The sequence below is a fragment of the Gossypium arboreum genome, chromosome 5 (assembly GCF_025698485.1).
Source record: "Gossypium arboreum isolate Shixiya-1 chromosome 5, ASM2569848v2, whole genome shotgun sequence".
Lineage (NCBI taxonomy): Eukaryota > Viridiplantae > Streptophyta > Magnoliopsida > Malvales > Malvaceae > Gossypium > Gossypium arboreum.
Genome location: NC_069074.1, coordinates 9,925,261 through 10,064,558, shown reverse-complemented (window position 1 = coordinate 10,064,558; position 139,298 = coordinate 9,925,261). Strand labels below are relative to the sequence as shown.

At 31.7% G+C, this 139,298-nt stretch overlaps 13 protein-coding genes across 15 annotated transcripts; 7 read left to right on the top strand and 6 right to left on the bottom strand.

Moving 5' to 3' along the window:
• The first annotated feature begins 10,586 nt into the window (after nucleotides 1-10,586).
• Nucleotides 10,587-14,399, top strand: LOC108453321 (ADP,ATP carrier protein 1, chloroplastic). The gene is made up of 5 exons (XM_017751350.2): nucleotides 10,587-11,652; nucleotides 12,571-12,825; nucleotides 13,133-13,276; nucleotides 13,365-13,712; nucleotides 13,797-14,399. Exons 1-5 carry the CDS (start codon nucleotides 10,897-10,899, stop codon nucleotides 14,151-14,153), a joined length of 1,860 nt encoding a protein of 619 aa, XP_017606839.1. The 5' UTR covers nucleotides 10,587-10,896; the 3' UTR covers nucleotides 14,154-14,399.
• A 9,298-nt stretch (nucleotides 14,400-23,697) lies between these two features.
• On the top strand, nucleotides 23,698-31,425 carry LOC108453172 (pleiotropic drug resistance protein 1-like). Of its 2 annotated transcripts, XM_017751120.2 has the most exons (24): nucleotides 23,698-24,511; nucleotides 24,677-24,797; nucleotides 24,890-24,978; nucleotides 25,104-25,188; nucleotides 25,306-25,465; nucleotides 25,587-25,663; nucleotides 25,899-25,952; nucleotides 26,052-26,142; nucleotides 26,238-26,539; nucleotides 26,617-26,898; nucleotides 26,989-27,305; nucleotides 27,400-27,560; nucleotides 27,644-27,747; nucleotides 27,835-27,991; nucleotides 28,072-28,200; nucleotides 28,290-28,450; nucleotides 28,570-28,902; nucleotides 29,109-29,399; nucleotides 29,502-29,585; nucleotides 29,687-29,820; nucleotides 29,969-30,196; nucleotides 30,285-30,456; nucleotides 30,546-30,800; nucleotides 31,008-31,425. In XM_017751120.2, exons 1-24 carry the CDS (start codon nucleotides 24,159-24,161, stop codon nucleotides 31,269-31,271), a joined length of 4,404 nt encoding a protein of 1,467 aa, XP_017606609.1. In that variant the 5' UTR covers nucleotides 23,698-24,158; the 3' UTR covers nucleotides 31,272-31,425. The 2 variants fall into 2 exon arrangements, with proteins under 2 accessions (XP_017606609.1, XP_052883731.1); XM_053027771.1 differs by having other exon boundaries at nucleotides 23,781-24,511; nucleotides 29,109-29,585.
• A 15,650-nt stretch (nucleotides 31,426-47,075) lies between these two features.
• On the top strand, nucleotides 47,076-54,973 carry LOC108466089 (pleiotropic drug resistance protein 1-like). The gene is made up of 24 exons (XM_053027773.1): nucleotides 47,076-48,079; nucleotides 48,265-48,385; nucleotides 48,477-48,565; nucleotides 48,685-48,769; nucleotides 48,872-49,031; nucleotides 49,202-49,278; nucleotides 49,533-49,586; nucleotides 49,683-49,773; nucleotides 49,871-50,172; nucleotides 50,252-50,533; nucleotides 50,644-50,960; nucleotides 51,075-51,235; nucleotides 51,322-51,425; nucleotides 51,515-51,671; nucleotides 51,757-51,879; nucleotides 51,963-52,126; nucleotides 52,213-52,548; nucleotides 52,723-53,013; nucleotides 53,110-53,193; nucleotides 53,280-53,413; nucleotides 53,528-53,755; nucleotides 53,851-54,022; nucleotides 54,112-54,366; nucleotides 54,547-54,973. Exons 1-24 carry the CDS (start codon nucleotides 47,727-47,729, stop codon nucleotides 54,808-54,810), a joined length of 4,404 nt encoding a protein of 1,467 aa, XP_052883733.1. The 5' UTR covers nucleotides 47,076-47,726; the 3' UTR covers nucleotides 54,811-54,973.
• Nucleotides 54,974-68,904: 13,931 nt separating this feature from the next.
• LOC108453765 (pleiotropic drug resistance protein 1-like) lies at nucleotides 68,905-76,909 on the top strand. The gene is made up of 24 exons (XM_053027772.1): nucleotides 68,905-69,661; nucleotides 69,847-69,967; nucleotides 70,059-70,147; nucleotides 70,261-70,345; nucleotides 70,449-70,608; nucleotides 70,736-70,812; nucleotides 71,076-71,129; nucleotides 71,227-71,317; nucleotides 71,413-71,714; nucleotides 71,795-72,076; nucleotides 72,186-72,502; nucleotides 72,616-72,776; nucleotides 72,866-72,969; nucleotides 73,057-73,213; nucleotides 73,299-73,421; nucleotides 73,505-73,668; nucleotides 73,755-74,090; nucleotides 74,265-74,555; nucleotides 74,848-74,931; nucleotides 75,036-75,169; nucleotides 75,323-75,550; nucleotides 75,646-75,817; nucleotides 75,907-76,161; nucleotides 76,333-76,909. Exons 1-24 carry the CDS (start codon nucleotides 69,309-69,311, stop codon nucleotides 76,594-76,596), a joined length of 4,404 nt encoding a protein of 1,467 aa, XP_052883732.1. The 5' UTR covers nucleotides 68,905-69,308; the 3' UTR covers nucleotides 76,597-76,909.
• Nucleotides 76,910-78,433: 1,524 nt separating this feature from the next.
• Nucleotides 78,434-85,927, top strand: LOC108451795 (pleiotropic drug resistance protein 1-like). The gene is made up of 24 exons (XM_017749478.2): nucleotides 78,434-79,123; nucleotides 79,213-79,333; nucleotides 79,422-79,510; nucleotides 79,596-79,680; nucleotides 79,775-79,934; nucleotides 80,113-80,189; nucleotides 80,420-80,473; nucleotides 80,566-80,656; nucleotides 80,759-81,060; nucleotides 81,256-81,537; nucleotides 81,625-81,941; nucleotides 82,042-82,202; nucleotides 82,298-82,401; nucleotides 82,627-82,783; nucleotides 82,869-82,970; nucleotides 83,133-83,254; nucleotides 83,342-83,674; nucleotides 83,759-84,049; nucleotides 84,128-84,211; nucleotides 84,310-84,443; nucleotides 84,542-84,769; nucleotides 84,873-85,044; nucleotides 85,155-85,409; nucleotides 85,497-85,927. Exons 1-24 carry the CDS (start codon nucleotides 78,789-78,791, stop codon nucleotides 85,752-85,754), a joined length of 4,314 nt encoding a protein of 1,437 aa, XP_017604967.1. The 5' UTR covers nucleotides 78,434-78,788; the 3' UTR covers nucleotides 85,755-85,927.
• A 7,910-nt stretch (nucleotides 85,928-93,837) lies between these two features.
• LOC108451922 (protein LURP-one-related 12-like) lies at nucleotides 93,838-95,513 on the bottom strand. Its single transcript, XM_017749630.2, has 2 exons — nucleotides 94,953-95,513; nucleotides 93,838-94,378 (listed from the first exon to the last, which is right to left on the bottom strand). The coding sequence occupies exons 1-2, from the start codon at nucleotides 95,175-95,177 to the stop codon at nucleotides 93,983-93,985; spliced, it is 621 nt and encodes a 206-aa protein (XP_017605119.1). The 5' UTR covers nucleotides 95,178-95,513; the 3' UTR covers nucleotides 93,838-93,982.
• Nucleotides 95,514-102,412: 6,899 nt separating this feature from the next.
• On the bottom strand, nucleotides 102,413-104,782 carry LOC108450769 (palmitoyl-monogalactosyldiacylglycerol delta-7 desaturase, chloroplastic-like). The gene is made up of 5 exons (XM_017748530.2): nucleotides 104,018-104,782; nucleotides 103,799-103,939; nucleotides 103,564-103,704; nucleotides 102,964-103,070; nucleotides 102,413-102,854 (listed from the first exon to the last, which is right to left on the bottom strand). Exons 1-5 carry the CDS (start codon nucleotides 104,645-104,647, stop codon nucleotides 102,656-102,658), a joined length of 1,218 nt encoding a protein of 405 aa, XP_017604019.1. The 5' UTR covers nucleotides 104,648-104,782; the 3' UTR covers nucleotides 102,413-102,655.
• A 441-nt stretch (nucleotides 104,783-105,223) lies between these two features.
• On the bottom strand, nucleotides 105,224-107,002 carry LOC108452412 (phosphatidylcholine:diacylglycerol cholinephosphotransferase 1-like). The gene is made up of 3 exons (XM_017750198.2): nucleotides 106,130-107,002; nucleotides 105,828-105,965; nucleotides 105,224-105,648 (listed from the first exon to the last, which is right to left on the bottom strand). The coding sequence occupies exons 1-3, from the start codon at nucleotides 106,550-106,552 to the stop codon at nucleotides 105,358-105,360; spliced, it is 852 nt and encodes a 283-aa protein (XP_017605687.1). The 5' UTR covers nucleotides 106,553-107,002; the 3' UTR covers nucleotides 105,224-105,357.
• A 255-nt stretch (nucleotides 107,003-107,257) lies between these two features.
• Nucleotides 107,258-108,864, bottom strand: LOC108451849 (SNF1-related protein kinase regulatory subunit gamma-like PV42a). Its single transcript, XM_017749542.2, has 3 exons — nucleotides 108,360-108,864; nucleotides 107,906-108,257; nucleotides 107,258-107,823 (listed from the first exon to the last, which is right to left on the bottom strand). Exons 1-3 carry the CDS (start codon nucleotides 108,797-108,799, stop codon nucleotides 107,482-107,484), a joined length of 1,134 nt encoding a protein of 377 aa, XP_017605031.1. The 5' UTR covers nucleotides 108,800-108,864; the 3' UTR covers nucleotides 107,258-107,481.
• Nucleotides 108,865-110,791: 1,927 nt separating this feature from the next.
• LOC108450016 (uncharacterized) lies at nucleotides 110,792-112,865 on the top strand. Its single transcript, XM_017747434.2, has 4 exons — nucleotides 110,792-111,361; nucleotides 111,491-112,046; nucleotides 112,314-112,405; nucleotides 112,492-112,865. Exons 1-4 carry the CDS (start codon nucleotides 110,868-110,870, stop codon nucleotides 112,634-112,636), a joined length of 1,287 nt encoding a protein of 428 aa, XP_017602923.1. The 5' UTR covers nucleotides 110,792-110,867; the 3' UTR covers nucleotides 112,637-112,865.
• Nucleotides 112,866-113,047: 182 nt separating this feature from the next.
• On the bottom strand, nucleotides 113,048-116,354 carry LOC108450017 (transcription factor IIIA-like). 2 transcript variants are annotated; one of them, XM_017747435.2, is made up of 7 exons: nucleotides 116,146-116,354; nucleotides 115,447-115,618; nucleotides 115,199-115,324; nucleotides 114,227-114,515; nucleotides 113,868-114,103; nucleotides 113,558-113,701; nucleotides 113,048-113,444 (listed from the first exon to the last, which is right to left on the bottom strand). In XM_017747435.2, the coding sequence occupies exons 2-7, from the start codon at nucleotides 115,576-115,578 to the stop codon at nucleotides 113,289-113,291; spliced, it is 1,083 nt and encodes a 360-aa protein (XP_017602924.1). In that variant the 5' UTR covers nucleotides 115,579-115,618; nucleotides 116,146-116,354; the 3' UTR covers nucleotides 113,048-113,288. The 2 variants fall into 2 exon arrangements, with proteins under 2 accessions (XP_017602924.1, XP_017602926.1); XM_017747437.2 differs by lacking the exons at nucleotides 115,447-115,618; nucleotides 116,146-116,354 and adding an exon at nucleotides 114,605-114,785 and having other exon boundaries at nucleotides 115,199-115,325.
• Nucleotides 116,355-116,512: 158 nt separating this feature from the next.
• LOC108452855 (protein TOO MANY MOUTHS) lies at nucleotides 116,513-123,202 on the top strand. The gene is made up of 5 exons (XM_053027459.1): nucleotides 116,513-118,104; nucleotides 120,233-120,288; nucleotides 120,727-120,874; nucleotides 121,993-122,255; nucleotides 122,343-123,202. Exons 1-5 carry the CDS (start codon nucleotides 116,638-116,640, stop codon nucleotides 122,956-122,958), a joined length of 2,550 nt encoding a protein of 849 aa, XP_052883419.1. The 5' UTR covers nucleotides 116,513-116,637; the 3' UTR covers nucleotides 122,959-123,202.
• A 318-nt stretch (nucleotides 123,203-123,520) lies between these two features.
• On the bottom strand, nucleotides 123,521-134,635 carry LOC108452854 (pre-mRNA-processing-splicing factor 8A-like). Its single transcript, XM_017750629.2, has 23 exons — nucleotides 134,110-134,635; nucleotides 133,310-133,526; nucleotides 132,796-133,186; nucleotides 131,092-132,369; nucleotides 130,910-130,995; nucleotides 130,337-130,834; nucleotides 129,937-130,241; nucleotides 129,382-129,836; nucleotides 129,170-129,296; nucleotides 128,427-128,668; nucleotides 128,196-128,319; nucleotides 127,918-128,107; nucleotides 127,724-127,831; nucleotides 127,271-127,524; nucleotides 126,531-127,147; nucleotides 126,327-126,433; nucleotides 125,926-126,180; nucleotides 125,368-125,841; nucleotides 125,110-125,271; nucleotides 124,790-124,987; nucleotides 124,435-124,713; nucleotides 124,067-124,309; nucleotides 123,521-123,943 (listed from the first exon to the last, which is right to left on the bottom strand). The coding sequence occupies exons 1-23, from the start codon at nucleotides 134,370-134,372 to the stop codon at nucleotides 123,752-123,754; spliced, it is 7,065 nt and encodes a 2,354-aa protein (XP_017606118.1). The 5' UTR covers nucleotides 134,373-134,635; the 3' UTR covers nucleotides 123,521-123,751.
• Between the last annotated feature and the right edge of the window lie 4,663 nt (nucleotides 134,636-139,298).

Genomic DNA, 139,298 nt, shown 5'->3' with positions numbered 1-139,298 from the left:
TTATTAATCGACTTCCGACCAAACTAAATTCGGCCACCAACCGATTAATCAAATTAAATCGGTTCGATCTATTAATTCGATTTTAACCAAACTATAAACACTCCTAGATAATCATAATTGATTTTTTTAATTCATTTGTTCATTTTGTTTATTATTATTATTATTATTATTATTATTATTATTATTATTATTGTAATCCAAATTTTAAAAAATACGCATTGAAAAGTAGAAATAATCAAATTACAATTTCATCTCTTTAAAAATTATAAAAATACATTATGACTTTTTAAAATATTTATAATTCAATCCTCTTTTATAAGTTTTCAGCTTTAATCCAACCATTTAAAATAAATTAAAACCTAAGTCAGTGCATAGATCAAGTGGACTTTCCCTGAATCCCTGATAATATTGTCAAGCACCACAGAAACAAATATCTACTGCCCATTTGGAGTCATTGAGAACTAAATATTATAATAAAACAATTGACAAAACAATGTCTAACTTTCTATAGCATGGGGACGATAATATATCCAATTTTTATCACTTTTTCTTAAGTGCATATAAAAAAAATCACATTATAAAACAATTTTTTTTTTTACGTATAACTTAAAATAACAATGACTAATATTCTTAATTGCTCGGGTCCAAGTTAGATGCGACCAAGAAAGAGAGCAGGCTTATTACTAAATGAATTATAGTTAAGCATAGTCTTAATCTTCTAATTTAACAAGATATCATCTTCATATGCCTATGTTTAAAGAAAAATAATTACAATATTGTATTGCTAATCAAGATTATTTCAATAGGCGATAATTAATTTACGAGCATCTTAGCTTCCTCACAAGCAATTAGAGTTCATTTTTTGCAATACAAATATTTGTCATTGAAGTTTTGTTTGGTGGCGACCAAAATAGAAATGGGACATTTAGAAATATGGAATTATAGATTCAAAGTTTCCATCACCTCTGCCCATGAAAACAACAATTTCGAAGGGGTAAATTGTGGACAAAGATATTTACCCAAATATAATATTGAAAGCTATTTCTCAATTCCAATGGGTCCATGAGAGACACCTTTCAGTCTAATCACAGTCATTATTCATAAATCTTTATTGATCACAACAGTTTTAACAATTGAAAAGGGATCCCGTAATGGGTGGTTTAGATCAACCATAGGCTTCATGGTATCCAGCACTAAAAGAATTAAAGTAGCAATATATGTACTTCCTTCCCAACTTCTTTTAACTCCCTCACCTTCCGCCCTAAATGAACTAGGTCTAAGACAATTTGGTAGGAAGTATTTGAAATTATCAATAAAGATAGTGATAGACATTTAAACCAGAAATATATAAATAAACACCACAAGTAACATATATAAGACATTCACTTTAATTGCGCTTAAATAGGTTGAGCTAGAAATAATATGATATTACATTGGGAAAACAACATTAGGCTGTATTAGAAAAGATAATATGCTTTGCATTGTCATATTTTTTGGCTCACATATGAGAAAATTTCTGCCTATTTTGGGGTAGCCGGTCCTGCCGACGTGCGGTTTGGGTCTCCAATGTGACGAGTTTCACGCAAAAACGGCCAAATGGGTTAATTTTATGCTTTGAAAAAAAGATGCCATTGGTGTAACAGTTCTAGATGAAGGGGTTGCCTGCATTTACCATTTCAAGCCAAACAAAATTTAGTGCGGTGGATCTATTTATTGGGGCTGTTTCAGGTACATAGTCACCGAATGCATGCACATACAAACAAACATCAAGGTGTACAATAGGATTTGTACCAAGTGCATGTTTCGACTTGTTAAATTTTCACAACAAATGCATGAACATACAAACACACATCAAGGCGTACATTAGTATTTGTGCCAAGTGCATGTTAGTTCTTGATGTTTGACAACAAACGCACCCACATACAATCTTCATTTGGTTCAACAATTATAGATAAGACATTCACTCAATGTTAAAAAACAATTAAAATTTATCTAGATTTATTTTGATTCATTATATTTTGATTTATTAATTATTTAGTTCAACGACTATATCATAATGATTAATTACGATTCTGATTTATAAACTATAATATTTTTATATTAGAAAAAAGAAGAAGAAGAAAAACAATGGCTTTTCTTTTTCTTTTTCTTGCCAAAAGAAGGCTCATTGAATTTGATTTATTCCTTAGATTTTGTTTATGTAACAATAATGTCGATTAATTGGGCTACCGACAAACCTTTGTTAAATTAAGATAAACTTGAGTTAAGAGATTTAAGATCTAGCTTAGTTCAATTAAAGATATAATTTATTAAAAATATTAATGTAAAATAAATTATTGATATATTTTTCATAAAAAGGAATGAATTTAATTAAAAATATATATTATCATTATTTAAAAATAAGAATTAAAATGAGAGTACATCTATTTTTCATTTGAAATTGATTAGTTTCAAGCAGTGTAGCCTAATTTTAAACTTTCACACTTATAAATACATTCACAAAATACATAAAAGAGTAAAAGGGAAAAATAAAAGAAAAGGAAAAGTGTTTCAAAAGAGAAAAATTAAATTTATTAAAATAAATAGATGTTTATTTTATATATTTAAATTGGCTGAATTTTAATTTAATTAACATAATAATTAAGATGTGGGTTTAAACATATTTAAATATATATTTTCAATTAAATATTTGAGATTATAAATGCATATATAAATAAATAAATAATAGATATGAACAGTTTTGTTAAGGTATAGATATGACTTGGAAGAGAGTGTTGAACAAAAAAAGGAAATTGAAGAGAGTCGTTGAACATATAAAGAAAAGAAGCCCACCGGAAAAGAGGGGCCCATCCAACCACGTCCCGTAACCTTTATAAAGGATAAAAATGGAGGTAGCAATGTTGTGTTGGGCATCTTGGGCTTGAATCTCTCTGCCATGATTTTTGGGCTTTACTGGTTCAACTTATCACGCTATTTGGTGGTCTAGGTATGGAACCTTTTCGTTTTGAACTCTACACAACAACATGAACATAACACCTTCAGTGAACAAATGAATCAATAAACATGATTATTAAGTATCTGTATTAGCCTTATGTATATCATTTGGATTTAAAAGAAATTTACATTTAGTTAATTCAATCTTAACTCGATTGGTATGTGTATTATTGTCAATACAGGAGGACATGAGTTCGAGTTTGCTGAAGAGCTTTATCCTCCTATTTATAAGTTGAGGAGGGATTATGGATTGTAACACCCTTATACCCAATTCGACCCAAAAAACCTGATATAGGAATATTACGTTTGGTACCAAAATAATTTTGGTTAATCACTAATATATTTAAACATTAAAAAATAATAAAATTTTATAATTTATATTTTAGTCCCTACTACTTGGAACATACTTGATCTTCTTAAGTATATGTCATTCTATTCAAAATATTGAAACATGCCTTCTTTGCACTTGGAGATGTGATGAGATGAATACTCACAACCTCGATTACAACTCTTCAAAATCATTATACCTAATCTGCACATTGAAAATAAACCGTACCCTGAGTAAAAACTCAGTGGTATTTTTATAATCCGAATATTTAGAAAAACAATATAATATAATAATAAGCACAATTAAATTTATAAGGACATATTATTGAGATACTCCTCGTTAATCTTGTCTTTTTCTTTTTTAGCCGAAGTGTCTGGCACAACGTTAGCTACGGAAATTAAAAAAATTTAAAATCATTAATACACACAATTTCACATTGAATATTTAAATTTTTATTCAACTTTTGCTCACATTTCAATTTAATCCTTAATAATAATTAACTTTATTTTATTTAAAACTAATTTGATATTTTCATTCAACTCGCATTTAGACTAATTTCAACGTTCAAATTTCACCATAAACCCTAATTTCAAAATTCTCTCAATTTAGTCTCTATTACTCAAAACTTATAATTTATTTTGCAATTCAATCCCTTTTTCACTTCTAACTTGAAATTCTATCAATTTAACCCCTAACACTTCAATTTATTCAACATGAACAACTTCTAAAATTCACTAACTTCTAAAATTTCAATATAAATCAAATTATATTTTGTTTTAGGATTCTAAAAACATAAAAATTTTAAGAAAATAGACTAAATTAACTTACCACTTTGAGTTTGAACCTTAAAATCCTAAATTTTCTCTTTTTTAATTCTTTCCTTCCCTGATTCATTCCCCAATTCTGTTCTTTCTTTTTCTTTTTGTTTTTATTATTATATTCTAATATAATATACATTTTACTTTATATATTACTTATACAATAAGAAATACATGAATTATTATATATATATGATTATTATTTTTACACATATATTTCACCATTACCATACATTTCTCATAATTTGGTTTAATTACTTATTTATTTTATACTTTAATGATAATATAATATAATAATATTTTCTTAAATAATAAATAAGTATATTTAATTATTACAAGTATATGTATAATATTGTTACACATGTAATTTATTATTACCATACAATTGTAAATTTTATGGTTTATTTCTTAATTAGTCCCTTTACTTTTCTCTATTCTATTATTAAGCTTTCACACTTTATTTACTTTAATCTTTATGCCTAATTAACCTCAATTTAAACAAATTCACTTAACCAAAACTTAATTAACTACACTACTAATCATCATAAATATTTTTAATAAATATTTACGAATTTATTTTTCAAAATGGAAACTCAAAAATACACTTTCGATACCCATAACTATCGAGTCATTAGATGGATAGTTTTGGACAATGTATAAAAAACGGATATGATCAAAATTGTTAAAAATTGACATATTTAATAATGTATTGTATTCATATCATTGATGTGAAAAATATATATAAATGCAAACTATCAACAATATTTTTAAAACTAAAACAATGATTAATTTGGTCAAACTATTTTATTTTTGTTTTGATTGGTACAATAATAAAAAGAGGAGAAATTGTCTTTTCTTTTTATTAAAAATTCTGCCCAAGCACCCAGAGAGCTTTGATTTAGGGATCATTAATTTAGACAAAAACATAAATAAAATGATTCAATTGTTTTTAATTTGTGGTTTAACCTCAATTTTAATGGTTCACTTTAAAATTAGTATAATTAAATCGATATAATTAATTTGATGGTTTTGATTGTAATTTTTTTAAATCAAAGTAATAAAAAGAAATAATAAGTCTGTGAGTTAATTGGTGTTTAACTTTGAATGAATCTTTAGAGTAAACTTTGAGCATGATTTAAAGTGAAAAGTCATAATTAACTCGAAAGCTAGACAAAATTGAATAAAAGAAAAACAAAAAAGAAAATTAGAACTTAAATTGAGATTGCTTGTGGAATTAATAACAACCTCTAAATGAAGTGAATCAAAACTAGAAAATTAAACATCAATTTAATATATATAAAAAAAAAAGAAAAAGATTCCAGATTTGCAACCAAATAAACCAAGTGAAATTGAAAAGAAAACAAAAGAAGTAAATCATATTGTTATCCTATATAACCCTTTGATCAATTGATAATTAAAAACGCCAATGATTCCATAATTGACTTGCAACTAGGAAGAATCAAAGATAAGTGTGCTGGCTTGAAAAGTGAGTGAAAAAAGTGATGAAATTGAAATAATCAATACTAGCAACAAACAATAGCAGGTTTGCTCACAAAAACATGGGTCACCACTAGCGGTGCTCACCGTCTCGAGGCAGCAATTTAATTTTAAAACCCTAAAAAGGTCCCTTGGAGCCACCCACAACATCTCCCAAACTAGGGTATTTTTATTAAACTAACCCAAAAAAATAAATAAATTATCAAAATAACCCAACTTTTTAATAAAATACAAAAATAATCTGTTTTCTATTGTAAAAAGTGGTGGAGCCATATAATATGGCGCCACCACAGTGCCACGTCAGCAACGGCTATTAAAAAATTATTTTTTGGTGGAGCCATGTTGAATGGCGCCACCAGTATAAAATACCATAGAAATACTTAAAGTTCTGAAAAAACGGGAAACTTAAAAAAAATATACCATTTTCGGGTGGAGCCATTCTAAATGGCGTCACCACTTTCCTACCTGACACTTTTTTTTTCATATTTCTTTTTTTTTCCTTTTATTTTCATATTTCTTTTTTTTTACTTCTTTATTTTATTTCTTAATAAATTGTCTTTTATTTTTTTACCTTTTGATTTTTTTCTTATTTTTTGTTTATTTTTATTATTAACTTTAAAAATTTGTAATGTATATTTTAAAATTTTAATTATTATTTTAAAAATATTTTGAAATTTTAGATATATATTTGTGAAATTAATTTTTATATATTTTAAAATTTATTTTTCAAATTAATTTTTAAAATTTTAAATATTAATTTTAAATATTAACCATATTTTAATAATATAAAATTATTTAAACTTTTAAAATTTGTAAATACAATTTCTTTAATTTCTTTTTACATTTTTAACTTTTTTAATTTTTAAAAATATGGGGACCTGAATAATAACTTTTAAAAAAGTTTAAAATGTAAAAAGAAATTAAAGAAATTGTATTTACAAATTTTAAAAGTTTAAATGATTTTATATTATTAAAATATGGTTAATATTTAAAATTAATATTTAAAATTTTAAAAATTAATTTGAAAAATATATTTTAAAATATATAAAAAATAATTTCACAAATATATATCTAAAATTAAAAATATATTTTAAAAATAATAATTAAAATAAAAAAACATAATACAAATTTTTAAAGTTAATAATAAAAATAAACAAAATAAAATAAGAAAAAATCAAAAGGTAAAAAATAAAAGACAATTTATTAAGAAATAAAATAAAAAGTAAAAAAAGAAATATGAAAATAAAAGGAAAAAAAAACAAAAGAAGTATGAAAAAAAAAGTGTCAGTAGGAAAGTGGTGGCGCCATTTAGAATGGCTCCACCCGAAAATGGTATATTTTTTTAAGTTCCCCGTTTTTTCAAAACTTTAAATATTTTCTTGGTATTTTATACTGGTGGCGCCATTCAACATGGCTCCACTAAAAAATAATTTTTTAATAGCCGTCGCTGACGTGGCACTGTGGTGGCGCCATATCATATGGCTCCACTACTTTTTACCGTAGAAAACGGGTTTTTTTTGTATTTTATTAAAAAGTTAGGTTATTTTAATAATTTATTTATTTTTTGGGGTTAGTTTAATAAAAAAAACCCCAAACTAGTGATTCATAAACTTTTGTGTCTGCTTTGGAACTTTCAGACACTGAGAGAGACAACCAAAGCGTATCTACATTCAATACAGTAACGAAATCTACATTCAACTGGAGCGGTATCTGATCTGGTCTGATTTGATCAATATATATGATTTATAGATATTATTTTGTAAATTTTTTTATATTTATAATTTTCATTTTAAAAGACCCTTTTTATATTAAAAAACATGAACTAGATGTCATTCATTCTTCTCTTGTCAGATGTGTTGGAAATATAAAATTAAATTAAAATTCCTTAATATTATTACATAATAATTTAAAGAAGAATTTACATGTGTTGGAATTTTAACATTTTTTTGGCTTTAGTTTTCAATTTTATTCTATACATGTGTTTCGTCCAATTATATATGGGCAAATATGTTGGATATTAATTCGTTTTTGTTGATTTTTTTCTTTTGAATGCAGTGAAAAATATTTTATTATTGTTATATTATATTCGCGTTAAGACACGTGACAAGTTAAAAAGACATTTGAATAAAAAGCTTACCACCACCCAATTGAGAGATTATTTGCGAGCTCACCTTCTCGAAATGATTACCTGGGCAACAACTGACCTAATCTTCATTGGTAACATGAAGTTGTTGGTTACTAAAGGTCATGTGAGCTTAACTGCTTTATTCCCTTAGAGTCAGAATGAATGATAAGGTCTATTTTGTCACATACATCTCTCACACATGCTTCGTAATTATGGTTAGATGGCAAGTCCAACATGTTAATATTATATTACATGTGATCCATTATTGTAAATAATTTCAGGAACGATGAAGAATAGATCGATTTGTCAAGAGTACTAAGCTTACATTTTGCCAACATATTTTTAGCCCTTAGTTGGAGATTATGGAGAATGATAGTAAAGAGAACTTGAAGGTTAGGGGCTAAAAGGGCATTGGTAGAATGTAAGCTTAGTACTCTTGAAGGGTCGACCTATTCTTCGTTGTTCTTAGAGGTATTTATAGGTATGAATCTTGTGTATTATGGTGTTGACATGTTGGATTTGCCATCTAGTCATCATTATGGAGTGCGTGAGAGGGATTTCTTCGATAAGACGAAGATGTTTGTGTCAGGACAAACCTTATCATTCATTTTGACTCTGATGAGATAAAACAGTTAAGCCCACGTAATGTTTAGCTTCCAATGACTTCATGCTCCCAATAAATATTAGGCTATCTCTTGCTCGAGTAGTCATCTCAGAGGGTGAGCTTGCAGGTAATATCTATGCTTGTTGGTGGTAGACTTATTGTTTAAATATCTTTTTAGTTTGTCACGTGTCCTGACACGAATGAAGTATAATAATTATAATTATATTTTTATATAGAAAAAACGACACTATTTTGATTTTGTCAACACTAATAATTACTTTTCTCTTATTTTTCCATGGTTCTTACAATTGTATCTTAATTTTAGTAACATGTGATTATGTCCCTTAATTATTGGGTCTAGGCTTTAAACCTATTTTTTATGCTGCTACCCTTATTCGGAGGAGCCAAATACCATTTCAAACCTAAACTCATTCCCAATGATTTAGGGTTTACCATCACTTGGCATTTGAGATTTATTTAGCCCTTTATAAGGATCTGGATAAATTCCAAGTATTTTTACTTTTAAAAGAAACATAAATAAAAAAGGAAAATAAACCTTTATATGAACAAACACTAATTTAAATTTAAAATTATTTTGTAGATAATTACAATTACTAAATTTTAAATATGATCACTGAAATTAAATATAAAGCATTTTAGTTACTCACGTCATCGTGTAAAAAATTAAGATAATATAAAAATTATGCCAACAATTTATTAAAAATATTCAAAACCCATAACATAATCACATTCATACTTTCTTTTTTTTTATTATAAAAATGATTTTACAACATTATTAAATTAATGCATAATAATAAATTTAACTCTCAATATTTATATTTTTTGTCGGTTTAACCATTACTTTTTTTTGCTAAATTTGGATTTTAATTTTTAAAAAAGTCAAACTACTTTTTTAAGGAAATAATAACTAAAACATTATTTTTAACATTGTTGACTTAGCAAATGACATGGTAGTCCATATACATGTTATGTTAATATAACATCATTTGTCTTAAATGTTTCATCAACAAATAATTCAAAATTTATAAAATAAAAAATAAAAAATAAAATGTTCATAAAAATTAGCACGGACTAAATGTGAATTGTTATACAAATTGCCGTGTTTAAAAATGTAACATTTTAATTAGTATTCTCGTTAAAAATATCATTTTGACCTTTTTTTAAAGATTGATTATTTAAATTTGACTTTTTTAAAAGATGAAGACCAAATTTAACTATAAAAGAATCAAATTGACAAAAATATAAACATTAAATACTAAATCTGACATTATACCTTGAATTAACTCATTACACTAACATAAATATATTATAGATGGAAAAATTTATGAAAACATTATCATTTGAATGCCACTTAACTTATTCATATAATAAAAATTACCTAAGTATTTATTTAATTTAATGGTGAAGTCAAGGTTTTTTTTATCAGACTAATTATCAAAATATAAAAAAACAAATATTTCATAAAGAAACGATTAACTTTCGGATATTATAAAATTTTGAGATAATCTTTTTATTCATTTAAAAGAAATTAAAAAAATTGTCACCAGTATCCACATAGTCAAATTGATCATTTTCTTCAAAATGACAAGGTGTTTTGGGTTGGGCAAGACTGTAAATGCACACGTGACACTTTTTGCAAACTTGGTGAAGATACTTTTCGTTTCCCCCCTGACCCGTGACTGTACTTCTTTTCTAATTTATATTGGTATAATTATTTATTTAGCTTTCCATTTTAAAAAATACTTTAATATTTTAATTTTTTAACTCTTAAACTTGCAATTTTGTTGAATTAATAAATAAAAATTAATGCTTTTAATTTTATTGGCATTGAATAAATGTGAATTTTAATATAGATGACACATCATAATTTAATTAATTTATTAAAATTTAAAATTTTAAAAACATAAAAACATTAAAATTATTAAAAATTAAAAAATATATATAATTTTTAAAATTTAAAAATTAATTAAATATTTATGTGTCATCTACTAACATTAACAAAGTTGAAAATGTTAGCTAAAATTAAATTAAGGGTTAAAATGATTTTTTTATAAAGTTAAAGGGGTAAAAAAGTTATTATTACTTTCATATTTTCACTGTGTCTGTCTCATAATTCATAAATCACTGAGTCAGTTCGTCCACAATTTGTTCTCTCATAATTTGCAAAAAATTGTCGTCTTATTTAACCCCCTGCTACCTTTTTAACCTCTTCTTAATGACTCTTTGAAGGGAGGGAAAAAAAAAAAACATTGTAAAGTTGTAATGGTTCTAAATTCTTTAACCTGGATTAAAAATGTTTGTTTTTTTCTTAGGGTTTTGATTTTTCTTTGTCCATTTGATATAAAAAAAGGTATTTTGGTAGTAGCCATTTTCTTCGAGAAAACCATCTTCTCCAGAATCTAACCCGCCACCTTATCTCTCAATCTTCCTTCTTATGTTCTGAAAATTTTCACAGCATATTGTGGGGGATTTGATTCCTCAATTCTTTTGAAGAAACCATAGGAGAGACATGGAAGCTGTTCTAAAAACCAGAGGGCTTCTTTCATTACCACCAAATCCGACCAGAGCCAGAAGCCTTTTGAACCCATCACAAGGCTTAAAGCAGAGGCTCTTTGCTTCGAAACCCTTAGGCCTTAATGGGTTGTCGGTGTCTTATAAAAGAGTTCCAAGCGTTGTAGCAAAACCAAATGGTTTATTCCCGGAACAGAAGAGCTTCATTTGCAAGGCCGAGGCTGCCGCTGCAGGCGATGGACAGCCTTTGATTGGAGAATCTGAGAAGAAGCCAAAGTTCTTGGGTATTGAGCTTGTGACTCTTAAGAAGATTATCCCACTCGGGTTAATGTTCTTTTGTATCCTCTTCAATTACACAATACTCAGGGACACAAAGGACGTCTTGGTTGTGACAGCTAAAGGAAGCAGTGCTGAGATTATACCATTTTTGAAAACATGGGTTAATTTGCCTATGGCAGTTGGGTTCATGTTGTTATATACAAAGTTGGCAAATGTGTTGTCAAAGAAGGCTCTTTTCTACACTGTTATTGTTCCTTTCATAATCTTTTTTGGTTCATTTGGGTTTCTGTTGTATCCTCTCAGCAATTACATCCACCCTGAAGCACTTGCTGATAAGCTTCTTGCAGTCCTTGGACCAAGATTTCTTGGTCCTCTTGCAATTCTGAGGATTTGGAGTTTCTGCTTGTTCTATGTCATGGCTGAACTTTGGGGTAGTGTGGTCATTTCTGTTCTATTTTGGGGGTTTGCTAATCAGGTGAGTTATACTATCTTATGGGATTGAATGTTGCAAGTGATTCACCTGTATGATTGTATAACCATGTTGGTTTTATATATTTTGATTCTGGTGTCAGAACTTCGTAATTTTTCATTAAAATATTTGTAAATATGATATACTTTGAATATTCTTATTTTATTTCCCTTAACAAGTAGATCTCTTGCTAAAGATTACTTATAATTCCTATCCTTTAAGCTGGATAAATTGGACTTGCTAGATTAACTGCTCTCGCTCATCGAGTTATCTTGTTTTGTTATATTTGTTTATGACTTTCTGCTTTTCCCGGTATTGCTACATACATATGTAGATCTTGTAATGGAAAAAGAGTACGGCTTAGAAATTTTGATGATCTTCTAAATATAATTTTCTCTTTGCTATATATTAGATTGGTGGTTCCTGATGTAAACTTGTTCTATCTTTGATTTGAAAATTCTATTTGCTGAACAAGTTTTTTGTTTTCTGATACTGGCAATTGAAACCCTATAAGGAATTGTAAAAGAAAATTTGTTAGGTGTATGAGAGATTTAAGAAACTTATCTGAGTTTTAATTCTATAATTTAGAGCATTTTTCCTCCAGCATCTCTGGGCGTATGTATGAAGCATAGGAGCAAGGGCAAACAAGAAGAAAATAATTGAATGTTACTTCTAAGTCTAACAGTTCAAACTTTCAATGTCTTAATTGATTTTGCACCTCGTATTTGTTCATTTATACAGAGTTTAAGCTTTTATGAGTGTGGCATTTGCTTTACATGTTTAGTGGCAATCTATTACTCATGCTTCTAAGCTTTTAGTTAGTGTGTTTTCTCTAGTTTTTCTGCATTAGTTGAAACTCAGAAGTCTTCACTCGATTTTAGAATTAAAGCTGCATTTACATGCTATTGCACTTTTCTTGTACAGATAACTACTGTAGATGAAGCAAAGAGATTCTATCCACTGTTTGGACTTGGTGCGAATGTTGCCCTCATTTTCTCTGGTCGAACTGTTAAGTACTTTTCTAATTTGAGGAAAAATCTGGGTCCTGGAATTGATGGTTGGGCCATCTCCTTAAGGGGGATGATGAGCATTGTGGTGCTGATGGGGGCAGTCATCTGTTTCCTGTACTGGTGGGTGAATACGTTTGTTCCCCTTCCCACTCGTAGCAGGAAAAAGAAGGTAGTCTTTTGGCTAGCTATTCTTCATGCTTATCATATTTGTTTTTAATTTTGATAGGTTCTTAGGCACCAGGTCTGCTTATTCCGACCAAAATGTTCATTTGTTTTGTCTATCATTGATACTAAAGTCTGTTGAGCTGCTTAGATATTTGGAGTCAAGATACTTCATTTGTACCTACGACTGTAAGATTTCACAAATTGGGGGGTTCTCCATGCTTATATTATAAATGCATTCCGAGTGAAATTGTGTGGTCAAAGCATATATGATGCCAAGTTTATTTATTTATTTTCTGTCAATTGGTTTGCAGGAAAAGCCTAAAATGGGAACAATGGAGAGCTTGAAATTCTTGGTGTCTTCAAGGTATATCAGGGATCTTGCCACTTTGGTGGTTGCATATGGTATTAGCATCAACCTTGTTGAAGTTACCTGGAAATCAAAGCTCAAAGCTCAGGTAAAATTTTATGGTTATTGGTCTGCTAATGTTTTATTATTATTATTATCTTAACAGGCTTATTAACAAATGATTCTCCATTTTGCAGTTTCCAAGCCCTAATGAATATTCCTCCTTCATGGGTGACTTCTCAACTGGCACTGGAGTAGCAACATTCATTATGATGTTGCTAAGTCAATTTATATTTGACAAATACGGATGGGGAGTTGCAGCGACGATTACACCCACTGTCCTGCTTCTGACTGGAGTCGGTTTCTTTTCCTTGATATTATTCGGAGATCCATTTGCACCCACTCTTGCAAAGTTTGGGATGACTCCTCTTCTTGCAGCTGTATATGTAGGTGCCTTGCAAAACATTTTCAGTAAGAGTGCAAAGTACAGTTTATTTGATCCTTGCAAAGAAATGGCCTATATTCCATTGGACGAGGACACCAAGGTTTGGAATCTTGCAATTTCAACTTCAATTTTTTTGTGTCTCTTCTTGTCGTTTTAATTGGAACCTATTTGATGCTACCTTTAGGTTAAAGGGAAGGCTGCCATTGATGTTGTCTGCAACCCGTTGGGGAAGTCCGGGGGTGCTCTGATCCAGCAGTTCATGATCTTGACCTTTGGATCACTTGCAAATTCTACCCCATACCTTGGAGGGATACTTATGGTGATTGTTTTTGCATGGCTGTCGGCAGCCAGGTCTTTGGATGTCCAATTCACTGCATTGCGTAGGGAAGAAGAACTTGAGAAGGAGATGGAAAGAGCAGCTGTTAAGATACCAATCGTGTCCGAAAGTGGAAGTGTCTCTCCAAGTGGTTCATCAGTAGACCCAGTAGCGGGTGACTCGCCCGGAAGTTCATCTGAAACATCAACTCCGAGCAATATCTAGGAAGTAATTCTTCCACTTGTTATGGAACAGAAAGAATAAGCAGCAGTGCTAGGTGGCTACTGGCTCTAGAATTTACTTTATATTTATAGAAAGAATAATAGCTAAAAGCAAAAATGCTTGCTTCACTCTCGACTGTTCTTTAACTCCCTTTCCTCAGATGTTGAGCTTAGTGTTTGTTTAATTACTGTATCCTGTAGAATTGCATTTAGATTCACATCAATCTAAGCCCCTTTTTGATCTCCAAAATCTTTATGGAAGTTGCTTATTAACAGATGTTTATACATGGCACATACATAAAAACCGATTACATTTCATACTGTTGATGGCACTCTGAACCCTTCATCAATGGTTTCATCGGAACAGCTGTTTTTGCACTTAATTCAATGCCCTTCTTTTTGGTTTCTGGTTATATGAGGTTGAGGATCAATCTGCAAATTAATTAGAATCAGGGAGTGTCAACTGAAGCTCAATTTGTTTTCCAGAGGTCAAATATTCTGTCTTGTTGAAAGTTAAAACCAGCTGTCATGCTGTTTTTAAGGTGTTATATATTTGTATTAATTTTGACACAGTAATTCATGTTGTATAAATCCTGAGCAACAGAGCCTTTGCTTTCAGTCTTCCACCGCGACTTCATACAGATTGCTTAATGATTTTGACCGTCACACCATCATTAATCATCATCATTAACTATCCTTAATGTTTACGTTTGGTTTGGTTATTAATGTAATAATATGAGGAAAAATTTTATTTAACACTTATGTTTTAAAATAGTGAAGATATAAAATAAAATATAATTAGTATAATTTAAATATGCAGTTAGAAATATGAGTAAAATTTTTTTATGAAAAATAAGACCTCCTTAAAATAATTAAATGTGATTAGTTTATAGCTAACTAATGACCGAAACAAGTGAAAAAACTAATAAACTAACCGATGACTAAAGCATGTGAAAAGAATAACCCTTCAACCAAACGTAACATAAATGTTTTTGTGGTTACTCTTCAATATCCCGATGATTCAAAGAACAAAAAAGCATATGAACAATCATATGGTTTTGGAAGAGATAGAGGCCATTGGTTTTCAAATTACTTGGAAAAAGTGCTTCATTTGAGTGCTTTTGCAATGGGATGCTAGCTAGGTACGTACAAATTAGAAGTAAGGTTCGGATTTTGTTTATTGTTTATGGTTTTCCAAGCCGAGCTAATAAGGCTTAGCTAGCTAGGCATTCATTGGTCTTTACCCTGTTATCTAGTGCAAAAGGAGGAAAAAATTTCATGGCTGAAATTAAATTATTTATATCTTTATAAAATTTAAAGAATTAGTTTAAATTTTTATTATTTTTAAGAGATTAAATTATAAATTTACTTTTATTAATTTAAAATTTTAAAAATTCAAAGAATTAAAATGACAATTTTCATTTTAAGGGGCGGGCCCTGCCACCCTAAATCCCCCTATGCTGTTATCATCGTAGTAACACCATTGAAGAAACAGAATAGTTTCAGTTCAGAGTCACTAAGGTTGGTCATATATTATCCCTCCCCCAAAAAAAAAATAAAAATGTTGCTTACTATGCGATCTTTTAGAGCTAATGTAAGCATCTATTTATAGAAAAAGTTCGGTGAAGCCATGATGAAGTATAGACTTGCAATAAAACCATTCAGTTCCATCTGAAAACCAGCCCAACACGGCTGAATTTTGGTTCGGTGATGCGACCTATCATGGATTTACACTATCATGCATGTTAAGGAAGGGAAAGGTTCGGCCTGGCTTAATAGGCTGAATTCCACGTAATGCATCAAAATGGTTACCTGGCCCGTCTAGCGAAGATATGCCCTACGAGTTTCGAAAAATCAATCATATAACCGAGCGTGTCGTTGCTAGTTAATGGATGATCACAAAAAGATTCTTTGCTCAAACCTTGGTGGGAAGAGATTCTAGTATTTGCAAGTTAACAATGGTATGCGTTGAGCCCTAGATACAGGGCTGAGTTCCAGAGATGAATTTAATGGCAGCTTCACCTAAAGAGCTCATCATTTCTTCCTTTTTAAGTTTATACCAAAAAATTAACATACTTTTCAAGGTTTTTTTTTTTTTTACAAGGGAAGAGATAGATATATTAATTTTACTTCTTAAACAGATAGACTAGGAAAACATCTGTTAGCAAAATTGGAAAAAAAACTCATTTATTCTTTTTAATAATTAAAAAATACTTGAAATTAAGCTCAAATTCTGAGGCTTGATAAAATACTTTTGTTAATGAGGTTGCTCTTCTTTACGTAGGTGACACAACCCCATAAAGCTTGTATATGTAAAAATCCTTTTATCTTAAAAAAAAAAAAAAGGAGAAAAAGCGAATTACAGTATTAGTTTTTATTTGTCATATGTAATTTTAAAAAAGTATTTTTTTAACAAATGATGCCTATGCCTTGGCTTGATGGTTAAGATGGAGGGTTAGTTCAAGTTTTATTATCTCTAATTATGCTGTGTAAGTCTCCACTTCACCTTGTGCGTGTACTATGTATGGGTTTTTTCCCGTTATTTTTGATTCTTTATCTATTGTGTCTTGTACTAAGTTGATTTTACATGTTATTGTAGTTAGTTAGACATTTATTTATACTTTTATGTTGTACTTATAATTGTACCATCTCTATTGTACTTTATATTAAGTTGATTTTACATGCCATTATTGTTAGTCGAACATGTATTTATACTTATAATTTATATTATTATATTGTGCTTGCAATTGTACCGCCTTGCATTAGTGACACGTTAACAAATATATATATTTGAAAATTATGTTTGATGTCTATTTTTATAGTAAAAATATTAAAATAAAATAAAAATTTCTACATTCATATGGATCTAAATTAGGATAAGAGATTTAATATGTAGAAAGTTTTATAATTTTATAAATTTGAATTAAGGTCAACTAATTTAAGGTAGAGGTGAGTTTGGTTCAGTTTAGTATAATGTTTTAGGATTTTTAATCATCCATGATAAATTAGTTTGGTTGTTAATTTTTTATATTAATTTTGAATTTTATGTTTTAACTTATTTTAACAAAATGAATTTTACTTCCAAGGCTTTTGGAAATTATTTGGTAAATTTAATTTTTATAAATATTAAAAAATTTCTAAGTAAATAAAAATAATAAATAATTCTGTAACTTTTTTGAAAATATTTTTATATAAAAATTTAAATTAGTTTCACTATTTTAAATATAAAATATTTATTTTATATTATAAAAAATTAAATTAATTATAAATGAAAACATAAAATTTGATTTGGGTCAAGTAATTTTAATATAAATTCAACACTTATAAAATTTAAACGCATTTAAAATTTAAATTTATCAAATACATTTCTAATATAAATTCAACGCTTATAAAATTTAAATTTATCAAACACATTCTTTTACAAAACAGTTTAATTGAAATAAATGAAAACAAGTTTTGTTGTTTTTAATTGTTACATGTTTTTATTTTTATCTTTTAAAATCGAAATATTTTATTTAGTTTAAATTTTATAAAAAAATGAAAATAATATTTGTTTACTGAAAAGGATATGGGAGCTGACCCTCACTAGCCACCAATGACGTAGGAGGGCTGCTGAGTTAAAGGGCAAAAGAGTCTACCCCTACCTTCAATTTCAATCAATATTTTGAATATTACCTAAATGAGACAAAAATAAATTTATAGAATTCAAACTTTGGATGAGCATTTTATCAATTTTAATTTTGCTCGTTAAAACTCCAAATCTCGACAATGTTTCTTATTTTTAATACATTTTTATCTTGATTTTTTCTGATTCTTATTAGGTTAATGCATTATTTATTATTATTTTTTAATCATTAGGCAAATTATGATTGGATTGCGGTTGGATGGACTCACGGGAATGAACAGAAACAGATTAATTAGTGGGTACAGCTTATTATAATATTTTGGTTCGTTGTATATCATTATCAACTCAATACTTTTCTTGATAGCCACCCCACTTGGCAAAATATCTAATTACCTAATTCTGTGATTAAGGAACTTCAATCATAAAAATTCTTCATTTTCTGCAATCACAAAAACCTTTTTTTTTCCCTTCATAATAATAAATTTATGTTGTTTTTAAAAATTATTCGAATTAAGATAATAGTACCCTGTTGATAGATGCATTATTTTTATTAGTATTTGTATGTATTATTACTAATATTTTTTGATTTATAGTTTCGAATTACTCGTTATTTTAAAAATAGTTTAATATATATATATATGAAAATGTTTACAAATTTCAAGAAATAAAAGAATATTTGATACACTAGGTTGACAAGTGTCTATAAAGGTACAGTAAAATATAAAAATTATTTTAAAAAAGAGAGCTTTGTAGTATTTTTAAAGTTTGATTATGGAATAAAAAACTAGTATATTAACTTAAAATAAATTAAATAGATCTCAAATATAAAAGAGTTATTATTATGTGTGTTTTTTTTAATTGAAAAATAAAGAGACAGAATTACATCAAAATAAATTGAATAAATGCATCGTTAGCCTTATCTTGTTGGATGAGCTCTAAAACTTCAATTGGGGCGCCATCATAAACTTGAAGACTTGACTTTCCCACTAAACTTAGCTTAGCCAAGCAGTCTGCAACTTGGTTGAGGTCTTTAAGGACATACTTTATGCACCACAACCCTTCAGTTCTCATAATTCTTCAAACCTTACTGAGTACAATAATACTAGAGCCTGTCATCAAATTTTTTTGTAGAGTCTTGACAACCTCTAGATTATCTGTCTGAATCATGACCCTTTTAAGTCATTTGCGAAGTATCACTAGTAAACCATCTAAAATCCCCCACAATTCTGCTTCAAAAACTAAGCAATGATCCAAATAATGACTAAATCCCAATATCCAATTCCTATTATGGTCATGCAAGACACCCCCAGTAGAAGCACTACCATAACCACTAGCTACTACACCGTCAGTGAACAAATTAACCCGCATATTAGACATGGGTGCCGAGGAAGAACTCATTTGAGGGGATGGTGATTGTCCCTATGACTGAAATCAAATTGCTGCACCCAACTAAAAGAAGCCTTAACAGTATCAAGAGCCATCTAAGTGATATCTTGGAAGATAAATAAGTTCTTGTTTTTCCAAATACGCCATGCAATTAGGCCGAAAAGACAAGACCAAGTAACCCCTCGAGCAGATAGTCGCACATGATAGCCAAGATTAGAAGTCAACCAATCTTGTAGGGATCCAAAGAAGAAATGGCATTACCTATCGATAGGAATGACATGCAACCAAACTTCCTTCGTTGCCTTACAATCTCACAGTACATGGAGAGTGTCCTTAATTTTGCATCTGCAAACAAGACAAGAGCTATTATGACCAATTCCCTACCTAGTATGCTCCAAATTAGTTAGGAGCCTTTGCTTAGAAGCTAGCCAATGGAAGATTTTAACTCTTTTGTGGTCCTTGATAATTCTAGCTATTCTTCTAGAAAACATCCTTAGGGTTCCAAGAATTCTCCTTGAGAGACCAAAAGGGGCTACAAATCGAAAAAGACCCTGAACCTGTGCGTGCCCAAATAATTCTGTCCACCCCGAAGAGGGATGGGGGGAGTAATACAAACTATTTGCTTAATCACTTCCCCAAACAACAAGACTCGAAACAGATCAAGATTCCAACTACCATCCGACATAACCATTTCATTAAAAATACAATCCAAATTAAGATTGACATGAGAAGGAATTTGCGATATCAAAGGGCCTACAGACGGAATCCATGAATCTTTCCAATAGCGAATGCTATTACCATTAGCTACTGACCATGCTAAATTCTCACGAAATGAGGGTCATACCTTAGATAAAGACTTCCAGAGATGCGAGCCATTACACTTAGCAATGGATTCATACAAGCAGGATTAAATAGCTGATATATGTCTATTATAATTCATTTTTAATTTTTTAATATTATCTAAGGGCACATGGCAATATTCCACCTCTACTTGTGGAGTTTTTAACTTCTTTAACAATGCATCAAATAAAATTTCAATTATAAAATACTACTTAATTATGTAAGATACTCTTCATTAATCTTCATAAATACAACTCATCATTAAATAAATTCTACTTAATTATATAAGATACTCTTCATCAATCTTCATAAATACAACTCATCATTAAGCAAATTCCATAAAAACAATCAAAAATATTTTATATATTAATCAACGAAAAATCACAATTTCATAATAAATAAAAAACAATTTTTTACCTGTCGGAAACACCTTATTGTGTGTGAGATGAGCAAAATTGGTTAGTGTACATTGATAATCTGATAAAATATTACGAGATACAAACGGTAGAACTGACTTCCTTGATTCGCTTTCTCAAATTAAACACACACAAGTACAAGGAAACATCTAAAAGATGTCCTGACTTTAAGATAAAATTGTTTGGTTTTCTAGAAGAAAATTTAGATTTTGGAATTGGGATGACCAATATTTAATTTCAAGTCTTAAGCCATTATTTGCGGTGTTTCTACTTTTCCAGAAGGCAGACCCTAATGGTGGAACCCATGTTTTTCCACGCTTTGCTTCTACAGAACAAGCTATTAAAGAAAGTCAAAATGCATTGATCATGGACAGATAACGTAATTGGATGTTATAGATTACTTTCAATCCCCCACAATTGCATTCGGCAGATACGATTTGATCGCAGTAATTAGACAAACTACATATACAACAAAATATAGTTAAATTTTGCTACTACTCTCTTATTTTATTAAATTTGTTGTATTTTAATTTAATTATTTTTATCTCTATACGGTAAATTTTAATTTTTATACTTTTAAATTTTAAAATTTCAATTTTAACTTAAATAATAGTTGTTAATCCATTAATTTGATATTTTAACGAGTAACATGTAAAAATAATAAGTTAACATTGCACATGCATTGCATATATAATATGTTTAATGTATAATGTTTTAGAAATTCTATAATTTAATGTCTTTAATAATAATCATTTGATTAGAATTAAAATTTTAAAATTTAAAAATTATATAAACTAAAATAATCAAATTAAAATATAAATATTAATAACAGAATTTAACCTAAAAATATCAAAGTTTATATGAAGAATATATAAATAATTAAATCTAAATTTCAAGTATGAATGAACTATATTAAATTCAAATCAATCTGGAAATGATATATAAAAATTATTTTTATTTTAAATTTAAAAATATCAAACTAAACATATCTTGAATAAAGTATTTTCTTTCTTTGAACCTGCTCCCATTGCCATTGGGTCCAATTAGTGAATTAATCTCTTGTGAGACCATTAAGTATGCTTCATTGGAAATTGTTAAGGTCTTAAATTATAAATATCATAATGTCGTTCTCTGGAAGACTTCATTGCTTGGCATACAATTCTTTAGTCGTCAAAATTCGCCCTGATCTTATCTTGAAGAGGGTATCTGATTGGCTGACCCACGCGCGTTATGCGTGACAATTTGACTTTCAAACTTTATATGCTATAACTTTGTTTCTAGATGATCAAATTGACTTAGACCTCATTCCAAATTTCGATTACATTTTCTGGAATTTCTTTTATTAAGCAAAAAAGAAAAAGAAAAAATCAGATAGCAATCGCTTTGCATGCTTATTAACTTCCACTGGATCAAACGGACGGTCGCCAAGGCAATTTTCATACTGTTTTCTGAAAATTTTGAAGCGTATATAATGTGATTTAATTGCTAATTTAATCAATAAATTGTGCAAAAAAAAAAAACAAAAACAAAGAATGCTCTCGCCAATGTATGATATGAATAATTCTTTATACGTTTTTTTCCATTTAAATTGTAATAAGAAAAGTTGAAAGAAATTTCCTTTGAGTTACGCACGAGTAGCAAACAGCAGCTGACCGTCCATGGTAATTTCTATTGTTGACCAGACCGATTCTACTTCATTGACTTCATTTATATTTAATAGGGTGCCAATAGAATTTTGTTTGGATTATTAATTAGTAATTATAGTTAAGAGCGTGTATTTAATTTTGATAATAGAACATTTGATATATTAAATGTTTGATAATTATTTTAATTTTAATTTAATATATATATTTAAAAATATTGAATAAGATAGGTAGGTAGATATTTACTTAAAACTTTAAATTAAAATTATTTAATAAAAATTAAAATATCTTTAAAAAAATGAGATATTCAAATTACCATATTTAACTTTTACTCAAAACTATCCAAAATAATAGAAAATATTAAATTAATAACATTAAAATTAAAAAATAATTTAAAAAATATGGATAAAGAGTATTACTATATTCAAGTTAGTAAATACTAGTTGAACAAGAGAAGAAAAAATACTCAAAAGAAAAATATAATAACAGTTATGGTAAATTACTTTGAAGAAAAAAGTTACCATAAAATCGAAATGTTTTCTTCTCTTTGGGACTCCACCGGTTTAATGATTGAATTCTAATTAAATATCTAGCCAATTCGACTTTAAATAATTTAGTCGTTACCTCATTTGCTTTACACGTAAGATCATGTCTTAGTAAGGGCTCCACCTAGGATTGGACCGTATTTGAGTCATTAGCTTAGTTAATCTTGTAGTTTATATATACATATATAAATATAAATCAAACTCGATGTTTTTCTTAAATGATATTTTGTTAAATTTTAATTAAATTTGGAATGAATTGGCAAGTAAAATTTTCTACATTATTAAACAGATCTGTCACGAGCGTATTGGAGAAAGATATTCAAAGTTTTTAACACGCAAAGGTTGAAAGATATTTTATTTATTTATTGAAGTATACATCTCGTAGTAAATAATCTTTTTCTACGTTCAAATTCAGTACTGTTGCTTTCACTTCCCAAAAGGGAATCCATACCTCAGCAATTATGTCAATTTTAAAACATTAAAAAAGTTATTATTTATTACACAGTCGAATCACGATGAGCTGCCGGCTGCTAGTGCATGTTTTTGTTTTACGAGATTCATGCCATATATTTGAGACTTTCTCCACATCTAATTTCACACCACGCTGGCTATTGATGATCCCATTAAAAAAGTATAATTATTATGAAAAGAAAATGTGAATAACTCGTCAAAATTAATCCATATATCCTTCTAGAAAAACATACAATATAAATTAATATATGACAAATAAAAATATTATATAACCCTTTCTTTCTTTAAACTGTTATTATACATACATATAAAACACGAGCTGAAATAATGTTATGTATTAAGCTACTTCAATTAATTAAAAGATGGAATTGAATTAATAATTAAAATATGGTTACTCGTATGTTTTAAATTTGTATTGAAAACGTGTAAAAGTAATATCTCCCGTCGTATACACATGGGTGTTAAAATAATATATATATAAAAGATTTAGGCCTTCTAAACATTACAAAATATATCATTGATTTATTTTTTTATTTTTTAATATTAATTAAAGATATACGGAAATTTCCATTAACGACAGTAATTAAAAGAAAAGAAAAACATTTCAAGTTCAAAACAGGTGGCATTGAAAGTGCCGTTCACTTGATGTTGCCTCTCCGGGAAGACGTAAAAAACTAATAAAAATTAATAATAACAGTAATCGGAATCTTTCACTTTTTTTATACTCAAATAATTCAATCCCAGCGAAACATCCTGGAAATTTTGTAAGTTTGACAGATTGAAAAGAAAGCCGTCATATATGTTATGTAATTTCTAATAACTATATATATATCGTAAGCCTCCAGTTTTATTGAAACCAAGGCTTTTCCTTTTGTACTTTCAGTTTCAAAACTCAGATTCTTTTGTAAATGTTCAAAAACAAGAGTCTGATAACAAAATACCAATAGACTACACAAGTTTTCTTTTCTCAACGTCGATTCAAATTCTTGTAACCCCCCTTTTTTTTGGTCTTGATTCTTTGATTTTAGCTCCGGAAACGTTAAGTTTGGATACTGTTTTGGTGGGTGTTGGGATTTGATTGTAATGGAGGGTGGTGACATTATTAAAGCGAGTAATAGTTTACGGGGAAGTTTACGAGCAGGAAGTTTAAGAGCCGGAAGCTCTTCGATATGGAGAAACAGTGCTGTGGACGTATTTTCAAGGTCTTCACGAGATGAAGATGATGAAGAAGCTTTGAAATGGGCTGCACTTGAGAAACTACCAACTGTCGCTCGTCTCAGGAAAGGTATATTAACTGGCTCTCAAGGTGGTGCCAATGAGGTCGATGTTGATAACCTTGGATGGCAAGAAAAGAGGACTTTACTTGAGAGGTTGGTCAAAGTTGCAGAGGAAGACAATGAAAGGTTCTTGTTGAAGCTCAAGAATCGTATAGACAGGTATCTGATTCTTTTGTATGTTGTTGTTGTTGTTGTTGTTGTTGTTATTATTATTGGTTACTAGGGAAATGAATGAAACATAAGAAAACAGAACTCTGTTTTTGTCCATGGAGATCCTGCTCTCTGCATCAATAATCATTTGCATTGGAATTTTTTTTCTTTCAGGGTTGGCATCGATCTTCCCACAATCGAAGTCAGATATGAAAATCTAAATATTGAAGCCGAAGCTTTTGTAGGAACCAGTGCTTTGCCTTCTGTTCTTAATTTCATTACTAGCATATTCGAGGTAGCAAACCGGAAAATACTACTTAATTTATCATTTTACAACATTTTTGTTTAGGATTCTTACTAACGTTTTATTTTGTATTGTGATTAAAGAACTTCTTAATAGATATGGGTGTTCTTTCTAGTAGAAAGAAAAAGCTGACTATCCTCAAAGACGTCAGTGGCATCGTTAAGCCAGGAAGGTAAACATGGTCATCTGAGCCTTATCAACACGTCAATTTTGTTTTTTTTTTTTTTTTCTCTCAAACCTAAAGTTGGGAGATCCTGGAATTAATCAATGATTAGTCTTTTCATGTATATATTATAGGATGACATTGCTTTTGGGTCCTCCAAGTTCTGGAAAAACCACTCTCTTGTTGGCTCTGGCCGGGAAGCTTAGTCCTGATCTCAAGGTGCTCTACAAAATTCACAATTTTCCCTTCAGTGTTTTCCTTTCTATGCTTCTTGTTTTTGCTTTCTGTTCTGCCTTTGCTTTAGTTTCTAATTTGAAAGTGAAAATTCTGTTGCAGTTTTCGGGGTCTGTGACATACAATGGGCATACCATGAAGGAGTTTGTGCCTCAGAGAACTGCTGCCTATATCAGTCAACATGATCTTCACTTAGGAGAAATTACTGTGAGGGAAACTTTGGCCTTTTCTGCAAGATGCCAAGGTGTTGGAACCCGATATGGTTAGTTTGATTGAGTTCCACCCTTCTCAGTTTTTCTTTTGACCTTTTGGTGCAAAGGTTGTCACTTTGTCTTTTTTATAATTCTTCTAAGCATGAACCTTGTTGCTATGCGTGTTTACAGATATGTTGGCAGAGCTATCAAGAAGAGAGAAAGAAGCAAACATTAAACCTGATCCTGATATTGATGTCTTCATGAAGGTAAGAACTATGAAGCCATTGTAATGCAAATTATGAACATATTATATACCTCACTCGCAAAATGCCCATTTTGTTTACATATTGCTTTCACGTGTCCTGCAAAATTAGTTGCATAAAATTGATTGACAATCTGAAATATAATATAATTTGAAAGATTAGTTTTATCTGACAGGAATCTCTATTATAAAGAATCTTGTATTCACCGGGATTTGCTTTGTCATCTTTAACATTTCAGGCAGTAGCAACAGAAGGGCTGGAAGCAAGTGTAATCACTGACTATATTTTGAAGGTAATATTACAGAAACTAAAGTATATTGAAAGCTATTCAAGAAGCACTAAGATAAGAATTTCTTCACTTACTGAAAACTTTTGGACATAAATTTTGCAGATTTTAGGACTGGATGTATGTGCAGACACTATGGTAGGAAATGAAATGTTGAGGGGTATCTCTGGAGGACAAAGGAAGCGTGTCACAACAGGTAGTTCATGAAGTCAATTACACAAATTTTCTTTTATCTGAGTACACTAAATTTCTTATCATGAAATCTAATTATGCTGTTGTCATTGCAATTAGGTGAAATGCTGGTTGGACCTGCCAGGGCACTGTTTATGGATGAGATATCTACTGGTCTAGACAGCTCTACTACATTCCAAATTGTGAACTCCCTCAGGCAAACTGTTCACATCCTTAATGGAACTGCAGTCATCTCCCTTCTACAGCCAGCTCCTGAGACTTACGATCTTTTTGATGACATTATTCTCCTTTCTGATGGAGTGATAGTATATCAGGGTCCTCGTGAACATGTGGTGAGCTTTTTCGAGTCTATGGGCTTCAGGTGCCCTGAGAGAAAAGGTGTGGCTGATTTCTTGCAAGAGGTAAGTCTTGACAAAGTTTTATTCCGTTCATACAGAGAAATTTGCTCTTCAGTCACATTTAACATTGCTAATTGCAGGTTACATCAAAGAAAGACCAAATGCAGTATTGGGTACGTAAAGATCAACCTTACAGGTTTATCACTGCCAATGAATTTGCTGAGGCATTCCAATCTTTCCATGTGGGAATGAAACTTGGAGATGAACTTGGGACTCCATTTGACAAAACAAAGAGCCATCCAGCTTCTTTGACAACCCAAAAATATGGTGTTGGGAAGTGGGAGCTGTTGAAAGCTTGCATCGCAAGGGAATTTCTGCTTATGAAGAGAAACTCTTTCGTGTACATCTTCAAGTGTATGCAAGTGCGTAATAATCATATTTAAATTCTTCACTGCAATTATCGTGTTTAAGGATCGTGACTAACACATTTTTATTTTTCTTCGTGGTACCAGCTCACAGTGATGGCCTTAATTACTATGACACTCTTTTTTAGGACTGAGATGCATAAGGATTCTGTTCAAGGAGGAAGAATCTACATGGGGGCCTTGTTTTTTGGTATGACTATGATTATGTTCAATGGAATGTCTGAGCTTTCTATGACCATTTCCAAGCTTCCTGTCTTTTACAAGCAAAGAGACCTCCTATTCTTTCCTTCATGGGCCTATGCTTTACCATCATGGATACTGAAGATCCCTATCACATTTTTAGAAGTTTCTATATGGGTATTTATTACCTACTATGTCATCGGATTTGATCCGAGTGCCGAAAGGTAGGAAAAATAAATGACAACAAAATTTTAGTACACAGTTTTTGGCTTATTTCCTCTGATCCAAATTGACGTTGAAGTTACTTTTCTGGTGCAGGTTCTTTAGACAGTACCTCATCCTTGTTCTCACTAACCAGATGGCTTCAGGATTATTTCGGTCTATTGCAGCAATCGGTAGAAACATGATTGTTGCTAACACTTTCGGGTCATTTGCTTTACTCGTACTTTTTGCGTTGGGTGGCTTCGTCCTGTCACGAGGTATAATATCAAGTCTTAGAAAAAAGCTTTTAAAGTTAAAGCTTTTAACAATTCTAATCTTTTTATTATATTGAATGCAACAGAGGACATAAAGGGTTGGTGGATATGGGGTTACTGGATTTCACCAATGATGTATGGGCAAAATGCATTGATGGCTAATGAGTTCCTTGGGCACCAGTGGAGTCGAGTAATGCTTTTGAAATTGCAATGTCTATAATTCTGCTTTTGTCTCTTAACAATATGCTGATCTTGCATGTTTGGTTTCATATTGAAGGTCCTTCCGGGTTCAAACGTATCACTAGGAGTTGAAGTTTTAAATTCCAGGAGTTTCTTCCCAGATTCATATTGGTATTGGATCGGAGTAGGGGGATTGATTGGCTTCGTATTATTGTTCAACTTTGTCTTTACTGTGGCTCTTTCCTATCTAGCCCGTGAGTATAGTTACCTGCTAAATCTTTTCATCTTTCGAAGGGAAGGCTAATCATTTACCCTTTTTCAAATAAATTGTTAGCCTTTGAGAAGAATAAGGCCGTAATATCAGATGAACCTGAAAGCGACGATCAAGTCAATGGGGCTGGAGTTGGTGGAAGCATTCAGTTAACAAACCAAGAAAGCAGCTCAAGTCATGTAAACAGATCAGGTATTAAAAGCTTGAATATATTTGGATCGGTTAGCAATACTAATTTAATTGATTTGCTAATTTAGTTAACCATACTAATTGACATGCAGAGATCCAAGATGACATTCAAAGAAGCACCTCATCCATGTCCTTTTCTATGAGTGATGCAACAGTTGGGGCCAACGGCAAAGGGAAAAAGGGAATGGTTCTTCCATTTGAGCCACATTCCATCACTTTTGATGACATTGTGTATTCTGTTGATATGCCCCAGGTAACATAAGGTTCCATGTACAAGTACTGTATATGTTCAACGGTTGGATTGAGCCTTTTTTCCGGTTCAATGTGGTGCAGATATATAAGAGTTTATTTGATTGAACTGAAACATTGCAGGAAATGAAAGAACAAGGTGTCCCTGAAGATAGATTGGTGTTATTGAAGGGTGTTAGTGGTGCTTTCAGACCTGGCGTTCTCACAGCTCTCATGGGTGTTAGTGGTGCTGGTAAAACCACTCTGATGGATGTGCTTGCAGGCAGAAAAACTGGTGGTTATATCGATGGGAACATTACAGTTTCAGGTTTCCCCAAGAAACAAGAGACATTTGCTCGAGTATCTGGATACTGTGAACAAAATGACATTCATTCTCCTCATGTTACTGTGTATGAATCCTTGCTTTATTCCGCTTGGCTACGATTGTCCAGTGAGGTTGATGCTCAAACTAGAAAGGTTAGCATTTGTGAAATCCTAACCCGTTTCAAGTCTCTTATACTATGTTACAAAGCTTTAAGTTGCGAACTGTTGTGTTTGATAAAACTACTATTCCCTTTCCCCTCCATTGGCCGGAACAAGAGTCCTATAAAAACAACACATTGTCGTAGTCACTTTTGGCCAGGATTAAGTTGATGGTTTTCTCTCAACATGTTTTCTTTTAGATGTTCATCGAGGAAGTCATGGAGCTTGTGGAACTGAAACCATTAAGGCATGCCCTAGTTGGTATACCTGGTGTAAACGGTTTATCAACTGAGCAGCGAAAGAGGCTTACCATTGCAGTCGAGCTTGTGGCAAACCCCTCCATCATTTTCATGGATGAGCCAACTTCAGGGCTTGATGCAAGAGCTGCTGCAATTGTCATGAGAACAGTTAGGAATACAGTGGACACTGGAAGAACAGTTGTGTGTACCATCCATCAACCAAGTATTGACATATTTGAAGCATTTGATGAGGTGAGAAACATTTTTCAAAAAAAAAAAAAAGAAAAAAGAAGTGGCTCCATTTTAGTTAGTTTTATATGTATTAGTGTAACTAAGATAAAATTGCAACTGCAGCTATTCCTTATGAAGCGTGGAGGACAAGAGATCTATGTGGGGCCATTAGGACACCATTCTAGACATCTTATCAAATATTTTGAGGTGTGATGAAATGAAAGACAATTTTTGAAGTTCATCAACTTAATTCATTTCTCAGTTCACATGAAAACTGTATCTAACACTTTAATGTTCATCTCCTCCAGGGAATTCAAGGAGTTAGCAAAATCAAAGATGGCTATAATCCAGCTACTTGGATGTTGGAAGTTACCTCAACAGCACAAGAGTTATCTTTAGGCGTCGATTTTGCTGAAATCTACAAAAAGTCAGACCTATACAGGTAATAAGCTAGCTAGGCACAGAATTGCAACAAAAAGTGTAACTTGATTTAACTAATTACTTTGGTTTGGCATATGTAAGACATATCTGTGGCCTATTAATCTTGGCTACCTTGAATTTGCTACTGATGCATCATGTCATTGGTTCAGGAGAAACAAAGCTCTTATTGAAGATTTAAGTAAACCAGCTCCTGGTGCAAAGGAACTCTATTTCGCAACACAGTACTCTCAATCATTCTTGACTCAGTGTACAGCTTGTTTATGGAAGCAACACTGGTCATACTGGCGCAACCCCCCATATACTGCTGTGAGATTTCTCTTTACAACCGTCATAGCATTGATGTTTGGGACAGTGTTCTGGGACCTTGGTTCTAAAACGTAAGCAACAACTCAAGTTCTCAAGCTTCAATTTAAGTTTTAATCAGTCAGCTTCATGCATCTAATTGTCTGGATTGTAAATTTACAGGAAAAGAATACAAGATCTGTCCAATGCAATGGGTTCAATGTATGCTGCTGTTCTTTTCCTTGGTATCCAAAACGCTTCTTCTGTGCAACCTGTTGTGGCGGTCGAAAGGACAGTCTTTTATAGAGAAAGAGCTGCTGGAATGTACTCTGCAATGCCATATGCCATTGCACAGGTAAGTATTTTTCACATTTTGAAGAGTAGTTGAAATGGTTAAGAAAGTTGTAGGCACATTATAATTGACTCCACATTTGGCCACTGCAGGTGTTAATAGAGATACCATATATTTTTGTTCAAGCTTCTGTGTATGGCCTTATAGTCTATGCTATGATCGGATTCGAATGGACGGTTGCTAAGTTCTTCTGGTATCTCTTCTTCATGTTCTTCACCTTACTTTACTTCACCTTCTACGGCATGATGGCTGTTGCTGTCACACCAAATCATTACATCGCAGCCATAGTTTCCGCGGCATTCTACGGAGTATGGAATCTCTTTTCAGGATTCATCATCCCACGACCTGTAAGTGCTACTTCCATGCAATTTTTCTTTTCAAGGGGTTGTAGATGTGTAGATTCGAGTCCCAAACCTGTTGGATGCCACCTCTAAAAGGTGACTGCATAAACCAATAGGATTAAACCCCGGGTTTAGGTCTTGGTATCTTTAGCATATACATATATACACACAAATCCTGAGGACTAACTAAATTCAAATGTGCACCAATTACAGAGTATGCCAATATGGTGGAGGTGGTACTACTGGATTTGTCCGGTTTCTTGGACCTTGTATGGATTGGTTGCTTCACAGTTTGGAGATATAACACACATGCTTGAAGATGGGAACAATGAGACAGTGGAGCAGTACTTGAGAAATTTTTATGATTTCAGGCATGATTATCTGGGATTAGTTGCTGCTGTGATTGTTAGTTTTGCAGTTCTCTTTGGAGCAATCTTTACTGTGTCCATAAAGATGTTCAATTTCCAAAGACGTTAGAAAATTTTTGGTTTAAATATTGTGTACAACAAAATTCCATATTTGTAATATTAGAATATATTATTAGGAACAGAACAAGTTCCAAGAGTTGTATGTTATTTTGTAATCAAAATATTTAATTCCAAATTTATATATTCATTACAACCTTCAAATACTACTCTTTCTAGTTCAATTTTTAAGATCAATTAACAAATTCCATCCTATTTTTAAGGATGGGATTTGAATTTGATGATTAACATTTTTTATTTATAATCATGCATTTAATGAAATTTGTAATTCCAAATTTGATATTTTAATATCTATAAATAAAAATTTTAAAATTTAAGATAATTATGGAATAACTTATATTAGAATAATGTTAAAAATTAAGATTTTAAGTATCCATCATTAATTATTCCATGTCTTTTAAAATTTAATGATATGGTAAAATTATTTAAAACATAAGTAATTAAAATAAACAACTCTAATTAAATTATTTGAAACAAAAGTAATAAAAAAATTCTAAATATTTGGAGTAAGCTAAAGCTCCAGAGTAGTTTATTGATATTTTAAAAATTATTATGAAATTATATTATATTTTAAAAATAATATTTTGATTTTTAAAAAATACTTAAATTACAAATGTTAAAACCTTTAGTTTACCGGTTAAAAAGAAAAGAAAGATAGCGTAGCAAATGGTTGGCCACACATCCAACGAAAGTATTCTAAAATGCCAACAATGGCTTCTAGATATTACATTTACACTCAACGAAAATAATTCTAGATTGCAATTTTTCAACAATGGCTTCTCAACTACATGTGATTTATTTTACTTTTTAATGGAAATATGTTCCACATTATATATTTTCCTGTCAACATTTTTATCCAACAACTTTAATATTAGGGTTTATATACGAGATTTCCTTCTTACTGGAGGTTTTTAATTTCATACATATGAAATGGAAACAAAATCTACTGTGCAGTTTCACGATGAGTTCTGCATATCAGCAACCTTAAATTGCTATCTTGTTCCTTGCTTTTTTGTCTGGTAATTTCCGCATAAGTTCTGGGGTTTAATTTTTTATTGTAATTTGATTCATTTTTGTCTCTAAACTTTTTGAATTGGTCAATTTTAATCTCTTATGTTTTTTTTAATTTTTAATTTTTAATCTTTGATACAAATGGTAGCAATTAAATTTGATTGGCTAAATTATGCTATTAGTATTGTACTATGCATAAAGTTGTAAGTTTAATCCATGTTCTCCAATTGGATTATTCTTAATTTTTATACTTTTTCGAATTTCAGATTTTCAGTCTTGATGCAAATAACAATAATTAAATTTATTAACTGCATTTTTTGTGAGTAATATGTGAAAATAATAAGTTGACATGACATTACATATGATAATATGTTTGCCACGTTAAAATTTGAAAAAAAAAACTTAATGAATTTAACGACTACCATTTGGACAAAACTACAATTTTAAAATTTGAAAAGTATAAGAACTAAAAATGATCAAATTAAAATATATAGACCAAATCCACAACTTACATGGACTAATAGCAAAATTAACCTTTCTTGCTTCTTTATGGTGAAGTTAAAAACAATGATAATGAAGTAGAGTTGTCCATGGGCCATGGGCTGGGCCGGGTCCTAACAAAATTTTAGGCCCTAATGATAGGCCTGGACTTAATCTGAATCAGAAAATGGATCTAAATTTTTGCTAAAGTCCGACTTAGATAAAGATGCTAAAACTTGAGCCCAATTTTACCGCTTATATTACCTTTTTAATTTTAATTTTATATATAAAAATTTTAAAAATATAATACAACAAATATACTAAAAATATTAAAATAAATGTTTCCTAAGAATTGAAAATAAATTAAAAATATTTTATAATTAAATAATACTAAAATAAGTACAACAAACAAATATATCTAAAATAGTAACAAAATTAACAATAAAAGAAGTATTATACAATATCCAAACATTAAAAAAAATAATAGTAACGTAATAGTGAGATAATACCAAAATAGTGATAAAAATAGGAAAATAATAGCAAAACAACATGGTTTTTTTTTATTTATTACAAATTCGGGTCAAATTCAGGTAAAAAAAATCTTACCTGAGACCTAATACGAGTCTTATTTTTTTTCTAAGTTTATTTTTTAAATATAAATCTTTTATCTAAATCTTCTATTTTTTAAAAAGACCTTAAGGCTGTGTTACACGCATAACTCTACAATAAAGATAAGAGAAATGAATTTTTATTCCATGACTTTCTTATGGTTTTGGGTTTCTCTGTACTGAAAAGTTTTGTTTTAATAATTAATAGAGCTAGAATCTATTTGGTTGTTTATTTTGAAGCATTGTAAGTATGGAATTTGTTATTGGTTGTAACAGCTAAATTTTTCAGTGGTGTCGGAAATAGTGATTTGAGATCACTAAATACGACGAGTAAGTTTAGAAATTTTAACAAATAATAATTATAGGCCAAGCGCGAACTTAAAAGAATTATTTTTAATTAGTGAATTTTACGATTTTAAAAGAATTAATCAGGTAAATTTAGTTGAAAACGAGGTATCAAGACCTCGGATTTATAAACCGAGCCATAAATATTTTTATAAATATTTATGGAGTGTTATTAAGTTAGTATTAAAGTTTAGTTAGAAAATTTTAACGTTTGGTTAGACAATTAATTAAAAGGACTAAATTGAAAATAGTGCGAAATTTATTAAATTGTGATTAAATAGTTTAAGTGATTAAAAGGAGGGATTTAAAAGGCAATTGGACCCAAATTGTATGGGCTGGACGGTTGGGCAAGAAAATCAGCAAAAAGACAAGGAGAAACAAGGGTAAAATGGGAAATTTTGCAAATTAAACATATAAAACAAGACAAATTTGAAAAATCTAGAGATATCATCATTTTCTTCAGCAAAAACGCCATGGGAGGTCTGAAAGCTGCTGGTTTTCATACTTTGACATATGTGAGTTCAATTCTTACCCTTTTCTTTGAGATTTTTATGTTTTGTGACTTTTACAATTAGGTCCAAGTGTTTAATTCATTAGTTTTTGATTTTATGAACAAAATTAAAAGCTATCATTGATAAGTGTTAGCTGTTTATGATGAAATAAAATGAATTTGAAGCTTTGATTTTGTTGTTTGATGATTTTATCAAGTAATTTCAATAGATATTGATTTTAGGACCTAATTGTGAAAAAGTTGTGAATTAAGGTTTAGTGTTAAAATTTTGATTTTCAAATATTGTGTAATAGTTTAGAATGATGGAATAAAATGTTAATTGAGAAAAATTAGCTTAATAGATGGGCTAATTGAGCAAGGACTGAATTGTATGACCTTTGAAATTTAGAGAAAAAATGGTAATAAACATCTTGAACTAAAACAATATTGGACAGCAGAAGTAGACTAACTTTGAAAAATCACCATAAATTGTATAAATCTAATTAGAAGATGAATAAAATATGAAATTAAAGCTTATTGAGCCTAGTTTTTCATAGAAGAAACGATGTAAGCAATGAATTTATAAATTATGAGATATAATGAATTTTGTGAGACAATGTTAGAATGAATTCGGGTTCCCCTGTTTTGACTTTGGAAAATCACCAAAAATTGGGGAAAATTAATTAGAGTCTCAAATGTATATGCTTAGTATCCTTAATGAGTCTATTTTCAATAAAAATTAATGGGAACATTATCCAAGTTTTGTCTTGTGATATAATTAATTTTTAGTGAAGAGAGGTCGAACTGTTGGATAGTAAAATGGGGAAACTTAAATGAATAAACTGTACTAATTGGCTAAACCAAAATTCTTAAAATTTTATGATGGAATTATATGTGAGTCTAGTTTTAGGAAAATTTACGGATCTTAATTTTGAGCTCTGTAGCTTGAATTATAAATCATTGAGTGACTATGACTCGCGTGAAGCATTGATGTGAGCATTAATAAGTAAATTGTGAAATCGTACTTACTAGAATGTTATATACATTAAGGATGTGGAATGGAGAGTAGGAGGAGGAAAATATATATGAATATTCAGTTAGCATGGCTAATTTGCATGTTTTAAGCTCATGGACTAAATTGAATAAAAGTAAAACTTTAGGGGGTAATTTTGTAAAAATGTAAAAAATGACTAAATTGAAGGGAATAAATTGTTTTATTATCTAAATTAATAAATTGAATGAAATTATCAATTTAAGATTGGGTGAAATTTGGGAAAATGGTAAATTACAAATATGCCCTTAAACTTGGTATTTCTGCAATTTAGTCAGGTAGGTTCGGATACCCTGAATGAGCATGTAAATATGACAATTTAAGTATTGTATCGTATTTTATATGATATTTTGAATTGAATATATGAAAAGGATGTTACATGAAACATGAAAATGAATACTAAATAATATAAATTAATTGAAATTATTCTGAAAATTTCGGTAATGCCTCGTATCCTATCCCGGTCTCAGGTACGGGTATGGGGTATTACATTTAATGGCATCAGAGCTAAGGTTTAGCCGATTCTCGGACCGAACGTAGCATATGTGAAGTCTAGAAATACATGCCATTATATAACTTGTGATAAGATAATGTAATATCTTCTAATTCTGATGAGATTTATTTTACTTAAAGATAGAGATACTTTCCCAACCGAACTAATTACGATAATGATAAAAGCGATACTCAAATATATGAGCAAAAGTATATTATGATGAGTCGAAACTCATAAAGGTATGAATAAATGTTATATTTAAATTTATGTGTATAGTAAGTAAAATTTTAAGATAAGTATTAATATTGAATTGAATTTGTATGGATATATGTGATTGATGTGGAAATAGAATTTTGGATATATGTTATATTTGAAAATTTTATTGATTGGGAATGTGATGAAATTGATATGAATATGTGATTAATTGAAATGTGTATTGATTGGAAACTGGAAAGTGAATTGAATACCCTATTAACTGTACCGGACTGAGTCGGATATAGTTGGCATGCCATAGGATTTGGAGATGAGATTTGGATATGCTGATGTTTATATCCTTCGGATTTATCCGAAGAGGCACTTTGTGCTATTCTGGTGTGTTTTGGATGGATTATATTATTCTGGTATGTTTTGGATGGATTATATTATTCTGGTGTGTTTGGGAGGATTATATGATACTGGTGTGTTTTGGAGGATTATACTGGTGTGTTTTGGAGGATTATACTGGTGTGTTTTGGTTGGACATTGTAATGGCCCATTTTCAGTAAAAATCATAATAGTGGTTTCGTGATCACAAATCCGATCTAGGAAGAAAAATTATTTTAATATTGTGGCATAGTCTATATTACGATAGGAATACTGCATGAAAATTTTGATAGGAAAATTTTATTGATTATATAGTTAAATTGTTAAAAAGAAAAAAAAAAGAAAGAAAAAAATGCATTCTCGGGACTCCGTTCCGATAAATCGGATTTGTAAATATTTATTACAAATATTTACAAAGTTAGTTGTGTGTCTAATTAGGTTTTGATTAGGTGAATTTGACTTAATTAGAAGTAATTAGGAAAAAGGATTAGATTGAAATAAGTGTGAAAGTTTAATTATAGATTAAAGAAAATAAAAAGGACTAAATAGGTAAATATGCCCTTATTATTAAATGAGTCGGTTTAATGTTGAAAGAAAAAAAATCTAAGATATTTTTTATATAAAATATATATTATATATTATATTAACTTAATATTTAAGTATTAATATATAATATATTATATTATTATATTATATTATATGTAATATATAAAACATAAGAAAAGTAAAGAAACAGAATAGAAAAAAGAAACAAACAGAATCGCAGGGACGAAATAGAGAAAAGGAGAAAGAAAAAAGAAAATTTGAGATTTCAAGGGTTCAAATTCAATTTGGTAAGTCAATTTAATTCATTTTCTTGTAATTATTGAGTTTTATGATCCTAGAACAAAATACTATTAGGTATATGTTGAAATTTTGAGAGTTATTAGATTTTTTTATATATAGTTATTGTTGAATTTATGGATAAATTAGATATTGAACTTATGAAAATTCAAATTAGAATTGAGAAAAAAAAGATTGAATTGTGAAATAGATTTCAATAAGGAGTAAATTATAAGAAGTTTGAAATTGGGGTTTATTAGTGAAAATTTGGGAGTTAAACTAAGTTATAAGTAAAATTTAAATAAAAATAAAGCATAGATTATAATAGAAATGGAAATAATTTTAGTTATGGAATAAATTGAAATGTAAGTTAATGTAAGAAATGATAAATTTATTATATCATACATGTTTATTTTTTTAAATAGCATAGGAAAGTCATTTAATTATTTTCTCTAACATATAAATGTTATATGTTTTATATGAAATTGAAGAGAAAGAAAAGAAAGGAGAGGACCTAATTGAAGAAAAAGGAAAAGGGAAGGCTAAGGAGTGAAGGAAGACATCATCTCAATCTTTTGTTGTAAGTACTACAAGATTTTTTTTAAATTAATTTTATTTAGAGTTTATATTGTAGTATAGAATTATTTAGAAATAAAAATGTAATATATATGTATATATTTAAATTTATAAGTAAATAAATAATAATAATAATAATAGATTATGGAATTATGAAATTTGAAGAAAATTATAATTGGAGAATATAAGAAATTATATTATTTGAACATTAAGTAATAATGTTGTGACAAAAGTATATGTGTGAAAAAGATGTGATATTTGTGAATTGTGTAATATGTACTAAATTGTAATGATGAAGAAATGAAAAATCTTTTTCGAGATATTTATGTAAAGTATTTAAATGTATGAAATTTAGTTTTAATGCCCAAGTAGATGAATCTAGAACTACTTGGATATTAGTGGCATGCCATTAAGGAACTCTAGCGCGCTCTCTGATTATTAGCACATTAGTGCTCTCTGTACTATTATTAGCACGTTAAGTGCTCTCTGTTTAGCACATCTGTGCTCTCTGTATAGCACTTTAGTGCTCTCTGTTCGTTTGTGCATAATAATGCACTCCTGTATTTGTTCCGTATATCCAGTATGTTCTATTAAGTCTACTTTGGGTTAAAGTTATAAGTTGTGAATCAAAGCGAATTATCAATGTACTAAGGTAAGTTTTATAACTTATTAATAATAAATTAAATTTTGTTATTATAAGATACAACTAAAGAAACTTATATGCATATAAATATATATTGATCAAAATGGATTATAATATTTTAAATGTGATTTATTTGCCTATTTATTCTTGTAGTGCTTACTAAGCCTTCACCGGCTTAACGCGTTTAATTTTAACGCGTAGGTACAGTTAGACTCGAAGAGGTAGCGTCGACTAGAAGATCTCTCATCTCATCACATCCTCAAGAGCTTCATAAGTAGGTACCATATTTTGAATTAAAAGTGGCATGTACAAAGGTGTTATTTTGATCACATCGAGCGTTACAAGACTTTTGTTGTAAAAAAATGGTAATTAGTATTTTTAATGTTTATACTAATGAAATGGTACAAAAGTTTATATAGTATATATGGTATTGGTTGTTTTGGTTTGAACTTACAAGGGTTTTATACAAAATAAGCGAAATCTTCGAAATTTTGAAAAAAAAAAAATTTGTTCCACTCCTAATACGTATTTTGGGTCTCGAGGGTCTATTATAAAGACTTAAAAGTTAAACTATGCTATGTATGTTATTTATTTATGAATTATTTCTAAGTTGTCCAATATGTCCGATAATACTCCGTAACCCTGATCTGGTGATGGTTTAGGGTTAAGGGGTGTTACAGACATTTTGGTGTGTTTGGATGGAATCCGTGTATCCGCCAAAGTTCGAGTCTTGTTAATAGGGGTAAATATGAATATTAAGTGAAATTGAAATGAGAATTGAATTCCCTATTAACTTGTCGGACTAGTCGGATATAATTGGCATGCCATAGGAACTGGAAGTGTACGGGATTTGTCGGCTATATTGATCAGACACTTTATGTGTCGTATTTCAGGCACCTTATGTGTCGTATCAGGCACCTCGTGTGTCGTTTTAGGCACCTCGTGTGTCGTTTCAGGCACTTATGTGTCGTATTCTGATCAGGTACTATGTACCGTTTTAGGCACAATGTGCCTTACTGGTGTGTTTGGTTGGATCCGTGTATCCGTCTGAGTCCGAGTTATGTTAATAGGGTTGAGTAAATGAAATGAGAAAATCGAATGAATTTGATCGAATAAACTATTGAAAGTGTGAAAAAGTGGAATTATGAAAAGAAATGTGAATTGTGAATTGAAATAGAGATATGAGATTGAAAGCTTGAACCAAAGGTTCATGAATTGATTAAAGATAATATAGATGATATATGATGCTATTTGATGAAAGACTATTGCCGAGATATGAAATTAAAGCATAATTAACACATATGACTTATATTGTTACATGTTTGATGTCTATTATTTATTATAGTATTTATAATTTGAATTATGGTAATACCACTGAGTACAAACATGCTCAACATACGATTATATTATTATAATTCAAATTATTTATTATTATTAAGTGTTAAATCCCTATCACTCCATATGGGATTCAATTCTATTATGTTTGGAAAAAGAAGTCGATGGTGAAACTTACATGAGACTATTCTTCTATCTCTTCCGGTTTTCTCTGAGAAATCATTTGGATATTTATTATTATTTTCGTATGAGTTATGTTCTCGGATTTCTGGTATGGTATCGTATTTTGGAGTTCTTTATCTCGGTTTTCCTATCACTCTTATTTCGTAAATTATCGATCATGATTTATCCTTAAAGTATGTTCTTTGGTTTATGATGACTATGTCTATTATGATAAGACTATCCGTGTCTGTTTGGCATGTCTACGATGTTATGTGCCCAACATGTTTGATTAAGTAAATTTTATTCAAAAGCTGAATAAGTGTGTGTTTATGTACACTTGGTTGAATAAGTATGATTAATAAGTTCATATGGCTAAATTTAATGTTGTGATATGAAAATTTCATGAATGATATAGTATATTATTGCATATGAATGTCATTAAACTATGATAGTTGTAAAATGATATTTGAATAAAAGTACAAATTAAGTGGAACAATGGATTTGAGTACTTTCGTTCGATGGCTAAGACAATTGATTGGAAAAAGACCATGGTTGGACCATGGCATCAATGTGATATGTGATCTGTGTAAGACCATAGCTGGGCTATGGCATCAGAGATATGTGATTACGTGCTTCCGTATAAGACCATATCTGGGATATGGCATCAATGTGATATGTGATTCGTGTAAGACCATGGCTGGGCTATGGCTACGGTGTGTGATATGTGACTATGTGCAAGACCATAGTTTTACTATGGCATGATGAAAACGAAGTACTCAATTCCGAAATGGTTCCCTAAATTGATTAAGAAAGGTAAGTGATAAATGGACTTAAAAGATTGAAATTGATTAATTGTTGATATTGAGCTAAACTAAGTGAATTCATTGTTTGAAATTGTAGATGGCAGAAAATATTGATAGACTATATAAGTGTATAAATTTTCTTGAAGTCAATTATGTGAAACGATGATGTTATGTATGAATGTCAAGTCATATGTGTGTAGTTATGAGAGTTAAGTTAGAGGCTTTACGACCTCACCCCTTACGAGTTGTAATTATGAGGAATAAGTGAGATTTTGATGATATGCTCCGACACTGTATGCTACAGTCTAAAGGTTATTGGGAAGAGATGTTTGAGATTAATTCGGTTGTGATTCTGAGAAATTTTGTGGAAGTTTTTCATTAGAGTTGAAAGCAACTTTTTCGGTAAGATTTTGGGGACGAAAATCCCTAAAGGGGGAGAGTTGTAATGACCAAATTTTTCAATGGTGTCGGAAGCAGATGATTCGAGATCACTAAATTGACGAGTAAGTTTAGAAATTTTAACAAATAATAATTATAGGCCAAGCGTGAACTTAAAAGAATTATTTTAATTAGTGAATTTTGCGATTTTAAAAGAATTAATCGAGTAAATTTGGTTGAAAGCGAGGTATCGAGACCTCGGATTTATAAACCGAGCCATAAATATTTTTATAAATATTTATGGAGTGTTATTAAGTTAGTATTAAAGTTTCGTTAGAAAATTTTAACGTTTGGTTAGTCAATTAATTAAAAAGGACTAAATTGAAAATAGTGCGAAATTTATTAAATTGTGATAAATAGTTTAAGTGATTAAAAAGGAGGGATTTAAAAGGCAATTGGACCCAAATTGTATGGGCTGGACGGTTGGGCAAGAAAATCAGCAAAAAAGACAAGGAGAAACAAGGGTAAAATGGGAAATTTTGCAAATTAAACATATAAAACAAGACAAATTTGAAAAATCTAGAGATATCATCATTTTCTTCAGCAAAAACGCCATGGGAGGTCTGAAAGCTGCTGGTTTTCATACTTTGACATATGTGAGTTCAATTCTTACCCTTTTCTTTGAGATTTTTATGTTTTGTGACTTTTACAATTAGGTCCAAGTGTTTAATTCATTAGTTTTGATTTTATGAACAAAATTAAAAGCTATCATTGATAAGTATTAGCTGTTTATGATAAATAAAATGAATTTGAAGCTTTGATTTTGTTGTTTGATGATTTTATCAAGTAATTTCAATAGATATTGATTTTAGGACCTAATTGTGAAAAAGTTGTGAATTAAGGTTTAGTGTTAAAATTTTGATTTTCAAATATTGTGTAATAGTTTATAATGATGGAATAAAATGTTAATTGAGAAAAATTAGCTTAATAGATGGGCTAATTGAGCAAGGACTGAATTGTATGACCTTTGAAATTTAGAGAAAAAATGGTAATAAACATCTTGAACTAAAACAATATTGGACAGCAGAAGTAGACTAACTTTGAAAAATCACCATAAATTGTATAAATCTAATTAGAAGATGAATAAAATATGAAATTAAAGCTTATTGAGTCTAGTTTTTCATAGAAGAAACGGTGTAAGCAATGAATTTATAAATTATGAGATATAATGAATTTTGTGAGACAATGTTAGAATGAATTCGGGTTCCCCTGTTTTGACTTTGGAAAATCACCAAAAATTGGGGAAAATTAATTAGAGTCTCAAATGTATATGCTTAGAATCCTTAATGAGTCTATTTTCAATAGAAATTAATGGGAACATTATCCGAGTTTTGTACTGTGATATAATTAATTTTTAGTGAAGAGAGGTCAGAACTGTTGGATAGTAAAATGGGGGAAACTTAAATGAATAAACTGTACTAATTGGCTAAACCAAAAATTCTTAAAATTTTATGATGGAATTATATGTGAGTCTAGTTTTAGGGAAAATTTACGGATCTTAATTTTGAGCTCTGTAGCTTGAATTATAAATCATTGAGTGACTATGACTCGTGTGAACAGATTGATGTGAGCATTAATAAGTAAATTGTGAAATCGTACTTACAAGAATGTTATATACATTAAGGATGTGGAATGGAGAGTAGGAGGAGGAAAAATATATATGAATATTCAGTTAGCATGGCTAATTTGCATGTTTTAAGCTCATGGACTAAATTGAATAAAAGTAAAATTTTAGGGGGTAATTTTGTAAAAATGTAAAAAATGACTAAATTGAAGGGAATAAATTGTTTTATTATCTAAATTAATAAATTGAATGAAATTATCAATTTAAGATTGGGTGAAATTTGGGAAAATGGTAAATTATCAATATGCCCCTAAATCTTGATATTTCTGCAATTTAGTCAGGTAGGTTCGGATACCCTGAATGAGCATGTAAATATGACAATTTAAGTATTGTATCATATTTTATATGATATTTTGAATTGAATATATGAAAAGATGTTACATGAAACATGAAAATGAATACTAAATAATATAAATTAATTGAAATTATTCTGAAAATTTCGGTAATGCCTCGTATCCTATCCCGGTCTCAGGTATGGGTATGGGGTATTACATTGGTTTTTAATATGAATGTTGATATGATTGTAAAATAATAAAATATCTACACAATTATGTTTCTTAAAATCTAGATATAATTTTTAGAGTTGGAGAAACTCGTGAAAATTTAAACCATCATTTTCACAGGAAAATTAAAAAGAAAAAGAAAAAGAAAAGATAAGTTGAAGTACGCACTTCTAGACTCAAAATAATTTAATACTAAAGTTATTTTTAAAATTTTTCTTTATTTCATATCTAACAATCATTGATTACAAAATCGCAGTTAAAGAGTTATATGTCATATTTTTTTCTCCATATATAATATATGTACTTAATAAATATATATTTTAAAATAAAAGAAAAAAAATCGTTAAGGATATTTTAGTTGTGTTGATAATGTTGGTAATTTGGAACTACATAGATTTGAGTTCCACCATCGTAAAAATAAATTGTGAGCTACTTAATTTAAAGTGACTTTAATTATTCAATTCAATATTTATAATGATTTGATTTTAATTGAATAATTTGAAATAATTAGTTAATTATAATTTAAAAATAAAATAAAGTAAAAATATGTCCATGAAATCTACAATGGCTTTGAGTAAACTATGAGCAAAATAAAATGAATCTATAAATCAATTGGAGGGACTTTATGGATAGTATAGATTTGAGTCAATCAAATACATGAGTTTTGCAATAAATAAGAGAAATAGATTCTATCAATTTAGTATTAAATTAAAAATTTAACAAATTTCGTCATTAACTGTACACATTTTGTCAATTTAGTCTTGATTGTTAAAAATAAAATTTAAAAGAAATTTTAAAAATAAAAAAATTATTTAAAAGTTTATTTTTCAATAAAAATACATAAGATTTTACAAAAATACATATATAATTATAAAAATATTTATAAATAAATGGATATCTATTTTTCCCATTTTCTAACATGAAATTTATTTATTAAAATAATAATTTTATAAATAAAACAATTTAAGGGGAGAAAAACCACGAAGAAAACTTACTCAAATTCAACTTTTTCCATTTTGTAATATTAACCAGCACCATTTTCAGGTTGAGTAAAAAGCTATAGCATGAGGTCAAAAAAGATGAAATCGAAGTCTTTAGGTTGTTAACCTGAATGAGTTTGTTACGTTTGAGGTTGTGCTTGAGGGTAGATATGATTGAGGATATATAAGCAAGGATGAGGTCTTGGAGACCAAGTAGGTGGAAGGTCATTGCTTGGAACAGACTCAAGGTCCATCTACTTGGATCTTGGTTAAAATGTAAACGCTCCAGTAAATTGTATTTTTATCAGGATAACTATTGTAAATCCTAAAAGATAAAGATATATATAGTTTAAATCCCTTAGAAATCTCATATTGTAAATGAGAACTAATCTCAGCAGGTGATGTAATACAATATGTACTATTGGATCTAGGGGAGCTTAACTATAAATAGAGGCTCCCCCTTCATTTGTAACCACTTAATTCTTGAGTTAAGAGCTTTCTTGAGAGCATTTACTCAAACACTTGATGTGCTATTATTTTTTGTCACTTTTCTATTCGATTCAAGTCCCTTTGTCTTTTCAAGTTGCTTCCGCTTTATTTCAATGCCTTAGAATTTTTGTGAGAATTCTCATATTTTGAGAGTTAGGTTTAGGCAAATTTGAAGCAAAAAAATCGCCTAAGATTGATATGATGAAAAAAGTAGACGAGTAGAATGTCCTGATGGAGACCCATGTTGGGAAGGGAGAGATAAATAATAGATCAAAGTATATGTTGTCAGCTTTGGAAAGTCGAATGGTCAATCTTAAGAAACTTGTAAGTGAGGTGAAGGAAATACTCAAGATAGTTGAGGGACGCATTAATAAGTTGGACTCGATGAAAGAGCAACTTGAGGAATATGTTATGGAGGCCCTTAGTTCCAATATGGACATATTATAAGCACTCCTCAATACTGCTCCGGGTAAGTTGACAGAAAAGAATGATGCGGAAGCCCTTAGTTGAGGAATCCATGGGTGAGGTGAATGAAACATTCGAGATAGTTGAGGGACGCATTAATGAGCTGGACTTAATGAAAGAGCAACTTGAGGAATATGTTGCCGAGGCCTTTAGTTCCAATATGGACATGTTACAAGCGCTCTTCAATATTGCTTTGGGTAAGCTGACAGAAAATAATGACGCTCTCGAAGCCATATTGACGGTTTTAAAGGAAGAAAATGAAGCCACAGTGACAACTTTGAACACGAAAATCAAGGAGCTCAAGGGATAGCTCATTGTGGGTAAAAGGGTGTTGGGTGTGACACTGAGCCATAAGATTGATGTCCCCAAACCGAAGAAGTTTAATGGGGCAAGATCCGCAAGGAAAGTGGACAACTTATTGTGGAACATGGAGCAATGCTTTTGTGCCGTGAGCATCAAAGATTACATGCAAGGTAAATATTGCTTCCATTCATTTTACTAATGTCACTCTTTTGTGGTGGCGTCGTAGGTCCACATATGAAAAGAAATGTGGGATCGAAATTGGAACTTGGGTTAAGTTCCAAAAAGAGTTCAAGGGGCAATAGTCACTCACACCTAATGCTGTTGCAACCCATTATGCAAGATCCAATCTAGCAGCTTATCGATTTGCTAAAGATTAGTAAGAGTAGAATGACTTAGCCAGAGCTTGCTTACATAAGACAAGTAAGTGCAACAAGAAGTGGGCTGATAAGAATTGCAAGGTTGTGTATTTTCAGGTTGTTGACGTAGTCTTTGCTAAATTACACTTGATTTTGCGCCACACTGGCTTGCACATGGGGCTTGTACGACAATATGAGGGACTTTTTAGAGTTTTGAAGAGAGTAGGCAAAATGGCCTACAAACTAGAGTTGCTAGCAAAATTCAAGGTTTATTTGGTGTTCCATGTTAGTATGTTTAAGCCTTTCCACGAGGATCAGGAGGATCCAAATAGAGGCAAGTCTAAACGAGCGCCAATGGGGAGCTTCTCGATGGTGAGGCTAGTTGAGAACTTGTCGAGGCTTTATGACAGTTTAAGAGAAGATAGATCAGTTCCACATCGAGGATACGATGAGGGTGTCAGAAGAACATGTGGGGGAGAATGTCACGGGTTGCATAAAAGAGCTCGTAACTGATGCACACATTTCAGACCCTTCATGTTCCTTTGGGGTGATTCGACCCGACAGGATTAACCCATTGCGTTGAAGAGACTTAACGCCCACTACTTGGATCCTGATTAAAATGTAAACACCCTAGTAAATTGTATTTTTACTAGGTTCCATGCCACCAATGCAATTTTCTAGTTTATATGTAGCTTGATAAAATGACTAATCTCTTCATTTCTATATTTTAACCACAACCGTTGATTTAAAAAGTATCTCACGGATCTTATTATAATAAGATCACATTTTAGACATTAGAAATAATTTATTTTAATTTTATAAATAAATAAAAAGATTAAGTTTGAGATACTAAAGGATTATTAGAAAAATAATATCCTAAAATAATCAAAATAGTTGATCTTTGAACAATCAATCAACCAAATTAGTTGTAAATAAATTTTTTTCACCGTAACAGAAAAGATTATTGTTTGAAATTAAAGAGTGATGAATGCAAAGCTAAAAAAGTAATGTGGAATATATGTTTAAGGGATGCCATGATTAACAACTTGGAAAAAAAACAAGAGTCTAACGATTTCCTAGGCAACTTCAACTGGGTCAATATATGTAATTTTCCCAGAGAAATTTGAAGTCATGCCCAACCAACGTCGTTAAAAAGGTTTTAGTCGTGGAAGGTGCTAAAAAAGAGGAAAGGGGAATTTTGCTTCACTGTAATTTCTTTTAAAGTCAACCGAGGTATGCCGTGAAAATGAACTGTTGAAGAAATATGTGGGCACGGAAAGAGCCACAATAATGAGGCAGGTGATTTTCATTCTTTTTTTATGCTACTCATCTCAACATTATTATTATTATTATTATCCTACTCTTATTTTTATTTCCATTCAAAGTTTTTTCATTCATTAACCAAATCAAGGGAAAAAGAAAATTCAGATCAAACGTGAGCCTTTAAAAAGAAAACAATTCAGATGAAGTTTGAATTTTGACCAAAAAAAAAAAAAAACCCTACGAAACCACCTTGAAAAATTTGAACCTCCCATATAACAAAGAACAAATATAAAAAAGAAAATAATTAAAAAAAGAACCCGCCATATGATTTTAAAGTTCTAGGCTTCTAGCTAATAATATAACCTTATAAATATCACAAACCTCCAGTTTTCTTGCTACAGGATCAGCTTATTCCTCAACTCTCATACTGGTTTAATGGTTTTTGTTATTTTAGTTTCAAAACTCTTCACATTTTCTTCTCAATGTTCAAAGACAAAGAGTCTGATAACAAAAGGATACCGAACTTCTAATACTCCATTTATCGTTATTATTTTGTTTTGATTCATTCACTTGAGCTGGGAGGAACGCGAAAGTTTGGAAATTGTATTGGTGGGAGTTGGTGGTAATGGAGACCGGAGATATTCTTAAAGCGAGTAATAGTTTACGGGGAAGTTTACGAGCAGGAAGTTTGAGATCAGGAAGCTCTTCCATATGGAAAAACAGTGGGGTGGACGTGTTTTCAAGGTCTTCGCGAGAAGAGGATGATGAAGAAGCTTTGAAGTGGGCTGCAATTGAGAGACTACCAACTGTTGCTCGTCTCAGGAAAGGTATATTGACTAGCTCTCGAGGTGGTGCCAATGAAATTGATATTGTTAACCTTGGATGGCAAGAAAGGAAGACTATACTTGAGAGGTTGGTTAAAGTTGCTGACGAAGATAATGAAAGGTTCTTGTGGAAGTTCAAGAACCGTATAGATAGGTATGAAGTTTTTCTGTTATTTTCTTTTTACTAGAAAAAAGAAATGGAAAGAAGGTTTTTTTTTTATGATTCGAGGGAAAGACTAGAAAGACACAAATGAAGACAAAGAGTTTGTCTAATTGAGATCCTGTTCTCGCGTATCAGTAATCATTTACATTCGAATTTTTTCTTTTTCTAATTTTCAGGGTTGGCATCGAGCTTCCCACAATCGAAGTCAGATTTGAAAATATAAATATTGAAGCTGAAGCTTTTGTAGGAACCAATGCTTTGCCTTCATTCCTTAATTTCATTACTAGCATATTTGAGGTACCAACCTGGAGAATCATAATTAATTCATCATTTTACAACTTTTTGTTTAGGATTCTTATTAACCTTTTACTTTGTTTTGTGATTAAAGGGCGTGTTGATAAATATGGGTATTCTTTCTAGTAGAATGAAAAAGCTGACCATCCTCAAAGATGTCAGTGGTATGATTAAGCCTGGCAGGTAAACTTGGTCATCTTTTTTCTCGTCAAACACATGAATTTTAACTTTTTCTTCTAAAATAAAAAGTTGGGCCATCCTGGAATTAATCAATGATTAGTCTTTTCATGTATATATTATAGGATGACATTGCTTTTGGGTCCTCCAAGTTCCGGAAAAACCACTCTCTTGTTGGCTCTGGCTGGGAAGCTTGATCCTGCTCTCCAAGTGCTCTAAAAATTCACATTTTCCTTTCTATGCTTCTTGTTTTTTGCATTGTGCTCTGCCTTTGCTTTAGTTTCTAATTTGAAAGTGAAAATTCTGTTGCAGTTTTCGGGGTCTGTGACATACAATGGGCATACCATGAAGGAGTTTGTGCCTCAGAGAACTGCTGCCTATATCAGTCAATATGATCTTCACATAGGAGAAATGACCGTGAGGGAAACTTTGGCCTTCTCCGCAAGATGCCAAGGGGTTGGAACCCGATATGGTTAGTTTGGTTTCTATCCCTTCTGAGTTTCTCTTTTGACCTTTTGATGGAAATGTTATCACTTGTTTTATTTATTCATTTATTATTATTATTATTATTATTATTATTATGATGATGATGATGATGTAAATCTTCACAGAATGAAATCTTGTTGTCTTGGGCGTTTACAGATATGTTGTCAGAGTTGTCAAGAAGAGAGAAACAAGAAAACATTAAACCTGATCCTGATATTGATGTCTTCATGAAGGTAAGAACCATGAAGTCATTGTAATGCTAAATGTGAACATCTTATATACCTCTCTCGCAAAAGACTGTCTTGTTTACATTTTGAAAGGTGTCTTGCAAAATTAGTTGCATATGTTCAACGATAATTTTCTCCCAAATATAATTGACTGAACATCAGAAATATAATATAAGTTAAAAGAGTAAAGGTATCAGACAGGAATCTTTATTATAAAGAATCTTGTATTCATCCTGATTTGCTTTACCATAACATTTCAGGCAGTAGCAACAGAAGGACAGGAAGCAAATGTAATCACTGATTATATTATGAAGGTAATATTACAGAAACTGAAGTACATTGAAATCTATTCAAGAAGCACTAACATGATAAGTTCTTAACATTGAAAATCTTTGATTTAAATTTTGCAGATTTTAGGACTGGATATGTGTGCAGACACTTTGGTAGGAAATGAAATGTTGAGGGGTATATCTGGAGGACAAAAGAAGCGTGTCACAACAGGTAGTTCATGAAGTCAATTACACCATTTATTCCATTATCAGGGTAGACAAAATTTCTTATCATCAAAATCTAATTATGTCATTGCCAATGCAATTAGGTGAAATGCTGGTAGGACCAGCCAGGGCACTTTTTATGGATGAGATATCTACTGGTCTGGACAGCTCTACAACATTCCAAATTGTGAACTCCCTCAGGCAAACTGTTCACATTCTTAATGGAACTGCACTCATCTCCCTTCTACAGCCAGCTCCAGAGACTTACAATCTTTTTGATGACATTATTCTCCTTTCTGATAGCGTGATAGTATATCAGGGTCCTCGCGAACATGTGGTGAGCTTTTTCGAATCTATGGGCTTTAAGTGCCCTGAGAGAAAAGGTGTGGCTGATTTCTTGCAAGAGGTAAGTCTTGACAAAGTTTCATTCCCTTGTTCATAGTGAGAAACTTACTCTTCTGTCACATTAACATTGCTAATTTCAGGTTACATCAAGGAAAGATCAAATGCAGTATTGGGCACGTAAAGATCAACCTTACAGGTTTATCACGGCCAATGAATTTGCTGAGGAATTCCGGTCATTCCATGTGGGAATGAAACTTGGAGAGGAACTTGGAACTCCGTTTGACAAAACAAAGAGCCACCCAGCTGCTTTGACAACAAAAAAATATGGTCTTGGGAAATGGGAGTTGCTAAAAGCTTGCTTTGCAAGAGAACTTCTGTTGATGAAGAGAAACTCTTTCGTCTACATCTTCAAGATTATACAAGTGCGTACTAATCATTTTTAAACTCTCTAGTCTGTACTGCAATTATCGTGGTTTAAGGATCTTTACTAACTCTTTTTTTTATTCATTTCTTTTTTTATTTGTGCTACTAGCTCACAATAGTGTCCTGTATTACCATGACACTCTTTTTGAGAACTGAGATGGATCGAGATTCAGTTCAAGGAGGAAGCAACTATATGGGGGCCTTGTTTTTTGGTATGATTTTTCTCATGTTCTATGGCATGCCTGAGCTTTCTATGACCATTACTAAGCTCCCTGTCTTTTACAAGCAAAGAGACCTCCTATTCTTTCCTCCATGGGCCTATGCTTTACCATCATGGATTTTGAAGATCCCTATGACATTTATAGAAGTTTCTGTGTGGGTATTCATTACTTACTACGTTGTCGGATTTGATCCGAATGTTCAAAGGTAGAAAAAATAAATGACAACACATATATCTTAAGAACTTTAATAGTAATATACAAAGTTTCTTGCTCATTAGCTCTGATTCAAGTTGACGTGGAAGTAAAATTTTTGGCACAGGTTCTTAAGACAGTTCCTCCTCCTTGTTCTCATTAGCCAGACAGCTGCTTCATTATTTCGGTTCATTGCATCAGCCGCTAGAAACATTATTGTTGCCAACACTTTTGGAACATTTGCTTTACTTGTACTTTTTGCATTAAGTGGCTTTGTCCTGGCACGAGGTATAATAATAAGTCCAAAAAAAAATCTTTTAATGAAAGTTAAGCTTTAAACAGTTTTAACATACCTTTTATGTTTAATGCTACAGAGGACATAAGGGGTTGGTGGATATGGGGTTACTGGATTTCGCCTTTGATGTATGGGCAAAATGCGTTGATGGTTAATGAGTTCCTCGGGCACCGGTGGAGTCGAGTAATGCTTTTGGAAGTTGAAATGTCTATAATTTGTGGTTTGTCTCTAAAAAATATGCTGATCTTTTTATGCTTGCTTTCATATTGAAGGTCCCTCCAGGCTCAAACGAATCGATAGGACTTCAAGTTTTAAAGTCTAGAAGTTTCTTCCATGAATCATATTGGTATTGGCTCGGAGTAGGGGCGTTGGTTATATTTGTAGTATTGTACAACGTTTTCTTTACTCTGGCTCTTACCTATCTAAAGCGTGAGTATAGCTTACCTACTAAAATTTATGCCTCATTGGTAGGGAGAGCTAATATTTTATTCTTTTTCTTCAAATAAATATGTAGCCTTTGAGAAGAATCGAGCTGTAATATCTGAAAAACCCGAAAGCAATGATCAAGCCAATGGTGTTGGTGGAAGCATTCAGTTAACAGACCATGAAAAAAGCTCAAGTCATGTAAATAGATCAGGTACGGAAAGCTCATATATATTTGGATTGGTATGTTTGTGTACAAGCCATTGTATGTGCAACATTAATTTAATTGACATGCAGAGATCCAAGATGACATTCAAAGAAGCGCCTCCTCATCCAAGTCCTTTTCTTTGTCTGACGCAACTCTTAGGACCAATGGCCAAAAGAAAAAGGGAATGGTTCTTCCCTTTGAGCCGCACTCTCTCACTTTTGAAAACATTTACTATTCTGTTGATATGCCACAGGTAACATAAGGTTCCATTTACAAATACCACATACGTTCAATTGTTCAGATATGTGAGAGTTCGTTGATTGAATTGAAATTTTGTAGGAAATGAAAGAACAAGGTATCACTGTAGATGACAGATTGGTGCTATTGAAGGGTATTAGTGGTGCATTCAGACCAGGTGTTCTCACAGCTCTAATGGGTGTTAGTGGTGCTGGTAAAACCACTCTAATGGATGTGCTGGCTGGCAGGAAAACTGGTGGTTATATCGAGGGGAACATTACAGTTTCAGGTTTCCCCAAGAAACAAGAAACTTTTGCTCGAATATCTGGATACTGTGAACAAAATGACATTCATTCTCCTCATGTCACTGTGTATGAATCCTTAGTTTATTCCGCTTGGCTACGATTAGCCAATGACATTGACGCTGAAACCAGAAAGGTTAAGATTTATGAAACCCTGAGCTGTTTCAAGTCTCTTATTTTACTTTGTTACATGCTAGAGTTTTTATGTCACTTTATCTAGGATAAAACCCAGAACAAAAGAGCCCAATAAAAACCACATATTTTCCTAGTGGATTATGTTGATGGTTTTATCTCCACATATGTTTTTCAGATGTTCATAGAAGAAGTCATGGAGCTTGTGGAATTGGATTCATTAAGGCATGCCATAGTTGGTTTACCCGGTGTAAATGGTTTATCAACGGAGCAGCGAAAGAGGCTTACGATTGCAGTCGAGCTTGTGGCAAACCCTTCTATCATTTTCATGGATGAGCCAACTTCAGGGCTTGATGCAAGGGCTGCTGCAATTGTTATGAGAACAGTTAGGAATACAGTGGACACTGGAAGAACAGTTGTGTGTACCATCCATCAACCAAGTATTGACATATTTGAAGCGTTTGACGAGGTGAAGAACGTAAAAAGTTAAATTTCAATAGGAGTGGCTTCGTTTTTTGTTGGTTCTTTTTGTAATAGCCTAACTAATATAAAATTGCAATTGTAGCTATTCCTTATGAAACGTGGAGGACAAGAAATCTATGTGGGGCCATTAGGACACCATTCTAAATATCTTATCAAATATTTTGAGGTGAGATTAAATGAAAGACAATACTGAATTCATTTCTGAGTTCACATGAAAACTATATCTAACATTATGATGTTCATGTTTTGTAGGGAATTCAAGGGGTTAGCAAAATCAAAGATGGCTACAATCCGGCAACGTGGATGTTGGAAGTTACGGCGTCAGCGCAAGAGTTATCTTTAGGTGTTGATTTTGCTGATATCTACAAAAACTCGGACCTATACAGGTAATAAATAACCAGATTCAACTAATTACTTTAGTTTAGCATATATAAGACATATATGTGGCCTATTTATCTTAGCTACCTTGAATTTGCTACTGAGGCATGTCATTTGTTCAGGAGAAACAAAGCTCTTATTGAAGATTTAAGCAAACCTGCTCCTGGTGCAAAGGAACTCTATTTCGCAACACAGTACTCCCAACCATTCTTGAGTCAGTGTGCGGCTTGTTTATGGAAGCAACACTGGTCATACTGGCGCAACCCCCCGTATACTGCCGTAAGATTCCTCTTTACAACAGCCATAGCATTGATGTTTGGGACGCTGTTCTGGGACCTTGGGTCAAAAACGTAAGCAATAATTCAATTACAAAAGCTCAGGCTTCAATACTGGTTTTCATCAGTCAGCTTCAAGTATCTAATTGTCTCTACCTTGTAAATTATAGGAAAAAAATACAAGATCTGTCCAATGCAATGGGTTCAATGTACGCTGCTGTTCTGTTCATCGGTATCCAAAACTCTTCATCTGTGCAGCCTGTTGTGTCGGTAGAAAGGACAGTCTTTTATAGAGAAAGAGCTGCCGGAATGTATTCTGCGATGCCATATGCCATTGGACAGGTAAGTAATTTTCTCATTTCGAAGAGTAGTTGAAATCGTGAAGAAAGTTTTACGTGCATTATAATTGCCTCCACATTTGGCCACTGCAGGTCTTAATAGAGATACCTTATATTTTTGTTCAAGCTTCTGTGTATGGCATTATAGTGTATTCCATGATCGGATTCGAATGGACCGCTGCTAAGTTCTTCTGGTATATCTTCTTCATGCTTTTCACCTTACTTTACTTCACCTTCTATGGCATGATGGCTGTTGCTGTCACACCAAACAACCACATTGCAGCCATAGTATCCTCAGCATTCTACGGATTATGGAATCTCTTCTCAGGTTTCATCATCCCACGACCTGTATGTGCTACTTTTAAATAATTTGATATCTTTTTTTTTTTTTTTTTCAATACAAAGAAGACCATAAGCCAACAGGATTAAACCTGGGGTTTAGGTTGCTGGTCTCTTTAGCATATACCTATACACAAATACTGAGTACAAGCTTTATTCTCACTCGTTTCAATCGTTCACCAATTACAGAGTATGCCAGTATGGTGGAGATGGTACTATTGGATTTGTCCAGTATCTTGGACCTTGTATGGATTGCTTGTTTCACAATTTGGAGATATAAACGAATTGCTTGAAGATGGAAACAATGAGACAGTGAAGCAGCACTTGAGAAATTATTATGGTTTCAGGCATGATTACCTGGGATTTGTTGCTGCTGTGATTATTAGTTTCGCAGTTCTCTTTGGAACAATCTTTGCTGTGGCCATAAAGATGTTAAATTTCCAGAGACGATAGAATTTTTTTGTTTTATTCTTATAAAATCAATGCTATTTGAATTTTATGCATTTATTACAAGGTCCAAATTCTGTCATTGTAATAAAAGGTTTTTTCTTGTATGCAACTATGAACCAATGTACACCTTTTTAGATATAAAAAGTTTATGGTTTGATTGCTTCTCTACCGGTTGAAGATGAAACAAATTCGGCCCAAATTCTTTGAAGTCAGTTTTGAAGATTCGGCCCAAACCCTCAAGCCTGCTTCCTTGAAATTTTTATGCTCTGATTTTACTCTCTGTTGTATTAGCTTCTTTTTTAATGAATTTTATTTTCTTTCAAAAAAAAAATATTACTTAAAATAATTCAAGACTCCAATGATTAAGCTCTAAATTAACGAAAATTTATGATTCGTTTTAATGGTTTATATTTCAAAGTTTAAGGAAAACATTGTTATCTTTTTTATTGAGAAAATAAATGTTGAATGAAGACACACATTAATTTTCATGAGAAAAAAAGTTTATTTTCTGCACTTGTTAGGTTTTTTTAATTTTCATGTTAGCTAATATTACAAATATTCATCTATTTTCATATATGGTTTTATTTTATTTTTATTTCTTTTTAGCTTTACAAGGTTCAAGTTCTAAAAAACAGTACATGAACTCTCACCGAATTTGCTTTGAAGAGATTGAATTCTGAAAAATAATTCTAGAATAAGTAAAAACTTTATTTTTTTTCATATGAAGCAATTTTGCTATTGTTAATAAAAATTTATATAAATCTTTCAAAAATAATTCTTAACAAAATTAATATATCAATACATTCACACTTTGTTTTGAAATAAAAAATTGGTTTACATATATCAATTTTTCCTTTTTTTTTGTCTTCTTCAAAAATTCAGAGCTTAAATAGAAATGAAAATACTTTTCGTTGTTTAGTGTTCATAAGAAAATTGTTTACTACTATTTTCTAAACATAAATTAATTTTTAATTTTAAAACCATAGTTTATAAGTTAACAAAATATAATTATAAACATTTACAAACTTGAGACCGCGAACACCTAATTATCAAATTCAATAATGCTAATTTTCTTAATTTTTAGGCATTAAAATTATTAGAAATTAAATGTTGAATGAATGTCATGAGGGTTTAGGCATTAAATGTTGAATTAATGTTGATTTTTTTTTGAATGTTGAATGAAGAGTATTAGTGGTGCATTCATGTTTTTCTATTAGAAATTAGTAATGGCCATTTAGGCATTAAAAGGTTAGAGATAGGGATAGATAATTGAAAGTTTTTAATTACTTATTTTAAATTTTATTATTTCATTTTAATTGTTTGTGTTTAAATTATCATTTTTCCAAATGAATTTATTTATGCTTAATTAAATTTTACAACTTTCTTATTGTAATAATTTAGTAATTTTATTTCAATATTTGTAACTTAAAAAAACCCTTATATTCTAAGAATTTATGTACACGGAAATGTATATAAAAATTAAAATAGTAAGTTTATGTTTACAAAGGAAAAGGCAACTCAAAAATAAAATATTTTAGTATTATTCAAAAATTAATATATGCTGTTATATCTATATGTATCAATATCTATATATATATATATGTATTAATATCATATTTACTTTTCTTTTTCTTTTTTTCTAAATTGATTTGTTTCTTTAGGTTTACTAATTACATTATTATCACAAATATTTTATAACTCTTTCCCTCAAAATCATTCATTTTCCTTTTCTAATTATTTAATGACATTTTAGTAAATTTTTTATGTTATTGTCGCATAATTTGGGTAAATTCTTTACTTGAATCTCAAACCCTAAATCTTAAATTTTAATCTTAAACTTTAAACCCTAAACCTCAAACTCAAATGCCAAACCCTATAAAGTTCAGGGTTTGAGTTCGGGAAATTTAGAGTTCAAGATTTGAAATCAAGGGTTTGAAGTTCATAGTTCAAGGTTCTGAGGTAAAAAATTACCAAAATTATGTATCTTATAAAAATAACACACTTATGACAATATTATTGGACGAACATTTATTAAATAGCTTTCATAAATAGTATGTATTCAGGGGGAGTTAAGTTATAATACTATAGTGGAATGACTTCATGATTAAATAATTGATAGGCGAAAAGTTGAAACCTAATTATAAATTAGTTGAGTTCTAATTATATATATCCAATCGATTTCTCCGCTAACTCGTTGAAATCAGAAATAAATTGTATGTAGAACCAAATAAATAGAAATGAATGAAAATGATAAAGTTAGAGAAATTATTTACATTTACTAATTGTCTGCATCATGAAATTATAGGAAAAGAATACAAAACCTGTCCAATGCAATGGGTTCAATGTGCGCTGCTATTCTTTTCATTGGTATCCAAGACGTTGCTTTTGTGCAACCGGTTATGTCTGTCGGAAGGACAGTTTTTTATAGAGAAAGAGCTGCTGGAATGTACTCTGCAATGCCAAATGCCATTATAATAGAGATACCTTATATTTTTGTTAAAGCTTTTGTGTATGGCATTATAGTGTATGCTATGATCGGATTCGAGTGGACCATTGCTAAGTTCTTCTGGTATCTCTTCTTCATGTTCTTCACCTTACTTATCTTCGCCTCATATGGCATCCAATTCTGTTGGATGCCACTGCATAAACCAATAGGATTAAACCCCGGGTTGAGGTCTTGGTATCTTTAGCATATACATATATACACACAAATCCTGAGGACTAACTAAATTCAAATGTGCACCAATTACAGAGTATGGCAATATGGTGGAGGTGGTACTACTGGATTTGTCCGGTTTCTGGGACCTTGAATGGATTGGTTGTTTCACAGTTTAGAGATATAACAGACATGTTTGAAGATGGGAACAATGAGACAATAGAGCAGTACTTCAGAAATTATTTTGATTTCAAGCACGATTATCTGGAATTAATTACTGTGTGATTGTTAGTTTCACTATTCTCTTTGGGGCAATCTTTACAATGTTCATAAAGGTAATCAATTTCCAGAGATGTTAAACAACTCTTGGTTTAAATATTGTGTACAACAAAATTCTATCTATATATATGGGTAAATAAGGGACAAACCCATGAATGACAGAATTCCATATTTGTAATGGTAGAATATATTATTAGGAAAGGAACAAGTTGAAAAAGTTCCCGTATGATGCATGTTATATTGTAATCAAAATATTTGATTTGAAATTTATACATTCGTTACAACTTACAAAAGTTATCCTTGTAGTTAAATTGTAAGAAATAATTAAATGTTGATATATTATCTACGTGTATATACTATCAACAAAATTAAAAATATTAATATTTTATTCATTTTAGAATGATTAGATAAAATACAAATTTAAAAACTAAACAAACCAAAAATTAATTGGTAGGTTAAAATAATCTTTTATAAAATTAAAAGAACTAAATGAATCAACATATCTTAAATTTTTTAAATATAAAAAAAACTCAAACTAATTAAATAACTTCAATTAATTAACAAATTCAATCATCATTTAACTTTTAGGTCTATAATCATGCATTTAATGTAAATTATAATAAAAAAATGACTTTCTGGTTTTATTTTTATTTTTATTTAATATCTATAAATAAAAAATTTTAAAATTTAAAAATAGTTATGACAACAAACTTATATTAAAATAATTTTAAAATTAAAATTTTTAAATATCAATAAAATTTTATCGTATTATTAATTTTAAAATATAAAATTATTATTATACATATATCCTCCTTGAATCCATTATCCACTCTCTGCCTCTAATTAAATCATTTAAAACATAAGTAAATGTTCATAAATTATTTTCTATCTTTTATGATTTGACTCATTCAATAGAAAACAGAAAAGTAAATGTTGAATGAACACGAGTGTTTTTATATGAGAGTAATTATTTAAAAATTATTGCAAAGTTGTATTTATTTTTAAAAATAATATTTGATTTTAAAAAAAACTAATTTTAAGTCAAACGGTTATCCCTCTACTTAACTCAAATTACAAATTTAATCCGAGGTGAGCATGGCCCGGCCCGAAGGCCCGTCCGAAATGTGAGAGGATTTGGACAAAAATATAGACTTGAAAAATGGGTTTGGACAAAAAAAATAACGCCCATTTAAAAAATGGGTCGGGCCTCAAGAATTTACTAAAGGACAAAAAATATGATTTTTAATATTATTTTCTTGTTATTTTCTCTATTTTGCTACCATTTTAATATTATGTTAATATTATTTTGTTGTTATTGTTTGGATATTATATAAAACTTGTTTTATTGTTAATTTTGTTATTATATTAAAGATATTTGTTAATTTTGTTATTATTTTAGAGATATTTACTTGTTAAGTTGCATCTATCTTAGTGTTATTTAAGTATACATTTTTTAAATTTATTTTCAATTTGTTGGGAAATATTTATTTTGATGTTTTTAGTATTTTGATGTATTATATATATTTTAAAATTATATAAAAAATAATATAAAAATTAATATCGGCGGGCCAAGTTGGGCCCGAATTTTAACATTTTCATCTTAATCAAGCTTAGATAAAATTTTAAACCCATTTTTTAGACCAGGCCCGAGCCTAATAAATGGGCCTAAATTTTTAATCCGGTTCGGCCGTGCTCACCTCTATTATATCATAACTGGGTAAAGTTAAAACCTTTACTTTACAGGTTAAAAAAAAAGGAAGCGTGGCAAATATTTTGCAAATGGTTGACCACACATCCAACAAAAATAATTCTAGAATGTCAACACTCAACACCAGCTATTACACTCAACGAAAATAATTCTAATTCAACATTGGCTTCCCAACTACATGTGATGTAAACGACGTTGATTGTATGAAATTATATGTAGAAATTAAACCAAGTACAGTGGCTGACTGTGATTTAATTTATTTTTTAATATACCATAGGCATAGGAATATCTACCACATTACTAAAATATAATTTCTTGTCAACCATTTTATCCATCAAATTAAATATTAGGGTTTAAATATGAGATTTCGTTCTTACTTTCATATTAAGCTGGAGATTTATGGAGGTTTTAATATCCTCAATTTTAATTTTTATATATATTTTAAAATTTTAAAATTATAATACTAATCCAAAAAATAATAGTTAAATCTAATTGGTTAAATAACAAATTTTAAAAAATACAAAGACTGAAAATAATTAAATTAAAGTATATAAATCAAATCTACAACTTATCCAATCTAATAGCAGAGTTAACCTAAACAATGACAATGAAGGAAGGAAATGGGTTTTTATTTCATGGCTTTCTTAACTAATTCGAAATCCAAAAGCTTAAAATAATTTATTGCTAAAGTCATTTTAAAAATTTTGTTTGTTTCATATAAATATAATAACAATCATCCAAAACTAAATCATATTTAAAGAGCGTCATACATGATATTCTTTCCTCTTCATATATAATACATGTATTTACAAATATAGTATTCTAAATTATTTTCAACAACTTCTTAATTTAATGATAAAAGTATTGTATTGTGACATAAGGGTTTATGTTTAATTTCTAACAACTATCCTATCTCCATTTATAATATATTCATTTATAATATATTTATATATATATATTCAAAATAAGAGAGAAAACAATAATTAACGATGTTTTAGTTGTGTCGATAAAGTTAGAGTTATGATGCTTTAAGCTTTCAAATTCAAGTTTATCTCTGTAAAAAGAAGAAGAAGTGTAAATTACTTATTTTAGTTAGTTTGAGTTAAGCTTAATTATTCAATTTAATACTTGTAATGATTGATTCTAATAAGATTATTTAAAATAATTAATTAATTATAACCTAAAATTAAAATAAAAAACTAGTTTATGAAATCTACGATGGGCCAAATAAAATGAATTTATAAACCAATTGGAGAGGCTTTGTATATAATATGAAATTGGTTCAGTCAAACACATGAGTTTTGTAATAAATAAGAAATTAGATTTATAACCTTTCATATCTAAGGATATTAGTACACCTCTATATAGAGATTCGGATTCCAACTTTAGAAATATTCTTTATTAAAAATTACATGGCAAGGATTCATATCTTCTATTTTTACTTTGGATTTCATATTGCTAATTTAAATTTTTGAAAGGATTGTTCTAGTTAGGGTGCACTTGAAAAATCACTTTATAACTAAATTAGATTTAATTATTTGTAATCACACATGATTATATGTTTGGATAAGTACTATAATTAGTGGATTAAAAAGACTCATCAATAGGTCAATTGAGTTACAAGAAATTTAAATTTTCTATAAACCCTACAGTTTGGCCTTGATCCCCTCATTAAGAGAGTATTTTTGAAAAGTGTGATAAAAAATATTATGAAAAATGTATTTTTTAAGTTTTAGCGTTCTCAATTGCTGCCGCAACTTAGATTCCACCCATTTTTGTGTTGGACTTTTTCTACTATATATATCGGTAGAAAAAGAGCATCGTCGCTAATCTTGGTTGACCAACACTAAACATGCCGTCCTGCACAACGTAAAATCTCATCTGGTGGTTGTAAAAAACAATAAAAACCCAGTGGCCATGTGAACGCATAATTAGCCAAAGCATCTGCTATTTTGTTGCCCTCCCTATAGATATGCTTTAGTTTGACTTCCCATGGCAGATTCATCGTTCTTCTAACATCACAAGCAACTGCATTACTCAACTTACCTACCCTGCAACAATTGGATTGCTATCCAATTCAAGAACGATTGTCCTTGCTCAGTTGCTCCCATCTGCCATGCCATGCCTGTATTTTCATCCATAGTGTAAGTCCAGCTCCTTTACGAGTTCAAATTTACCTTCAAATTGTAACCTCTTGATGAACAAAAATCTTCTACCCATTATTGTACTCCTTTTTGTGCCCCACTCCACCTAGAATATTTTGACACGTTTCTTTTCTTTTCTTTTTCTTTATACAATAATTAATTCACATTCAAAATTCTCGAAATTTGATATTCTGGTCACTCCTTCACTAAGTCATTAACAGTCGCTTTTTTTATTGGTATAATAATAAATTTAATCCTCTAAAATTTATAAATTTTATCAATTTAATCCTAAATTTAAAAAATAACAAATTTAGCCTTCAACTTTACACATTCCGTCAAATTAGTCTTGATTCTTAAAAATTAAAATTTATTTTAAAAATAAAATTTCATTTTTCAATAAAAATATATAAGATTTTATAAAATACATATATAATTATAAAAATATTCATAAACAAATGAATATCTATCTTTCTCACTTTCTAACATGAAGTTTATTTATTAAAATAATAATTCTATAAATAAAACAACAACCTTATAAATAAAATAATTTAAAGGAAAAACCATGAAAAACTTATGTAAATAACTTTTTTCTTTTTTCAACATTAACAATTACTATGTTCATGTTGAGTAAAAAACTATAACTTGAGGTTGAAAAGAGTGAAAATTGATGTTTTTAGGTTGTTACCCTAAACAAGTTTATTGTGTTTGAAGGCCCATTTGATTGAGGATATATAGGCAATGATGAGGTTTTGGAGACTCGATAGGTGGAAAGTCATGCCAATTGTAACACCCCCCAATTTGTATCCCTCGTCGAAACCGGGTTACGGAGCATTATCGGATTTTACAGATCAAACAGACAAAAATTTCAAACATTTCATATCATCAAAACAAATCATCAAAGCATCATTTTAATCCAAATTATAAACATACCAAATCAAAATCAATTTGCCTAGTTCATGAGCACTTAAACATAGAATTAAATTCATATGCACCTATCTAGATTTCGTTCAATTTACCATGCCATAATATAACCTCAACAATCAAACACATATTTATATGTATAAAACCAACGAAAATTAAACTTATAATCTCATTTACAATCAATCCACAAAATAACTATTATTTAGACACCTTAGGTACATGCCGACACAAAGGATAAACATCACCACATTTGAGTTCGGGATCGTTGTTGGATGCTGAATCGGTGATCAAAATTAAGTACCTAACCTGAGCACGGGAAACAAAACCGTACGCTGAGTAAAACTTAGTGGTATTTCTATAATCCGAATATTCAAAGACAAATTAATATAATAGGCACAATTGAATATTTAAAATTCACATTTATTTATACAATAACATTAACCATTCAATACTCAAATCATAAATACATCATTTTATACCATACTCAATTCTTATTATTTGCTATAAAATAGCTTCTCACAATATAATACACATTTCACTTAAACAAAAATAATGTTCGTACCATGTCCAATTCATGAATACACAATTCATGTGTCTCAATCCATATTTCAATTCACAGTCTCATTTTCATTTCACATATAATATCATCCAACATCGATCATAGTGTCATTTCACTTAATTACCCCTATTAACACGACTCAGACTCGAACGGATACCCAGTGTCTCATCAGCTAAACCGAAGTAAATTGGCACCCAATGCCTCATCGAATTAATCCGAAGTAGTAAATTGACACCCAGTGTCTCATCGACTCGAAGTCAAAGAAATCCCTGAACTCTTCCAATCCTATGGCATGCCATCTATATCCGATTCGACCCGATACAATTAATAGGGTTTAAATTTCACAATTCAATAACAATCAATATCCAATGTCAGTTTTTCATATAATCACATAATTACTAATACAATCATGTCAAATTGAAAACTCAATCCATTCAATACATATATTTATCTACCAATTCAAATCATTCAATCAATTATCAAAACATCAATTACTCACCTCAACACTTATCATTAACATTAAATCAAAATACAACAATTAATAACTAAGTTCGGATTATAGAAATACAAACCAGAAATTCCGAGTTATTCCTCATCGACTTTATCTTTCCCCTTTTTAGTCGAGGGTTCCGGTACGACGTTAGCTACGGAATTAAAACAATTAAAATTTATAAATACAATACAATTTAAATTTCATATTGAATATTTCAACTTTTACTCAATATTTGTGTAAATTCCAATTTAGTCCCTAAACTGAGACTAATTTTATTTCTTCACAATCAATTCTATATTTTATTCAATCTCCACTTTAAACTAGATTTAACTCTCTAATTTCATTTAAATCCTAAATTTCAAAATTTTCATAATTTAATCCCTATTACTCAAAATTTACAATTTATTCTACAATTCAATCCTTTTTCATTTCTAACTTGAAAATCTATCAATTTAGTCCCTAATACTAAAATTATTCAACATTAACAACACTTAAAAACTCAATAATTTCTAAAATTTTGACATGGGTCGGATTAGTATTTAACACTGGGATTGCAAAAACATAAAAATTACAAGAAAAATAGACTAAATTGACAAACCGATTGAACTTAAAACTTTTGAAGCCCCTAAGGTTGTGGCTTTCTCCTTCCTTTCTTTCATTTTTCTTTTCTTTCTTTCTTTCTTTTTCTTTCTGTTTCGTTTCTATCTTCCTTTCTTTTTATTTATTCTTTATTTTATCATTATAATATAATATAATATAATAAAATATAATATAACTTTAAATTTTATAAATATCTTCATCCTTGTGCCGCGTCATTTAATACCAATGGTATAATTCCTTATTTAGTCCTTTAAAATTTTCTTTCATTTATAATTCAACCTTCACTGCAATTTAGTCTTTATACCTAATTACTTTTAATTCAAGCAAATTCACTTAATTGAAACCTAATTAAAAATATTTACTAGTCCAGTTTACGTGAACGGAGTCCCGGGAATGTACTTTTTTTATTTGATCCTTTTTAATTAATTAACCATCGAAACGTTAAAATTTCTTAACGAAGCTTTAATACCACCTTAACGACACTCCGTAAATATTTATAAAAATATTTACGGCTCGGTTTATAAAAATAAGGTCTCGATACCTCATCTTCTAAAACTACTTGAACTTAATAAATTACTTATATAACATAAATTATCAAATCAAAAACTTTTTTAAAAAATCACATTTGACTCGTAAATATTAAATAATAATATTTACAAATTTACTCAACGGATTTAATGGCCCCGAAACCACTGTTTCTGACACCACTGAAAAAGGGGCTGTTACACCAACAACTCCACAATCAATCTTAGACTTAGTTTGGATGGACAGTGTGTTTACCTCCGATAAGGTTAAAAATAATTGTGGCAGTGAGATTAGTTATTGTAGCGATGTGATTGAATACTGTAGTAGTGAGATTAGAAACAATAATGGTGTGTATGTTTGGATTCAAATGTAACTGTAGCGGTGAGGTGAGAATAGAAATAACTATTAAGGACAATAATAAAATTTTATTATATATTTATTCTAATTAAAAAATAACTCAAAGAATATTGTTTTTGTAAAACAATTCTCCACATCTGTAGATTTACTCCCATTGAAGCATAAAGCATCAGCCAAAATTGAGGGTTGTGGTGCAATTCAATTGCCTCACCGCACTTCACCGCAGGTGTGAAAAGGAAGTTGCTTCACCATTTAAAAGGCATATATTCTATTAATTCCATCTCACCATGGGTGAAATGATATCCAAAAGGAGCCTTAGTTTGATGGAGCGATAATGGAGGATGTGAAAATTAACGAGTTCAGATTAAGGGTTATTGGTATTAGTGTTTGTCGATGAAAACGATGCTTAAATTTGACGATAGGATTAAGGAGTAAGGCTAAACATATAATAAATTTATCTTTTATTTATTTATAAAACTAACAAAAAATAATTTTTAAAATCTAGTTTAAGTCTTATTTGTGGGTTTTTAAAATATATACAAAAGTATTGTCTTAATAACCCTCTATAACTGCTTTTCACTTATAACAACAATATCTATAGTTATGAAGTACATTCTTTATTAAATTAGTTTTGTATAACAACATATGGTTTAAATTTTGTGTAAAAATATAGTTATTTCTTATAAGCAAGTCTATTAATTATCATTTATCAAATGAAAATGATCTTAATTAAAATATTATTTTAATAAAATGATTAAATTTCATGTGAGAAATCTATTAATCATATTTTATTAAATAGAAATAATCCTCAATTAGTGGAATTAAAGATATCAATTTAAGAAACTATTATGTTCTCTACCATTAATTTAGAACATCATAAACTTCTAAATTGAATACTTGAATTTAGCAATTCATGATAAATTAATTAATTTAATTTGATAACATTTGTTGATTAATTGAACTTGTTAGATTTATCAACCTTATAATTTTGGAACATAATTTTCATTTTTTCTATTTGATGAAAATTCACGATATGAATTAATAGACCCTAAATCCTAAACAACTCTAAAACCCTAAACAACTCTAAAACCCTAAATCATAAATCATAAACACTAAAATACTAAAACCCTAAACACTAAACCTTTAGATCATAAAATCTTAAACCCTAAACCTTAAAATATTTTACCTTAAACCCTAAAACCATAAGCCCTGTATCATAAACCCTAAAACCATATACCTTAAACCCTAAATCATATACCTTAAAACCCTAAAACCCTAAAACCATGAATTTAGAACATCATAAACTTATAAATTGAATACTTGAATTTAGCAATTCATGATAAATTAATTAATTTAATTTGATAACTTATGTTGATTAATTGAACTTGTTAAATTTATCAACTTTATAATTAATCATGTGAAAATTGTAAATAAAATATGCATAAAAATAGTAATACATGCACATGTTATACTTCTTTTAATTTTGTTGGTTACATTTCAACTTTTTTTTTTGGAACATAATTTTCATTTTTCTATTTGATGAAAATTCATGATATGAATTCTATGATAAGCTTAGAACGATTATCTCTCTATAACAAAATGTTGTTATAGGTGTTAGGGTTTAAGGATAATAGTCGCCTCTCTATAATAGGCAAATTTTAAGTAAACAAATGAGGTTATTATAAAGAGGGTTGATTATATTTTATAAAATGATAAAATTTTAAATATTTTATTTTTATTTTAATTTTAAAAATTAAAACTAAATTAATATAAGGTGTAAGGTTGATGACAAAATTGTTAAATTTTTAGAATTATAATTAAACGATAAAATTTATAAACATAAAAAAACCTAAATTTATTATTATGTCAATAAAAAATCACTATTAATGATTTAATGGAAATATCAATAACATTAGAAATTAAAATTGAAAATTGAAAATTTGGGAGTAAAAAATACATTATTAGTTAAGTGATGTTTTTGAACTTAAAATTTTAAAAGCATATTCTCTTTCTTAAAAAATTTCAGTATTCATCTTTTTCCTCGTAAATGCTTCTTTTCTTTGTAATCCACCACTATGGTGTATACCAATATTACAGAAAAATAAAAGCAATAAAAAATACCAAAGGATTTGAGTTGCTCTTGAATTATGGTGGTAAATTAATTTTAATTTTATAAATGAATAAACTAAATAAAAAGAGAGATACCAAAGGGTTCTTGTGATAAAAAAAAAAATCAATAGCCTAGGAGATAAGCAATCAATCAAATTAGTAAAACTTGAAAATAAATTATCTTTTCAGTGTTAGAGAAAAGAATTTTGTTTGAAATTGAAGAGGTATTAACAACTTGGAAAAAGCCAAGAGTCTAGCGGCTCAAACGATTTTCTTGGCCACATCATCACGGTGAAGGCATGCCCATCCAACTTTGTCAAAAAAAAGTTTTGGTTGTAGAAGGTGCTGAAAAGAGGAAAGCGTAATTTTTGCTTCGACGGTAAATTTTTTTAAAGGTACGTAGCTGTGGTATGCCGTTAAAATAAATCGTTAATAAAAACATAAATATAAACTAAGCCTCATGCTTTAATTTATTTTAAGTTTATATTTCAGCAATTCAATTTCAAAAAGTTATGAAATTATCATTCAATTATTTCAAAATTTTTATTTTAAGTCATTAAATTATTTAAAAATTTTTATTTAAGTCTTTGAATTGTTAAATTATTTTTTAAAAAAAGTCTCACTAGTAAATTCTAAGTGATGATTTGAAGATCAATGCAGTGGACCAGCACCCATCGACAAGTAGAAGAGCATATTTTAGTTTCAAGTTGATTTGACGGTTAATTTTAGAGATCGAACAAAAAAGTTATTTGAATTTTGATAATTCATAAATTCATGACATTAAAAGTTGTTCTATAAAAAAATTGAACTACAGAAGAGAAGAGGGAAAAAATACTTTTAATTGATGCAGGTGGTACAAATAGAGAAGACCATGCATCCGTTATTTTAACAACCTAGTGACTTAAATGAAAACTTTCTAAAAATTCAACGATTGTTTTGTAACTTTTTGAAGTTGAGTGACTAAAACATAAACTTATTAATAGTTTAGTGACATTAGGTGTAGTTTATCCCAAATATAAAGAAGACATGTTTTTTTTTAATCATTTCTCAAGGTACCCATTAGAATGAGCTTGGAGTAGAGAAATGGATGGAAAACTTAAGGTTGATACAGGTGGTACAAATAACAGAGATGGTCATACAATAACAATTTTAACAATTAGTAAAATAAATAAAAATTTTCAAATGGTTCAGTAACAAAGTTGTAACTTTTTGAAGTTAAATGACTAAAATGTATACTTATTAATAGTTTAGTAACCCTAAGTGTAATTTACCCATAATATAAAGAAGATGTGATTAAAACATACACTTAATAACTAATCATACTCATTTTATATATTTATTTAGAATAGACAATGACCACAAATTTTAAAATTACTATATACTCAAGATGAAGATAAAACCCCAACTACTCATTAACATGAAAAAAAAAAAAGAAAAAAAAAACCTTTTATCATTAAACCTAACTTTGTGATTATGATGACATATTTCTTTAATTATTATAGGTGGCACAAAAAGAGGCAAAATAATGGGCAGCGGATTTTCATTCCTTTTGATGCTAGCTCAGCAAGTATGTCATCTAAACATTATAATAATAATATTATTTCTTATTATCTTCCTCTTAGTTTTATTTTTATTTTTATTTCTATTCAAAGTGTTTTCATTCATAAACCAAATCAAGAGAAAAAGATTATTAAAATCAAACGTGAGCCTTTAAAAATGAAAACAGATGAGATGAAGTTTGAATTTTGACAAAATAATAATAATCCCTACGAAACCACCTTGAAAATTCTGAACCTTGAAATATATTTACAAAGAACAAAAATAATTAAAAAAAAAAAAACACCCGCCGTAAGATTTCTAAGTTCTAACTAATAATATAACCTTATAAATATCACAAACCTCCAGTTTTCTTGCTACAGGATCAGCTTATTCCTCAACCCTCATACTGGTTTGATGGTTTTTGTTATTTTAGTTGCAAAACTCCTCACATTTTCTTGTCAATGTTCAAAGACAAAGAGTTTGATAACAAAAGGATACCGAACTTCTAATACTCCATTTTTTATTATTATTTTGTTTTGAATCATTGACTTGGGCTGGGGGGAACGTGAAAGTTTGGAAATCGTATTGGTCGGAGTTAGGATTTGGTGGTAATGGAGACCGGAGATATTCTTAAAGCGAGTAACAGTTTACGGGGAAGTTTACGAGCAGGAAGTTTGAGATCAGGAAGCTCTTCCGTATGGAGAAACAGTGCGGTGGACGTGTTTTCAAGGTCTTCTCGAGAAGAGGATGATGAAGAAGCTTTGAAGTGGGCTGCTATTGAGAGACTACCAACTGTTGCTCGTCTCAGGAAAGGTATATTGACTAGCTCTCAAGGTGGTGCCAATGAAATTGATATTGTTAACCTTGGATGGCAAGAAAGGAGGACTATACTAGAGAGGTTGGTTAAAGTTGCTGACGAAGATAATGAAAGGTTCTTGTGGAAGTTCAAGAACCGTATAGATAGGTATGAAGTTTTGCTGTTATTTTCTTTTTACTAGAAAAAAAAATGGAAAGAAGGTTTTGTTTTTTTTAACGATTCGAGGGAAAGACTTGAATGACACAAATGAAGACAGAGTTTGTCTAAATGAGATCCTGTTCTCGCGCATCCGTAATCATTTACATTCGATTTCTTTTTCTTCTAATTTTCAGGGTTGGCATCGAGCTTCCCACAATCGAAGTCAGATTTGAAAATATAAATATTGAAGCTGAAGCTTTTGTAGGAACCAATGCTTTGCCTTCATTCCTTAATTTCATTACTAGCATATTTGAGGTACCAACCTGGAGAATCATAACTAATTCATCATTTTACACCTTTTTGTTTAGGATTCTTATTAACCTTTTACTTTGTTTTGTGATTAAAGGGCTTGTTGATAAATATGGGTATTCTTTCTAGTAGAATGAAAAAGCTGACCATCCTCAAAGATGTCAGTGGTATGATTAAACCTGGCAGGTAAACTTGGTCATCTTTTTTCTCATCAAACACATGAATTTTTTCTTCTAAAATAAAAAGTTGGGCCATCCTGGAATTAATCAACGATTAATCTTTTCATGTACATATTGTAGGATGACATTGCTTTTGGGTCCTCCAAGTTCCGGAAAAACCACTCTCTTGTTGGCTCTGGCCGGGAAGCTTGATCCTGCTCTCCAAGTACTCTACAAAATTCACATCTTCCTTTCTATGCTTCTTGTTTTTTGCATTGTCTTCTGCCTTTGCTTTAGTGTCTAATTTGAAAGTGAAAATTCTGTTGCAGTTTTCGGGGTCTGTGACATACAATGGGCATACAATGAAGGAGTTCGTGCCTCAGAGAACTGCAGCCTATATCAGTCAATTCGATCTTCACCTAGGAGAAATGACCGTGAGAGAAACTTTGGCCTTTTCTGCAAGATGCCAAGGGGTTGGAACCCGATATGGTTAGTTTGATTGGTTTCTACCCCTTCTGAGTTTCTCTTTGGACATTTTGATGGAAATGTTATCACTTGTTTTATTATTTATTATTATGTAAATCTTCAAATAATTTATTTATTTATTTATTTACAGATATGTTGTCAGAGTTGTCAAGAAGAGAGAAACAAGCAAACATTAAACCTGATCCTGATATTGATGTCTTCATGAAGGTAAGAACCATGAGGCCATTGTAATGCTTAACATGAACATCTTATATACCTTTCTCCCAAACAGACTATCTTGTTTACATATTGAAAGGTGTCCTGCAAAATTATTAGTTGCTTATGTTCAAAGATAATATTCTCCCAAATATAATTGATTGAAAACCAAAAATATAATATAATTGGAAAGATTAAATTTATCTGACAGGAATCTTTATTATAAAGAATCCTGTATTCATCATGATTTACTTTTGTCATCTTTAACATTTCAGGCAATAGCAACAGAAGGGCAGGAAGCAAATGTAATCACTGATTATATTATGAAGGTAATGTTACAGAAACTGAATTATACTGAAAGCTATTCAAGAAGCACTAACAAATAAGTTCTTCACTTATTGAAAATCTTTGAAATAAATTTGGCAGATTTTAGGCCTGGATATATGTGCAGACACTTTGGTAGGAAATGAAATGTTGAGGGGCATATCTGGAGGACAAAGGAAGCGTGTCACAACAGGTCGTTCACGAAGTCAATTACACCATTTATTCCATTATCAGAGTAGATATTTTCTTATCATCAAAATCTAATTATGTCATTGTCAATGCAATTAGGTGAAATGCTGGTAGGACCAGCCAGAGCACTGTTTATGGATGAGATATCTACTGGTCTGGACAGCTCTACAACATTCCAAATTGTGAACTCCCTTAGGCAAACTGTTCATATTCTTAATGGAACTGCACTCATCTCCCTTCTACAGCCAGCTCCAGAGACTTACGATCTTTTTGATGACATTATTCTCCTTTCTGATAGCGTGATAGTATATCAGGGTCCTCGTGAACACGTGGTGAGCTTTTTCGAATCTATGGGCTTTAAGTGCCCTGAGAGAAAAGGTGTGGCTGATTTCTTGCAAGAGGTAAGTCTTGAAAAAGTTTTAATCCCCTGTTCAGACAGAGAAAGTTGCTCTTCTGTCACATTTAACATTGTTAATTGTAGGTTACATCAAGGAAAGATCAAATGCAGTATTGGGCACGTAAAGATCAACCTTACAGGTTTATCACGGCTAATGAATTTGCTGAGGCATTCCAAACTTTCCATGTGGGAATGAAACTTGGGGAGGAACTTGGAACTCCATTTGATAAAAAAAAGAGCCACCCAGCTGCTTTGACAACCAAAAAATATGGTGTTGGGAAGTGGGAGTTGCTAAAAGCTTGCATTGCAAGGGAATTTCTGTTGATGAGGAGAAACTCTTTTGTGTACATCTTCAAGTGTATACAAGTGCGTACTAAAATTTTTAAACTCTGTAGTGTGTTCTACAAATTATCGAGCTTTAAGGATATTGATTAACTCCTTTTTTACTTCATTTATTTTTTCTTTGTGCTACTAGCTCACAATAGTGTCCTGTATTACCATGACACTCTTTTTGAGGACTGAGATGGATCGAGATTCAGTTCAAGGAGGAAGGATCTATATGGGGGCCTTGTTTTTTGGTATGATTTTTATCATGTTCAATGGAATGCCTGAGCTTTCTATGACCATTACTAAGCTCCCTGTCTTTTACAAGCAAAGAGACCTCCTATTCTTTCCTCCGTGGGCCTATGCTTTACCGTCATGGATTCTGAAGATACCTATGACATTTATAGAAGTTTCTGTGTGGGTATTCATTACTTACTACGTTATCGGATATGATCCGAATGTTGAAAGGTAGAAAAAATAAATGACAGCACAAATATCTTATGAACTTTAATAGTAAAATACAAAGTTTCTTCCTATTAGCTCTGATTCAAATTGAGGTGGAAGTGATTTTTTTGGCACAGGTTCTTTAGACAGTACCTCCTCCTTGTTCTCATTAACCAGATGGCTTCCTCATTATTTCGGTTCATTGCATCAGCCGCTAGAAACATGATTGTAGCCAACACTTTTGGGACATTCGCTCTACTTGTACTTTTTGCATTAAGTGGCTTTATCCTGGCACGAGGTATAATAATGTGTCCAAAAAAAAAATTTCTTTTAATGAAAGTTAAGCTTTAAACAGTTTTTAAATACTTTTTATGTTCAATGCTGCAGACAAAATAAGGGGTTGGTGGATATGGGGTTACTGGATTTCGCCTTTGATGTATGGGCAAAATGCGCTGATGGTTAATGAGTTCCTTGGGCACCAGTGGAGTCGAGTAATGCTTTTGGAAGTTGAAATGTCTATAATTTGTGTTGTCTCTTAAAAATATGCTGATGTTTTTATGCTTGCTTTCATATTGAAGGTTCCTCCGGGCTCAAACGAATCGATAGGACTTCAAGTTTTAAAGTCTAGAAGTTTCTTCCATGAATCGTATTGGTATTGGCTCGGAGTAGGGGCGTTGGCTATATTTGTAGTATTGCTCAACGTTTTCTTTACTCTGGCTCTTACCTTTCTAAAGCGTGAGTATAGCTTACCTACTAAAATTTATGCCTCTTTGGTAGGGAGAGCTAATATTTTATTCTTTTTCTTCAAATAAATATGTAGCCTTTGAGAAGAATCGAGCTGTAATATCTGAAAAACCCGAAAGCAATGATCAAGCCAATGGTGTTGTTGGAAGCATTCAGTTAACAGACCGTGAAAAAAGCTCAAGTCATGTAAATAGATCTGGTACGGAAGGCTCATATATATTTGGATTGGTATGTTTGTGTACAAGCCATTGTATGTGCAACATTAATTTAATTGACATGCAGAGATCCAAGATGACATTCAAAGAAGCGCCTCCTCATCCAAGTCCTTTTCTTTGTCTGACGCAACTCTTAGGACCAATGGCAAAAAGAAAAAGGGAATGGTTCTTCCATTTGAGCCGCATTCTCTCACTTTTGAAGACATTTACTATTCTGTTGATATGCCACAGGTAACATAAGGTTCCATGTACAAAAGCCACATACGTTCAATTGTTCAGATATGTGAGAGTTCGTTGATTGAATTGAAATTTTGTAGGAAATGAAAGAACAAGGTATCACTGAAGATGATAGATTGGTGCTATTGAAGGGTATTAGTGGTGCATTCAGACCTGGTGTTCTCACAGCTCTAATGGGTGTTAGTGGTGCTGGTAAAACCACTCTAATGGATGTGCTTGCTGGCAGAAAAACTGGTGGTTATATCGAGGGGAACATTACAGTTTCAGGTTTCCCCAAGCAGCAAGAAACTTTTGCTCGAGTATCTGGATACTGTGAACAAAATGACATTCATTCTCCTCATGTCACCGTGTATGAATCTTTGCTTTATTCCGCTTGGCTACGATTATCCAATGACATTGATGCTGAAACCAGAAAGGTTATGACTTATGAAACCCTAAGCTGTTTCAAGTCTCTTATTTTACTTTGTTACATGCTACAGTTTTTAAGTCACTTTATCTAGGATGAAACCCAGAACAAAAGAGTCCAATAAAAACCACATATTTTCCTAGTGGATTATGTTGATGGTTTTATCTCAACATATGTTTTTCAGATGTTCATAGAAGAAGTCATGGAGCTTGTGGAACTGGATTCGTTAAGGCATGCCCTAGTTGGTTTACCCGGTGTAAACGGTTTATCAACAGAGCAGCGAAAGAGGCTTACGATTGCAGTTGAGCTTGTGGCAAACCCTTCTATCATTTTCATGGATGAGCCAACTTCAGGGCTTGATGCAAGGGCTGCTGCAATTGTTATGAGAACAGTTAGGAATACAGTGGACACTGGAAGAACAGTTGTGTGTACCATCCATCAACCAAGTATTGACATATTTGAAGCGTTTGACGAGGTGAAGAACATAAAAAGTTAAATTTCAAAAGGAGTGGCTTCATTTTTTGTTGGTTGTTTTTTTTGGAAGGATTATATGAAATAATGATATCACATCATCTCAATCTATTTTTTAATAGTGTTATGTCACATCAACATTTTTATTCTAAAAAAATCAATTCCAAATTGAAATTTTAAAATTGAGAATGAAAATCCTTATATGCATAAAACTATTAAAAATAGATAATATCTATGTTTTATACTGTCCTTTTTTCATTTATGTATGGCCTAACTAATATAAAACTGCAATGTAGCTATTCCTTATGAAACGTGGAGGACAGGAGATCTATGTGGGGCCACTAGGACACCATTCTAAATATCTTATCAGATACTTTGAGGTAAGAAGTAATGAAAGACAACAATTTTCAAAGTTCATCAACTTAATGCATTTCTCAGTTCGCATGAAAACTGCGTCTAACATTATGATGTCCATCTTCTGCAGGGAATTCAAGGTGTTAGCAAAATCAAAGATGGATACAATCCCGCAACTTGGATGTTGGAAGTTACCGCATCAGCGCAAGAGTTATCTTTAGGTGTTGATTTTGCTGATATCTACAAAAACTCAGACCTATACAGGTAACAAGCTAGCTAGGCACAACATTGCCCCAAAATAAATAAATAATCAAATTCAACTAATTACTTTAGTTTAGCATATATAAGACATATATGTGGATTATTTAAACTTGGCTACCTTGAATTTGCTACTGATGCATCATGTCATTTGTTCAGGAGAAACAAAGCTCTTATTGAAGATTTAAGCAAACCTGCTCCCGGTGCCAAGGAACTTTATTTCCCAACACAGTATTCTCAATCATTCTTGACGCAGTGCACAGCTTGTTTATGGAAGCAACACTGGTCATATTGGCGCAACCCACCGTATACTGCCGTAAGATTTCTCTTTACAACCGTCATAGCATTGATGTTTGGGACGCTGTTCTGGGACCTTGGGTCAAAAACGTAAGCAATAATTCAATTACAAAAGCTCAAGCTTCAATATTGGTTTTCATCAGTCAGCTTCATTATCTAATTGTCTCTGCATTGTAAAATTATAGGAAAAAAATACAAGATCTGTCCAATGCAATGGGTTCAATGTATGCTGCTGTTCTTTTCATCGGTATCCAGAACTCTTCATCTGTGCAGCCTGTTGTGTCAGTCGAAAGAACAGTCTTTTATAGAGAAAGAGCTGCTGGAATGTATTCTGCCATGCCATATGCCATTGCACAGGTAAATAATTTTCACATTTTGAAGAGTAGTTGAAATTGTTAAGAAAGTTGTATGCGCATTATAATTAACTCCATATTTTGCCATTGCAGGTCTTAGTAGAGATACCTTATATTTTTGTTCAAGCTTCTGTGTATGGCATTATAGTGTATTCTATGATTGGATTCGAATGGACCGCTACTAAGTTCTTTTGGTATCTCTTCTTCATGCTCTTCACCTTACTTTACTTCACCTACTATGGCATGATGGCTGTTGCTGTCACACCAAACCACCACATTGCAGCCATAGTATCCTCAGCATTCTATGGACTATGGAATGTCTTCTCGGGTTTCATCATCCCACGACCTGTAAGTGCTACTTTTATATAATTTGATCTCTCTTTTTTTTTCGATATAAAGAAGACCATAGCTTATAAACCAACAAGATTAAACCTGGGGTTTAGGTTACTGGTCTATTGTAGCATATATACACAAAAACTAACCTTATTTCCACTCTTTTCTATCATTCACCAATTACAGAGTATACCAGTATGGTGGAGATGGTACTATTGGATTTGTCCAGTATCTTGGACCTTGTATGGATTGTTTGTTTCACAATTTGGAGATATAAACGAACTGCTTGAAGATGGCAACAATGAGACGGTGAAGCAGTACTTGAGAAATAATTATGGTTTCAGGCATGATTACCTGGGATTAGTTGCTGCTGTGATTATGAGTTTCGCAGTTCTCTTTGGAACAATCTTTGCTGTGGCCATAAAGATGTTCAATTTCCAGAGACGATAGGTTTTTTTTGTAAATGTAGTGGTAAGATTTTTTTTTTTTTTAAATATAATTGAGGGAGGGATGGAACCCAAACTCTTATACCTGAAACATTTACTATTGGATCAAGAGGTTATTATTTAGAAACAAGTTTTAAAACTCCATGTTTTATTCTTGTAAAATCAATGCTTACTACCAGGTGCAAATTCTGTCATTGTAATAAAAGGTTTTTTCTTGTGTGTAACTATGAACCAATGTACACTTCTTTTTTAGATGTAAAAAGTTTATGGTCTGATTGCTTCTCTAGCCGGTGCAGATGAAACTTATTCGGCCCAAATACTTTGAACTTGGTTTGCAGATTTGGCCCAAACCCTCAAGCCTGCTTCCTTGAAATTTTTATGCTTTGATGTTACTCTCTGTAGTATTAGCTTCTTTCTTAATGAATATTACTTAAAATAATTCAAGACTCCAATGATCAACTCTAATTTAACGAAAATTTATCATTCGTTTTAATGGTTTATATTTCAAAGTTTTAAGGAAAACATTGTTATCTTTTTTTTTTTTTTTTACCCATTCATGGGGAAATTAAATGTTGAATAAAGAGGAGACTTTATTTTTGCTAAACCAGTAACAATATTTAAAACAAAAAAAAAATACTTCACCAGCAAGATATTGAAATATGTTTTTCTTAATAAATGTTTTGGATCACGGGTGTAGTTAGGAGATGGTGCTAACATGAAAATTTTTTCATTTAATTGCTTTGAAATTTTAAAAATTTAAATAAATAAAAGTAAAATTATATTTTGATTTTCTTAAAATATAAAAATTTAATTTAATTTTTAAAATTATAAATATACCTATTAAAATGATGAAATTATATTCTTATTATCGTAAAAATTATAATATAATTTCGACTCTCCTTTAAAAATTTGTTTTTTGACTTCGTCCGTGATAGAATTTTTTTTAGACCCATAAATGAATTAAGGATATGACAAATGTCATATTTACTTATATATTTATTAAATTTTCAATTTGTTTGTAGAGCGTAAAAAGCTAAATTAAAAAATTTAAATGTAGGGTTGAAACTTGTAATTTTAAGTAATCTCTTAACAACCAGAGCAATTGGTAGCTTTTACTTCGCATTTATAGGCTATGGTAGCCATTACCGACCTCTATGCTATTTATTTCTTACCAAAAATTACGCAATAGGTATCATTTATTATACAACTTAATATATAATTAATGAAATCTCGTCTCTTTTATACGTAATGTGGGATGACAAAGGAAAAAAAACCCACAGCCCACCCTCATAAATCTAAAATTTGTTAATATAATTAATTCCTTCTGTATATTCAAAGGATGACACGAAATTTTATCATGAACAAATTCTATATTTTACCTAACAAAAGAAAAAAAAGTAAATTATTAATGGTTTATCATTAAGAAAAAAGAAAAGTTAGAATTTATAACATTGATTTCAAGTTGGATTAAGGTCAAATAATTAATCGATTGATTATATATGTTTTTTTAATGTAATTGAAATAAGTTGGGCTCTAATTATAATCCATGGAAAATCAACCAAACTAACCACTTAGATTGATAAATGTAATTGATTAATATTGAAAAAATAGTATAAAATTAGTTAGTTTAATTGATTTTAATTTATTAATACTAGTCCCTATGTTGTACAAAATTGAAAATTATATAAACATGCGTTAACATGCGTTATGCCATACCATTAATCAATGAGAAAATATTCAATGTATTATTTGTGCATATTTTAAATTCAAAACTTTAAACCTTTAAATTTAAAATCGTATATTCGAAAGTACGATTAATGTTTAATTATATTTAAATAAATTTATTATTTAGTTATTACTCTTCCATATTTTTTAATTTAATATTATTCCTTAATCAATTTTCATTTAACCCTTTTTTTTTATTTTATCAATAATCAATTTTCATCCACATGAATAATTCAGTTGGCTCAAATGATAACAGGGACAGATACATAGAATTTTGGAAGGAATGTTTTAAGTTTGAAATTTCTGAACAGTAGTACTAGATTTCTAGTTCTAGCGATGAAGTTGGATCTTGAAACTTTTTAATAAATAACTCTAAACCAAGTACCAAAGTTGCAAACATTAACATATAATAGACGTAACATTAGTTTAGTGATTTCTAACGTTAGTAACAATTTGTATTGGTGATTGGCAATGAAGCGAAATGATCTTTATCAAGCAAGTAATAGTTTACGAGCAAACGGTTCTTCCAGATGGAGGGACACCGGTTACAATGTGTTCTCGAGATCTTTCAGACAAGAAGATGACGATGATGACGAAAAAGCATTGAAATGGGCAGCCATTGAAAGACTTCCAACATTTGCTCGCCTAAAGAAAGCTCTGTTGACCACCTCGCCTGGTGAGACAAGCGAAGTTGATGTGCCTAAACTTGGGCATGAAGAAAGGAAGAAATTGATGGATAGGTTGATTAAACATACTGAAAAGGACAATGAAAGTTTCTTGTTAAAGATCAGACAGCGAGTTGACAGGCAAGAAACTGTTCTTTTTGCTGTTCCATTAGCAATTTTCTTTTTCTCTCTCTCTTGGGTTGTTCTCAGTGTTTCTTGATATCTGACAGGGTTGGTATTGAAATTCCGAAGCTTGAAGTTAGATATGAACATTTAAAAGTTGAGGCAGAAGCCTATATAGGAAGCAGAGCATTACCTTCGTTTTTCAATTTCTTTATCAATAAACTAGAGGTTACTGTGGATTTCTTTTTCTATCGTTTTCTTTTAATAAAAGGGTTTGTTCTTGTTAGTCTTAACCTAGCTTCTTTTGGTTTTGAAGAGCATTTTGCATTGCCTGCATTTGCTTTCTAGTAGAAAGAAACAGTTGTCTATTCTTCGGGATGTAAGTGGAACCATTAGGCCATGCAGGTGAGAAGCGATGCCCTTTTCACATTACCTAGTTTTAAATTTTGGGTTTTAGTTCATTATACATTTGTTTATATATTATATGCAGAATGACATTGCTGTTGGGTCCTCCAAGTTCTGGAAAGACTACACTTTTGTTAGCGTTGGCAGGAAAGCTTAATCGTGACCTAAAGGTGAAAGTTCTAAACTCTTCTCTCAGATTTTAGCTATATGTGTTAGTATACTAGTTTTGATTAACATCTAAAGAAGCTTAAACATCTGTTACAGTTTTCAGGGAGGGTCACATACAATGGGCATGAAATGAAAGATTTTGTGCCACAGAGAATTGCTGCATACATTTGTCAAAATGATCTTCATCTCCCAGAATGGACAGTAAGAGAAACCATAGCCTTCTCTGCTAGATGCCAGGGTGTTGGGCCCAGTTATGGTTAGTTAAAGAGTATCCCAAGTTTTTTCTCCTTTTTTTTAATCAAGTTTTTAATCTGGTTTTTTTACGCATAAATAGGCACAAGGAAAGAGCAATAGGCCGGACCAACTTATATACATGCACGAGTTAAACAATTCTTGTTTTAAAATTTAACTAATCAACATGCTTGTGATTGCAGAGATGCTAGCAGAATTGGCAAGAAGGGAGAAAGCTGCAAATATTAAACCTGATCCTGATATTGATGCCTTCATGAAGGTAAGAAATTGACTTTTTACAACTGAACCGAATGCATATGTAGCCTAAATTTGGTTTCTTAGCATTTGGGATTTATATGAACAGAAAAAAGTGATGGGAAATTTTTGGGTTAAATAAATTATGGAAACTATTATCTTGGTTTGACATCAGTGTTGTGTGAATGAAATCAAGGCTTTGAAGGGTGGCTTATATTCTATTTTATTAGTTGTAACAATATTCTAATGTTCCAGGCAGCATCCATTGGGGATCAAGAAACAAGTGTACTCACAGATTACATTATTAAGGTATTGTGATTCAGATCAATAACCTAGACAATGGAAGTGAAGAAAAGAAACCCCTTTGCTTCATTCCTAATTACCTTGTTCCATGCTTGCAGATTTTGGGACTAGAAAATTGTGCAGATACCCTGGTGGGGAATGAAATGATTAGGGGTATCTCAGGAGGACAAAGGAAGCGAGTAACAACCGGTAAAGCGTTGGTCCACTAGATTCTAATTTTATCATGTGCACCACTTTAATTTCCAACGCCTTAGTACAATGCAAACTCTCTCTCTGTGGATTGTCTTATAGGTGAAATGTTGGCTGGACCAGCAAAACTGCTGCTCATGGATGAGATATCCACTGGCCTGGACAGTTCAACCACATACCAAATTGTCAAATCGCTGAGGCAAAAAGTTCACATTCTGAACGGAACTGCCTTCATTTCTCTCCTACAGCCAGCACCAGAGACTTTCGAACTCTTTGATGACATCGTTCTCTTGTCAGATGGCCAGATTGTGTACCAGGGTCCCCGTGAAAATGTGCTTGAGTTCTTCGAATCGATGGGTTTCAAATGTCCAGCAAGAAAGGGTGTTGCAGACTTCTTACAAGAAGTAAGAGTGCATGTTGCTTTTCTCTGTCAAAATTTTCATGCATCATCAGCAATCATAAATTCAGAGAATTAAGCTACAATGTTTATCAAATACCTTCCATTGTGCAGATAGTACTGTTCTTGTTATGGTATTTAAGGTGTGCACCACCGATAGAGCTGGGAGTGTCGTATATTTAATATTAGGCTTCATTTTCAGGTTACATCGAGGAAAGATCAGAGACAGTATTGGAATCAAACTGACAAGGCCTACAGTTTTGTCACGGTGGAAGAATTTGCGGTGGCATTCCAATCATTCCATGTGGGAAAAAGATTGCAGGATGATCTTGCAACTCCCTTCGATAAGAATCGAAGTGATCCTACTCTTTTGACGACCAAGAATTATGGTGTTAACAAAAGGGAGCTTCTCAAAGCTTGCTTCTCAAAAGAACTTTCGTTGATGAAGAGGAACTCCTTCATATACATCTTCAAGCTTATACAGGTAGGACTCGACAATGCAGTGTCTTTTTCTAGTCTTAATCTAGCACAGTTGATTAGGACTGGGGTTTTGTGTTTGTCGTGCTTGTAGCTTGTAGTGATGGCAGTGATAGGATCAACCGTCTTCCTGAGAACTGAAATGCATAAGAAGACTCCAACTGATGGGATAGTTCAGATGGGTGCTGTGTTCTTCTCTGTATTTATGTTCATGTTTAGTGGATTATCAGAGCTTGCCATGACTGGTCTTAGGCTTCCAGTCTTCTTCAAGCAAAGGGACAACTTGTTCTATCCTGCCTGGGTATATGCCCTCCCTACGTGGATCTTGAACATTCCTATATCATTCATCGAGGTTGCCCTCTGGGTGGTAGTCACCTATTACGCCATGGGCCTGGATCCTGATATTTTTAGGTAAACTGAAAGCAAAAGGAGAAGAATTATACTTATGACATAATAGGTTTGCATATTGCTTCTCATATGTCTTCATTCACCAGAACATAGCGTGTTGCAGGTTTTTGAAGCAGTTTCTTTTGCTGGTGCTAACGAACCAAATGTCTTCTGCGCTGTTTCGACTAGTTGCAGCATTGGGTAGGGAGATGACTGTTACTAACACATTATCTTCATTTTGTCTGCTTGTTCTTTTTGCAAATTGTGGATATGTCTTGTCTCAAGGTATAAGAAGCGAACAACTTTACTTTTACATACATGATAACATGTTAAGTTTTAACAATTAATATTGATGACTTTGTCTGTGTATGTCCCTGTAGATGAGGTTAGGAAATGGTGGATCTGGGCTTATTGGATATCACCTATGATGTACTCCCAGAATGCTATAGTAATTAATGAGTTCCTTGGAGAGAGCTGGAATCATGTACTTTCTTGAACTGGTTTTGTCATGTGAGCATTTCAGGGTGTGCCTTGGTGGATCAGTTGAGGGGGAATGTCAGGGTTAAGGCTGTCTACATTTGACTCTTGCCCAAACCCCACAATAATGAAGCCTCCTTGCACTTGGCTTACCCTTTTAACTCTATCCATTTGATCATCTGTTTGTCAGGTTATCAAGTAAAGCTAATTCCTAACTGACTTTCTGATATAGGTTCTCCCATTTACAACCGAAAAGCTAGGAGTTTTAGTTTTGAAGTCTCGCGGGTTCTTTTCAGAAGCCTACTGGTATTGGATAGGAGTTGGCGCATTGGTGGGATTCATATTAGTATTAAATTTCTTAAATACCCTGGCTCTCACTTATCTCAATCGTGAGTGTCTTTAATTCTCTACTCCAAGTCATTTAACTGATATATGTGTATGTACAAATAATGATGTGCTGACAATATGGTGCAGCCTTGGATGAAATCCAGAGGGTAAAATCAGAAGATCAAAACAATGAAGATGATGATAGAAATGGAGTAGATGCTCAGCTGCAGCACAAGGGAAGCAACACTGGTAATCAAACTTGGATGGATAATGGCATTGATAATAGTGTGTTTATATTTGCTCAGATTAGAATCAACATCAAGGATTGAACTTGTGTATTTATAATGTTGAAGCAAATGTCTTACAATCGGCACATTTTAATATCTAATGCCAAAATAATTAATTTTACAGACCTGTTGAGGACAGAAGCTGATCCGGATAAAATACAGTACAGGGAAAAGGGCATGATTCTTCCATTTCTGCAACACTGCATTACCTTTGAGAAGATTGTTTATGCAGTAGATATGCCTCAGGTGCACTTCAGATATGTTGTAGAATAGAGAAGATTATTTCTGAAGTAAAATGGTTATGAATAATAACAGTTAGAAATGAAATTTCAGGAAATGAAGGCCCAGGGAGTGACTGAAGATAGATTGGTGCTTTTGAGGGGGATAACCGGTGCTTTCAGGCCTGGTGTTCTCACTGCCCTGATGGGTGTTAGTGGATCTGGTAAAACCACTTTGATGGACGTACTGGCTGGTAGGAAAACTGGAGGGTACATTGAGGGAAGCATCAAAATTTCTGGGTTCCCGAAAAAGCAAGAAACATTTGCTCGTATATCTGGCTACTGTGAGCAAACTGACATCCATTCCCCTCATCTAACGGTCTATGAATCATTGCTTTACTCGGCTTGGCTCCGGTTATATCCTGAAGTGAATTCTGAAACCAGGAAGGTAGTATCCGAAAGCATGCTGTCAATATGTGCAGTTCCATTTACTCGTGATCTAAACCAATTGAGATTCTACAATTGTTTGCAGATGTTCGTTAAGGAAGTCATGGAACTCGTTGAACTGACCCCCTTGAGGCAAGCTTTAGTTGGATTGCCTTGTGTAAGCGGTTTGTCACTCGAGCAGCGCAAGAGGCTAACTATTGCGGTTGAGCTAGTTGCCAACCCTTCAATAATTTTTATGGATGAACCAACTTCAGGGCTTGATGCAAGAGCTGCTGCAATTGTTATGAGAACGGTTAGGAACACAGTAGACACTGGAAGAACAGTTGTATGTACCATCCATCAACCTGGCATTGATATATTTGAAGCTTTTGACGAGGTAAGAAATGTTAAAAGCTTCAAAGAAGTTCTTGTTCAATTATAACCAAGCTTGATTCGTGACCTACATCCATTGCAGCTATTGTTATTGAAGCAAGGGGGACAAGAGATATATGTAGGGCCATTGGGTCACAATTCATGTGACATGATAAAGTACTTTGAGGTAAACTTCAATGTTCAACAGAAAAAAAAATTTTAAATCAATCGTTCATGGTTGCTTGCTGATGATATACTTAAAAAGTTTGTTATTCAATCATCAAGGGAATTGAGGGAATCAGCAGAATAAAAGACGGCTATAACCCAGCAACTTGGATGTTAGAAGTTTCAACTCCGGAGCAGGAGATGGCTTTGGGGGTTGATTTTGCTGATTTATACGAAAGTTCAGAACTGCACAAGTAATTGAAAAGATGACAGTTTTGCATCTGAACATATTGCCATAGGATTTCAGCATAAAACAGTAGCCTGAACCTGTTTCATGTGATATGTTTCACAGGAGAAATAAAGCACTTATTGAACAATTGAACGTGCCTTCTCCTGGTTCAAAACAACTTCATTTCCCAAGTCGGTACTCGCGGTCATTCTTCTCGCAGTTCTTGGTTTGCTTATGGAAACAACGATGGTCATACTGGCGAAATACGTCATACACTGCCGTAAGATTTTTCTTCACCACTGTCATAGCCTTAATGTTTGGAACAATGTTCTGGAACGTTGGCTCCAAAAGGTAAACAACTACAGAAAACTAAACTCGAACCGATGTTGAAAGTTACGACCTTAAATTTCTTATTCCCTTTTTAAAATCTAATTGCTACATTTGAAAACCACAGAACAAGATATCAAGACCTCTTTAATTCAATGGGTTCTATGTATGCCGCTGTTCTCTTTCTTGGTGTCCAAAATGCTGCCAGTATACAACCAATAGTCCACATCGAGCGAACGGTCTTTTATAGGGAAAAAGCCGCTGGAATGTATTCACCTATGGCCTATGCTTTTGCACAGGTGAGAAATACCTGTGTCAGACATTATCCGATGCATTCCCTGACACTCGCGTAGCTTTTAGTATACGTTTGAGCATCGCTAAGTGATTTGACCATTTTATTTATCCCCAGGTTGTTGTGGAGCTACCATATATCTTAGTGCAAGCAGCGACTTATGGCATCATTGTGTATTCAATGATGGCATTCGAATGGAGTGCTGCTAAATTCTTATGGTACATATTCTTCATGTATTTCACATTGCTATACTTCACCTTCTTTGGCATGATGACCATGGCTATAACACCAAACTTCCACGTTGCTGCAATCATTTCCACTGCATTTTATGGGCTTTGGAATCTCTTCACAGGATTCATAGTCCCTCGCACGGTAATCCATTAAAGCTCAGCTCTTGGGGGGAATCCATATTATTGTTGTTTGCAAGCTTTTTCACTCTGCCGATGGTTAAATTTGCAGAGAATTCCGATATGGTGGAGGTGGAACTATTGGATTTGCCCGATGGCTTGGACTTTGTATGGATTGATAGTGTCACAGTATGGTGATGTAAAGGATGTCCTTGATGCAGGAGAAACCACTGAAGAGTTTCTGAAGAAATATTTTGGTTTCAGGCATGATTTTGTGGGCGTGGTTGCTGCTGTGATCGTTGGATGGGCATTGCTTTTCGCTTTTTTGTTTGCGGTATCCATCAAATTATTCAATTTTCAAAGGCGATAGGGAAGGCTTAATACGAGTTGGTTCCATTGATTTTTGTATAGGATTTCGATACCAAATACGAGGATATAGAAACATGGGTTCACTTAGTCTCTACTTATAACTATATTGCTTATTTACTCTCTCTGCATTTAATATATATTATTGGATAAACTCTACTCATGGTCAGTTTAAAATAGATTTTATACTTCTTTTTAATCATTCTAAATCTTATTTTTAATTTAATCGCTTTAATTAAAATAATTATGTAAATTAGTTATTATGATTAAAATTTATGTTTGTTATTAATGGATTGTTGACATGACACATTAATCCATTAAATAATTAATGCATGGCATTTTATTTTTACTTTTGATTAAAGCTTATAGATATTTTTTTGGAGAAAATATACTAATTAAAGAAACGTTCCTAAGCTTTAGTCAAAATTTTAAAAAATGTTTCATGTGTCGGTTATTCAATGAATTTATGTGCCATATCAGTAATCCGTTAATAACAAATAAATTATTTTAATTAAAATGAATAAATTAAAAAAATTACAATGACTGTAGATATAATTTATCCTATATTATTTTATAAGTTCAAGAAAAATATGTATTAATTGCAGTTTTTTATATGCATACCAGTATAGTAGTATCACAGGTCATTGGTTGACATTTTCCTAAAAGAGTATCGGAATGATTTTGTTAGATTTCACATGTGGGATTAATAAAGGGTAGATACTTTTAACTTATATTAACAACTCCGAAATATTTCATGTATGTTTTATTATTTATGAAAATAATTATTTTAAAGTTTATATTTATTTCTTTTAATATTATCATCTTTAAAATTTAAATTTAAATATTTGTACTGCATCACTATATTTATAATACATATAATATAAAATAATAAAATCAAAATCAAAATCATTCTATTATTGGAAGATATGATCAATGTTAAATGTAGTAAGACGAAGTAATCCCAAAAAAAGAATTTTTATATTTTATTATATGATCCATCAATAGTAAAATTAAAAAAAAAAGAAATGTTCAACCAGCATAGATATAACACATTCTATTGTAGGAAACTAATAAATAAATTAAATGAACAAACTTAAAATATTAAACCAATTTCTCATATGTTTATATATAAAATAAGATTTAAAACTAAAACAACCTTTATTTAAATCGAATAATTGACGATATTAGTCTTATGTTGACATAAATGTGGTCTTGATAAATTGTAGTTTATTCACAAATTAAATTGATAGTCGAAATTGCAGGGGCCGGGAATGGGAAAAAATTTATTTTAAGGTTTTTTATAGTTTATAAAATTTTAAATTAGAAGTGGTAAAATTATATTTTAGTTTTTTAAAAATTATAAAATTTAATTTAATCCTTTAAAAATTATAAAGATATAGACCATGATAAAATTACATTCTTACTATTGTAAAAGTATACAATTTAATTTCAACTCCCAAAAAATTTTCTGACCTTACTCGTGTTTCATTATTTAAAGTATTTAAATATTGGAAGGTTTGTTAAAAGTGATTTTAGGTAAAGTTGAAAATAATATTAAAGAGAAATATTCAGGCATTCCCTAATATCAAGCTTTAGTATTAAAATATTCATGCGTGATCCTATTTTTTAAAAGAGAAAAGGATTCAGTTTTATTAGAAAACAAATATCAAGCTTTAGTACTAAAATAGATTTAGAAATCTCCATCAAGAGGTCAGAATAAGGTTCCGATGTGAGACTTTGACGATCAAATCGGAAAAGAATGAGCGAATATGGATATTGAAATATAAAGAAAACGAAAGAAGAGGATTGGGTTTGCTTTACAATGGGTGGAGCTAAGAATCCATATGTTCACCATATTTCTCAAGTGATGGATATAAATCTTTTATTGGGATTAAATAACTGTAATTTTTTAAAAATATTTAAATTTTCAAAATAAAAAGTTATTATAAAGCTAAAAAATATAAAAATTATCAAAAAAGTAAAATAAACTATAAAATTATTAAAAGAAACTTATTTAAAAAACTGTAAAAGAATTATCAAAATTGTCGATTGTACATGTAATACGATGAAAGTATCACAAGTCATTGAGTATTAAAATGAAATGTATAAACTTTTGGAGGGATTAAATAATAATTTTATGATTGTATAAACTTAAAATTTATAATTTTAGAAGTTAAACTATAAATTTACCATTTTGGAGGGCCATAGTTGAATTATAAATATTTTGGGGTTTAATAAGAAATTTTATTATTGTATTAACTTCAAAAATATAACAATTTCTAGAAGACCTAAAAGGAAATTTATCCTTTGTGGGTCAAAGCACTTTTATTTTTCTAAATATGTCATCAATGAGTATATTCGTAAATAATTAATTTATTTAGTCATAATGAATACATATTAAATTAACATGTATGAACAGTGCTTTAATTTACAGGTTTTATTGTGCTTTATTCGTCATACACTTTACCCTGAGCACTTTAACTATAAATAGAAAAGTTTAACATATAATTTTTATAGGATTTAAGGTTTTTCTTATAAAATTATTTGATTACACAGTTATTAATCTAATGATTTAAGTTTCAGGGTTTATATAAATTAATTATCAAAATTATTTGATCTTTCCGGTGTGTTTTTTTATACTATGACTTTCTAAACTCTTTTATTTCTTTTTTGAGTTTAAGTAATGATAGAAAGAATCATGAATTTAATGCATAAATGATTCTTTTAAGTCTTGAAAGTATGCTTTGTGCCCGCCATTTATTGGATTTTGCACAATAGAATTTAGATTTAGATTCAAGATATTAGCTTGTTTTGATTCAAGAAGATATTTTAAATTAAGATTTTATAATTAAAAGGCAGCGCCTGTTGAATGGCCATGAAAAATGCCCCGTGTTTTGGCATAGCATACCTGCTATCTAACATTGATTCTTAATTCTTTTCTTGGGTCAACCCAAATTGGTATCAATATAGCCACTTTTTATAATGCATATATTCTTTTTTCCTTTTCTTTTTGATGTTAGAAGAGCTCTTTTTGTTTCCTTCGTCACCTTCACACCATGCAATTTCTCGTAAAAATAAAAAAGCAAAAGAAAGAGAATATATATATTCTTCTCAATATTAAGTGGGCTGAATAATTAATTGGATATTGATCTAGGGGCTGATCCCAAAATATCCAAGTTTTGTCCCCTTTTTTCCACGGTTTAATTTTAATTTTATATTATAGTTGTTTAAAAATGTATGTATGTAAATTAAAACAAAATATAGAAAACTAAAATGACAAAAATAAATAACAGTTCTGATTTTTATGTATCAAATTCGATATTATTATTTAAAGGGTTTCTAAGTTGTAAAATTTGTTCATCAATAAAGTGATGAGGTGGTATCTCATACACAAACTAAATATAACTGCAGAGTTTAACCAATTTTATGGTAAAAGAACTCCATCAATATAAACAGGTCAAGTAAGGATGCCATGGTGATTACGGCAGAAATATAAAGGGTGGAGGAATCCATTTCAAAGGAGAAGCTGGACCCTGACAATTGATATTTGAATTGTCTTAAATTCCAACTCTGTTGATGTTATTGTCGGAAGATTGCACAGCGACGACTACTACGAGCCGTTTGCGACGTGTTTTGAAATGAAATGTCGGCCGTGTGAATGGAGACGTCTCTTTGGCCGTATTTTTTGAGTCACACTCAAAAACCTTAAATACGAGGCACCCACTTGTGGGTGGATGAAAATGATAAACAAAATTTAAAAATATATGAAAAGAACATAAATAAAAATATGAGGAGGTTCATTTTAATTATAAAATTAAACTCCTTTGATTACAAGTGTAGGTTATACTTAAAACAGTTTTGACTTCTTTATTAAAAAATAAGTATATTAATTTTATATATTTCAAATTTGTAAATTAGTTCTCTCTTTAAATTTTATCGTTAAATGATGACGTTAAAATTAATTTAAATGGTTAATTACTAATTTAGTCCTTATACTATAGCTAAAATGTTAATTTGATTTTTTTAATTTTTATCAGCAATAATTCTAAAAATTTAAAAAACCTTAAAAATAAATATAAATTATTTAAATTTATGTTAAAAACTTCTTATCTTTTGTTTTGCTTAGCGGCGATGCCAGCCTCCGGGCTGGCTATCATTTGTCTTTTTCCTCTCCCATCAACTATTTCTTTCTTTCTTCTTCCATTCACTACACATGTCTTCTCTCTTTTCAGTTTACAGATTTATTTTGTGAGTATCTTTGTTATCTTCACAGTTTGTGATAGATAGATGACAATGCATGTCGTTTGCTAAAACACCACCGGCCACCATTAGTTTTTCTTGAAAAGTGGGTAGCTCTTCGTCGGCTTCTTAATTTGCTTCCGTTTTGAAGGTATTTCATAATAATTAATGATTTCACGTGTCAATTTGGACCCGTATTGTCTAAGTTTTATATGTTTTTTTGTTTGTTTTTCTATTGTTTAATAAGTCTTTAATTTTAGAAGTTTTTATCTACTCTTGTAGCACGTTTTTTAGTCTTGCTTACGTAAGTAATCTTAGTTTTACAATGATTTTGAGGATAATTTTGTTGTCGTCTTCTCTAGTTTGGTGAATGCTTGATCCTTTTGTTGATTTTTGCTTGCCTCTTTGGACCATCCGAGACTGATTTCTTTATCATATTAAATACTTGCAATCACTCTAGATACGTCGTGCTTGAGTCGTAACAATGTTAATTATTAACGTATCATAACGAGTGTTTACTAGTTTTTTCCTCTGAATTGTATGGTTACATTATTTTTTTCTCTGAATTATATAGTTTCATTCATTAAATGAATTAATGAATTTACCTTTAAAAAATATTACTTATAATTTTATAATGAATTATGATAATTGCATAATTTATCAATAATATAATTCTAAGATTTGAAAAGATTCACATAAATTTGTCATTATCTTTTACCTTAATTTTAAATTTTATTTTATCTTATTTTTATTTTATATGTAATAATTAATATTTGAAATTTCTATTAATAAATTAATTAAAATCATTTCATAAGCTTCCCTTTTCTTCAATATGATATTCGAGCCTTTTTCTAATGACATGGATTTCAATCTTGATTTATACTCTCTTTTTACCCTTTTACTCAAATGAGTATATTCTTACCATAATGGAGCTTATCCAATCCCAAAAAATGAACTTACTGACCACAAAAGCAAAAATTATGAAATATTTAAAAAATAATCTATAACATATATAGAAGTAAGAGTTTGAAAAAATTAAATTAACATTAAAATAATAATTTATTAATATTATTATGTGATAATAATAAAATAATATTAATTAACATGATAATATATTAATATGAAATTAATTAATTTCATCTCTTACAAATTCTTCCTCAAAAATAACCTAATATATTATCAATTAATAAAATTATAAATCTACAAAATCACTCAATATAATTAGATAAATTTAAAATAATAAAATTCAAGTTTTTTAATTACAAAATAATAAAATCGATCAATTAATAATTATTATTTTGTATTATTTGTGTTTTCTATTTTTTTAATCTATAAAATCAATAATATAATACAATACATATAAAAATAATTATAGTTATAATTATTTTATTAATAATGTATTCTTTATTTATAATCTATAATAATATATATATATATAAAAGCACGAGTTTTTAAAACTTCGAATCGATAATAATACATTTTATTGCTCATTATATTACTAAATTGACATTAAAAACATATTTGTTTTTATTTGTTTAAATTAACAATCATTTAATTAGTGCTATAATTGTATATCAATTAAAATTAAAATTTACCATTATAAATCACATTCAATAATATCATATCAATAATATTTTTTTATTTGTATAATAAAGTTTTTTTCATTTGAACTACACGATTGAGTATATTAATTAATTAATTAATTATTAGATTTTAAAAAATAATTATCATTTAATTAATGTTACAGTTATATATCAATTAAAATTAAGATTCACCATTATATATAACATTCAACATTAACCTTTTTCAAATAATTGCATCCAAAAATAATATCTGCATTATTTATGCAACTCCACAAGTATAAGATGAAGTTTAAAAGTTGAAGATGAAACATTTTAGTGCCAAGATCAAAATCATTTTTAAGATGGATCATATGTTTTTTTTTTTTCTCAACTCTGTTTTTATATCCATATGAATGCAATATTATAATGACAACATTTGTTTGTAGTTTTGATTCTATACTTTGCACTATGAACTTGGTGTGCACTGTGATTAGTCGAATCCAATTATTATTCGCTGTTTTCATCCGAAACTATGGGTTATTTGAGAAATGTCAAATGTGACTAGAAACAAAGGCTTTCAAAAGTTAAACTAGAAAGTGATTGTGCTGATATTGTCCAATTGGTAACATATGAGAATATGGTTATTAATATATGTTCAATTTGATTATATTTGGTACAATTTGAATTTATTTTTAATTAATAACATTATAATTTTATTTTTAACAGAAAAATATTTAAAATATAAAATGTTAAAAATAGTTTTAACATTACAATTAAAAAATTGAAATTATGTTATAACATAAAATTTAAAAATTAATAATTAATTTGATAATTTCAATACATATAAATTCAAAATTATTTTATATATTATTATGTTAAACATGAAAATTAAATCATACTCTAATAACAATTCTCAAACTAATTTTTATTTATGGAATTTAACTTTTAAAATATCTGCACAATAGATTTGTTGTTTTGCTTTTATTCAAACTCATAATAAATATTAAAGAAATCCATCTTTAATTATAAGAAATAAAATTATAAATGCATAAATGCATATAATACCGAAAACTAATAAATTATAAATAAGAGTGTAGAGTCTTTGCTTTGTTTATTTAGAGAGAATCGCTGCTTATTATTTTCTTTTTGGTGATATATAAAAAAAATTTTAAAATTACAAAATTGCTATTGAGTGAATGTAATACTCATATGCTTGTCTCTATCAATAAGGTAATAAATTCTCTCTAGAGGAACATCAAATACTTACATGTTAGCTTTTTCTATTAAAGTTTGTTTAGCTAAGTAATCCACAACCTAATTTTGTTTTCTCAGAATATATCATAAAATTCACTAATTTTCTTAAAATAAAATATTGTGAATGGTGAAGCGCTAGTTATTAATTAAATCGAGTGTGACTATAAAACCTATTGGAATCTATTAAATATTGCCTAAATTGCATTTAAATGCTCCACCACATGTATGAAATGTTCTTTCTCTCCTCACTTTTACATCCACTTATTCTTTTGTGGCCGACCTTGAATTTGTTGGTCTTTTATAATTAGTACAAAAACAATTAAATTGACAAAAAAAAGCTTCCATCTCTACGTTTTTCCATTACTTTTGGATGAATTATATGTTTGGGATCGAATTTCATTTTAATAGTCTAAATATAAGAAGGTATAGTTTAATTATAAATCTCAAGGAATTTTTGTTTTATTTTTGAAGGAATTAGTAGCACTTTGACATTACAAATTTTCCAATAATAAATTAAAATTAGAAATAATAAATTGCAAAAATTATAATTTAATTTTGAATTATTGAATTTATTTAAATAATATGATAAGTGACATTCTATTGATGCGTCTGGGCATCCTCTAAGGATAATTAGATGGGAAGAAAATACTTTGATAGGCTCTCAAAAGCAATGCCACCTAAAATGTGCAAGTTGAGAAATTTTGAGCTAACAAAAGTTGATAAATTTGGATTTGGTTGGTCAATAATCATCTAATATTTACCAAATTTTGTATTAAAAGAGTTGTGACTCCCTAAAAGATGTACAAGAAAAAGTCAATTGGATTAGTGATTTGGTTGGCTCCAATCAAGCTTAAACACGTTATATTTTAATTTTGTGTAGTAAATAAAAGTAGGATTTGTACTTTTATATTCTTTATGAACTATTAAAACAAAAGTAAAATGTGGAAAAACATTTGATTTGTCCACCCAAATAATTTATGTTTTAAATATTTATAAAGAGATGAAAATAAATAAATGAAAATTAAGCTCTGGTTTTCCAATTTTTCATTTAATTATTCTATACCAAACGAATTTTAGTCTTCTTTCAAAGGAAACTCTTATTACTTTTGTAATAATATACAAGCAGCTTTTTTTTCCACATCTCTTTGTTTAAGAAAATTATAAAATGCACAGCACATTAATCCTCTGTGGTAGGGATCATCTCGGCCTCATCATTTTCAACGTAATCGTCACCGTTAATCTGATCAAGAACGAGCACCAAACCCATAGCAAAGGCCCCATCAAAACCGGGTTTTAAAGAAAGCAAGAAAACGTCTTTACCAAGCACCACGTTAGTGGATGCATCAACTTTGCGTTTAATCTCAGCCACTGATTCCTTGGCCGCGTTCAAGATCGTGCAGTTCCGTTGTCCGAAATTCCCTTCGATCTGGTACTCCAGCCCTGGATTGTTGAACACTTCCACTGTCATCCCGCACCGTCCGATAATGGATGATCTTTTCACACTGAAGATCGGTTTCTGACCCTCTGTTCTTTCCCCTAAAAACCCTTCCCACCGGTGATGCAAACTCGGCCTCTGTTCAGGTAAATAAGGGAGAAGACGAGTTAACTCACTTAAATTGAAAATACTTTTTTCTCCTTTGCGAATAAAACAGAAATAGATTATGATTAATGCCCCATTTAGTAAAAATCTAAATTAGATTTTGTATATTGCTTTCCGTAAATGGGGAATCAAATTGAGATAAAAACCAAAACTATCCCTTTAACTGAACTTGCCAAAAAAGGGGAAAAAATAATTATAAGGGGAAAAAGTATCTAAGCGAGTTGACTCGTAAGTCAGAACCTGCCATGAACGAGTTACCAAAGTTCTTAAAACGTATGTAAATCAAATATTTACTCATCTATCCAAATCCAAATCAGATCATATTGTCCCATTTCATTAAACAGATTCAGACAAACCGAATCAAATCGTTCAAATGCCACCATGAACGAGTTGTCAAAAGTTTCTTAAACCATTTGGAAATCAAATCTATACCCATTAATCCAGATCAGATCATAAAAGAACCCATAAAAGCAAATCCAATTATTTTCCCATTTCACTGAACAGAACCCAGAGATATCGTTTAAATAGAAAAGAAAGGAAAAAATACCTTTTTTCTGACAGTGAGCAGGCATCTTCCATGAGCATCCATAAGAACAACTTCGGCTTTGTCACGAGCGTCAGGACCGTACGAGTCCACTCGGAAAACCAACTGACCTTTACAATCGTAAGCAGTGAAGCCATCGTTGGCGAAGAAAAGCGAAGTTTTAAGCACAGTTAGATGCTTCTCTTCTTCATATACATAATCGCCATCCACCACCAAACCTGTTTTCATTTCGTTTCCCTAAAATACAAACAACCCTTCGATTCTTTAGATCCCACTGCCTTTGATTATTGCAGCAAAGAAAAACTGGGAAAAAAATTGGAAGACTTTTTTTGTGGAGAAATGTGAGGAATGGAAAATATAAAAAAGTAGACGTTGAAGAAAGGTAAAGCGTTTAAGGGAGGATTTATAGTGTTTTCTGGGAAGAAGATGAGTGGGTTATCAGAAGTCGATGCTGAAATTCGAACATGTGAATTACATTAATTATTACTAATTATATCGAAGTTAAAGCCACTATTCCATTTCCCTTAAAAATATCTGGGCACGGGGGCCCCCAAGAGAAAATGAATCTCGAATTACAAGTCAGAGCTTAAACTATAAAAAAAGTGAATCGAATACGTACGACTCAGTTTTATCTATGGTACAACTCGGTTGATTACCCTTACAACTCGGACAATGTTTTAAAAACGATTGAAATATGTCCACCACCTGCTTAAATTGAACTATTATATAACTTATCCATTGCTTAGAAAAGGTTGCACTGCCTACACTTTGGTTATCATGTGCCCAGCCGACCTATTAATACATTTATGATTTTAGATGTTCTTTTACTATTTACTTTGAAAAAATATTCATCTCATATATTCATTAATATTTTGAAAGAAATCCGATGCATAAAAAATAATTTCTTCAAAATTTTACTAATATATATAAAAAACAGTTCTTTCTGTTGAACTCATGTTAACCAAAGTAAAAAAGAATTAATTTTACAAGAGTGGGCCATATGGCACTTTTTATTTCACTTCTAATATATAAAAGTGATTTTTTAATATTAAAAAATGAAAATGTGAGATAGAAAAAGGTTTAAGTAGAAGCATGCATAAAAAATATAAAATTATTTATTATTAATTTCTTTTTAATGTTGCACCATGATGTCCTATTCAAGCTTTAATGGAAAGTGGGGGAAGACCTCACAAATGAGAAAGGAACAATTAGAGAAAATGATATTTGTTCCTTTATTGCCTTTATTTCATTTTCTTTTACAAATACCACTAACATGACATCTGTTGATACCAATTGGTAGTATAATACTAATTAACTCAATCTTTTGAAGCAATAAATTCAAAAGTAAGTTGAAGTTTTATCCAACTCAAACTCCATATAAACCCTATTTGGTTCAATTTATAATTATTCGAATTTTTTAATCTTGATAAGTATGATGTTTATAGTTTCCAAGTTGATGCTATTCATTACCTTCTAAAACCTGTGACCGACTTTAATTTCCATTCGTTGAGATTATTATTCAATTTAAAAAAATAATTATATTTAAATGAAAATTAAAATTTATTTATAAATAAGATAAAAGCCGTAATATTAACAATAAATATAAGTCGGAGATATTTTGTATTTTATAATTTGTAATAAACGAGAATTACTCACTCTTACATAACAAAAGGTGCCTAACCCTGGGGAAAGTAGGAACAAGAGTTTTCAAAGAGAGAAAAGAAAATCAGCTTATAAATATATCAAATTATAGTTTTTACTAAAACGAATTTTATCATTTTATAATTTTTTATAATTTTAAGGAAAGCTAATAAAAATTATATTTATTTTTAACAATTTTATTACGAGAGGTCTTCATTTGATTCACTTATAAACTTTTACTTTCATGCAGGGGTAAGTATACCTAATTGATGAAAAGTCAAAACACATTGGATCAATTCCTTTGTACTGCTTAATTCTACCATTGATGGCTCATAATTTGATAATAAAGAATAAATCTCTTCCAAATTTAGGCCTAACAAATAATAGATTCCATATCTAGTTTTAATGTTTATTTTCTTTCACCATATCAAATATTCACTTATTTTCATAAAATATATGCCTGCCGTGACTCAACTTACTTTCCACCTGTGTAAACAAATTAAATTAATTTATCCATTTACGAATCATAGATTTCTTTATGCCTACCAATGTACTTAGCAGTTTTCCGGTAAGAATAGATCAAAATTAAAATAATATCATTATTAATGCTTCGATTTTCTTATCAGATTCCACTCTGAACATGTATAATTCTAATAACTTCAAAACAATTATTATAATTATAAAATAGACAGACACTGTCTTCCTAGTTTTCCTCAGCAACCCAGTAAAAGAAAAGAAGAAAAGCCTGAGAACAAGGGCCGGGTAAAAGCTATACAACATTATGCTTTAGATCCAAAGGAAAACGAAAGAAAAATAATTTAAGCTCAATAATGCAAATCGATGATGTCATCAACAAGAGCACCATGGCCATGGCCATGGCACCTCCAGTTCCTGCTTCTTATCCATTCCCATTCTCGTGCACATATATTATACGTTATGTAGAAAATAAAGTTAGAAACAAAAGATGAAGATTTATAGAAAGCATTTCAAACAACTAAAGTTGAAGAATCAAGCGACGATGAAATGCAAGATATGCCAAAATCATCTTCTGCACCACAGAGACACATACCAAAAACTTCCATAGGAAGAACCACTTTCGCTCTTGATAATTTGCTACCAGCAAAATGGCCAGACAGAATCCAAGAATTTCATTATTGGCTAGAAACTCGCAAACTGACTGAAGATAGCAATTACAACATTCTTATAAAATTTGTTTCCAGATATACGGGAATGTTAAGAGATTGGTGGAATGCTATCACCAGTCATAAATTCTTTTTAGGTTGGTTGGAATTAAATTATATATTTTTATAATAATAAAATGTAATATCATCATTTTAATAATTTATATTTTTATAATTTTTAAATAATTAATCAAAATTTTATTATTTTAAAAGGATTAATATGTAATTTTATCATTATTAATTTAAAATCTTATACATTAAAAAGGAATTTAAATGCAATTTTTTTCATTTTTAAGAGGTTTGACCGTTCTTAATAGGAATTAGACTCTCACTCGTCATTACTTATTTATTTTTAAAATATCAGTGTATACCTACCAACACTAACTATTATTTTAGATCATTAATATAAAATAAAGCAACTTATTATGAAACAACACATTGATGCTTATTATTGCATGCAGTTAAAACATCAATTTTATCTTAAACTGGAGTGTTCATAAAAAAAGATTAAATTGAGAATCTATATCTAATTTAATTCCCTATACCATATAGAATAAAAATGTTGAAAGAATGATGAAAATTTGGAAAACCATAGAAATCATTTTATGTAATTAACACCAACTTTTAACTTATTGGATCTATATGTGCCATTTAGCTAAATGTGTTTTTTATTACTTATATAATATGGTTCGAAAATTAATAATACGTAATGAACAAATAGCTTATATAATTCATAATAATGTGCAACAAAGCCAGTAACCCTGACACCCCCTTCCAAAACTCATGTGAAACTGTCAAAGAACATTAAGGTGCCACTATGCATGAGACATATGGATCCATATTTTTCAACAAAGACAAATTCATGGACGATCTGTCAAATCTTCTTATAATTCAAACAAATAATTGAAAAAGAAGAGGAAAAGAGCCATTTTAGAATTATAATCGACAACCGACATTTTTCACAGTTTAGAACTTTTTAAGCAGTGACCTCTTTCACAGGGAGAAAATAAAAAGAAGCCAAAGCCGGTTGAGCGTTTGAACTGTAACGCGCCTCACAAATTGGAGTTGATTTTTCAAAAAAGATCTGAAAATATCTATGTATATTTTTTTTTTCTTTCTGATTCTTTGAAATTTAGTGTTTTTGCGTTGGTAACTATTATTTTACCCCCGTTAAAACAAAAATATTTTTGCATATTTTTATTTTTATATATATTTTAAAATTATTATACATATTTCAAAATATTTATATATTTTTAATTTAGGATCAAATTTAGATTATTTGTAGATTTTTTTAAATTATGATTGAATTGATAAGGATCACGTGAGATATTTAACCGCACTTAACAAAAATTAACCTTAAAAATAATCTCAATTCATTGAATGACTAAATTAAAAAATGATAGTTAAATCAATAATTACCAGAACATTAGATATTTAACGACAGAATAACCAAATTAAAAAAAAAATGATAGTCGGATGTAGTTTACCGTAAAATATTTTGATGGAAAAGAATGAATTTGTAGTAAATGCAACAGAAATGTGAAAAGAAAATGCGAATATGAGATGGAGGAATGATATAGACTTTTGATGGAATCATATAACTAGTGGAGGGTGTGGGGAGTTGCTGGCCCATTCCGTCATAATTGAATTTGGTAATTGGAAAGCCCTCCTCCTCCATTGCTGGGTGGACTTAATTTCCACCAAATGATTTCATCCCTTTCGTTTCATTGATTAGGATACTATGTTACTATGTATGATGGAACGTTTTACTGCTCAATATTTCTAAACGTATAAAAGATTATGTTTTAATTACAATTTTTAAAATAATAAATACATAAGATCTTGAAAAGCTAAGAGGACTTAATGACAAACTTTAAAAAGAAAATGAATGTATTCTTTTGCTTTAAAAGATATTAGTCAAATTGATGATGCTATAATGTAGATTATGATTCCCAGAATTTTTCCTCTTTTGCCTTTATACATCACCCACCTGTGCGATCAAATTTTATGTTTAAAGAAAATCAAAACTTGTCGAAAAATGTAAAAACTAGTTAAGTTAAACAAAAGCCAAATTATGACATATTTGACAATTGCATAACATATATGGAGGGGATGACATCCCATGATTATCTTTTGAATAAAGAATATGTTTTTATACAAAAATACACCAAATATATACCCAATATTCTGGCTGCATGTCAAAGTTTCGTTGACCTCTCAAATACCCTAAACGTGACTAAATCTAAAGCAATAGTATAGTCATCACATAACGCTCCTTTGTCAGCCATTAAAAGTAAATGAGGTAATTTAGGTAGTATAATAATTTAATAAAGATAATTTAGGTATTTTGGAAAAGAATTAATTTTTTGTTATTTCTAAATTTTATTTTTACATTTAAATTGTTTGTGATTTTGTTGCTACTTAATGTTAAAATATAATTTTAAAATTTATTGTTATATTTTAAAATTCATTTATGTATTTATTTTTATTTTAAAGTTTATATATTTATTTTCAACTCCATCTAGAGTGAGTAGGGTAATTTAAGGTTTTTAAATAAAATTATTAAAATTACGAGCTTTTTACTACTATTAATTTAATTTATTTGTTGAACTTTAGAGGTTATTCATAATTGTGCCTTTTAATTAGTTTCTTAGAGGTTATAACTTTGATCATAAAATCTCATTGTTTTTTTTAATAACTGAAAAATATTTTTAAATAGTTAAAATTCATGTATTATAAAGTAAGAAGGTATTTGGCCAATTATAAGCATAATTTTATTGTATTATTTCAACTTTCAATCTCCTAAAACTTAATTATTTTTCTATATAAAGGTTACAAAATGAAAGTTTATCATTCATATTTTTATGGTCATTTGGATAACTTATTAAATTTAATAATTTTAATACTTTCTTAATTAACTATGAGAATATTGCTTTGATTTTTGTTCTAATGCTCAAAAAGCATAGGTTATAAAAGAAAAAAAAGTGTAATTTGGATATTTTCTATATTTATATAATATGGTATATATTAAATAAATTTAATTCATTCACACGTTTTCAATCTAAATTAATTAATAATTTAAAATTGATTACACCATAATAATATCATTTAATGTTTAAAAATGTAAACAGTAAAGTTGAACTAAAAGTCAGTTACAAAATAAAAATTGTAACTGAAAGTAGCCAAGAACGAAAAGAAAATTAATAATTCTAATTGATGAATATTATATTTAAGGGTAATTGGACTCATCTATTCACTTATGGGACCGTTAAGATGGATATAAGATTTGTTGTCACGTGGAGGGGGTGGCGTTTAAGCAAGAAGGGGAATGGACCACGGGTTTCAATCGTTATTTGAAATTATGTTCAGTTTTTTATGTTGAACACTGAGGTATTTTAGATGGATTGACTCTTATATAAAGAAGAGGGCATCAAAAAGAAGTGATCCACATTGATAATCTAAAGGTCGTCAAAGCTATTCAAGATGTACACTTAGCAAATTCATCCACAACGTTGATACAAAAAATTCATATGAGCTTATAAGCGATACAACAGTAGAAGATAAAGCACATTCCAAGGTAAAGAAACCAAATTGCAGATCAAATTGCCAATATGGCTACAGAAAGGAGTACATATATGCAGGTGTTCAAATACGTTCTTAAATAGTTATTACTTGTTCTTAAGATTGATCCAATAATAAATTTTCGTCTATGTTAATTTTATTTAGATAGTTTGTTGATTCACAAAATAAAATAAAATAAAACCTTCGAAAAAAAACGAATAATATATCCAATTAATAACACTCAAAATCAAAACTTGATTTTTACTCCCTTAGTCCCTTTGGAGTCTTTAGAGTTAAAATGGTCTTTCTCTTCACAATTGCTTTAATTCTTTTAGAGTAATTAAGGTTATTAGTCATTTTAATCTCTCTATTTTTCCAATTAATCTATCAATTTAAAAGTTGAATTATTTCTATAAAAAATTGAATTATTGGTATTTACTTTTTTTCATAATGTATTTTTACTTTTTAGTATTAATTAGTAAATTACATTTATTGAAACTTTTACACTTATATTTTAATTGTGAGAGTTTTTTGTAATTTGCTTTTATTTTCACAATACTTTTGAAAAGAATTTTACTTAAAACATATTGGTAAACTGTATACTTAAATATTTCATTTCTTAATAAAATTAAAAATACTTTCAAAAAAATTATTAAATTTTATTATCAAAAATTATTAAACATTATTTTACGTTTAACAAAATAAAAATTCTACCCATAAATCTAAATTCCTAAATTATAAAAAAACCATATAATTAAAAAGTTAAAATCTTAAAATTAAAAATAATAAAATAATAAAATTTGATATATTGAACATTTATTTATAATTTTAATTATTAAATAAATATAACTGAAAAGACAAGTCATGCATAGCGAGGCTGTATTCCTAAGATAATAAATATTCACAATTCATCCATACCTAATTTTAATGTTAAATTCAGATTAGTTTTTGATTTTTGATCTCTTAATAATTTTAATATTTACGATCGCCTCGAATTAATTATGATAATTGCAGGCATAAAAACTTTATAAAAATAAATAATAAATAATAAATACTTATTAACAATGAAAAGAATCAAAGTTATAAATTAACTATGGCTCAACCTTTATATTTATTGCAACAGGTCTCAACATACACAGCGAAATGTTGCAGTTTCAAGCCTTAAGAATTTTGGGGGTAGGCTGTTGATAATGGAATTTGAATTCAGGTAAAGAGTGAGGAAATCTAGTTCACAGCTAAGGGTCATCATTGTTAAGCAAGCTCCTTTAAATGAAGGCATGAGGCCCTGAAGATTAGAATAGAAGGGTTTCCAATAGAGACACCTCAGTTGTTGAAAGCCATCTTTTGCTTGTGAAGTTGAGAAGGTAGCTTAACCTCAGTTGCTACTCCAACAACTTGAAGAAACTTGATTACATACCATGTCAAATCCAGCTGCCACCACTCCAGACCATGTCGGGCTGAGTATTCAAATGCATGGTGATTATTGTGCCAACCTTCTCCGAATGCAAGCAATGCCACCCACCTGAAAGAAAACATTCTTTACCACTACCTTGATAAAAAGATACCAACAGACAAGAACCATATATATGTATAAATATATATGAGCGAGAGAGGGAATTCAGTAATAGTACCAATTGTTCTTGGACAGATCACCAGTATTCCATGCTTGCTTCCCCCACACATGGGAAGCTGAATTTACAAGCCAAGTGATGTGGTATACCCATATTGTCCTCACACCCTGCCAATTGTTTCATGTCAAGGCATGCAGATGAGCTTATTTCTCTTCATTAATGCACGTTTCACATGTGGAAAATTAACTGCTCCAACCCAAATTTGTTTCATCTTCATTCTTACTAATCAAAATGTAACACAACAGGCATGACAACCTCAACCTCAACCTCAAGATTCTTACAGTGTTAGCTTTGTACTGTTCTTAAATGTACTGTTATTTATTCTTTTTTTATGTTTTGGTTAAACTGTCGAAACTGCATCAATATTAGCATGGCAGAGCTTAAAGAATCAAGTGGATAAGACTTTTCCAGCTTCTGATCCAGTCCACAAGCTAGAATTTAGCATGCTTTGCTTTCTCAACTTTCTGTCATTTTGGGCTATGTTCTGTTCACGTGAAAGTAGGTCCACTAGCTCTGTGGCAAGTGGAAGGCCTACTAATCAAACAAAATAGGCCAATCCTCAAAATATAGAATGACAGAGAAATTGAAGAACATGCTTACCATTCCCCAGACTAGGAATGGGAACCCACCAAGAGCATATAGCAAAGCTCCAAGTGCGATTGGATGAAGGATATAGGTGCTTTGAAGGAACCTGTAGAAGGGTTGCTTCTCTAAATCCCCAACATTGGTTGAATCTCCACGCTGTAAATGTTCCATTGATGCAAAACAATGAATATATATATATATATATATGAGACCTTACATGTTTGAGGAAGAGATAGAGAAATAGACGTACCTTTTCAATTACAGTGCTGGTATCGAAGATCCAGTTCATGTGGCTAAACCAAAACCCTTCAATGGGGCTATGGGGGTCTCTCTCAGAATCACAAAATTGGTGGTGGTACCTGTGTGTGCTAACCCAATCAATTGGATTCCCCTGAAATCCCCAAACCAACAATCAAATGAGATTACCATTCGCATGGAAGTATTTCTCAAGGAATTGAAAAGAACAGACCTGAAGTGCTTGTACTCCACAATAAGCAAACAGGTACTCCAGCCATTTCGGAAGCTTGAAGCTTCTATGAGAAAGATTTCTATGGAAAGACAATGTAATCCCCAGTCCAGATACCAAATAGAGTCCAGCAGCAAGCCAAAAAGCAGGCCAATTGAAGTAAAAAGGTGCGCAAAGGCTGAGTAAATGCATGGCCAAGACAATACCTGCAGAGGCTATATCCAAAGCGTTCCAGTTTCCCCTCCAAAACACTTCCCTCCTCTTTTGCACCACCACATCAGAGAACAAAATTCTACCCTGGGTTTTCAAATCATGGTCTGGTTCTTTTGCTACAACTGACACCCCATTAGCCAAAGCCGACACTTTTCCATTGCTGCAACTCCTACGTAATTGAGTTACAAAACTTGAATCCAAAGGACTCTGCTTTCTCTGTATTTGATTTAATTCCGAGTCTGGATGGCCAGAGTTTAGGACTTTGCAAGAGAAACGTCTAGTTTTGGCTGTTGGTGTTACTCTTTGAAGAGGTGAAAAAGGTAAGGAGTTGGGCTTTAACAATGCTGATGTGATTAAAGCCATTATGGTGTCGACTCCATTAGTGGGTTCAAAATAAAAACTGGGTTTTATAGAAGCCATGGTCGGTTTTTAGCTAAAGCCAAATTTGAAGATTTTGGGGTTATTGTCAAATTATATAGTCTTTTAAAATGCGGGAAGAAATTGTGGATAATAGAAGAAGGAAGTGGCACATGAATAGGACAACAGAGATGCGCTGATAAGGTGATCTTTGTTGCCTGTTTAGATGAGAAGAGATGTGGTGAAACGACATCCATATATTTTTGTAGTCGGGTTTTGTTTGTTTTAGCCCTTTACTTGTTTTAACTAATCTAGTTGCCATGATTCACATATTTTTGTTGGTCTCCTCTCTCCCCCTTTCCAAGCAAAGTTGTCCTCCTATCCTATCTTGCCAAGTTGAGTTCTTTGTCTAGCGAAGTTAAAAACAGCCGCAAAAGCGTGCGAGAAATGGCAACAACTTGGTCATTCTTTCCGTCTCAACTCGACCCTTTTCGGCCACACGGTCGGTGATAGGTACCACTCAAAATCCCATCGGTTTCGGACCCTTTAATAATTATGTTACCATACTCGAAATACCAAAATACGGATATACGTTAGGTATTAGTATATTTAATTTTTGGAATTTTTAATTTGCGAGAGTTTTGTGTTTGCCATTTACCACTGCCAGATGATAATGTTTACAGTATGATAGAAAATATATACATATATGAAGCTTGCCGACTAGCATCTAAATCCGGAAATCATTGAAAGAGTGAAGGGTTAACAAATCTCTTTCATGGAACGAGAGGAAGTGGAGGTTCGCTATGTTCATATTTACCAGCAAGAAAATCAAATAAAATGCCAGCACCAAGGCCAACAGCCAAATCAATAGTATAATGACCCCTGGTAGCTGACAGCCTGAGTGATTGAAGCACATTGAGAATGTCAAATAACCAAGCCATTACCCGTCTCTGCATTCGTCTCATGTCTAACGATGCAATCACTGCTCCGGCTACGTGCCCTGAGAAGAAAAGGAAAAACGACACATTCCCTACTGGAAAATCTACCCCTGACCCTAAAAATTCCTGCCATTCATCAACCAATTTACAATCAAATTAATATCTATAAAATAAAGTCTCGATTTCATGTGAAAAAGAATAGACACACACACACAAAAGAAAAGAAAAAAGACAGTGCTATCTTAGCCGAAAAAAAGATAAAACAAAACATGGAAAATGGAAAAACATAAAAATGGAGTATTAACCTGAGGTAATGGGAGCTGCGTTGAACAACCAAGAATCCCACGACATGTAAACATGAACAAAGCAGAGATTGTAGCCCTTGGCCGACCCTCGATTAGCCATGCCCATACTATATAAACTGTCTGCACCAGAACGAACACCTAAACACAACATAAATGGAACCAAAGTTGGATTGGGTTCAAACCATTTTTTTTTTTTTGGCTTAATATTGCAAACAAATTCAAAGTACATCAAGCGATTAAATTCAAGAAAAGGGGAAAAAAGAAAAAGGATCTTTAAAGAAAAATTAAAAGCTTTAAACTACCGTATTAAGAGCTGCTAAAACCGTGTTAAGTAGAGGCCGCGAAGCCAACGCGCGATGGAAAGAGCGGGTGAGGAGGAACCCCCAGTCCAAGGGCGGCGAGGAATGGGGCACCATCGGGATCGTGTACTCCACGTACATGAAAAACACTAGCCCCACCGCGAAAACACAGGGTATGCGATAAGATCTCACCACGTTAACAACGTCATTGAGTGTCCACTTCATGAAAGAGGGTTTCCCAGAATGAACACCGCCATTAAAAACGTGATAATATGCAACATTGCCATGAGCGCCTGCTTTCTTATTGCCCATAACTTTAACGTTGTTGCTTCTGCAGTTACCCTTATCGGGAGGTCTATAAGGAGAGGTAAGAAGGGTCGTTGTGGCGGTGGTACTGAAAACATTAGCGGAAGATACCCGTTTCATGGTTGTTAACAGTGCTAATAGAACGAAACATGAGAAGAAGATACTGCTGGATGAATAAATAAAAAGGAAATGGAAGAAAAAAATGCAACGGCGAAGTTTCCAAAGAAATGTAGGTGAGAAAATTATCCCAGAAAAGGGAGAAAATTTTTTTTTTTAACGTTTTTGTTAAAATTTAGAAAAGTTTCATTTCATTGGTTTTTATCGTGGGTTTGATTTTTCCTGGCCAAAAAACCTTTTATACGGATCTTTCAAAACGCCAGCGCGATTCAAATGCTGGAAAGTCGAAAACTTCTGTTTTAAATATTGTTTTCTCTCGGAGTTAGTTTATATACTTCTATTTAAACTCAGCCTTTCTTTTATACGAAGAAATAGACCATCTTTTGAACTAGGAGCAATTGCAAAGAGAATAATGGAATTGGGATCTCTGTCTTTACATTTTTATTTGGGAATAATTCATTAAACAAAAAAATCTGCCCTTTAGTTTATTTGGGTCGGAGTTTAAAATATAAATTTAAATATAATAATAGAATTTGAGGCTAATGAGAGTTTATTCATATTTAAATATAATAATAATAGTAATAGTAGTAGTAGGAGGATTTGAGGCTAATGAGAGTTTATTCATGAGTCTAATTCGATTCGTATATGTTAATTGTTATTATTAATTTGAATATGTTAAATTGAATAATTATTTTGAATAAACCGTAATTTAAGATTTAAAATATTATTTAATTGCTCAGTCAGATTAAAAAAATCTGAAAAAACATGAATATTTTGGTGAGGTAAGTAAAATAATATGCACGACAGGAAAAAGCTAACCAACACTAGAAACAGATAAGATTAGGTTTGTAGGAAGTATTTATAATATACAGAAAGCACAGGCAGACAACAAAGATTCTAAGATGTTACGTCTCTCAACAAGACAAGGAAGTTCACATGACGTCAATCTTTGACAACAACGAAACCCTGAGGGCTCCAACTATATCGGTGAGAGAAACAAGCCCCGCAAGTAATCCTTGTTCATCAACCACCCACACTCGGTGCACGTGCTTCGATACGATCTTCTCAATTACTTCTGCGAGGGCCGCCTGCGGCTGGCAACTCACCATTTCCTTTGGCGCCGACACCCCCTCCTTGGATGCAAATAAAGGGCTCCTTGAGACTAGCTCGGTGAATTCCAGTGCCCTTAGAGGCAACCATGTCTGCAGTGCCGAAAGATGGCAACCCCTCAAATCTGTTGCTGAAAATGTTCCAATTGGCTTCCTTCCTTCGCCCTGGTATTTAACACGAATCACGAAAATGGGATTGACCGAATCAAATGATTTAAATAAACTCCTTGAGAAGAGAGAGACTTACATCTACCAGCTGTCGGTGATCTTCTTCAAAATCATTAGAGGACTCAACTATAGGGACAGCATTGAGCAAGGCAGTCCTCAAGCATTTGATGGCATCTATCACTTTGGTACGATCGGTTATGGCGTAAACATTCTGGTTTAAGCAACCTATTTCCTTTATGCTGCTTGATAATATCTCCCCCAATTCAGAGGCATGGTCCTTGAGGAATTTCAGCAAGTCCATTTGTGTAAGCATCTTATAGCTGGATGCAGACTCCACAAGTTCAACTCCTTGAATGTTCTCCATTTGACTGTCCACTGGGACCAAGGCCCTGTGGATTCCCTTGCTAAACAATTCCATACAGTCCAAAATGCTGCACCAATCGGGTCAACAAACTACCATAAGTACTTCACTGGCCATGAAATGTATGGAAAAAGTTTCCTCTAGTTTCTTAAGTTATAAAAGAGATACGTACTTTGTGTTTGGGTTTAGAGTCCATAAGCTAAGTCCCTCAAAACTGCGCCCTATAATCGACGATACCGGCACCATCATCTTCTTCTCAAGATTAGCAACGTCCGTCATCTGATCATTACTACCATCGTCATCAGCAATATATGCCACAATATCAAGCATGGTAACCATCCCTATGTAGTGCTTCCGCACAGCCCCCGTCTGTTTATCAGACTCCAAAATCATTGAGCCACCAGCCCCTATCCATTGACCTGGAGGCGCAGCAACCGGTAGCGCCACCACCTTGTTGGCCACCAATGCGTTCATGGTGTCACCTAGCGTGGCCGTGTAAGGTACTTCCACTAGTCTCCCCTGGTCCACCAGCATATCTTTCACCTTCTTCTCCAGTAACCGCAGAGTAGTTTTAGCGGCAGTGGCTTCTTGCTCGTCCTTTCGTTGCTGCATTTTTGGTTTGTACTTTGTATAACTGTTTTGCTAATTCCGATTCCTAAACTACGCCACTTATAACAGAAGGAAAGGTTATCCGTCCGTAGAAAATCATTTTACGTGATATTCGTTGCAGCCATAATTACATACACGTGTCAAAGTAAGTTTTGCATGGCTAAAGCTTGAGAAGCCACGTGGGATGTGCTAGAAGATGCAAAGGCCTTAAGTAACACGTGGCAAGCCCATTCAGATTATGTGGCCATTTGGCATTTCTTGGGTCCAAATTATTCACTTTGCAGAAGATGAGTGACAGATGGACTATTGATACACGTGGTGGAACCCAGGCCCAGTTTGAGAACGAGCCTACCTACCAAGCTTAGTTATTAATCCATCTTCAGCAATGAAACAGATCAATGAAAAACCCAGAAATTATAGATACTTGCTTTTTTTAAGATAATATTAGAGAGGCAAACTTCAAGTTCCGTGCTAATTAATGATTAATTCCCTCCCTCCTGATTAAATTATTGAAAGCAATATCAATACGTGTGTATCCGAAAAGCTGCCTGTAACCCAGTGCTCCTCCCCTAAAACAAAATTGGGGGTAATACACACTTCCATCTTTCAAGCTTTGTATAGATTGCCAGCAGACAACATTTATGATTGACCAAACTTCATCACCCAGAATCAAAATACGAACAAATATATAATAAGTTTTCATTTTAAAAAAGTCAAAGCCAACTACTTTAATGCCATCACATGCTATACATACATGCAATTGTTTCGTTTGGAACCTGTTTGAGAATGTAATCTGAAGTTCCTAGATTCATGTGACTTTACTTTGTTGATATAATTTATTCATATGCTCTCTTGTTAGGTTAAATTTGATGTGACTTGTCATGAGATTCCTCAGGATTAAAACAAAATATCTTATCCAATGATGATAGGGATTTAGTTGAAACATGACTTTTATAAGCTCCTGTAAATATGTGATGGAACTTGAAATGCCAGTGAAGGAAATATCTAAGCCTAAACCATTAGAGCACAATGTCTGTAGCTGCTTAATAAATGACCATGGGCGGCAGCAAGTACATGTGTCCGGTCTTGTCTTTATGAAACTGAACTCCGGTCAGTCCAAGAGGGCTTGGCACATGACCACTAGGAACATGCAACCAAGATACTTTTGAGTGATGACATTCTGACTGAGATGTTTCTTATTGACTTTTTGCTCCCAACAAATTAATTAAGCTGAAGGGGTTAGAATAGTCGTTTAGCTATTCTATTATGATGTTTTAAGCTATAAAGATTCAATTTTTAAAATTCCCAATTTTTATACAATATCATAATACGATTCAATAAATTGGTATTTAATAAAAATTTTAATTATCATTTTATTTAAGTCAAGACTTAGTTAAATGATAATTTTAAAGGTGAAAATAAATATATTTACTAGTTTAGTGATACTATTGTAATGAAAGATAATTTTTTTATAATTTTATACCAACAATAGTGAAAAACGCAAGTTTGATTGCAATGTCTTACGTTTTTTAATTATAAAAAGGTGCTGATTTTCTAAAAAGTTTTATAAAAAATGTGTTGTTTTCTCTCTCTAATTTTTAAATTATTAACATAAAGAATTAAAATAATATCATGTCAAGTGAGAGAAGTCAAAGATAAAATTAGAGTAACTGATTAAATGAATAAAAATCGAAAATTAAATTTATTATTATTATTATTATTATTATTAAAATAAGTTATATAATTTTAATAGAACAACTATTTCCTTTTTCTAACTCATTTTCATTAAAGATATCAAAAAGCAATGCTTTTACCTATTAAATCGAAGAAATAACTAAGTAAAATATAAAATAGAAGGATGAACTGTTGTAAATTTTTTATTTGTTGAAAATTTCATATATAATTTATTAATTTCAAAAAATTATAATTTATTTAAGTGGAATATAAAAGTACGACCATATATTTATTCTCTCTCTCTCTCTCTCTATATATATATTTCTCTTTTTTTTTAAGGGGTAAAAAAAAAATAGAAGCAAAGTAGTCCGTGAAAAGTCGAAATACAGAAAAAGAAATGGCGAAGGAGCAGGAGGAGAATGGCAATGGCAGTAGCAAATTGTTGATAGAGCTGCCACTAGGCGAAGCAGCGGAAGGATTCGAGCTAGAGAAGGCAATATGCAGCCATGGGTTATTCATGTTGGCCCCTAACCACTGGGATCCAATCTCCCGCTCCTTCTCTCGCCCTTTTCGTCTCACTTCTCCTCCTCTTACAGTCACCGTCGGCATCTCTCAGCCGCCCACTTCTTCTTCTTCCACTCTCTACCTCCGCGTTTACGGTGCATCCTCCCTCTCTCCACTGCACCGCCACTCTCTTTTAAACCAGGTGTCTAGAATGCTGCGGTTGTCGGAGTCCGAGGAGAACAAGGTGAGAGAGTTTCGTAGCATTGTGGAAGCATTACATGGAGAAGAAGAAGCAACTGAGTATTTGAGGAGTTTCAGTGGGAGAGTCTTCAGATCCCCTACTCTATTTGAAGACATGGTCAAGTGCATTCTTCTCTGTAACTGCCAGTATGTACTTTCATATATTATCCCTTTATCACCATTGAATTTTTTGCACTGTCCTTAACCTATTTGATATAATGCCGCTATATACACCTGGGGCCAAATTTAAATAAGAGTACCTCCTACATTCTATAGGTTTTCAAGAACTTTGAGCATGGCTAAGGCACTTTGTGAGCTTCAGTTTGAAATTCAACACCAAATTTCTAGTTCAAAGGCTGCTGAAGATGATTTCATTCCTAAAACGCCGGCAGGGAAGGAGTCAAAGAGAAAGTTGAGGGTGTCTAAAGTTTCCATCCGTTTAGAAAGCAAACTCACAGAGTCCAAAGTAGATAATTCAGTGTCAGATCTTCAGCTTTCCCAAGAACTCCATGACTTTGTAGGCATGGGAAGCTTCCCCAGTCCCGAAGAACTAGCAAAACTTGATGAAAGTTTTCTTGCAAAACGCTGCAATCTTGGCTACCGAGCAAGTCGAATATTGAAACTTGCGCAAGGGGTTGTCCAAGGCAATATTCAACTAACGCAATTGGAAGAAGATTGCAAGGAAACAAGCTTATCCAGTTATGATAAGCTATCTCAGCGGCTGCGTCAAATTGATGGATTCGGTCCTTTCACATGTGCCAATGTGCTCATGTGTATGGGATTTTACCATGTGATTCCAGCTGATTCTGAAACTATCAGGCATTTAAAGCAGGTAAATCAGCCATTCATTCCCCTAGCCAATGAACCTTGTTGAAGAATTTTCTTTTTCAGCTTTCTATAGCGGTTTAATCTTATGTTACCTGAACTTTTTATCTTTTCTTTTAAACTATCCATGTCCAAGAACCACATATAACATATGTTCGACTATAGGCACGAAAGTATGATCTTCCCAATAAGGAAAAACATATAAAATAAATTGAGTATACTCATATGAGACGCATTCATATTCGACACTGACCTAGAGTCCGAGCACGTGCAGGTTCATTCAAAAAGTTGTACTGTACAGACTGTTGGAAGGGATGTTGAGCTTATCTATGCAAAATATGCACCATTTCAGTTCTTGGCGTATTGGTAAGTCATCTAACAACATCGTTCTGGCATACTTTCGGTAAATCTCTACTGATGTTTTATTTCCTCATTTGACAACATGGGATCAGGGCAGAGATGTGGCACTTTTATGGGCAAAGGTTTGGAAAATTAAGTGAACTGCCTGTCTCTGATTATAAACTTATAACTGCTAGCAATATGAAGCATAAGAAGATAGCAACTCGTAAAAGGAGTAAGACATCTGCCGAAGAGTAACCCTAACTCCGTTTTATTAACTAAAATGATGGTAAATTATTTTATGCTTGCTGCTCGAACTCACTGATTGAAGTGTATGATAATCATGCATAGACTTTCATGATTAATTTGACCCATGCCATTTTGGATTTTGGCATCCGACCTAACTGATGCCTTCTTGTACGAATACCTTTTAAACGATTTGCATTTTGATGCCAATCTCAGTCCTTTTGTTCACTATAATTATAAATAGTAACAACATCAGTAAGTATTGAATCATTTACTCGTGTTGTGTTATTTCTTTTTATCATAGTTGTGTTTAAAGTGCTATATATTTACAGAATTTTTAAAAGCGTTCATTTTACAAAATAATAATGGCATTTGAGACCGATCACAGTAGGGGCAAAGGCTCTTTTGTGGGTGAAGATGACGTTTTACAATTAACTAAGCTTATTGTATTAGAACTATTAATTTTATGGATGAAATAGCCACAAATGGCAACAATACATATATAATAATATACATCTGCCCATCCATTACTAACTTTAGTTTATTACAGAAGAAAAGAGAAGTAGAACCTATGATATTTTATGCTATACATTATATTAACCTAAAAAATACAAGTTAACTGAACTGTATTTACCCATTTAGTATCAGTGTTGGCCCTCATCTGTTAAGAGCAACCCTGAATAGGCCCTGGATCCATCATCGTATCCATTTGTGGTGGAGCAACTCTTTTTCGAATAAGCATTTCCACAGTGGGACATGTTCTTTTCCGCCCACCCCTTGGCCTTGACCGAAACTGCTCATCCGACTCTATGAAGTCCCCCTGAATAGGAAACAGTCGTTACAATCATTACTCTTTGTCTATCACGAAAAATACCTATAACGAAATAAACAAGCTTATAATAGCATTTAATCATTGACAACTAAATAACTTACTGGAACATAAACGTGGAGTGCTGATTTCTCATGGTTATCTCTGACATGCTTGTATGAAAATCTCATCCCACAACCAGAGAAGCTACATGCAAAAGGCTTGAGTTCTTCATGCACAGCCTTGACATGCTGACGCAGATTTGATTTCTGTAATAGAATACTTCAGTATTTTGGTGATAAAAGGAAAAAAAAAAAAAGGTTCATAATCAGAAAAGAATTTCAGTATTCCACACTTCAGACCAAAACAACCACATTCAACTTCTTATGATTAACTGTAAATAAATTGCATATTTAAGGTTCACAAGTATCTTACAGTTGAAAATGTATGGAGACAACCCCCAAAATCACACTTAATTCTTTCTGATGCAACTCCTGATTCATGTGATCGAAGGTGCCGCTTGATGTTCTTCTTCAGCTGCTTTGCCCCACATATTTGACAATTAATATATTGGTGGCATGATTGCACATGAGCCTTAAGGCATTGCTCATTAGTAAAATATTTCATGCAACTTGGTTCAGAACAGAAGGCTTCAACTGAATCCAGCTTAACTGTAATAATTTTAACAGCACTCATTAGGCATGTAAACATCACCTCCCAATCAGCTTACTTCTCTTCGTCATCACCAAATCACATGCTTTAATTTTGAGAAATGAAGAAGGAAAGCAACTTACCATGAGAATCTTCATGCTTTCTCAGCTTTGATGCAAACTTGAACACTTTTCCACATCCTACTTCCTGGCAGACATATTGCTTCTGGCTTGCAGCATCAGAGGAAGATGAACCTTCATCATGAAATTCTTTCACGTGCCTTTTCATGTTGCCTTGAAACGCAAATTTGCTATTGCAGTTCTCAATTGGACAACTGAAAAGTTTTCCTTGGTGCTGAAGAAGGTGACGATTCAAATGGTCTTTTCTCCTATAGCTAGCATGGCAATCATCAACTAAACAAACAAATGGCCTCTGAAAAAACAGAAAAATAAGTATTAGAACCTACTTGTATAAGTAGCAACCAAAATGAACCATACATGCATATGAACAACTCTTCAAACCTTCAAGTACCACACAGCGTGACCGAGGCTCACTTGATGAAGCTTCTCAGGAGGTCTCCCAACCTGATACTGATTCATTCAAGTCAAACAAGGCAGCCTCTCGCATTTTGGAGTTCTCTTTGTGGGATCCAATGCTTCACACAATAACATCCATTGGTATTTTCATAAAAAGAAACGATTCCTGCAAAAGTATTGATCCTTAATATACATGTACTTCTGAAGAAAAACAAACTAGACATAAATCATAAGCCGTACTAAAGTACAAGACAAAACAATAGGTGTTGTTAAGGGGAATGACAGATTGTCTGCAAGCGCAGCTTCCTTTGATTGTTGCCTTAGGGACTTCTTTTGGGTTATCTAACATTTGCTTCATGAAAACTGATATATATTTATCATAAACACAATTAACAAAAACCAAAATCATGCTCTACACTATGGCTTTTGTCAACTATAACTGTTAAATATTTAAAAACTATTATGTACATATAGATATATATAACTAAAAAAGGCAGAGAGGTTTGATCAATTAGCTTATTAAACATTATTAAAAACCTTGAATACAAATGGAACTAAATACTTGTAAAAGAAAGGTACCTCGAGAGAGTGGCTTTGCAAGTGTTGCTTCAAATGAGCAGGCTTCCTGAAAGTAGCACCACATTCTTGGCATTCATTCGACATGGAAACTTCCTCTTCTTCCTTTCCTCCATTGTCTATTTTCTCCTGAACCAGACCGAAGTTGAAAAGAATGTTTAGCATAAACCCGTTTAAAGAAAAGTAAGAAGAATCCATTGGCCTATGTCATTAGAAAAATTGAATAAACCATGCAGAATCAAAGCAGGTACCGGGTGGTGGGTTAGGATGTGGGTGGTGATGAGAGACTTCTTAGATCTGCAAATTCCACAATGATCACAGAAATAACGCCTTATGTCTTTGAACATTGGTCCTGATACTCTTTCTCCTTTTTCTTCATCCATCTGATTACACTGATTTTTCTCGGAAGAAAGTGGGTTTTCACTGCAAGTGATCATTGAGAATTACAGAGGGATCAGCATGTAGACCTTTCAACCGACCTCAAATATAGACCAAAGCAAATTAGAGACACTTGGATGAAAGATAAGAAAACCTAGTGCTCTTGCTAGGTCTAGGGGCTTCCCAACCAAGCAAAGGATATCAAGCTCGAGGCTCAACTCCAAACTTTAAGCTTGAAGAGCTTGAGCTCAATCAAGTTTCATTTTCGGGCTGAGATTGACTCGAGAAAGATACCAAGGTACTTTATTGTTCAATTAGACTTCTGATCAACTAAACAGCTAGTTCAATAATTAAAATTATATTCCAATTCAAAATAAAATAAATAAATCCAATTGTTTTTAGCTCATACAACAACACGATCGAATGCTGGCCATGAGCATCTTCATCTAATTAAGTCCGTGATTCAAAATTCAGCAACATGTATATGAATAAAATCACAATAGCTTTTAACCTAATCCTACGGATGCATGATCATATAATTTTGCTGTAGAAATTCTGCAAATATTTGGTACCTTTAAGAATCCCAACCAAGTAATCCACAAGGCACCTCTTAAAGAGCCACAGCGGCGCAATTCTGAACTCAGATGTCGAAATCTAGGGCAATATCACTCCCCAGCCTTCAGAATTGAGGTTGAGCTGCGCGTTCATGAGGGGGGCAAGTGGAAAATAAGTTGCACAAGGGTTCGTTTCAAAGTTGAAACCCTAATTTAAGGCTCTACGCCGTCGTTTTAGTCTTCGTAATGGACCCCACATGACGTAACTTGACGTTCTCAATTTCGAATGGGAAGGGCGAAATTCTCGTGAAAAACATTAATGCGCAAAAAAAAAAAAAAATACTACGACATGAAAATTTATTTCAACCCCTTCATTTCCCGTGAGCGCATAATTAGCTTTCCTTCATTCAAGAACCCGACCCCTCTCATTTACTCCCCCTGCTGCTTTCCCTCGATCCTTATATCAAATCAACTTTAACTCCACCATTTTTCACTCACTCTTTCCCAAAAATGGCTGCAAATTTCACTCTTTTCCTCGTCATCTTTTGTGCTTTTTTCCAACTCTCTAGGCCTTTTACAGTCATCATGACGGATTCCGGCGTCCCCTCTACTCTCATCGACGGTCCTCAAACCGGGTTTTCGATTAACAAAAATGGGGCTCGGACCAACCCTCAAGAGCAAGATGCGGTTTACGATATAATGCGAGCCACGGGGAATGATTGGGCCACGGATATCCCCGACGTTTGCCGTGGGCGGTGGCACGGCATCGAGTGCATGCCGGACAAAGATAACGTTTACCACATTGTTTCCTTGTCTTTCGGGGCATTGTCCGATGACACTGCTTTCCCTACCTGTGATCAGACAAAGTCTTATCTTTCAGAGTCCATTACCAAGCTTCCTCATCTTAGGACACTCTTTTTTTACCGTTGTTTCACTTGTAATCCTCAGCCAATCCCAAAGTTTTTGGGTCAGTTGGGTTCTACTTTACAGACTTTGGTCCTTAGGGAAAATGGGCATATTGGTTCCATTCCTGCTGAACTGGGAAATCTTACTCGTTTAAGGGTTCTTGATCTTCACAAGAACAACCTTAACGGTTCGGTCCCTGTTTCATTAGGCCTGATCACTGGCCTAAGGTCGTTAGATTTGAGTGGGAACAAATTAAACGGTTCAATTCCTGCTTTTAGCTTCCCGGTTTTGAATGTTTTGGATATGAGTCAAAATCTTTTAATGGGTTCAATCCCATTTACCCTTGGGTCATGCCAGTCTTTAGTTAAAATCGATTTTAGTCACAATCGTTTGACCGGTTCCATACCCGATTCTTTTAGTGGGCTGAAAGAGCTCATCCTAATGGATGTGAGTTATAATCGCTTGTCCGGCCCATTTCCAACATCACTCAGTAGCTTAACTTCCCTACAAGCTTTGATCCTCAAAGGCAATCAAATGGGATCAACTGCCATTCCTAGTGATTGCTTTGATGGAATGAAGGATTTAATGATCCTAGTTTTATCGAACATGAACTTGCATGGACCGATCCCCGAGTCATTAGGCCGGTTGAACAGCCTTCGGGTGGCTTATCTTGACGGAAATCACTTCAATGGGTCAATTCCAAGCAACTTCAGGGACTTGAAGAATGTTAGTGAACTAAGGCTGAATGATAATCACTTAACCGGCCCGATTCCGTTTGGAAGAGAAATGGTGTGGAAGATGGGGCGCAAGCTTAGGCTTAACAACAATTCAGGACTATGTTATAATGCAAATAACGGGTTTGAAGATGCCTTTGATAGGGGCATCGGTTTATGTGATGCACATAAACCCGGTTCAGCAAGGACAGTGCAGCATTTGTCCAACAACACAAATGGGGATATGACAACAACAATAAATGTATCAGCTGGGGCAGTTCGTAAGACTTCAGTTTCTGTTAGGTTATCTCAGTTGGCATCACTATTTTTGTTCATTTTGCTGTCTTTACAAGGGAAATAAATAAATAAATAAAAGGCTTGTAAATTACAGTTTTGTACATCTTAATTTATCTCATAAATGAATCAATTGATGTTTGATTAAAGCAAAAAACTACCCCCCCCCCAACTCTCATATTTCAGAGCCTTCTTAACAAGTCAAAGACAGGGCCTTTCATGGTTTGGATATCAAAATTTGCAACTCCTTAAACTTATTCTCCAACAACGTAGTCATAATGTTAGAAGACATATAAATCTCAACAACCGTAAATAATTAGCTCCAGATTGCCAAGATAAAAAGATGTTAAAAGTTTAATAGAATAGGAATCCATAAAGAAGTAGGTTTTGTGGGGGCACTCCAGCATCTCCAAGGCCATCCATTTGATTGTTGCACTTTTATTTGCATTCAAGTCCAGCAAGTATGAACTGCCACCTGTCATTATTTTGTATTATTCAAACTCTATTATGGCTTAAGGTAAAGTGTTAATTTCTTGTTAATTGCATCAGCTAACAAATTTAAGACACTTTTTGGCTTCAAAGCTGGCTGGACCAAATATTTTAATTTACGAGCAAAACTTAGGTAACATATAATATCAACATTTAATGATAATACTAGCACACAATAAATACACAGTATATAATCGGTATCTAAATTATGTTGTATGTGTACAGATGGGATAAAATTTATTTACTTAAATTCATTAAAATTATTAATTTTTAATTTCAAAAGATTAATCTACTTGCAACGAAATTCTTTTAACAATTTAAATTTAGATTTACCTTTTATCTTCATTCTAAATTAAATATTATTTAAAGATCACACACCACCTTCACATCTCTCTATTTTATTTTCTAAATTCTTATAATAATTTCCGTGCTATACAGATTACAAAAACTTGACTTCAATCCTATCCGGAAATAAAAGGTAATTAATGTTGAAATGCAAGCTGATAACTTCATTGGTTTGCGTATTTTTGATTTATATCATTTTATTATTATTCCCCTGACAAAATTCAGCCTTTGTCTTGTAGAGCTGATAAAGCTATTTTAATTTCTTGTATCAATCATTGGTAGGCCTACCAAATAAAGCAGATTAGCCTGTAATTCAGGAGGAGTATATCTTTAGTTCAAATTCCAAAGCTTCACACCTATAAATAAACAAAAGTGTAGCTTCATAGAATAAAATCAGTTGAGTTAAATCTCATACAGGCCATCCTCATCTAAATGTGAATAATAAATAATATAATAAAAAGACTTCAATCTTCTGGTGTTCCACCATCAATCGTTTTTGTTTTATGCATAGTGTTAATTTAGTACTACAATATTGGTATTTGCTTTTCCTTGGACCTCACAAACTTTATACCAATATCAGGTCAAATTTTGAAGGTTCGTTTAGCAGAAAAAGGCTTTAATAATATCAAATTTTGGTGCATCATCACCATGAATGAGTGCTGCTTATATCCCGTTAAATATAATTTATCATATAACCCTATTACTTTATTCAACTTCAATCCAATAATCTAAATGAAAATGAAAGCGGCCATTTTCGATAAAATAGAGACAGAGTGATATAGACTACAGAAGGAGGGAGGCAGAGGGGTCCATTCCATTACATAAACTGTTTTTTGGGTTCATTTTTTGCATAAACTGTTAAAAGATTATGAAAAGAACTGTAAAAATGAAAAAAAAAATTGTTTAATAAAATTGAACCATGGGTGGGGGGATGTGGACGTGGGTGCAATTTTTGAATTGAAAACAGCTAAATTCAATGAGAAAGCAGCCAAATCAGCAAGCAACCAATAGCATAAAGTAAACAAAAGAAAGAAAAAAAGAACAGCTAACTCCAGCAAACCTTGCCATATACTCTTCCTTTTCTCCATTTCTTCCCAAAAAATAGATACTAACAATTAAAGAAAAACCCAGAGAGAAAGTAAGTTTTTTTGGAACAATTTACTGCCCAATAGCGTTACCTTTGGCATCCCATATGAATCTGCTGCTTAGAAAAGGAAACTGAAGTTGAGCAATTAAAGTACAAAGTATAAATACAAATTTTATAATAATAAAAAAAAAAGGTCTTTGAAACTGCAGGGAAGTGGTTTCCTTTGAGACAGAAGGCAAAAAAAAAAAGGAAGACAGAGTGGTATTTTTAGTTTGGTTTTGAGATGGCGTTCTGCTCTATGATTTGTTGTGGGAAAGGCGTTGATCGGTAAGTTATAATTGTTAATACTGCTTTTCTTTGTTTTGCAAAACTCCTTTTGGAAAGTTTCGCAGCGTTTTCTTTATTGAATTTTAGTTTTGATTTGAGGAATGATAATGGTTTTATTTAGTTTTTGAAACTATCATCTGGGTTTTGATTAAATTTTATCTTTTTCATTTTTATCTACTATCATCTCAAGATTTGAACTTTGTTTCCTTTTGGAACCGTTGAAAAAGGAAATACTTAATCGAGCTTGATATAGCCAGTTGACTTTCATTTAAGCTTGAAATTTCGCACTCTGGAATCCAATTCACAAGGATATGCTGATTTCCATCTTAGACGCAAAGGCTCTTTTGGCTGTCAAATTGAGTCTTCTTTTAATGCGCTTAAGTTGTTTCGTGTTTTTGTGATTGGATTTTAATGTCTTAACATTGTATGATACAATAGGAAAGAGAAGGGAAAGCAGCAGCCGACATGGAGGATATTTTCATTGAAAGAATTACATTCAGCTACCAATAATTTTAATTATGACAACAAGCTTGGAGAAGGGGGATTTGGCAGTGTATATTGGGGTCAGCTATGGGATGGATCACAGGTATGAATCATTTTACTTTTTTTTTTTTGTTGGGGGGGGGGGGTGTTTGTTCTTTTAACAAAGTGAAAATTGCTATTTTGTGGCGTCCTATGTTTCCTAACTTCTAAGCTTTGAAAGATTTCTCGGTTAATACATAGTTATATCCATCTGCGGCTCACTTTTCGGTTGTTGATCCGACAAAAACTTCAGTAATATTGAATGTTCTAGCATGCATCTTACTATAGTTTGAATCCAGTTTACTATTTGTGAAAATTGTTCTACTTTGCAAGTATATTCCTGGACTGGCTTCTGTTATTTTCATGGTTCATATCTATATGAATCTCATGTAACAAGGTAGAAAAGGTGCTACTCTGTTGAAGTAATGATGCAGAAGTTTCTTATAATGGAATCAGTAGTAAGGTCAGAAGTGTTAAAACTTTCGACCTAAAACTGTTCAGCGATAGGTTAAAGGGCTAACATGATAAAGTTGTAACAAATCCCAAATCGAAATGATGTGAATCAACATCGCTTGGCATTCACTCATAATAGGTGCAATGGAAAAACTGAGAAAATTAACCGTATTAATAGATCATAAAGATTGGGAAACACATACCAGAACATGGGAATGATCCTCCAAGGACTCTTCCAATACATAGAATCCTGGGATAAAATTGAATATACCCAGTCACACATATACCAGTGTCGAAGCCTGACTAATATAGACTATAATGACTGTTTTAGGACCGACTAGGATCGGACTTCATTAGATTCTTGTTCTTCTTCCCATGGAAAGTTGATAGCCAACTTTGAGGCTGTACCATCTTCTCTCTGGACCCAGCCAATTCCGATTTCGCTAATTGCTAGGGAAGTTTTATGGCAAATAAAAATTGTAGTTTCATCAATTGTTGAAGGGTCACCATTAGTACTTACTGTGTAATTTTAGGACTTTGGTGATATTCAAAATAGCACCTCTCTTTCTCTAAACACCACATTAGTACCATCAATAGTTTCCATTTGAATAATGCTTTTGGAATTCCATGATTATTTCTGTTGCAATCAAAATGAACCTTCTTGATGTTTTTCTATTGCTTTGTTTTTCTTTCAACCTTGTTCTTGTTTTGAAAGTTATAGACTTGCAGATCGCAGTTAAGAGGTTGAAGGTGTGGAGCAATAAAGCAGAAGTGCAGTTTTCGGTTGAGGTTGAGATATTGGCGAGAGTTAGACACAAGAATCTACTGAGTTTACGAGGATACTGTGCTGAAGGGCAAGAACGTCTGATTGTATACGACTACATGCCCAACCTAAGTTTGCTTTCACATCTTCACGGGCATCATTCATCAGAATGCCATCTTGATTGGAGTAGAAGGATGAATATCGCAATTGGCTCTGCTGAAGGAATTGCGTAAGTGTTGAACCCAATTTTCTTTTCTATTCTATAACTTATTCTAAAAAAAATGTCAACCCCAACTCTTTCGCTTGATTCCTTCAGTTACCTTCACCATCATTCAACCCCACACATAATTCACAGAGACATCAAAGCTAGTAATGTGTTGCTAGATTCAGATTTCCAGCCTCAGGTTGCTGATTTTGGGTTTGCAAAATTTATCCCTGATGGTGCAACACATGTGACTACTCGAGTTAAGGGTACCCTTGGCTACCTTGCCCCTGAGTATGCTATGTTAGGAAAAGCTTCGGAGAGTTGTGATGTGTACAGTTTTGGCATTCTTCTGCTAGAGCTTGCCAGTGGCAAGAAACCCCTTGAGAAACTGAGTCCAACGGTGAAACGCCCCATTGCAGAATGGGCTCTCCCTCTAGCTTCTGAGGGGAAGTTCAGTGAATTGGCGGATCCAAGGCTAAATGGGAAGTATGTGGAAGAAGAGCTGAAAAGGGTTGTTCTGGTCGCACTTGTATGTGCTGACGCTCAGCCCGAGAAAAGACCTACCATCCTTGAAGTTGTCAAGCTGCTCAAAGGAGAGTCCAAAGAGAAATTAAGTGAACTAGAAAATAGTGATCTGTTCAAGAACCCGCAGTCTGCTGTTTGTAATGATGAGATATTAGCTTCCGAGGAGAGCTCAGACACAATTAAGGAAGAGAAGGATTCCTAATCCGGTGAAGGAGACTGAGCACGGAAGTCCTTAAGATGGCTAATTCCAAGGACGAATTTAAGTATTAGATGTCAAAATTTGTATATTTGATATGCATATATATATTATTGTTTTCTTTTGCTTATTTATCTTCTCGTAAGAGGTGGCAGTGGTTACCGATGCCGGCAACACCACGTTGTAACATGGAACCATGCTTCAGGAGTGCTATGATATATGTCTGGGGGTCAACGAAATGTTTCTTGAATTCTTGTTTTACTTTAGTCATTTGGTTTTATAGTGGGCGTTCTACATCATCTCTGGTTTCAGATATCTGGCACTATCTGCTGCTTGTGATATGAGATGTGAAAATCAATCTCTATGCCGATGGCAATGGCGATGCCTTTTTATATCCACCTCTGAAAAATGATTCCAAATGATCAAAGATAGGGATTCAAACTTAAAAACTAACACCTGGGCAAAGCAAAAAGGCTAGAGTTATATTGGGCTGAAAACATGATAACATTTAAATCTATACGTATCTCAATTGACGATTAATAAGTCAAAAATGCAAACTCTTAATCCCTTTCTTTATGAACACCAAAATAAGTTAAAATATCAAAAGAATATTTGAGGGCAAAATCAGAAGGGTTTTGCTCGTATATTTACAACTCCCAGCATTGTTACAAATGGTATAAAAAGTACATGCAACTACTCAAACAAAAAGGTCAGGCCTCTACCAATATTTCGGGCGCAAAGTGTTACACAGGCGTAAGCTACAGAAACAACAACGAACAAGGTTGACATGAACCCAGACTTAGGTGAATGTATCCTCCCGATCTCCTTCTGCAGTCTCACCTTCCTCCAAGTTGCTGAACTCAAGGAAATGAGTCGGCCTGTGGTCCTCGTTGTAGTATTCTCTAGGTGTCCCTAGCTTCACCCCATATTTCATGCTAACTGTATGCTTCACTCCCATGAAATTGTAATTCCATGGACCATTGTCAGGGATCTATAAGTACAACATAAGTAAAGATTCAGTCCCGCAACACCCCATCCAATATTATATACATTTGATTGAATTTTAATGGATAGGAAATTCAAAGAACACAAATCAATGAAAATATTCTCTTACCATATAAAACCCAAGGAACCTATCACTTAAGAGCATCTGCACCTTCTCGTAATGAGTTGGAAGGTAGCCATGAGGATTGCTTCCTGTATCTTTGTTTATCCGTCCCCACTCATATCCACTAGGTGTAAGCTTGTACGCTGTTAATGAGCAAGAACCTGGAGTGAAACTGCAAGTCAAGATAATGCACTTCTCTCCATCCCACTGTTTGTTGTTCTCCAAAATCCGAGCATGGGATGTGACATCCTGTGATCAGAATTGCATGATAATAGACAGCAATTAGTTTATAATATTAGATCAGTCATGGATAAAACTACAACATTGAAATATTTCACTAAAATTGTACTTCAAGAAGCAAACTCTAAAAATACCTGTGGTGATAATTGGGGAAGCTCATTTGGTTGTGTGTGCAACCATCCCAAAGGCTCCAGATCATTCAAGAAATCATGTTCAGGAAGAGCTGATGGAAGATGAACTTGCTGATGAGTACCCCACTGTGGTGGCATTGCAATACAGCGAATTTCCTTAACCTGAGGATTATCAGGAGGGCTTATTCCATACAAGTACCCAGCAATTTGAGTCCGCAAATCTGCTATGCAGATGAACTTCTTTAAAATGTTCTTTGGCATGATGTAAGTGTACCCCGTTTCCTGCATCATTGATTTTAATAAAGATCAGCATAAGCAACTAGATAAATGATTAGATCTCCAATAGTCAGTTATGTACCTTTATGTCTTCTGAGTTCACATATATATGATTGACACGGAGATAAAGATTAGTAGCTGATATTGCTCTAACACGCCAGTCAGTCTTGGACCCAAATGCTGCTTGCTCGTAAGGACTTGTGGTCGTGACAATGAGCTCATCACCATGCACATTCGTAGTCCTAGTTGTCACAGCTGTCAGCTGACTTGCTTCCTTAGCCTGAAAGTATAAGTTGATAAATTTAGATAAAATAGAAGTTCAGCAAACATAAAGCCAAGTTAAATTAGCAAGCAATCATAAATAAATAGTAATGAGGGGAAAAAAACCAGAAAGAGCTTAACCTGTTTCTCAATCTCTGCTATTTGTTGCCTCTGTTGAGAGGGTGGAGTAATCTCAGCTCCAAGAATAATGTCACGAATCTCGGACTGTGTTAGGGCTGACGTGTTCACATTGTTCTTTTTGGCATAGTCAGAGAGTATGAGATCTCTTAAAGCAACTTCAACCTGTGCCACGAAATTCCACTTTAATGTACTTGCAAAGAAGGATGCATGCTTCTAAAACTAATTGGTGAATGCACTATGAGCAACAATAACGCCTACCTTCATCCACTGATCATCAGTTAGAGAAGGCCAGATATGGTGTGGCTCAGTAACAATTGTCTTGTCAGGTTTCAGTAACATCTTAGCCTTCTCATTGTTCACATGAAGTGCACGAAGGATCAGAATAAGTCGGGAGAATGCAGTGTATGATGAGATACTCTTCAACCAGTCATCATAGATGTTAAACAAAACCATTTGTGGTTCCGTAGCCTTAAGAATCAGATCACCAAATTTTTCTATTTTCAAGCAAGCTTGGAATGGTAGTTGCAGCTCACTTCCCTTGATAACTATGTTAGGGAAATCCAGTAAGTGAACCTCCAAAGGATCAAGCATTCCCTTCCGAGTAACAATGATCTGCTTTGGTTGTTCTTCAACAGGCAGAGACCGCACGAGAGCAGCAACTTCTTCAGCAGTTTTCCACTTAGCAAGCTGACCAAGACGCTTTTGACCTGCCCACACGCTTGTGTGAATGACCTGCAAGAAGCGAAAGTGATCGAGTTGAGATCTTCACAATAGACAAACTAGCTTAGAAAAGAAATGCTATATGAGGAAACAAACCTTTAGGAACAACTGTCCAGTCCTGGGATTAAATATGAAGATGGCACCATTAATGGGCTTTGTTGTGAGATTCCCTTCAAATGTCTTATGGATTGTCACACGATAAACATTGGTGTCGTCAACAAACCAGATAATCTGGTTGCTGAAGATCTCCCCATAATTTTGGGATGAAAGATATGGCTCAGTAGGCTCAGAAGAATACAACTGCAAACCTTTTCTTATCCGCTCCCTTAGGACATATAAAGCCGGATTTGACTGTATAAATAGAAAGAAAAATTTAGATCAACCCTTGATGCCCATACATATATTATCATTTAAAAACAAACGTAGCTTCAAAAATCTGAATTATAGATTATTATATTTTCTGTCCACCGATGTTATATAACAGCAAACCATGTTACCTTCATGATCTTATTCATTGCCTGAGCAAGCAGTGGCTTTGATCCAGGGAACCAGTTACCGAACGCAGAATGCAAGTTGTAAGCCAGATCAAGTCCAATCATCACCCCTACATAAAGACAATAGATGATCAGATCTTTGACCAAAAGAAAACAAAGGGCATACAGGAGAGAAGGAAAGACAGGAACAAGTAGGTGAAAATTTACCAGTAGGAGATGGATAAATAGACATGTTGTCTGTTGTATAATCCATAAATTTGGCTCGAGTGTAACGCTCAATATCATGCGAATCATAATCTCCCCACCGAAGTTGTACATCTATCCAATATTTATTGCTTGCTTTTTGATCAAACATGTCCTTGGACTCTGCCACAAGACTAGGCTTTGACATAGGCCATCTATGAGCTGCAAAGAGAAGAATATCTGCGCAAGAGCTGTTCATCTTATAACTCTTCCTTGGATGAATTGTCTCCTTCTGAACAGTTTCAATTTCCAAAGCGTCCAATTCCTGATCTAGCACTTGGCAAAGATCCATAACTACACTCTCATGAATTTTTTGCCACAAATGAGCACGGAAGATCTGAATCAACGATATTTTCAAGGTTGGGATCTTCCCATGCATGAATATTCCAGTGAGATCTAGTTGCACTTGAAAACCGACGTAAACATTAGCCCGATTGATTGTAGGTGACCACCAGAGAGTAAATCTACGGTTAGGAATCTGGTTAAGACCAGATCTCTGAGCATTAGTAAGCTTCTTATACTTCATTGACTCCTCGAATCCAGAAGCCTTTTCCCAAAAAAGACCCTCCCAGGTAGGGAAGCTGTAATATAAGGAATAGAAGAACATAAAATAAGATATGACCATACAAATCATTAATAAGTATAGTAATTGGTCAATTTATCTATGAAATTTATACCGAAACTAAAACCAAGCAAGTACTTACTATGTTCCTTTAAACAAGGTATGCTCTAGAATGCCCTCAACACCTCCCAGAGCTTGGATGACATCAGTTCGATAGTTGTTCAAGTTCCACAATTTGCCATCATGCCTTTGGTGGGTCCACCAGAATGGATTCTGCTTCAACACCTGGTACTGCTTGAAGTCTGTGCGTACTCGCCATCCTTTGTCATATGCTAATGTGTGCCTATCCTTCTGAAACAAAGTATTTATACGTGGTATTCCCCTATCCCACGAATCCTGTTAATAAATCAGGGACAATATCATCAGAACACAACTTTCATGTGACAGATAAATCATATAATGCAAAAAATGTACAGAATGCTAAATGGTTAGAATAACAATCATACGAAAGGATATAACGAGAGGAAACTGCCAAAGAAAAATGGAATCAGAAAACAACAATTGCAATCACTCGACAATAGAAAACAAAACTCACTTCCAAATCCTCAAGAGTTAGGCGCCTATTTTGTGCTTGAGCTTCCTGTCTCTTCAGAGCATACTCGGCCCAAACACGCTGTGAGTCTATGAACTCACTCTCCCATGGCTGTTAAAGTCAGAAAACTATCAAACAATAAAGCAATATAGAAAGTAGAAACAGAAAAACATGTTAGAAAGTGCAATCGACTTTACCTGTATGTACCGGTAAAGATTAGGGATCAGCTGGTCCTCTTCATGGCTCATTCCACTCCTAAAGTGAGTCACACCAACATCAGTCTGTTGACTGTATCGAAGGTCACTCTGTGGAATCAATATGTGTCCCATTGATAACATGCCAAGTCCTCCAATTTCTTTAGGAGTGTAAAAAATGACAGGAGGGAACCTGAAAGCATGGTAGTGTTTTAATAACTTATTATCACCAAAAGGAAGAGAGGCATAAAGAATACGGAGATCAGCTAGAAAAACCATACCGACTAGGCATTTTTGAATTCAATCCAATCTTGATACGAGTTTGAATTTTATTTTCACATTTAACTAGCAGATCTAGAAGCTCTTGCGTATGTACGGTTGCTTCACGGAAGTAAGTCATAAGACCTAATCAACAAAGAAAAAAAATTAAGAGGGAGAAGACCCAATAAATTCAACAAAACAAAAGATCAAACAAAATTCACAAGACCAATATAAAAGGTGACATGAAATACCTATTAAAGCAGTATTCCATTTATTGACTATCTTTGTAAATGTTGTTGACCCAGAAGACATGAGAATCTGCCTGACACGATTCTCAAAGACCTTCATGTGCTCATCATCAACCCGTAAGAAAGCAACTGCAGTTCGCTCTTTTGTTTGTTCATTCTGCAAATTCCAAACCCCATCTCTTGTATTGCTAAATGCTTCTTGGGTCATTCTTATTTTAGGAAGTATTCGAACTTCAAAACCACACCTAGACATCAGAGATAAAGATACTGCATCAGTCAAACAGTTTCTTCAAGTACATAGCAGGAAAGAAACAATACCACTAACCAGGAAACCTTAAAAACTATCAAAAAAAGTTCGTTGGACAAAGCTATTTTACCTATACAACAAAGTCACATGTAATCTCGTAATGAAATTTAACAGAACACATTCTGCCACATAGGCAAGACACCAAGCACAGAGCATCACTTTATGTCAATGCATAAAACCAGTAAACCGGTAGACTTATAACATCTAGCATTATAGCTCCAGATAATCAATTCACATATCATGAATTCCTTGTAATAATGGTTTGACATAGCTGTCAAGTTAATACATCTCTGAGGTAAAATACAATGGAATTTTCAACATTTTCATTAGAAGAAACCAAAAGCAAAACCTTTGGCCAACCACGAAAATTAATTCAAGCACTAAATGCTGCATACATATAACAAAAACATTAAATAAAGAGGTAATATGAGAAACAAACATGCTAAAAAGCAGGTTGGGATTATCCTTGCTATAGACAGAAACAAAGCTGTTCTCCCATTCCAACGTTGTGATGCTTCTAGGTAGACGATTCTTCATGTCCCAGAAGACACTTCTCCCAAGATTAACTGCAAAGAAAGAAAGAAAACTAGAGACTGAATCTCCAAAGCAGTTTTGTCCAAAAAAATTCAAATCATTTAAGATTCCACAAACCATCATGTTTCATAAGCCTCATTCTTGCATCTCTTGGCCAGCATTTCTTGTTGTTATATCCAACCATGTTTTCATTGTTCGGATCAGGATGCTCAGTAAGATAACGCTGGATTAGGTCTCGTGCCTCTTCATGTGTGAATCTGAATAATATGTGCACCCTATCAATATACCTAGAGTACAGACGAATTGGATGCCTGGTTTCAACTTTTGTGTCCCAGTATGTGATGAATTCATTTGGCATCTGGGGTGGACCGGCAATCTCACTAGCACGAGTCAATCCAAGAAGCAAGAGATCCAGAACAAGTCCATAATACTGGACAACAAAAGAAGCAAACTGAAGACCACGTATAAGACCATATGAATTCGTGTGACTCATATCTTTGTAAGACAACACCACATTATTCTTTGCAGTTACATAATCTGCAATGTTGTGATCAAGAACCAAACGCAAAAGCCTGCAAAATATAAAGAAATATTATTTATAAATTCCAACAAGGCCAACAAATTCCAACAAGGCCAATGATGAGATGATCAAAATATTTACACTGAACCAACCTGTTTAACATAGTCAAATCAATTTTCTCAAAGAACTTCTCAAATTTTGTCTGAAGCATCACCACACACTGCCCCTCACTTGTGTCCCATATTCCTTGCAAATTGTTTATACCTTGACACCATTTGTAAACCAAAAGCGGGGGTGGCTCAGAATCTGCAGGCTTAATCCAATTAGGAAATAGGTGGCGCTTGTCTCCCTCATACCATAGGTATTGGTCAAGGTAAGCATCAGTAATCTTCTCAAGGGGCTCAATTTCATACACTGGAATCAAATAGCTGTACAAATCCATGAACTCTATCCCAACCTGCAAAGAACAGACCATTTTTAAGTTCGAAACCATATATAGAATACAAAGAAGTTCAAAAGCAAAATAAAAGTCATACTGGGCCACCAACTTACTTCTTTGAAGGCACGTTGCGTAAGGAGATGCCGCTTGATCCTTGATAGGGCCTCATGAGGATTATCATAAGCCTGTTCAATTAACCCCAGTTCTTCTCTTTGGAGTTGGTTTAACCTCACAGCTACACTGTAAGATTCCTTCAACCTTTCCAGTGCAAGGATGAGTAGCTTTGTATCATGCTTGTAAGACAAAGGGGGAAATGGAATGGGTGAAAATTTTCTTGATTCCAACCAATGCACAGTTGTGGTATAAATGGCAACGGCTTCTTCTGGCGTGACATATGGCCCATCTTTCAAATAATTGTGCTGTCGTTCCTGCTCAGCTTTTAGCCAGAGGCGTGTCAATCTGCCTAAGTTTTTCCTACAAACGGTTTTATCAACAGTTGCACCTCTTCTGATACGCTCACGATTGTAATGCGCAACATTTGTCCACCAGTCAGCTTTAGACTTGACATATCTGAGGATCATATTCTCAATGGGAACTGGCAAACCCGGAACCTAAAGAGTGAATCAGTGAGACAACTAGCACAGGTGACAAAAGTAGCAAGCAAGTCATTCAAAAAAAGGTTTTACCTTCCACGGAATGTTTGCCTTCCAACAGCGCCATGCCTCGCTGAGATGCTGCAATATTGTTCTAGCTTTATTTTGTTTAATGCCCTCTGCAATTTAATTATAAACATACTGTTAGAAGGAATTGCCAACAGGGAAAAAAGGAAGATCGCGAAAGGTAGCAACTAATGACAGTTGATAGTAACCTGGCATGGCATCAAGAACATCATGCATGACAGCAGCTCGAAGTTCCAGATCAAAGTGGCTCTCAACACGTTGCTTGGTAACAGTCTTAGCCACTCCCTTTGAATGTCGACCTTCAAATTGACGTGCAAGCAGATTTCCTAACCACCTTTCTAGAAGAGGCACAATTCCACGAAGGAAAAAGAGCCATACCCTCCACATTGGTGCCCAAAATCCACATCCAGGTCCTTTCCCCACTGGCCCAGTGTTGAAGCGATAATAAATTAAGTGTTTCAAGTCTTTGCACATCCTAATCTGTCTCATGAGCCGGTACTTGTAACGGTACATCCCAGTCAACTGACCAACATGGGAAAAAGTATACTGCAGACCATCTGCCAATTGGAAGGCATCAACATTTCCAAGTCGAAATTGAACATTGGCATCAACTACAAGCTTTGTTAAACGCAGAATCTCCCGACAAAGATGAAAAGCATTGCCAAATCGTGACTTCTTGCGCTCTTTTGTGGTGAGAGTCTTCACAGGTTTCAAGTTGAAGTTGTAATCCAGGTGAAGGTAGTTCAAATTTTTCCTATGTATCAAAAGGTTCAGCATGTTGTACCCTTGCTTGCAAACTTGTAGACCTGCTTCAACCCAATCAAGCTCTGTCGTTTGAAAAAACTTGGTCGCCTGGAGAGACCGAAACAAGTGCTTCTTCTTCTGAGCCTTTGGTGGTCTGTGATGCAGCTCATTCAGCACGAAGCATTTCAACAGTTTCTGATAGCTTACTCGCACTTTAACAGGATACGATGGAGGACAGTGCTCCTTGTACCAGTCTGACACAAGTGGTATATCTTCAGCACGTCGCATCCGACCAGATCTCATATTAAAAGGGCGTGGAGCAAATAAAAGAGAAATCCCAGCAGCAGTAGTATCAGTGTAAAGCTGTGTGTCACTCAGCAAAGGTTCCACCCCTTCAGGCAAGACAAAATCATCTTCGTCCTCGTCATCATAAATTTTATTTTCTCGTCGCTCCTTGTTTGTGGTAGTTATGGGGTGTATCAAAGGATCATAATAGAATGCCGGTAAATCAGGGTCTTCTGTTTTAATGTACATGACCATGGGAGTATGATACACACAAAGCTTTACTTTCCTGGGCCTATTGTTATAAAGATGAGGGAAAGCAATTCGATACTCTGTCCTAAGAGGTGACCGGATAATGAGTTTGTTTATGTCATTAAATTCATTCCAGTCCTCATCCCCTTTCTCCATATCACGGTATAATGGTTCAAACTTAGGACCACCTGAAAATATGCACAGCTGGATGAGAAAGCGTTCAAGCAGCATAAAGAAAAAATAGCAAAAGAAACCAACTCAACACCATAAACTTATCAAAATCAAAGAAATCTGATTCCAGACCTACAACCAGGCATAACGGAAGCAATGGCATGCCATCATCGCAACAAATTTCCATTCCAGTATTTTCCCACCCATTTAAAAAACAAAGAAAAAAGGAGACTGAAATTAGAGATGTCAATACATATTATAGTACTAGTAAATGCAAGCAGCATACAAGTGAAAGGTTCTAGAAAACTACTTCAATCACTAAATATATAAACTGAATCACAATCAACTGTGTGTCTCCACACCCCAACAGCCAAACTTTGCAAATTTCAGATCATTCATGGACATGGGAAAAAGAAGTTTAGTATAGATGGCAGGAAACTTACCAGGTATGCACATGTTTAATGCTTTAGCTGTGAAGAATGACTCCATGTCAAACAAGTAAAAATAATTACGGTCAATCAAATCAGAAAGAAGTTGTCCAGCAAGCCGGTGCAAAGTGGCCATAATTGGAAGAGAAAGATGCCATTTCCTGTAACTCGGACCATTGATAAGCTTTGTTTTTACAAGAGGCTTATGGTCATAAAACCAAGCGTATACAGCAGAATCTTCTTCTTCATCCAGCTCTAACTGAATCGGCTCTAGAGGATCAACATCTAACAGATTATCAGCATAGTCTAATGGAGGCTCCTCATCATCAAATGGTGGAAACCGCATTCTCTTGAAATGACGACGATCTCTTTTCTCCCTTCGCATCATGATCCACATTGTACCCCACTGTCGAAATAAAAGATAAGTCGATCAATAACAACAAAGGTAGCTACTTCCAAGAATAATTCAACTCAGATAGAACTTAATTTGGCGTCGAATTGTTGTAAGAGGAGAAGGTAATGAGCATACCTGTGCTAAATAGATTGGTTCAACAACCCACGGTATTTCATTCACAAACGTTATTGCTCCTGTTATATGGTACAAAACCTTCACATCTCGAACCTGTTCCCAAGGCATTGGCATATTCTCAAGGAGCTTGTAAACTGCATGAGGAATGAATTTAAGGGCTCCAAGATACACACGCTTATCATGGCGATATTTTTTTGAGGACATGTCCCCATGGTCTCTATCAGAAATAAAACAAAACTAACCATGAATATCTTGCCAATGAAGTGTATACTATCAAAACATCAAACTACAAAGTAATCATAGAAAAGGACTCTATGTATTTTGGAAATGCAACCAAGAGTAGCATGCCTTCAACAAAGTTAAAAAAGAATTATGTAAATACGGTTACAGGTCATACTAGTAAGGGTAAAATTATTCAAAATCAAGAAAAAAAATCCTAGATAAAATGTCTCTATATTTTGCAATTTATTTCCATGCAAATTTCTCGCGTACAAAAATTGCAAAAATAAAAGCACTTAAGTGAAAATTTCTAACTTAGAACATAAATACATAGATAATCCTGCAGAATACTCTAAATATTAAAATATATAACAAAAAAATGATCAATGAGAGAACTAATAACTAACTTTACAAGATCCCATGACCGACCTAAACAGTTTAGCAATTCTCGAAATCGGTAAGACCTAGTGTTAACAATCTTTAATATCTTAAAAAAACAATAATGATGAGGAAAATGAACAAAACATGATAGATCAAATCTCACTAAACTATCTTTAAAACCATGTAACAATATATATTACCTGATAATCTTCCTGACGTGCTCAGGAGGCATATCCTCCTTCTGCGTCTCGACAAAACCAAATTTCCTCTTATCCCCATACCGTTTAGAGTTAAGCTGCATCCATTTCCGAGCCTTCTCCTCCAGCTTCGCCTCTGCTTCCTGCGGAGTCATATGCGGAGCTAGAACTGTGTACGAAGGCTGGGCAGCTGGAGGCGGTGGGATGGTGAATCCCCCGGTCCCCGGCGGCGCTATCTGAGCGTTGTTATTATTGTTGTTCCACATGACAACTTTGGCCGATCAATATATACTCTAACGACCCAAATGCAAGCTTGAAAGAAGAAACCGAAGAGGATTTCGAACTTCGTTCGATGAAAATGATTTTGAAATTAGGGTTTTGGAGGGCTGGCGTTTGGGTTTATCTTACTTTTCCTCCTCCCTCTGCAAAGAGAGTGAAATTTTTTGGAGCAAAAATGGAGGGATCGTTCGGCTTTTATAATTTTAGTGTTAAAACAAGTGGCGGTGACAGTGAGGCACGTGATGGATTGTGAGCCACTATGGCCCTCTATATGGGAAACCGACTAAAAACTTCGATGTGGGCCAATTAGGCTCTTATTTTATTGGGCTAAAAGCCCTTTTCAAGGTAACATGATAGGTGACTTGTGCCTTTAAAAGGCCCGATCTCTTAGGCTTTAGGCTCTTAAATCTATAAATTGAGTTGTGACTTATAATCGACTCTCAACTTTACTAAATACTTTTAATAAATTGATAAAAATGCTTGTTTATAACAAGATTTGAAGTCTAAACCGAATAAACTATAATATTTTTTCTTTTATTTTACTATTTCATCCAACACAATATTTAATTTTTATTCCAATATATTACAATTTTATTTTCACTCAGATTGAGAAATTATGATAATCTAATTTGAATTTATTTATTTAATTAAGAAATCTCACTATTTTATATTTATTAATAAGTTTAAAATATATGAAGTATCTAAACTTGGTAATTTGTACTTACTTAATATTTAAATTTTTTATTTGATTTAATTGACACTTAAATTTAAAAGCGTAAGTCAACTTTATACATTTATAAGTATCGACTAACTCTATTAAAATACTCTAACTTGGTATTGAGAACTAATAGTATAGTGACATTTGACAATCTCATATTGACACATTATAAAATAATAATAATAATAATAATAATTTATTTAAAATTTCTTTTATTTCTTTTGTTAAGTGAAACATAATAGTTAATATATAAAATAATTTAATGATTATAATAATTCATATAATAAATTTTATTTATATTATTTAATTAAATTCATTTAATCAAATATTTTAGTAAAATTAAAATTCTCATTTATAAATGCGATAAATGTTTTAAATAAAAAAAATTTAATGACAAATCATGCCATATCATATCATATATATATATATATATAATATATAACAAGGTATGTACCTTATATTTGAAGTGGCACCCTCTCAATTTTCTACATTTAATTTACATAAAAACAACATTTTTTTAAAATAATATAAATAAAATTTATTACAAAATAGTTTTAAAATCAATTTTTGGTGATTAATTTTAAAATTTATTACCATTTCTTAATAAAATTTATTACAAAATAGTCTTAAAATTTTGAATCTAATAAGTTGTAACTCATTTATAAAATTTAAATAATTTATGCACACAATAAATTTCAATATAAATTTATTTAAAATTTAAAAATATAAAATGTAAAAACCATTAAAAATATTTACTACCATATTAAAATATAACTAAATTTATTAAATTTGCAAAACAATAAGTTACAAAAATTGTTACATAATTTTAAAAATGAATAATATTATTTATACATGCGATAATATTATTTAAACTATAACTTTGTATACAATAATAATTAAACAAAAATTTAAATATTTAATTAGATAAAAACTTAATAAAGTAAATATTTTATCTTAAATATTTATGGTTCTTAACTTAAGTATTTATTATTTAAGTTTTTTTTAATTTAGTTAGATATCTAATTAAATAAAATTATAAATTAAATAGTTTATTTTACATATAAAATTATCTCCTTTACATTTTTTTAGATAAAACTATTTTAACATTAATATATGTTATTTTTAATAATCACAAATCTATTAAAATTATAATTTATTTTTAGATAAAACTATTTTAATATTAATAATTTTTTTAATAATCACAATCTATTAAAATTATAATTTAAAATTTAAAGTATAATTATCTTTAAATGTTAATTACTTGTGAATAACTCTATAAATATGGCAATAATAATTCTTGTTTAGAGACTATCACTTTTTACCTTATAGCTTTCATTGACGGAAAAAAGAAAAACTTGCTATAGGTTTTAAATGTTAAACAAGGCTAGAGGATTTAGGAATTAAAATAGAAAGAGGAGATTATTGCTAGATTCGACAGATTTTCTTCAATATAAGAGAAATAATTTATGATCATTATGCAAGCTTTATTTGCACATTGACACTTTTTGAAGTTTTAGTCAATTATTGCAAATTAGGACCATGTTTATTGCAAATTTAAACATTGAAAAAATATTCCCCTAATAACATGTTGCCAATGATGGAGGAGATGAATTGAAATTTCATTATAAGTATAGATTCAGTACCTCACACGCCAATAAACTATAAACCTATTATCATACATAATTAAAGAGAAATGAAATTATCTCAACAAAAATGATGATTGATTTTAAGTAAATTTGAAAAGTTGAAAGAAAAAATATTTTATAATAGAATTTATCTGCTTCTAAAGATTGGAGCGTAAGTAAAAGCATGTAATGTGTATTTATTTTTTTCTACAATGCTCTCCGCTTACTTTTTAAGTTTATTTTGAAATATTATTTATAAATATTATAAAAATATTAATATTATAATTTTTTAGGTAGATAAATTATATAAAAATATTTGATAATATTATATGACACAGTAAATAATTTTTAAATCATATTATACTTTGTACATAAATTTTATATTGTTTAATGCAATCATTTTCATATTAAATGCATTTAGTTTTATTAACATTTATCAGATAATCTAAAATGAATGTAAAATCCTATATATTTATTAAGAAATCATGCATTTAAAGTAATTTACGGATCATTTAAATTATTTTAGGTAATTTATTTCATTATCTAATGAGATAACGTCATATTTTATAGACAAACTTTATCAAATCTTTATTTCATTTATCAATGTATTTTTATGAACTTTGAAAAATATATTTTAGTACATGTGTTTTTACATCATTTATCAATGTGGTACTTCTAATTAACAATGTTAATTTGTCAAAAAAATCAGATAATGCAATGACCTCAAATTAAAAATTCCAATTTTTTAAATTTTATTGAAAAAGCTAGATTGAAATTAAAAGGAAATAACAATCCCTTCATTTCTAAAATGCTTTGGAATTATTTAATTTTTTAATATTCCTTTTATATTTTGAAAACAAGTAATTATTATTAGTTAAAAATTTCACGAGCAGACATGTAGAGTGGATTAAACATTTCATAGATTGAATTGAATCATTAAATTTTACAAATCATAAAACATTCAATTGTTTATTTTATTTTTGGTATGTTTTATGTCCATTTTACTGTCCATGTTTGAGATTTGAAACGTTAAATTTTACAAATCATAAAACATTCAATAGATTCTTTTATTTTTTGTATATTTCATGTCCGTTTTACGGTTAATATTTGAGATTCACAGTTGTCCCTCTCAATAATGTCATCTCCAAAGTTTGAACATGAATTCTTCCATTAGAAGTACAATGCTTTCAATTATTTCTATTGTTACTTATTATTTCTTACAAAATTTGATTTATAAGTTTATACCATATTATTTTAAGCATTTTTAATATATATTCAGCTTATGTAATTATATAGGATAATTTAATATATTGTATTTGTAAAATAACATATTGAACTATAAAATCTATAAAACGAATTAGAAAATAAATTAAAGTTATTCATTTATATTGATTATAAAATTTATAAACAATTATATAATAAGTTTAATATAATTTAATCATACAATCAAAATTGTATATCACACTGGTAAAAAACTAGTATATATAATATAATAAGATACATAAGTTCTATATTTGTGTTCTTATATTTAAATTTTATTATTTTTAAAGATAAATTTGATAGTTAAGTGTAATATTTTAAATTTTAAATTTAAATTTTAAAATTATATTTTTAAGTTAAAGTTAAATATTTATATTTTTTATTTATTTAAAAATTGGACTATGAAACCCAAAAATATTTTGTATAACATCAAACCCACGTTTATTAAAAAATATTTAACTTCTTAAAAATGTAACTTCAAATATTATAAATATTAAAAATAAAATAAAATAAAAGTAGTTAATTAAAATTCTTTAAATAATAATTTAAAAATAAAATAGTGTTAAAATATACTTAATAGTTAAAAACATATTTAAAAGCTTAAGATATTGTTAATAAATTAAAATCTTTTAACTTTTACGTGATATTTTTAATGAATTTTTACACTATTATAGTTTTAAATTTAAAATTAAAAACTTAACAAATAAGTATAACATATTTTTATAAATGCAAACAATTAATCTATGCGCACAAATTTTTTGAAATTTTATTGTGATTAGAATTAAAAATATTTTAAAATTTTAAGTACTAATATGAACATGCATACATGGTTATTGTATAAAATTAAAAGGAATAAAAATATATATTCTACGTTTTTTTAATGAAGATAACTTTATTAGTTGTGTATAATTGTGTTAAATACGGTAAAATTTTGAGATTAATTTTAATTTTGAATTTATTTCGCAATTTGTTTTTATATAAAATATATTTTAACTAATAAATAAAAATTGATTTTATTATAATTTATGCAAAATGAATTTTGTATTCTAATATGATTCATGGATTTTTTATTATTATTGTAATTGTGATTTATTATCGATTTCATGGATTTTATATTTACATTTATGCTAGTTATATATTTAGAATATTCAAATAATTTTATTCTATTTGTAATTCATGAAATTTATATTAATATTTACAGGTTTGAGTTTTAATTTTTTTTAAACATTTAGTATAAATAGGTTTCATAAATAAAAATTTAATAGAATTCATAAACACATTTTCATCCATGTTTAATTTAGGAAATTGTA

Bases quoted from the DNA above. Each gene is read 5' to 3' on its own strand.
- LOC108453321 (XM_017751350.2), top strand. From the start codon at position 10,897: ATGGAAGCTGTTCTAAAAACCAGAGGGCTTCTTTCATTACCACCAAAT. The intron at 11,653-12,570 runs GTGAGTTATACT...TTTCTTGTACAG, and splicing joins TTTGGGGGTTTGCTAATCAG to ATAACTACTGTAGATGAAGC. The intron at 12,826-13,132 runs GTAGTCTTTTGG...ATTGGTTTGCAG, and splicing joins CTCGTAGCAGGAAAAAGAAG to GAAAAGCCTAAAATGGGAAC.
- LOC108453172 (XM_053027771.1), top strand. From the start codon at position 24,159: ATGGAGGGTGGTGACATTATTAAAGCGAGTAATAGTTTACGGGGAAGT. The intron at 25,664-25,898 runs GTAAGAACTATG...TTAACATTTCAG, and splicing joins ATATTGATGTCTTCATGAAG to GCAGTAGCAACAGAAGGGCT. The intron at 25,953-26,051 runs GTAATATTACAG...TAAATTTTGCAG, and splicing joins TCACTGACTATATTTTGAAG to ATTTTAGGACTGGATGTATG.
- LOC108466089 (XM_053027773.1), top strand. From the start codon at position 47,727: ATGGAGACCGGAGATATTCTTAAAGCGAGTAATAGTTTACGGGGAAGT. The intron at 48,080-48,264 runs GTATGAAGTTTT...TCTAATTTTCAG, and splicing joins TTCAAGAACCGTATAGATAG to GGTTGGCATCGAGCTTCCCA. The intron at 53,194-53,279 runs GTGAGATTAAAT...CATGTTTTGTAG, and splicing joins ATCTTATCAAATATTTTGAG to GGAATTCAAGGGGTTAGCAA.
- LOC108453765 (XM_053027772.1), top strand. From the start codon at position 69,309: ATGGAGACCGGAGATATTCTTAAAGCGAGTAACAGTTTACGGGGAAGT. The intron at 72,503-72,615 runs GTAGAAAAAATA...TTTTTGGCACAG, and splicing joins TATGATCCGAATGTTGAAAG to GTTCTTTAGACAGTACCTCC. The intron at 75,551-75,645 runs GTAAGCAATAAT...GTAAAATTATAG, and splicing joins TGGGACCTTGGGTCAAAAAC to GAAAAAAATACAAGATCTGT.
- LOC108451795 (XM_017749478.2), top strand. From the start codon at position 78,789: ATGAAGCGAAATGATCTTTATCAAGCAAGTAATAGTTTACGAGCAAAC. The intron at 83,255-83,341 runs GTGCACTTCAGA...ATGAAATTTCAG, and splicing joins ATGCAGTAGATATGCCTCAG to GAAATGAAGGCCCAGGGAGT. The intron at 85,045-85,154 runs GTGAGAAATACC...ATTTATCCCCAG, and splicing joins TGGCCTATGCTTTTGCACAG to GTTGTTGTGGAGCTACCATA.
- LOC108451922 (XM_017749630.2), bottom strand. From the start codon at position 95,177: ATGAAAACAGGTTTGGTGGTGGATGGCGATTATGTATATGAAGAAGAG. The intron at 94,379-94,952 runs GTATTTTTTCCT...TTACCTGAACAG, and splicing joins TGCTCACTGTCAGAAAAAAG to AGGCCGAGTTTGCATCACCG.
- LOC108450769 (XM_017748530.2), bottom strand. From the start codon at position 104,647: ATGGCTTCTATAAAACCCAGTTTTTATTTTGAACCCACTAATGGAGTC. The intron at 103,940-104,017 runs GTCTGTTCTTTT...TGGGGATTTCAG, and splicing joins GTGGAGTACAAGCACTTCAG to GGGAATCCAATTGATTGGGT. The intron at 102,855-102,963 runs GTACTATTACTG...GTTTTCTTTCAG, and splicing joins GATCTGTCCAAGAACAATTG to GTGGGTGGCATTGCTTGCAT.
- LOC108452412 (XM_017750198.2), bottom strand. From the start codon at position 106,552: ATGAAACGGGTATCTTCCGCTAATGTTTTCAGTACCACCGCCACAACG. The intron at 105,966-106,129 runs GTAGTTTAAAGC...TGTTGTGTTTAG, and splicing joins TTTTAGCAGCTCTTAATACG to GTGTTCGTTCTGGTGCAGAC. The intron at 105,649-105,827 runs GTTAATACTCCA...GATGAATGGCAG, and splicing joins CGCAGCTCCCATTACCTCAG to GAATTTTTAGGGTCAGGGGT.
- LOC108451849 (XM_017749542.2), bottom strand. From the start codon at position 108,799: ATGCAGCAACGAAAGGACGAGCAAGAAGCCACTGCCGCTAAAACTACT. The intron at 108,258-108,359 runs GTACGTATCTCT...CGATTGGTGCAG, and splicing joins ACTCTAAACCCAAACACAAA to CATTTTGGACTGTATGGAAT. The intron at 107,824-107,905 runs GTAAGTCTCTCT...GTTAAATACCAG, and splicing joins ATCACCGACAGCTGGTAGAT to GGCGAAGGAAGGAAGCCAAT.
- LOC108450016 (XM_017747434.2), top strand. From the start codon at position 110,868: ATGGCGAAGGAGCAGGAGGAGAATGGCAATGGCAGTAGCAAATTGTTG. The intron at 111,362-111,490 runs GTATGTACTTTC...TACATTCTATAG, and splicing joins ATTCTTCTCTGTAACTGCCA to GTTTTCAAGAACTTTGAGCA. The intron at 112,406-112,491 runs GTAAGTCATCTA...ACATGGGATCAG, and splicing joins TTTCAGTTCTTGGCGTATTG to GGCAGAGATGTGGCACTTTT.
- LOC108450017 (XM_017747435.2), bottom strand. From the start codon at position 115,578: ATGGATGAAGAAAAAGGAGAAAGAGTATCAGGACCAATGTTCAAAGAC. The intron at 115,325-115,446 runs GTACCTGCTTTG...GGTCTGGTTCAG, and splicing joins ACATCCTAACCCACCACCCG to GAGAAAATAGACAATGGAGG. The intron at 113,702-113,867 runs GTAAGATACTTG...ATTCTATTACAG, and splicing joins GTCTCCATACATTTTCAACT to AAATCAAATCTGCGTCAGCA.
- LOC108452855 (XM_053027459.1), top strand. From the start codon at position 116,638: ATGGCTGCAAATTTCACTCTTTTCCTCGTCATCTTTTGTGCTTTTTTC. The intron at 120,875-121,992 runs GTATGAATCATT...ATAGACTTGCAG, and splicing joins AGCTATGGGATGGATCACAG to ATCGCAGTTAAGAGGTTGAA. The intron at 122,256-122,342 runs GTAAGTGTTGAA...TGATTCCTTCAG, and splicing joins GGCTCTGCTGAAGGAATTGC to TTACCTTCACCATCATTCAA.
- LOC108452854 (XM_017750629.2), bottom strand. From the start codon at position 134,372: ATGTGGAACAACAATAATAACAACGCTCAGATAGCGCCGCCGGGGACC. The intron at 130,242-130,336 runs GTAAGTTGGTGG...TGTTCTTTGCAG, and splicing joins CGCAACGTGCCTTCAAAGAA to GTTGGGATAGAGTTCATGGA. The intron at 125,842-125,925 runs GTTTGTTTCCTC...CGCTTCTTGCAG, and splicing joins CTGGACAGTTGTTCCTAAAG to GTCATTCACACAAGCGTGTG.